General features: G+C 42.2%; 4 protein-coding genes, 1 long non-coding RNA gene and 1 pseudogene across 8 annotated transcripts; 1 reads left to right on the plus strand and 5 right to left on the minus strand.

Annotated features, from left to right (window-relative positions):
• Positions 1-16867: 16867 nt before the first annotated feature.
• apbb1 (amyloid beta (A4) precursor protein-binding, family B, member 1 (Fe65)) lies at positions 16868-26448 on the minus strand. The gene is made up of 14 exons (XM_056441523.1): positions 26330-26448; positions 25065-25726; positions 23972-24177; positions 23828-23887; positions 23660-23739; positions 23487-23553; positions 23192-23338; positions 22556-22683; positions 21765-21879; positions 21552-21636; positions 21403-21483; positions 21155-21270; positions 19478-19654; positions 16868-19342 (listed from the first exon to the last, which is right to left on the minus strand). The coding sequence occupies exons 2-14, from the start codon at positions 25702-25704 to the stop codon at positions 19187-19189; spliced, it is 2058 nt and encodes a 685-aa protein (XP_056297498.1). The 5' UTR covers positions 25705-25726; positions 26330-26448; the 3' UTR covers positions 16868-19186.
• A 1580-nt stretch (positions 26449-28028) lies between these two features.
• On the minus strand, positions 28029-41693 carry LOC130210495 (integrin-linked protein kinase). The gene is made up of 13 exons (XM_056440856.1): positions 41596-41693; positions 40224-40482; positions 34213-34378; positions 33256-33351; positions 33046-33142; positions 32855-32938; positions 32612-32697; positions 32398-32507; positions 32096-32223; positions 31769-31890; positions 31506-31605; positions 29584-29714; positions 28029-29449 (listed from the first exon to the last, which is right to left on the minus strand). The coding sequence occupies exons 2-13, from the start codon at positions 40310-40312 to the stop codon at positions 29300-29302; spliced, it is 1359 nt and encodes a 452-aa protein (XP_056296831.1). The 5' UTR covers positions 40313-40482; positions 41596-41693; the 3' UTR covers positions 28029-29299.
• Positions 41694-46515: 4822 nt separating this feature from the next.
• Positions 46516-50680, plus strand: rrp8 (ribosomal RNA processing 8). Its single transcript, XM_056440855.1, has 8 exons — positions 46516-46669; positions 46772-46889; positions 47408-47669; positions 47806-48643; positions 49441-49570; positions 49683-49789; positions 49887-49983; positions 50318-50680. The coding sequence occupies exons 2-8, from the start codon at positions 46785-46787 to the stop codon at positions 50429-50431; spliced, it is 1653 nt and encodes a 550-aa protein (XP_056296830.1). The 5' UTR covers positions 46516-46669; positions 46772-46784; the 3' UTR covers positions 50432-50680.
• Positions 50681-53733: 3053 nt separating this feature from the next.
• LOC130210798 (cytochrome P450 2J2-like) lies at positions 53734-58534 on the minus strand (annotated as a pseudogene).
• A 13093-nt stretch (positions 58535-71627) lies between these two features.
• On the minus strand, positions 71628-72244 carry LOC130211242 (uncharacterized). Its single transcript, XR_008834973.1, has 2 exons — positions 72075-72244; positions 71628-71931 (listed from the first exon to the last, which is right to left on the minus strand). It is a non-coding gene; the product is annotated as an uncharacterized LOC130211242 (long non-coding RNA).
• A 7918-nt stretch (positions 72245-80162) lies between these two features.
• On the minus strand, positions 80163-87463 carry si:ch211-149e23.4 (uncharacterized). 4 transcript variants are annotated; one of them, XR_008834859.1, is made up of 10 exons: positions 87300-87463; positions 86435-86716; positions 86007-86300; positions 85624-85908; positions 85343-85505; positions 84617-84772; positions 84387-84462; positions 83208-83235; positions 80665-80799; positions 80163-80300 (listed from the first exon to the last, which is right to left on the minus strand). XR_008834859.1 is itself a non-coding variant. In XM_056441281.1 (9 exons), the coding sequence occupies exons 2-8, from the start codon at positions 86625-86627 to the stop codon at positions 83209-83211; spliced, it is 1194 nt and encodes a 397-aa protein (XP_056297256.1). In that variant the 5' UTR covers positions 86628-86716; positions 87300-87463; the 3' UTR covers positions 80163-80799; position 83208. The 4 variants fall into 4 exon arrangements, 2 of the variants coding, with proteins under 2 accessions (XP_056297256.1, XP_056297257.1); XM_056441281.1 differs by having other exon boundaries at positions 80163-80799; XM_056441282.1 differs by lacking the exon at positions 84617-84772 and having other exon boundaries at positions 80163-80799.
• Positions 87464-123842: the final 36379 nt, after the last annotated feature.

Below are 123842 nucleotides of genomic sequence, written 5' to 3' on the forward strand. Positions count from 1 at the left end.
TGCACACTGCGTTCCCACTGAAGGCCGTGCTGTCTCAGCTTTCTGTCCCACAATCTGCAAATGCTGCCCTCGCCCTCTCGACCTCCCAGAGCTCCACCTGTCAACCCGCCCAACCCCAGACCCCCGCTGCGGTGCAGCGGGGAGGTGGTGGGAGGTGGATCTAAAATGAAAAAAATGGAAAAGGAAAGAAAGATGAAGAAAAAGATGAGGAAAGCAGGAAGGGGTTGTGGCGCAAAAGACAGAGAACAATTTAAAGTGGTAAAAATGGAAAAAGCCAAAGCACTCGAGATTGAAAGGCCTCTTCCTCTAATTTACACCGTATTCATCACCGCAGAGCGCAGACGCTCTCACATCGCTTTCCATTCACTTCCTCACCCTTGGCTGCAGGTCAAAGGAAGAGGCAATTTCCCCTCAGCCCATGTACAAGGTGCTCCATTCCTCATGGATAAACTCTACGATTGAATAGGGCAGAAGTCATCACCAAGCCATACCGCCCCTCCCCCTCCTCTGCAGGAAAAGCTGGAGAACGCAAACACATCTGATTAATAACGTTCTACTTGTGCAGTTAAAGACTGCTCGGCAGGGCCACTGTCAGTCAGGAGGGCCAGTGTTGGGCGCACTGCCCACCTAATTTGCTTACTGAGCACTGGGCAGTGTGCCCACTTACTGAAGACCCAGAGCAGACAGACTCAGGCTGTCTGACTTTCATCTTGGAGATCTGCCATGCTGTGCCTGCCAATGGAGACACCAGGAGTCTGTTACAAACCCACTCTTAACACTCTGCCACACATCTTCAGCTGGGAAAAGAGAAGAAATTAAGGCACGCGAAAGCCAAAATAAATCCTCAAACTAAAAGTAGGCATTAAACAGATGTCAGCGAAGATAACCTTGTGTTTGTGGAGGCAAACGGGGTGAGGGTTTGTGCCGTGTCGCTTTATTTTGATATTAATGTAAAGAAAAGCTGTAGTAAAAATAACTCGATGGCACAACTGTCAAGGTGGCAGCCCGTAAGCCACAACAGGAAAAAAAACAAGCACACATTTGCAAACCCGGATACAACCGGGTTCCTTTCTCCTTTCTCATCAAATTTCCATCTCCCGCTCACACACTGAATTCCTCTTTAAAACATCACTTCCACTTCACAGGGATGGAAAGAGGAGAGAGAGCTGGAAGTAGATGGATGATGATTATTCAGGCACACTCTCTCTTCTCTTCCTCCTCTCTCCATTGATCCCGTCCCATCAGAGAGGCTATAAATATTAATAAGAGGGCTTTGTTTTAGCAACCTGTGTGAAGATCAGAGCGCAGAACAATAGAAGTATCTGAACATGTTTTTTTTCTTCTTTTATGCAGGCAGACGGGCAAGCAACCTGCAGAGTGTCCTTGGGGGGGGGAGCACAGCCCTCAACCCAGCGCCTCAGGCTCAGTGCGTTCAAGTCAAGGGCAGCTCAAGGGGAACTGCTAATGTGGGAGACCTGGGTCTGGTTTGAAATGAGCCTTTTACACGAGGACTCGTGCATTGGTTTATATTTGTGTCAGATTTGTAGGTATTTTCACACAATTACAAAAGCATTTGTACATCAGACAAATCACACATAATGTACATTTTGTATATTGTTCACTGTTCCCTCTCTGAATCTACATTAATTAAGCGAGTTACCCAAAATCTCACACAAACATTAAATGATGTTCCCACTTCTTGGTAATATTATCAAACCATGGAGGTATAAGCATTTCGGGAAATACACTTTTTGGGGGAGACACTAAAAAAGACACTAATGTCTGTCCAGTAGAAGGCACACAGCAGCAAATTAAACACAAGGTGTATTTCGGGAAAATGTAAAGCCATGTCACAATAATTATCTCGTGGTTTATTTTTCGGGGAATATTTTTGTTATTTTTGTTATTTTTCTGAAGAAAAATAATAATTGTTTTCAAGCTTTTTAGTTTGTAAAATATATTAATGTCAGAATGCTTCTCTCTCTCAATAAAGTTCAGAAACTGTGTGTCATGGTCTGGCCTAGGCTCCTCCCACTAATTGACCGGTGCAGCTGGAAGTCATTCCCCAATCAAGCTCCAGGCTTGATTTTCTCCAGCCCTGCACTCATTCCTTGCCAGATCGTCAGTTCGCAACCAGGAACTACAATGCTATGGCTCGAACACTCGCTAACCTCTTGTTCTCTACCTCAGCCCGCCTGCCGACCCGTCCTCCAGCCTGCTCACCAGATTCAAGCACCTGGTTCTTTCCTAATAAAGGCTATACAAGCATTTCTGCTCTGGGTCCAGCTCCACAAACAACATGACACTGTGTAAACAACAGGGACTGGATTGTAAAGGTCCAGTCATGTATTTTTTTATATTCCTGACATATCTCGGAACCTTAGAAAATAAAAACAAAAGCAGCTTCATGGTTAGATACCACTCTGTATGTGGGAAACATTATTTTTGGTTTGAACTTACTCTCAATTAATAGAAAACAATAGAGAGGTGAAATGGGTCAAACATCAGCCTGAGCATATTTGACACTCCCTCCCTTCCAGTGTCATTTAGTATCTTAGAATAATATGCGTTTGTGTTTTATATGACCTCCATTTTCTCACATTGACCTGACTGGTTTTGTGAGCCTGTGGGGTTGTTGTCCCTCCACTTGGTTAAACGTTTTGATGTCGTACTCAACATCATTGTGTTCACAGACCATGAGTTCTCCCTCTGATGGTGGGGACAGTGATGGAGGGTCGGGCCTGCTATACGGTTGCAAAAAATAAAAAACCAAGACAATGGTTTGACCCGGGACAAATAGAACGAGCTGATGTCTGGTGGCAGAATGGATCCCTCTGGTTTAATGGGAGTTTATGATTTACTGTAGATGTTGGCCAACTCCTTTTCAATCTAGAAACAATACGTGTGACATGGGGCCCATTTTTAGAAGGGAACAAATCGATGATACAGAATGGTTTGGATTTTATGAGAAGTTGGGCTGGATTGGCTGTGGGCGGGTTTGACTGATGCAAGACAGTCATGCTGCTCCACTGAGCACAGGGGGGGGGGGGGGGTCTGCCTGTGTGAAGTGTGAATGCAAAATGAAGCTGGAGGCTGGGTGAGACGGAACCAGTCTGTCCCTCTCATGTATTACCATGACATTAAAGTCACAAAGCAAAGCATTGGGACAAAGAAGGGCACTTCTATTTGGAACTATCTATTTTGTTTACAGTGAGCTAAGCAAACTATTTTCTAAGCAATAAATACTTGAAGAATTTTTTCAAGATTCTTGACGACGAAGAAAACCTTCTGTTGCACGATAAAGACAATATCCATTTTCGGTTTTTTTTGGATGAAAATATTAAACATCGGAAAGCAACATTGGATTGGATTCAATGTATTGTCATTGCACAGAGTACAGGTACACATGCTACGAAATGTGTTCTCTGCATTTAACCCATCCTTAGTTATTAAGGAACAGTGGGCTGCAGTGATGCGCCCGGGAAGCAACTGGGGGTTCAGTGCCTTGCTCAAGGACACTTCGACATGCAACTAATGGGGAGAGCGGGGATCAAACCAGCAACCTTGGGGTTGCAGGACGACCCCCTTACCCCACTGAGCTACAGCCGTTTAACATCAATGTCAGATCACTGGACCGTTATTGAAAGTGACTCATGACACAAGAAAGGCTGCTCATGGCGGTCATTTGTTTGTGCTAATTACTTTATGCTCTTTTAATAGAAACGTTGTTTTTTCTAACCTCAACCAAGTAGTTGTGTTGCCTAAACATAACCGATTTGTTTGACGTGGCACTGTGCAGTTCTGCAACACAAATATGAATACGATATTTTCCTTCAGGAACGTCAACATTCAACATATGGTTTACAGAAACGTCCAATTCTGGCACGTGGGTTGGCGGAGGGGTAATGCTGGCCTTTCTTCTTTGTCATAAAAATAGATTAACATCCAGTTGTTACAGATTACGATTGAAAGCCTTAAGTCTCACTTCTTTTTTTTAAATGTGGTTCTCCAGAAAAAGAGCACTTCTCTAATGCATGGATCACCACTTATTATGGTGTGGTTTGCAGATGCAGATTCCATTCAATTCAATGTTGCATTACCACCCTCTACTGTTCATTGGTTTTCTTTGAATATTAAATAGTTTGAAGGGAAAAGGGAGGGTTACTTTTGTGTTTTGAGAAACTTCTTGTTATTAATCAACAATCAATAGGGTGTGTGTTGAAAAGTGATGTTACAAAAGAGTCATGGGGTGTATTTGATGAATTCTGCCTCTTAAAGTCTAAAGAAATTTAGTTTTTCAATATCAGCATGACTTGTATGCTGAAAGATAATATATTCACATTGTTGAAATGAAAGGCACTGCCTTGATTTTATACCCAGGGTAAAAAACAATGACAACAGCAGTGGGTGGAAATAATCAGGGCTCATTTGAGTCCACAAGTTATGAGCGAAAAGGAAAGTGAAGCCTTAAATCAACAGCTGAAATTAAAAACAGTGGGGTGTGCTGCTGACTGCGAAACTGTCCAAGGAGAGTGGTGTGACATGGAGGGGCAACAAAAAAACACAATAAACGCATATAGGTACCACAATGTAACTTTTTAGGAGCTAAAACAGAGGAGGAGGACGAGGAGGAGGGTAGCTCGTATTTAAAAGGCAAATAGTTACAGGGAGCAGACCACAAAGTAAGAAATCAGAAGCACAATGTCGTCCTCCATTGTTCAGACTGTCGGGTCACGTTAGGAGCCACAACCAACAGGAGACTGACAATAAAGCAACGTACACGCACACCCCCACACACACGCACACACACACACACACACGCACACGCACACACACTTGACCAGTTTGATGGGGAGTTGTTGTGTTCCCTCTGCTCTCCCTTGAAGCCCTAATATACAACCGGAGAGGTGTGTGCTTGCATTTCATTTGTTGCGAGCCACTTGAGAGCTCCCACTATGACCTGAGTACAGGTTCCTCTGCACCCCAGCCGGTGGTGTGTTGGTGTCGCCTGTCTGCAACAGTGGGAAGCCAAGCGTCGCCCATGTCACGCTCCCAAAGCTCAATTTAAATGGAAATTGGATGAACTGCTTGGAAGTGATCCAGCCATCCAGAACAATTAACCCATATTACTGGCAGGCCTTGGCGGAGTCATTTCACTTTGAATGAGAATGGAGAGGGAAGCCTGTGGTATTTCTGGTATTTCATACAACTGAAAACAAAATAGCCTCAAGATCAGAAAAGAGCTTGTTTGCTGCTTTGGGTACAAGAGATTTAATGACAAACATGGCATCTAAATCTTTTTTTTATACATACTCAATATGATGCAGCAGTAATACATTGTTGAAATGAAAGTACTTCACCAAACTCTCACGCATCTCAAGAAGCAGTTTAGGACCCAAACGCAGAAAAAGAGTTGAGATGGCAGCCGGTCGAGAATGATGGTTTAACAAAGAGTATAACTTACATTAGCAAGTCTGAGAACAGACACGTAACAGGGTAATAAAACATGCAAAACACTTGGGAAAACAAGAATCATGGCGCTGACACCTGCAACAAAGAGAGACAACCTGACACTGACAAATGATAACACACAGGAGGCTCATCAACTCAGGTTGAAACACAGGTGAGGAAGGAAACACGTGTAAAAAAGACAAAGACAAGACCCAAGAAGAAAGGATCTTCAAATTAACAGTAAATAAACCAAACCAAAGACCAGGACTGCAGTCGAAAAGTTGTACAATTCGCTCAATAAAAATGTGAAATATCAGTATTTCCTTTTTGCAATCATGTAGATTCAACATTTTGGTTATATATAGCTTTTTGACAGCTTATTAATTAGTCGTAGGCCTACCTTGTTGTTGTTTTTTTACTGATGCTTCTCGTTATTGAGAATGAGAATTTGTTCATTGACAGTTTGTTGTATTTACTTTTCATCTTTTACTCATTTGTTACATGTTCGAAGTAAATAAATATAAATCAATTAAACAAAGTGATCATCACTGTATATTCAAATTCATCAACATGAATCCCATAAGTTTATGACAAAAATAAATAATTGTTTTGCAACATAAGCATAACGTTTGTTTTCCTGGGTGGATGGTGAGTCGCTTTAAATGTTGCAGAAGCAAGGAATTGTGGGATGGCATTATCTTCTCTCTTTGCACTCTTAAAATTAAAACAAATTACAATGGCAATAGAAGCAAGCAGTGCCTTAAAGGTAAAGCTCGTGTTAGTATATTTATATTCTCAACAACTCAAGGCAAAAAAATCTTTTTTAAGAACTTTTCATCTCTTGAAAAAACATATACTGGATACACTTTCAAGTAATTTCCTGACCACTGTAGTTTTTAACAGATGTGATATAATCAATATCATATATCAAACAGGAGTAAACAGAGCATACAGCAGACTATTCTTCAGCTGGAGATGAAAACACATTTGGTGGACGAGGAAATTGACCGTTCGCCAAGCTCCGTCCCCCGCTGCTCCTCCATCAAGCTGTCAGGCCACGCTTTCACGGAGCCCACGCCATCACCAACTGCACACCCTGAATAAATACTATCTAATTTTGAGAAAAACAAAAAGGGACTAAAAGAGAGAAAAAGACAGAAAGGTCTCAAATATATGTTTTAAAAACACATAGATGCAGCGGGTCCACCAGAGACATGAACACTGGCTGAATAACACAAATATGAACACCGCACGAGGGTCAAGGGTTAGTCGACGGCTCACAGCGTAAACGGGCACCACCACATCACCTGGCCATCGAGGCAGAGGCCGAGGGGATTTGGGAACAACATTTTTCTTGTAAAGCAGGGTGGGTTTTTAATCATTAAAAAACAAAAGCTGTGTATACATTCAGTACACCTTCAGTAAATAGCGTAGCATAGAAGTCCTAATGCTAGTTACTCATGTGCTGCAGTAACACGTTCGCAACGTGTATCTTTGTCCAACCTCCCCGGGTAACAAGTATCATCATATCAACCATAACAATCAGTAAGATGAGTTATAAAGAGAAAATAAAAGATGCTTCTGTTTGTTCCCATTAGCTCAAATATGAATATAGTTAGTGTTTGTGACATACATTGTCCGAGGTTAAGATTACATATTATTTAAATTCAAATCATTTCAATTATCTTTTTTAGATCTGGTTTACATCCCCATACGTCTTTTTTTTGAAATAACTAAATCTGGCCCTGCATGACTTTTTCTGTCTCATCATTCCATCTCTGTAAATGTGGTCAGATTGCATCCAGATTTAATTTGATTTAAAGCCAGAACCTTTTGCAATCCCACTTTGTACAATGGAAAGCACGACAACATAGACAAACCATATCGGTTAATGTCACAATGCATGTGTTTGTAGAACAACATTCAGACATTTTGGCTTTGACTGGATCATCAAATCACACAAATACTACAATTATTGTAATTAAAGCCCTGAGACAAAACAGGCACAACAAACTGAAGCATTGGACAGGCTGACAACAACCGATAAACATATGAACACAAAGCACATCACTGTTATAGTGTAAATAATAAGTATTCAGGGTTTGAGAGTTCTCCGTGTTGACAAGAGCGAGCTCGAGGAAAGGCAAAGGGAGGACAAAAGAATGACACAAGCAGCTGAAATCACAGCACTCTGTATGCAGGGGACTGAAGCGTGGTGGACTTCTGAGTCAGTCAAGGTAATGGGAGGAACGGTGTCTGCTGCTCAGCTTATAAATCGCAGTGCTGGCAGTATTTATCTATGTCACAGACAATCCTGCTGGGAGACGGTCACGGCGAGATGAGAATCAACAGCCTGGTCCTCCTCAGCTCCCGCCAGGTCATTCCCCCGCACAGACCCTCTGAGGAGAAGCTGAGAAATATAAAGCAAGTCGAGAGCCTTATTAAAAACGCTATCAACTCTCATCCTCTGTTGCATTTCCACACAAAGTTCTACACAAAGTGCATTTGTCATCTCCCGAGTCAGGGGACAGGAGCTATTTCTAGTCTACCGTCCTACACAACTGTCCTTTGGCTTTGTCGGTAACAATCACACCTTTTTACCACATCTCATGAAGGATAGAATATAGGAGACAGGCAGGTGGAAAAAGGCGGATGGAAAAAGAGGACAGGAGCACAGGGAGGCAACAATAGCTCGCAATGTCAGGCTTCATTGTAATTCCGCTATCATCTCGGTCCCAAGTGACAAGCGGCGAGCCGCCCTGGATTCTAATCATTGCTGTTGTCAGATTGGTACCCCGAGTGAGATCGAGTTGATTGCTTGAACAAATTTGCAAAGTAACGATGCAATTTGCCGCAGTCTGCCTTGGGAGACTTTGGGCCGTCAGATTAGTGGGTTCTGTGAAGAGACTCGCCAGAGACCACGCAGGGAAGTTGGTGTCTTCTGAGAGAGACTTCAATTATTCTCAATCTTAATCTTCACACCTGTAAGACAAACCGTTTCATATCTGCGTCGGCCCGGTTGGACTGCAGCAACACAGCAGCTGAAGGAATTCTTTCACATTTTATGCAACGACACTTTTTCTTACCCTCATTACTGTGAGTTAGAAGAGAAGATGGATACAACTCTCATATCTTGAATCTGCCCCACGGTGACACAATCCACCAAGCACCTGTTCACTAATTAACAAGTGTGATGTGAGTTTAATCTCCTGTATCACTATGTGCTATTTCTTAGCCAGGGGCAGATCAATCAAAAAGTGTTGTTGAATCGGATTAAAGATCATAGAATGTGTTTATTAAAGAGCTTCAGCGGTGTTGGTAGGTGGATTGTTGTGGCGGTTGTCTCCAATTTGGCCCCGGCTGCTGGCTGGTTGCCAATCAGTCAGCTGCTCTGACTGATTGGCAACCAGTCAGCAGCCGATGCGGCTCATATAAAAGGGCATAAACCCATATTCTAAAATCTAAATCATTAGTCCCACATCCAACAATGAGGCACAGCACCATAATCACAAGGCACACCGTTTTGAACTGAAATTGTGTCTCCTTCAGGATATTGTTAAGTTGTAATAGTTTATTTTGATAACATCTGCAGAGGTCTTATGTTTTAAATTAATACATATAGAAAGATATTATAAGAGAAAATATTAAGGAGAATATTGATATTGTTATTAATGTATTATGAAGCATAGGGGTAATGTTTACTCTATGCAAATGTAAATTGGCAAGAATGAATGTATATTGCATGAGAGTGACTATGTTATTATTATAGATTGACGAAGCCGGTTGAATTCCGTGAAGGTGACTTTTAATGCAGTCAAAACCAAGACTGGAATCTTATTGTGAAAATACTTTAGCGACGGAACCGGAAGTGACGTTTCGACGGTGAGAGAAAACTCCGTGTCTCAGAGAGACCGGCCTCTTTCTCAGGTAAGCCCCGAAGGGAAGGTTGTGCTCTCGGGAGGTGCCGAGAGCCTGCAGCCTTGACACGAGGAGAGAGAGCGTTGAATGTTTGATTCACATTTCCTGCCATTAAATGTTGATAACTTAATCCATGCGCGTCCGGAAGCCTGTTTTTCCACCATCTGCGTAGTGCCCCAGTTTTGAGAATACCTTACAATATGATGGTCATTTCTAAAGAAGAGCGGCATAAAAAAAAGCAAAACAATGTCGTGCATGGACCCCAACATGGCCGCCAAAGGTTGTTGTGGTCACGTGAGTGAATACGCTCTATAAGCTGAGCTACAGTAACTGGCTGCTGGCTGTAGCTTCATACTTATCGTACAAGTGATATCAATCTTCTCATTTCACACTCAACGAGAAAGCACATTTTTACTTCTTTAAAGCACAAAAGATTAATCAGGGCTCCAGACTAACTTTTTTTACTAGGAGCACAGTGGCCCCTAACTTAAAATTTTAGGGGCGCAAGCAGAAAATTTAGGGGCGCACACAGGGTTTTCCTGGGTCATAATGGGTCTTCGGTGCTCCCCAAAAAAAATGTTTGGCGCGCACCATCTATTCATGCAAGTCGAGCTATTGAGTGAGTGATCAGCAGCTGGCCGATCTGTCCATTCACGCACCTCACAGTTGTGTATTGATCAGACAAGAAGACACGCTTATCAACTCCAATGGTTCCCCTACTATTATAACAGGGTGAAATCTCCACCCGCCACTCTGTAATTACTATGCAGCACGTTCTCTTTTCAATACCATCTAGGGTTTGATGATGTTATGATTAGAGATGCACCGATCAGGTTTTTGGTGCCGATCACCGATCACTGAAATCAGTATCTGCCGATCACCGATAATACCGATCACCGAGTCGATTGAAGCATTCTATTTATTGTGTAGCATTATTGCCTAGGACTATGAGGAAATACATATAAAGCAACTCAAACATTAAAGAAATTACCGATTTTTAAACATTTAGGACTTTACTTTGAAAAATGTCCTAATTGATACATTAAAATTGTTTGATTGCTATTATAGGATTTCAGATATGTATGGAACACATCTGCATTATTCATTTCCTGAACTCTTGGGAAATCTATATACAGGACTTTTCTTAACATACAAAAGACTGACTAATTTTGATAAACTCTTCCTTGGTCCAGTAAAAATGTTTTAATGTTAGCATAATTTAAGCTAAATCTCAGAAATGATCTATAAAGATACAAAATCAGTTCATTGTTTACTTTTATATGTTCGTGTATGATTTGTCGACATCTTATTTTGAAAAACGGATGTTGTTTCACGTGGTTCTTTCCGCTAACTTTGCAATACCGGATGTTGTCACTTAAATCCTTCCGCTAACTTTATCAAAATCCTTGCGCGCTCCCGATCGAATGTGTTTACCGTCAACATCAGTCTATAGGGGTTCAGACATGTGAGTGTCGGCTGAGTCGACCCAGAGATTCAACTCGGGGGACGGGGACGCCGCTCGGTGGTGAGGATCCCCTCGTGGACCTCTCACTCTGGGGCCCTCCGCTGCGGTGCGCCTCTTTTCACACATTAGCCCCCCCCCCCCCTCTCACACACAGGCCAGCCTTCTGCTTCGGTTTTCGTCTCCTTTCTTCTTCTTCTGGAGTTAATGTCGGTTAGCAAACCAGTCATTCAGGCATTACCGCTAACTATAGTGGGCTGAAGTGTAGAACAAGTTTGTAAGCAACAACAATATTTAATAACAAAAAAAGAAATCTGCTAATTTACTGGTCGCGCATGCGCGAGTTGATGAAAAATTTACTCGCACTGTGTCTAATTTTAGGCGCAAAATGCGACCATTTGGTCGCAGTCTGGAGCCCTGTTAATATACAATGGTTTCTAATTTGAAAGGAGGAAACATGAACTCTACTGAGTCTGAAACAACCTCTGTAACACGGAGTGTTTTGTATTCATGTATAATGAGACATGTCATTTTCGAAGAACTCCACTCATGGAACATCACACCCCGATCACCACACATACGAGCACATGAACTGTCTGTCATCTAGTTTAATTCAATTCAATTCAGTTTATTTTGTATCGCCCATTCTCACAAATTACTAATTTGTCTCAGAGGGCTTTACAATCTGAACACATAGACATCCCTGTCCCAGAACCTCACATCGGATCAGGAAAAACTCCCAAACAACCCTTCACGGGGAAACAAGGGAAGAAACCTTCAGTAGAGCAACAGGAGGATCCCTCTCCAGGATGGACAGATGCAATAGATGTAATGTGTACAGAAGGACAGATTAGAGTTAAAACACATTCAATGAATATGACAGAGTGTATGAATAGTTGGTAGGAGGCATGGACCACGATCCAGACCTCCATGATCCATCAGGCAGATGGAGGTAGAGGAGTGGGCGGAGCATCAACAGGGCCATGGCGTAGTTGGTGACTCCACTGACATGATATTGCACCACACATTAACACCATCCATTACAGTACGATGGTTGCTGTTTCTTATAGCAATTACTCTATTATTGAATTTGACAACTTTTAGTATAATTGACTGTTTGGAGGGGGGGGGGGGTCAAGGTGCTCCAGAGAAGTAGACATGTCTTGGAAACAAAAGAACTCGTCATATTGAAATCTTGGAGGCATTTCCCCTCATGAATTTCGGGCAAACAGGTCTATGCACCTTGCTGGGAGGTAACTTGTGGGAAGATCAATCGAATATTTGTCAAACAGGCCGATGTTCCACACATTGCTCGTTTCTCTCTCAAGAATAAAACTAATCAAGAATAATATGACTGCAGAAAGAGTGTTCGTAGACAAAGTCAGCGTGCGTTGAGTATTAAGCGTGTTATTGTTGTTGCTCCACAGAGTTGAAAGAGCCTCACAAATATTATTCAAGCATCCTAACATCCCCTTGTTTTCTTTGGCGTTTTCCTTATTTCCTAATAGGATTTCATATTCATGTTTTGTGGTGTGTACACTTTTTGTTTGAGTTTTCTTTCTGTATTTCTTCTTTTTGTCCTTCAGTGCAGCATTTCGTAACTCTTGTTTTCACAGACGGCCGAATGGTGCATCACTTTTAATGTTGCTGCCCCAAGGAATTGCGGGCCGGCATTTTCATCTTTCCTTTGTTAAAGGAAGGCCCAGTGTTTCCTAGACAAAAGGAGCTAAAAAAAGGAAACATTCACTGTGTTAAATTACTTGAATATTTCATTCTGTGATAATGGATACTTTAACTGAGCAACATTTTATAGGTAAATATTATAATATAAGTGTCTCTTTAACAACATGCTTAACAATACATTACATATTCATCTGCATCAATAATCTGTTATACATCACAGGGGGGCTTTTACTTTTAACAATTTCAATAGATGTTGCTGATAAAAGTTCAGTACTTTGACAGAATTGTTTTATCATTTTTTACCAATGTGTATGCTCTTTTTCATCATGTATTCATGTGCCTAAATAATTAATATAAAAAAAACATTGCCAACAACACTGTTACAACGAACAATTTCTCAAATGTAACTGAAGAACCAACTCACCCCTAACAAGTTGTATCTTAAATACATCTTATATAAATTGTATGTATATACACTATACTCTTTTACTTGCCAAGTAAAATCAAGTGGGTGAAAAAGTTAAATAAATAGGATCGTTAATATCATATTAATATCCTCTTTTACAAAGCTCTTGTATTCTAGCCCAGTTCTCTACTTTTATGTATTACGTGTTTTAATCCAGGACTTTGACATGCTATATTGAGTATTATTACACTGTCGCTCAAGCAAAGGAGATAAATACCTCTGATGTTCTTTCTGTGCACGGCTCTGAGTGAATTCTTGTGTTGCCTTCGGGTCAATTTGACCCGATTCAATGTTTCACCCTCCTGTCGCCTTCGGGTCAATATGACCCGATTCAATGTTTAACCTCCTGTTACCTTTATATTTACTAACATATTTTACCTTGAGGTCAATATGATATAAAATCTCCAGAAACTATTAGAATTAATATTGTTTTCAAGTTTAAGTGTGAGGTACTTTATGTTTGTTTGTTGACTCCCGAAAGAACACCGACATTAAACATTGAATCGGGTCAAATTGACCCGAAGGCGACAGGAGGGTTAAAACACAAGATGATGACATGTTTGGGGTCGTGTGCATGTTTAGGGTCACATGGCCGAGCATCACCACATGCTGCATGCTCCAGGACAGCAGTCAGTGGAGACGGGGCTTCCTCTCATTGTGCCGTGTGCACTGAGCTGCTACTTAACTGCCCCGGAGCTGCAGGAATCGCTGGAGGACCACTGGAGAGATGATTATCCAGACACCGGTGGGCAGCTGTCTGCTCCCACTGGCAAAGCAATCACCGTGATATTTGGGAGCGAATGAATTGCTGAACATTTTAAGATTAGACCACTTAATCCCCAAATGAACGGCTCAGGGCGCTGACAGAGATTGTACCAACATTTGTGTCTTGTCGTTTATCCTCCTAACACCTCGCGTCACTCCATGTTGTTTTAAGTATCTCATATTATTCTGGCTTTTTATAGGACTGCGGAAGCAGTACTCATTATTTTTATGAAACTCCCTGTAGTGATCGCATAAAAAATTGTTATCCTCTCCTATAGTTTTTTCTTTGTTGCTGTTCCGCCTCCGTGCCTTCACACGTGTCCTGGGGCCGTGTTTGATTTGCTGTGGTCCTGACTACAGTTCGGCACTCGGCGGCGTCGTCTCTGATTACCAAGAAGCATAGATCTCTGCAGAAGTGGGCAAAACAAACACAAAAAAGCAGCAAAAATAGTCACGTGTAAGCTGTGTCGAAGTCGAGGCTGCAGAGGATATGAGATTCTTGTTCAAAGATGTATTCTTGCAATCTGAATCAGTCAGAAAAGCCTGCGGCCTTCAGGGATTCCGATCATCTCTCTGAGACTTTGATCCCAGGTTGAAGACGGAGCTCTATTATCTAGCCTGAGATTGGTGATTTGATTGAAGAGCCCAGCAGAGGAAGCGCGACTCCTCTCCTCCTCACCGAGAGGAAAAGTAATGTTCCACAAGGCTACACATTCATTACTCAAAATAAATCTCCATTAAACAAACGCCATAAGCATAATTAGGCGAAAGGAATAATTATAATTGTGATTAGTTTCTCGTTGGGCCGACCTATGTAAATCGTGATTGACAACCGGCAAAAACGGAGTGAATAAATCAAGTTTCAGAGATACAGAGACACATTGCGCAACAATAACAAGCATCCGGATACAGAGCGGACAAAGAGATTCAGGGGAAGGGTGGCTGGAAACATGCCACCACGACACATTCGTCATCAATGCACAAAAGACTATTGTACATTTTTTGTATTAGGATTCAGAGGGTTGTCAAAGAATGCATTACATTGCACAGCATTAAAAGTACACCGAGTTGCAGGTTCACCTACTAATACATTCAGACCAGACCTGCAATACGTTCGACCTTCCATCATGGTTGTGATCTTCAGTTTCGGTTGCATCCTTTTGTCTCGTCCTGTTGATATAATTGTGGACGACAAAATATATGCAGACTTTTCTGAAACAGCGGTAACAAAGCACAACAGCAAGACGCACATTGCATAATTTAATTCAAACTAGTGTCAACCTGAGTCCCAATTGCACTTCATTTCATAGTATAATGAGTTTGCAGTTGGCGTATAAGAAATACACCGACTCAACGGTTTTCTAGGATAGACTGTGTTTTCCAAAAATTCCTCCAAAGTGTATTTTCTTTAAGCACCATCAACAATTAGTTTGAAGGTTTTCCACCAATGATTAGCTCCTCTTCATTTGTTGCATTGTGGGATAATAATTCCCATCAACAACAGCCTCAAACATTAGGACGTTTCCAGTGTAAACACACTACATACTCTAAACTTACTTATAATTAGTATAATCCATCCATCATCAAGACCGCTTCATCCTCATTAGGGTCACGGGGCGCTGGAGCCGATCCCAGCTGACAGGGCGAAGGCAGGGGACACCCTGGACAGGTCGCCAGTCCATCTCAGGAATTAGTATCATATATGTTTATATTAAGAATCTACAGCCATGCTAGTAGTAAACTGAGGCTGTTCTGAACTAAGTGCACTCAATGACGATGTTGTTTAGCAGGTCAAATGTCTACCATGTTTACCATCTTGGGTTAGGGGCTTGGCATACGGTGCACTGCCACTGAAATGTAAGTCTGGAGTGTTCGTCATCCCTAAAGCTTTGTCCCGAACATGGCTTCACACACAGGAAGGCTTCTGAGGGCATCTCACCAAAGTGGAAAAGAAAAATCCCACAAATACAATTGGATTGGAGAAATATAGATTATGGTGCATTATGACGGTATTGATTCCGCAGTCGAGAACCGACTTTTTATTTCTCACGTCTTCCCAGACAATTTAATGTCTGAAAAATGGATTTAAATGTTACACGAAATAATACCAAGACACAATAACTTCCATAAAGGTTATTGCTGGACTGTATTGCTTCGTGATGTGTACCTAATAAACTGACCACCGAGTGTAAACGCGAGCCCATCGACCCGTGTGCTGAGCTTTATTTGCAGTGAAGCAGTAACTTTGGTATTAAAATGCACCGCTGATAAGATTAACACCCATTGGAACGCGTAAAAATTGTACAAACATTGTATGTGTAATCTTATGTTTTTAGGTTGGTTTTATGACATCTGCCTCTCAAGACTACAGATGGAAAAATAACCTCTTGGCTAACTGGCACATTTACAGAAATGGTTTTATTAATGTGCACTGTCCCTTATCAAATAAACCAAAGAAAGAAAGAAAAATGATGCAACAGGACAGACTATGGCAGAGGACTTCGATGTTTCACCTCAGTCAATAAGTGAAATAGCAGAGGTCCGAGTCTCGCTCTTCAAAAGGAAGCCATGGCGCCTCAGCCTTGATCTGCCGGCAGGGCAGTCCTGATATTTGTGCAGCGATGGTGAAGCACATTATAACCAGTGTGCCGCCACTGTGGATTCCACTTGATGTGCACCTTTCATCTCCAAAAGCAATCTCTTAGGGAAACAATAACCCGCCCCACCCATTCTTTTGAACTCACCAGGTGGGGGCAGCAGTGCTGATAGGACGTGAACATTGTTTTGTTTTTTTCCCTTTCTCCTTTTTGTTATTCTCTGCAAGGCTGGTCTGCCAATACACATGTACAACCAGTGTCAGCGGGTTTAACGCGTATGCAAAAGAGCCAGACAGGTTGTGTGTGGCTTCTTTACATTTTAATGGAAAAGCTGAAAATGACAGATAAAGCCATGAATACAAAATGGAAAGAAAGAAATCCACAACTAGAAACCAAAGGAGACGTCTTCAGGCCAGAGTATCCATCCCTCCTTTCTATGCAAACTCATCTATTCAGACACACTTGGCTTCACACAACCCCCCCCAAAAATCTGCCACGATATTAAAAGACCACAAGTTAAACAGGTATGATATGTTCACATTTATTGTGCAGTGACTTTTATATACATACATTTTATACACCTAATTTACATGAACAGAAATAAATTAATCTGCTAATGTTCTTGAACTCATCTGGCTTTAATGTTGCCACTGACTGGACACAGCTCGCACATAAAAAGCTAATATAACTCCAAGTGACACATGACATGGCAGTAATACGAGTCAATGTAGACTAATTCTCATTAGTGTTATATCTTACACACATAAGGAAGCAGTTGGTAAGAGTTTTAGTGTTAGTGATAACTTCTAAAATGTTTAAAACATTTTTAGGAATCTATGAGAGAAATATGTTTTATAAGAAAGGCTAGTTATCATAAAGCATCGTCTTGCTTTTAAAATTGGTTGACCAGGTCCAACAATAAGGTCAACCGTGCAGCCCGCACGACGGCTTTAGAGCCGGGAACCCGTCTCAAAGAACCGTGTCTCACTTCTTCACGATAGGATTCATTTCCAAACATGGAATATATTTTACGTGGCTAATTTCTTTTTAAAGCCATTTTAGATCATTTTGATTTAGTCTCATGAACTCCTCCCAGCGTTGAAAAAAAGAAAAAAACTCTTATTTTTATATTTAAAAGTTGAAATCAGACGGTTCCTACACTTTTGTAGGAACCGTCTGATTTCAAATTTAAATATAAAAATAAGTGTTTCTTCAACGCTGGGAGGAGTTCATGAGACTTAATCAAAACGATCTAAAATGGCTTTAATTTTAGACCGTAGATGTCTCATTACGCGACAGCAACACAAAGTCTCACTTCTTACCATCAGTGTTATCCATAAAGACACCAGTTTCATAGATGCCGTTGTGTCTTTTAAATACAAAGTTGTATTTGCCACACATTCATTTTCACAATATTTGTTTTAATTTAATTGAATGATGTGGGTTTGTCTGATTTTGTATCTCTTATGGAGTGTTAATCAGTTCGCCTGAGGAGATCTAGTAAGCTACCAACGTCCCAACGTGGCCAAACAAATGCCCCGCAGAGGTCAACATCACCACAGAATCTTACAAACTGCATCTTCAACCTAAGAGATGACTGTTACTATTGCGCTACATACAGTATTTATCACCGACAGACACAAAGATAAAATACAACTTGGCTAATTAGTGTTTTCTTCATAAAAAAGTAAATCTAACAAACTAACGTGAATATCATCTTATTTGTGTACATTGTAATGTGTGGAAACAATAACAAAAAAAAGAGATTAACTGGAGTGGCCAGGGCCCACACATGTCAAAATGTGGCCAAGGAAAACGCAAAAATGTAAAGCACTCGAGAAACCATCTCTAAGTGTCCCTTATACACAAACTGTAAATACAAACATTAACCTGCTCTCATCGTTTCAGTCTGAAGGAACTAACAGGAGGTCTAACGTTCTACTGCTAGCTTATGATAAACACCGACACCAACTAGAGTGACATGCCTATGCAACACGGAACAACACGACTCCAGCCTCCTCTTACCGTACGGAAACACAGAGAAAGCATTTACAGGGTACATCGATGGGTCCTCAGCACTACACTGCTGCGAGCAGCAAGAACTCGGAGCTATCAAAACATGCAGCGCGTGGCGAGTTTCTACAGTACGATTCAGTCGTTGTGGGTGTGCAAACCCCGGTGGCTCCCGACGTGACAGATGACCGCGAAGCTCTTTGGAAGACTAAAACACATTGGGGGAGGGGCCATAGAACCACGTGGCACGCCACCGCGACGCCGCTTGTGTTGCGTTACAACCGAAGGTGGTGAAGGGGAGAGATAATCTAGACGAGGATTCTTGACAGCGACTGTGTCGCAGTACCTTGTTTAAAAAGGAAGAAAGGGAGGAGCGTTGGAAATGATCATTGCACCGAGGAGGAAACGGGAACGAGACCATTTCTCAGAGAGAATCTAGCAAGCTCTTTTTCAAGCAAATTCTAGCTTCTGCATGTAAATATATTTTACATCCATATCCAACATTCATAGCATTGTTTCTGTTAAAACACAAAAATAGTTAACTCACAGAAAGAATCCTAGCAAAGAAAAACTAAATTAAAAAAAATTGGAGGCCAGGGTTTTCATCCGTTTAGAGATGGGAGTTAAAAATGAAGTGTATGAAGTAAAAGCCAAAAAGGGGAATAAATGCAATCTTTTCACACAGCTGTTTTCCTCACAAACTATTCCACACACCAGATTAGTGACGAGACAAGTGAAACGGTGGGGGGGGGGAGGGGGGGGTGACATTGAGATGGTGGCTGTGGTGATGGACCTTGTGTTTCATGGACTGTGGACCATCTTCACACCAACTCAAGGAGATTGCGGGCCTGACCTGTAGCTCATGAAGCTGCCCAGAAGACTCTGCACGCCCTTCTTGACCCGTCGAGCCACAGAGTCAGCAGGAGGAGTGGGCAGGCAGGAGGTCAGGCTGGGCGGACGTGCATCCAAACATTTCTGGTAACGAAGCTATGAAAACAAACCACAAGCGGAGTAAATGGCGTATCACAGACACAAGACTAAACGGACGTCTTCGCTTGTTCAGAAATAGCTTTAAGGTCATTTACATCCCTCTCATCTCTCCACCTGTATGGTCTCACTCACCATGCAGGCAGCCTGCACAGCCTCGCTCAGGCTCGCTGCGTTGGGCTCACACCAGAACATGTGGCAGGTGTACTCTTGGGGCCCCTCTGACATGATGAAAGCAAACGCGTGGACGTTCCTTCCCACGCCCATGAAGGACAGGAAACGCACCCTGCACTCGGACAGCACCTCCTCGCTCTGGGGTTAGAAATGGACATGACGGTAAAAGAATTAATAACATTTACTTTTAACACTTACGGTGCTATATGTTTAGCATTTTCACAGTTTGACATGTTCCATGCCAAGGTTGACTTAACCCTTGTGTTGCCTTAGGGTCATTTTGACCCGAATCAATATTACACCCTCCCCCCGCCTTTGGGTCATTTTGACCCGATTCAATGTTTCACCCTCCTGTTACCTTTATATTTACTAACATATTTTACCCTTTGGGTTCAATTTGACGCCAGCAATTAAAACCTCCAGAAAATTATTAGAATTAATATTGTTTTCCAAGTTTAAGTGTGAGGCACTTTATGTTTGTTTGTTGACTACCGAAAGAACACCGACATTAAACATTGAATGGGGTCAAATTAATCCTAGGGGAGGGGTGTAATATTGATTTGGGTCAAATGACCTTCTAAGGGTTAAGAGACGTTTATACTGGTGGAGTAAATAATGCAAAAAATGTAAAACATGTAAGACATGTTTAACCAATCTCTAACTGTCGGAAGTATACAACGTTCCCAACAGAAGAAAAACTAAGTGGAAAAGGTCAATCACAGAGGATCCACTCACAGGATTTGTGAGATTTAAAGTTATGTCAGAACTGGTAAAGTCAACAGTAATACTAGAATATAGTACACTGAAACATATCGTTTACATCCCTATAAAAGCACATCAATCCTCTCGGAGTTCCTGTCATTCATGTTCAGAATGTAGTCGGTTACCTGTTTTGAAATTATTGTGAGGGTGGCTGGAGCAATATTCACTGAGACCGGAGTCCAGTGACTTGTATCTTTGCCCTTAATGGCTGCCTCAAGCGTGTCGTTGATTATATCCATCCCTGGGAAACAGAAATAAACAAAAGCACATCACAAATCATAGTTGTGATCAGGACACAAACAGAAAAAATATACCGACACAGCCATCTTAAACGATGACATAAGTCACTATATATTTAACGGTGTTTTCTTACCAACTGGCTTAGCCACAGCCTCACAGCCAAGATAATAAACATGGAACTGGTAGAAGAGTTCATTTTTTGGAGCAAGGCTCTGTCAAAAAGGAGTAAAATTATGACACACGCCATTAACGCACCGGTACTTTGCTTTACCTTCAATAGGGATGATCACAGGGTTACTCAGGTCAGAGCTGAGCCTGCTCACCCCTGGCTTGGTGGCCTTTCTCTCCATCATTATCTTAAGTCAAATTAAGGGATCGGAAATTGTAAATTTGTGAACGGCAATCTCTAACTGTCGGAAGTATACAACGTTCCCAACAGAAGAAAAACTAAGTGGAAAAGGTCAATCAGAGAGGATCCACTCACAGGATTTGTGAGATTTAAAGTTATGTCAGAACTGGTAAAGTCAACAGTAATACTAGAATATAGTACACTGAATCATATCGTTTACATCCCTATAAAATCCCATCAATCCTCTCGGAGTTCCTGTCATTCATGTTCAGAATGTAGTCGGTTACCTGTTTTGAAATTATTGTGAGGGTGGCTGGAGCAATATTCACTGAGACCGGAGTCCAGTGACTTGTATCTTTGCCCTTAATGGCTGCCTCAAGCGTGTCGTTGATTATATCCATCCCTGGGAAACAGAAATAAACAAAAGCACATCACAAATCATAGTTGTGATCAGGACACAAACAGAAAGAATATACTGACACAGCCATCTTAAACGATGACATAAGTCACTATATATTTAACGGTGTTTTCTTACCAACTGGCTTAGCCACAGCCTCACAGCCAAGATAATAAACATGGAACTGGTAGAAGAGTTCATTTTTTGGAGCAGGAAACTCTGTCAAAAAAAGGAGTAAAAATTAAGTGACACACGCACACGCACACGCACACGGTACTTTGCTTTACCTTCAATAGGGATGATCACAGGGTTACTCAGGTCAGAGCTGAGCCTGCTCACCCCTGGCTTGGTCGCCTTTCTCTCCATCATTATCTTAAGTCAAATTAAGGGATCGAAATTGTAAATTTGTGAACGGCAAGTCAGGAACACATGGTTCATTATAAGGCAAGATACGGCATTGAATTCATAATGAACCAAAATTCATTCCAATGGTGGCTGACCTTTGAGCACATCTCATGGAGGCTGGTGGCGATGTTCTTGGCAGGCGAGTCACAGCGGAAAACATGACACTTCAGAACTTGAGTCAGGTTGTCTCGAGCCACATAAGCAAAATCCCTGCAGATGAAATCAAATGGAAAAGGTCACATTTACATTTTGAATCGTTAATACAACATCATCTTTGAGCCAGCTTGAACTAAGCACACAAATATATAGAAATGTGTCCAGCTTTCAGAAGATAGTAATCGTTAATGTGTACCTTTCCCTGTTTATGGTGGAAAATGCAGCATGAAAGAAAAACACCATTGTTAGAGGGAAGTGAGACAAGAAGAGGCAGAAACAGTCCGAGTTGTCTTTGTTTACAATGCTCCTCACAATGCAGCAGAGGGCAGCAGAGGGCAGCAGTGTGCAAGAACACAAACAGTCTATGCAAGAGTACAATGAGATTGTAATTGGAACAGATTTCTTGAGGAATGTCAAGCCTCAGAGCCACAATGAATCATGAGTACAGGACTACATTATCTAAAAAATGTAATTAAAAAGTAGACTGACAGAACACTCAAAAGTTAGATGTGCTTTCCCCCCCAGATTTAAGTGAGCACACTGGACATATTTTCACGAAGCACAAACTGAAAATGTAAGGAAAACTTTCTTTTCTCCTCCATACCAAATTAGAAAATGTATAATTATTAACAAAATGACAATCGCATATGAAATAGAAGTGGCATGTGATCAAATGAAGCCTTTTTGAAGCCTGTGTTGTCAATTGTGATCTTGTTTGGTGGATTCTGACCTGCCGTTGTCTCGGCCAACACCCCAAACACGGATGCTGCCAATGGGCTGAGCATGGAGCAGAGTCTGACCCAGCGGGTCGATCAAGTTCATGGTGTCCTTCTCCAGGACCATCAGCATATCCTTACCCTGTAACACACACACACACACACACACACACACACACACACACACACACACACACACACACACACACACACACACACACACACACACACACACACACACACACACACACACACACACACACACACACACACACACACACACACACACACACACACACACACACACACACACACACACACACTCAGGATGAGCAGCCTGCCTGAAAAACATTTAAACTAACTAGGCTGCTGTTAAGTTAACATAATTCTTAATGCATTAGTATATGGTTCAACTTTTACAATTCGAAAGTATTTTGCTTCAATTCAAATATTCATTATTCCATGAAAACTTTTCCTTACCTAAAAATACCTGGAACTATATTCCCATTTTCCAAATGTCAATCACTCACTTTGTTTCGCAATAACCGCCAAATACAAGGCTGTTGTGTGTAGACAGCGTTTTCAAATGCATCTACATCAGACATTACAGGAATTGTCGTCGTCTGTGAAACTCTGTTAAATCCCCTCACCTCTCCCCAGATACCGGCAGTGTCATGAAGGTTGTGTTTGTGATAAGAAAGCTGCCTGATGCAGTTGTTGACCGCCACACTGCTCTTGCCAGGTACCATGTCCTCCTCGGACATCTCTACCCAGCCGAGGGAACGCACTGCAAAACACTGACAACACAAATATGAAGCACGTTAGCACAAAACAAGACAGCACAGGGAAGGTGAGGAACAAGTAAGGTAGGACTGGGTGGAAAGAGGTGGTGTTGTGCTCTATGAGTTGATGCTGCTTATTACCACTCTTTCAACAATTAATTACCGTAGTTTCCAAATCTGTGCCGAGTGGAGCGAGCTTCTCCTCTTCCTCGGACTGGGGGCAATTGTAACTACAACGAGAGAGAGAGAAAGATAAGTATAAGTAACAGAAAGAGAGTAAGATCAGGTGATAATACACAAACTATTAAGCCATCAAAAAGCTTTCTCAGCACATACTTCAGGTTTATGGACGCATAGCGTAGAGTTGCCCCTTCAAACTCCTTCAGACTTTGATCAGATGTAACCTCAGCCTCCTCCTGTAGACACGGACAAGAAGAAATAGTCGACAATGGAATTTTTTTACGCACACCGAGTACACCAAATTACATTCATGCCACAACTTACATTCCACAGTTCTCCTTCCCCGACTCCTTCATCTGTGCTGGAAAGGTGAGTCCAGGATTCCTGGCAAATTTAACAGGAAATATTAGTGTCTGTAGACTCGCATGGTGTTTGCCTCCATCCGAGCGAACGTGCATTCGACCTCACCTCAGTCTCCTCACAGGGCGTAGTCTCCAGGGACATACTCGAGGACATCATGGAGTCGCCAGCTTTGCCCATGGGTGAAGGAGGCTCCCACTGGGTGGTGCCGGTGGGGATGTGCCAGTAGTATGTGCCTGATGTATCTCGAACCCTCATCCATCCTGAAGGCAGGTCTGTGTCGGTCTCAAAGGCACTGGAATCCCAAAAGGACTCTGAAGGGCAGGGAGCAAAGGAGAAATAGACATTGTTTATAATTTCTGGTTGAAAAAGACAAGAAACATGACAAGGAAAGGTTCTGTTCAATTTAAAATGTTAAAAGTAGTAAAGTATGGTGTCTGACAATTAGACAAACTGGAATGTAATCTTCTTTACAAACTTAACCATAACCACAGCAACCGGCTTGTATTGCTTGATTATTGAATAATACAATATAATTCTGATGAGATTAGATTACTATGTTACTACTATAATATTGATGAATACATATACTGATAAAAAAAAAGGGCGCTGTCATCCCAAATAAAAATGTTTGACCAGAAATCACCAACTTCACCAAAAAAAAAGAGCATTAAAATGGTCTCTAATGCATGGATTTCACTCTACTGCACAAATTACGATAATTCCAGATGTATCCTTCATTTGTCTGAATAGTGTTTTAGTGAAATAGAGAGCTGTTGGCTATTTGTGAATAAAAACATTTTAACGAAAGAAAAGGGTGCAATTCAGGCACAAAACCCTTTCACAACAAGTGCCTGCTTTTATCGGTCCCCCTTCACTTGTAGTCTCACCTTTTCATCATTTATATGCAGCATACAAACATGTAATAACTGGTTTGTAGCACTCTAATGTAGTTAGGAATTATAACTACTTATCATTCACTATTGCCTGTTTATTCACAAGCCTCCACTTATGGGTGTCTCACCAAAAAAGTTTACATTTATAATAAACACTAAATTACAACTACATTATAGTGTGTTGTTTGCGTGCATCCTGTCGCGTGTGCAGGCTCTGAGACTCAACTGCTCAATCCAGCATGTCAACTGTGGCATTACGGCATGAATGTGTGACCTGGACAGCATCTCCATGTACTTCCATATACCTTTGTTGCCATTTGGAGCGCTGTCGGCCGGGTTGTCCTGAGACAGTGCAGGCCAGCTGGATTCCTCATCATTTGGAGTCCCGTTCATGTTGGAGAACAGGAGGCAGGCATTTCTCCCAACGACACCGCCCTCCTGCTGAGACTCAACATCAATCGATTCTTCTGTCGCCATCTCTTCTCTGACGTCACCCGGTGTTTCTTCATCTTCTTCTGATGTCTTATCCTTCTCTTTAGCATCTTCTTCTGTCTCTTTATCTTTCTCTTCTGTAGACTCCAGAGTGTCGATGAGCAGCGGCTGGTTAAGCATGTTCTTGGACTCCTCCTGACTGAGACCAGGGGTCATTGCTATCTTGGGAGACTTGGTCTGCTCCTCGTTCCCCTGTTCTTCCTGAGTGGTGTTCTGGTGAGGGAAGTCATCCGTGTTCCCATTCTGACTGATGTTGCAGTTGTGGTCCTGGTCCTGGTGGTTCTCAGCTACTTTCCGCAGCTGGTTCTGGCCTTCTTTAACCCACTTGGCATTGTTGCCAGTGGACTCCTGGTCACACCAGAGGCTGCTGTCATTCAGCTTGTTCTTCAGCTCTTCGTCTTGTTTTTGTTTGTTCACAACGTATGGCATAACTTCATCATCATGGCCACCCATGTTAACTTCCCATGTAACAGCGCTGATGGAGCAAGAGGGGGAGATATGTTAGCAGTACCGTCAGCAGGCTAGCGGTAAAAATGGCGACGTTAAGACAGATATTCTCATCAAAGTTCAGACACATGTACAGTGTCTGCTGGCTAAATATGCATCACGGAGTTTAAACCAGGCATATATATCGATACAATATCGTAGCTACATTGTCTGTAAGCTACAGCAGATAGCTCGTCACATACAATCTGGAGAATGAAGTACGTTTCGTGTTCGTCTCTTCCGGGTTGGCCTTCACCGCTTTTACTTTCACTGTTGGATTGCTTCGTCGAATGTGAAACGCACTTCAGCAAACAAGCCTTCCATTTGCCAACGCGACCTTTTTATATTTGGTATTGAGCTCAATATCGAGCCAGTCAAGAGCACAGCGAGTCATGTTAGGTTCAGTCTGCTGCATGTGAACTGATATCTGGTTCTACAAGCAGCCTGCGTACCGAAACACACCAATATTAATAGCATGGCCGCAGCTGGAAATAACGGTAGTCATCTTGGCTAGGCTACCGTTAGCTCCTTGGCAAGCAGCAACATCCCAGCGTCGAGCTTTATCGACCTTGTGTTAAGAATGTCCACTTACCGGCTACAAGAGCTCCTGTTGTCTAAATGTGCTGGACTGTGCGAGCTAACTACATATTTCCATAAATCGTGAGGACTGACTTCGTTTGTAGATGGTGTTTTCTGGCGATGGAGGGCGAACCTGCGTCACCGGGATACGTCACGGCCAGAGCTCGCTGCTGCCACTCAGGCGCAGAGCAGGAGAACCTGATGAATTAAAGTGGACTTTTCCCGTCCATTTTGGGTATATTAATCCGGTGTTATACGTCTTTCGTCTGTCTGTAAAGCATAATTTATATATTTCGTGCCAGCAGAAATATCTGAAACAATACTGTTGACAGACTGTGGAAACATCTCTTTAGTTTGTGTTTATGTTTTTCTAGGTAATAATCACATGACACAACGAATCGATACTGAAATGCGTTGCCAACTATTTTAATAATACATTTTTATCGATTATATATATATATAAAATAAAACACAAATATGCAAAATAGGCTGTATATATACAGCCTATTTTGCATGTTTGTGTTTTTATTTTATTTATCATTATTATTTTATTTATAATTATTAATAATAATAATTAAATAATACATTTTATATATATATGTGTATATATATATACAACCTATTTTGGATATTTGTGTTTTAATTGTTCCTTAATATTTTTGAGTGCGCAACATGAAAATCTTTTAAAATGTTGCCTCTTGAATAAAGACTTTAAAACAGGACTAGAGGCTGATCATCTTGAAGAGGACCAATGGCTGAGCAGCTTAAGGAGGACCAATGGCTGAGCAGTTTGAAGAGGACCAATGGCTGAGCAGCTTGAAGAGGACCAATGGCTGAGCAGCTTAAGGAGGACAAATGACTAAGCAGCTTGAAGAGGACCAATGGCTGAGCAGCTTAAGGAGGACCAATGACTGATCAGCCTGAAGAGGACCAATAGCTGAGCAACTTAAGGAGGACCAATGACTGAGCAGCTTGAAGAGGACCAATGGCTGAGCAGCTTAAGGAGGACCAATGACTGAGCAGCTTGAAGAGGACCAATGGCTGAGCAGCTTAAGGAGAACCGATGACTGATCAGCTTGAAGAGGAGTGAACAATAAACTGAGCCATCAGCAGGAGGAATGGGGTAAACTCTTGTGCATTATGCATGATACTTATTTTAGCTGAATAGTTCAAAAGCCACAAAATACAAAAGAACAAGGTATAAAAAAGGATGAACTAATTTAAGGTTACACAGCCAGAAAATCTTCCAGTAATATAGGTGTGTATTTATATATAAAAAATAAAATTAAACAATTTGAATTCAATAAATGTAATTAAATTAAAACACACCGACATGCAAAACGGAGGAACTATTTTCAAATAAGCAAGTGCGTCTGAGGTCATTCCGTGAAATGAGGATGCTTTAAATAAAACATCAAACCAAGACAAGCCCCCCAAAAAGAGATTCAACTGACATCAATTAAATTTAGGAAACATGTAAAAATTGATTCTTAAAATATTATAAACATTTTATGCCTTTTCTGTTTTAAGGTAAAGAAAGAAAGTCATTATTGATCAAAGCCACTATTGAATTAATGGTGTTAAATAACATTGATATTGCATTTGAATGCTCATATTTCAACCCTCAAAGAATTATTCAATTGGAAAGTTGTTGTTTTCCTACCAAATAACCCCAAAGCATGTACCTCCCATTATAAACTCACAAATTCAAGTTGCCCATATGATTCATTTTTAATATACTTATATATAAATACATACATTTGTATAAGTCATTCTTGATTTTGGCTTCAAGCTGTGATTCAGCACAAACAAGCAAGCTGGTGGAGGCAGAGAGACGAAGAAGACACAACCCATGAGATTGATATAAAGTCTAAAGTAATCTAGAGGACCAAAACAAGAGAGAAATCCATGACAGTTTGCAGGATGTGAACACCCCCCCTTAATGTCTCAGTGCCCTTCTGTTCGCAGCTGCTTCTGACGTAGCGTAGGAAGGAAAGGCTCAACAAAACAACCAATTAGAACTGTACCTATTATATGCATGAATAAATTACAGTTGCAGTGTTACAAGGAAACAAAGTATTGAATCTTGGATTACATACATTGCCAGTATTTAACATGAAAACATGTGATTTTAACACAAACACCTTTAGACATCTTGAAAAGGAGACTATGTACTCTTTGTAGAGAAGTACAGAATTTGATCATAATAACACTGTTAGACTTTTGAAGGGTACATAATGAAAATAAACTAGACTAGTCATTGTTTGAAGTAATAAGACAATCAGCAATCTTGCAATGCATTTTGAAAAATAATCCCAACATTGCAATGCGCAACACCAACATTTGTTGATGCACCGGACATAAAGTTTCTATGGCAAATTTTATATGGTTGTCAGCTGTCAAGTTTAAGCTGGAAGCTACAACACTGTTTAGGACTCTCACAGGTATCACTCATTTTCTTAATCTTGAATGTTGTTTAAATGCTTGGTTTCAGACGTGTGTCATGCTAGCCCAGTTACACACAGATTTTTTTCCCCACAAGGAAAGCTTCAAGGAAATATGTTCTATATTTGAAAAAGAGACAACATTATAGAGGAGCAGTTTCCTCGCAGGGTGACCTTTCAAGAGCCAGCCAACTCCAGTTAAGAAATATAAGGCCTTAAGTCCACTGTCATGCTGACCTCCACAGGTTATTCAGTCTAGCACAATGAAGATGATTGTTCTCAGTCCACATGATTAGAGTTTATAAGATGCGCAGCATCAGCGAATCCGTGACAAAGATGAGGACACTAATACAAACGTAAAACACTTTGAAAAAAGAAAAACAACATTGTAAAAGATGTGACTGCTGCTGAATTCATCTCAGAAGCTACAGTTGCATTGAATGCAGCGATAGAGTACGAGTTTAAGGCAATACTGGTAAGCACCACAGCACCATATCAAAGGGATATTTGGGGTCAGAGTTCCCCTAAGAGGAGGTCTTTCACTTGTCCTGCATTTTTTCCAGAATTGGCACAATCATGTCAAATTTGGGCCTCTTTGCTGGGTCCTCGTTCATGCATATCTTCATGAGCTTGCAGATGTGAGGCGAAATGCCGGGGGGGATGGTGGGCCTTAAACCCTCCAAGGCAACCTGCGGGAACCAAACAGATGGAGGTTTGGTACTGTACATTAGATATTCTTGAATGCATTAAAGCTACGAGATGTGGTTTATTTTGCCTGCACGCATTTGTTACTGCTGTTTAAAAGAAAGATAACTCTGCTGACCTTCATGCCAATTTCCATGTTTGAGAGGTCAGCGTACGGCACTTCTCTGGTCACCAACTCCCACAGCAGGATAGCAAAGCTCCACATGTCTGCGGACCGACGGTTGATCTCCTCTGGCTTCTTCTGCAGGGCTTGAAATCACAAAGAGCAACAAGTGAAGGTTATGCAGAGTAAATACAGGCCTCCACAATGCTGCCTCCACCAAAACGTTCAAGCACGGCCGAGTTTGTGACGACTAAAAATGCAGAATATTTAAATGAATGCGATATATATACAAAATACATGCACTGGATGAACAGTTGGAACTTAAGGTTTTTGTACATATGTTTCAATGCAAACATTATCTAAATGTAGAAAGCATTCAATTATGCAAGTTATTTAATTTGAGTGGTCAAATATCCATCCATTTATTGATGACCAGAAGCGCACACACACACACACGCTGCATCTCTAGCGTTAACAACTAAACAAGTAATCATCTATTCTGTATGGGTGTGGGTGATTTTAAAGAGTTATGGAGAAATGCCTTTATGTTTTGCATGAAGTGTTAATTAAATGTGGGCATTAAGGTTATATAATGATTATGTGTAGAAACGTCAGTTGGATGCCTAAAAAAAAAAGCACAGAACAACCATCTCTACACACAGCAGCCATGATTCACTTACACTGTGTGTGTGTGTGTGTGTGTGTGTGTGTGTGTGTGTGTGTGTGTGTGTGTGTGTGTGTACAAGCTGTCTTCCCTCACTGTTTCTCACTACTGGGGGCAGGTTGGGTGTAGTGAGTGAGGAGTACGCAGTAACAAACAGGTATTGGTTATGTCTGCTTGAGCCTGCAGCCATGAACGAGCACCCAAAATATGATTCAATTTACCAGTATGTGAGGTTAGCTGTGGACTGACACAAAGATGCACAGACGCACACAAACACACACCACGCATATCATTATCTCCTGGCAGAGAGAAATAATTACAGATGGCAGGTATGCAAAGTCAAGGTCAATTCAGTTTGAAAAGTACAAATCACAGTTGAACAGGTAACATGTTTTTACAAAATACATTTCCTCGTGCTTTGTTTCACAATATAAATCAATTAAATTATTTGAACGTATTGTATTTTGTCGTATTCTTTTAATCTTAAAATCAAATTCTAATTTTTTTAATCCAAAAACCATCGACTATAAAAAGATGAATATTATTATATTGCCCCAGCAGTATCGGTACCTCGTAGACCTCAGTGTTAAATCTCACGCTCCTTTTCCTGAAGCACTTTTTATCCATCTGTTCCAGTCAGCGGTACAATAAGTAATTATTTTCTCCATAACTACTGATGGATTTATGTTCATATATATATAAAATATTCAGGATTAACTTTTAGTACATGTATTACTTAAATGTGAAAGGCTGAGTTTATCCGTGTCACTTTACTTATTAAATAATCATTGCTCTATTCATCCGTTATCTTAAGTTAGAACGTCGTTTTGTAACATTTAAACGCTGTAACATAAGTCCTATGGAAATTCTTCACAAATGTGTAAATGTATGCCTAATCAATAGCAACACACTCTGTGCTCTCAATTTCATGGCTCACTAAACACTATATGTAGACTATGTGGAGGTTGTTTCTATGGTAACACATCTCCTGTATCACATGCCATCATGCACCACACACTGCTCTGTCAAATTAAATCCTTTTTCTGTAGATTGCTATTACCATTTGTGTCACTGCTGCAGCTGTTCCCGGGTTATTTTGTTAATCAGTTTATGTTTCCAACTTGCTTGGATTTCACTGCATCTCCAGGGGAAATCAGCTGAAGATTACATTTAGTTCTGAGGGTGTCTAGAGTTTCCTGGATCCATCATTCACAACTTGGCTTGTGTGGCTTCAGCTGTCACTTTAAGTCTGAGCTGTAGGATTGATGCTTACCCTCAGGGGCTACCCATGCAGGGGAGTACATCCTGCCAGGACACTGGAAGGAGAACTTGACATCTACCATGCTGATCCTGGCTGTCATGTCTTCATCAATCTGTGGAAACAAGCAACACCGACTATGATGTCACTTTAAGGTGCAACAGGAAACACTTTCTTCTTCTGCGCTCTTCCATGTTTTTTCGGCAATTTTCTTTCATAGGTCGGTTCATAGATTTGTGATGCTGAAAGCTATGCTTGAAACCACAACTTCTAATTACCATCACACTCTTGCTGTTGAGATAGAGGCGAGGGATCATGGGTTCAAGTGTGTGTAAGAAGGCCATTCCACAAGCAATGTCCAGCGCAAACTTCACCGCCTGTGTCTGGTCCACCACAAAGTCTAAACACAGGATGGGAGACAAATCATGAACGGGTTTCAGCCACCCTTCACCACATAACAGGTGACAGTGAAATTGCTGCTGTACAAAAAAATGATGGCAACATAATAACAAATGCAAAAGTGCAATAAATCACAAATCCCTGCCAAACACAAAAGAAACGGTGACAGGTACAGACTGTGCGACAGGAGGAGTAGTCGTACTCACTGGTGCCTTCATGCAGCACGTTGTAGAGGGAGCCATAAGGCATCCAGTGTGTGATGATGATGGGGTGAGGGGCGGGAGGAGACTGACATGCTCCCAACATGGGTAGGACATTCGGGTGGGAGAATATCCTGGGATAGTGGCCAAGAGGGAGGCACAGAGGCGACAGACAGACAAAAAAGGATTTGACATAAACAGACGGCTTGTGTGAGATGCAATACCCCCAAAAAGAAACAATAAATAAACAGACAAATGAGTGACCGGACAACATAGAGGCTGTAGAAAAGTCGGTCTTAAATAATAACCTGAGTTTGGGATATTCCTCATTGAAGTCTCTGCTTTTCCTTGTGGTCCAGTCACGAACCTTTAGCACCTTAACAACAACCTCATTCCCTTGCCAGCGCCCTTGCCACAGCTACAGACAAGAATCAGACATAGAAAAGACGAAATGAATGACCTGTAACTCCGATGACCATTTAGTAATAAAAGGAAAGGATAAAAGAACGAGAGCAGAAGTACCTCTCCAGATTGGTTCTCGTTTATTTTAGCCAGGAGAGAGAGCTGTTTGAAGTCGATGCCTGCATGCTTGTTCAAAGTGCCATTGCCTAGAAACACAAGACAGAGTCAGACAATTGCCCTGTTATTCAAAATTGTTTGCCCGGTCAGCAAGGTACACTGTCCCTTTTTTTGCAGCACTAGGACCAAACCAACTCATGGAAACGGGTCGGCTCATAAACCGGTTTATCTGTGTGTGGGACTCACGGGGTCGAGTTCTCGTGGTGCCTTTCCAGAACGTGTCCTTGAAGGGAATTTTAGTCAAGTTCTGTCCCATCTTCTCAGCCTTTTCTGTTTGAAGGGATCGTTTGTAACGAGACAATTAAAAACAAAAAGACATCCAAAAATGCAATTGAAGCGGTTGGAATGAGGCAAGTGGGAACAGGAAGTCAGGATACCTCGGAGGAGTTCACGCAGGTGAGGTTTGGCTTTGTCCATGGGAGTTTCTCCATATTTGTTACAGACGCTCACCTGAGCCCCATTAGTCACAAGGTCCTGAGTAAAAGGACAGGTTGATTTCGGTGCTACTTTAAAAGCTCATTGTGATGGAATTTACGCATTAAAAACAGATACGTCTCAGCCTTAGCACCACCAGGGGGAGCACTCACCTCAGCCACAAGGTCTTGGCCCCAGAAGCAGGCATAGTGCAGTGGTGTGTTCCCATGTTCATTAGCTGCATTAGTGTCTGCTTTGCACTGGATTAGCTGAAAGAGAAGCAAAGACAAAGGATTATATTAAAATAAAATAAAAACCCGGCTGGTCGGCTCTTGTTTGGGCTGTATACAGGGATGAGTGTTAATGGTGCCAACAAACATCATGAAAGTTTGCCTTGCCCGTAGACACATACCAGAGGTATTGAGACATGCCTCACATTAAACTCAAGAGCTGCATGGCAGCAACTTTAAATCAGACACCCCGGAGCCTTACATTGAGGCCAGAGATACACGTACAAGACCGCTTCATAGCTCTGAAATAAAGGTCTTTAAACAAATACAATATTTATGCAGTTTGCTTGTGTTTTATTTTAACAACCAGATCTGCTGCATCACAAAACTTAATCTACAAATCTCACGGATACATGGAGCTCCAAACACCGCACGCACTGCATGATGCACCTCACATAGCAAACTGGTGGAGAACACAGCCGTTAGACAGGACATACAGCGTGCCCGTGTGGCGCATCTTAAAAGGCATCGTGCAGGTGATTCTATTTATGCTGCACAGGAGCTTGAAAATTGAGCAAGTGGGAAAACTGTCCCAGAATAAATAAAGGATTTATAATCCCATGTGCAGCTACTGAAACATTCCCTCACCACTCGTATTGCTCAGCCTCCCTCAGCAGCCCATTAGTTTAAAATTGCTGCTGATGGAACTGCAAGAATGGGAAAGACCTATCGATCTATAATTGCTGTACAGATGAGCATTTGAGGTTTCATAATAGTCTGTGTTTGTGAAGCAAATTTGAAGACATACATGTGTATTTTTGACAGTCCGACCAACGGAACCAGGAAGCGCCTGTCTCCAGTGTCACTGTGTTTACGCCCCGGTGTTCACACGGACCCTACCTTCCCCTCGATATTGCGATGTCCATGACTGGAGGCCAGGTGCAGAGGCGTGTCGTCCCCCCGATTCATAACGTTAATGCGAGCCCCTCTCATGATGAGCATGTCCACCACGCTGGAGCGGCCCTCCCTGCACGCCCAGTGGAGAGGGCTGAAGCCGTGGTCATCGCTGCGGTGGGAGAGGAGAATTCATATTCAGCACAGGTTTTGCAAACATCTTCAGCAGAGCAACCATCTTGCAACTTCTCCTGCCCGTCTTGCAGTTATTCTTTGTGTCACTTGAGGGAGAGGAAGAAAAAAAAAGAAGTACACCAGCAACTTCAGTGGGTTTTTCCAGTAAACAGCAGCGTGGTATAACTGGCACATGGCCAAGTGGAACAAACCAGAACTGCATTTTGGAGCGCGTGTTTTGCTTGGACAATGAAAATAACACTTTTTAAAAGGGACTGAAATGTGCATTCCAGAGCGAGAACTGGGTGGTCAACATGAAAAATATAAATGTAATAAACTGTTTTGCATTGCAAAGTCAAAAAGAGAAAACTAAAACATTTACATTATGTGTATGTAATAAACTGGCAAATAACAGTCCTGCAAGGCTTCCTCGCTTCATTAGGTCTCTACCCAACTTATACTTACATGGCTCGACTAAATAATAGAAAGTTGATTTCATTCTACTCAGTATTACGACAGTCAGCATTGAGAGCACATAATCAGGAATGTGTTGTATTGTACTTTTGTCATCTTCCTCAAAAGAAGGAAGTTGATGCAACTCAAGACTCAGACAACAGCTGACAGACCTCTTGTGCATTCCTCATTCCTCTTTGTCTCAGCGGCCGCGACACATGTTACGACACATGTTACGACACATGTTACGACACATGTTGCGACAGAGGCCTTGATTACATGACAGAGTGACTCATGTCATCCCTCCTCGGAGAAAAGGGGGGCAGTAGGCCGAGCATGTGCTGCAGTCCTTATAAGGCCCGGTGAGACTTCCTCAAGCTGTCATTCTTCATGTCTCTCCCCTCTCCGCCTGGCTGTGGTCACCTCCCCCTCTTTATCTCGTACTAAATGTCCTCCCTCATCTGAGTCCCACACCTCCCTCGTCCTCTCATCCAGATCCATCTTCTCCCTCCGCTACAGCTGGACGGCACCGATGACATATTCCACTCTTCATACACTCCTTTTTCCATCAGGGTTTTATCGTCTGGGCCAGGACACAGCACAGTCCCCCAGATAATAAAGTTATGCACTTGCTCGGAAATGACGAGTAGGCAGACGGCATAATAATGTGATCCCAGAACTGAGGGAGTATTATGAATCTGCAGGAATCTGAACTCTCTGTGCCCCCCCCCCCCCATCAATTCTCTGGCTTGTATTCACACATCCGGCAGAGCTCTGTTCAAAGCAGCATCAAGGGCCCCACAGAGGCCCCTCAGTCCCAACACACACGTCTATCTGTGCATCTGGGTGACCTGCTGGTCACACAAGTTCTGCTCCGAGAGCAATTTCCTCTCGGACTAAAAGGCCAAATCCTAAAAACTAATTTGATGAAGTTCATGAGATAAAAACTCCCAACAGACCCGATCCACTGATTTGAAGTGTTCTGTGTGAAGCTTGATTCTGTTTTCGGAAGGCGGTTGGGTCGGGAACTTAGTGACTAAAACGCTCTTCAACCAAGTAAAATTACCAACTTGCTTATTTAACTATCTAGATTCACAAATAACTACATTAGTCGATGCATTGATTAGTCAATGTGCATGAAAATGGGACAGTTTGATGTCTTTCTTTGTTTTTCGCGTCTAACTGACTCCCTTATCTACTGTAACTAGTTTTGGTCTGTTGGTTGGACCAACAAAAACAAAGACGATATTGATGATGAACTCTTGAAAATTGGGGAAATCATTCATTCCCAATCTGACATTCGGATGTATGGTTGAAGAGAAAATCAAAAAGAGAGGTAGACATTGACATGCATTATATTTTAGTGAGAAAATATGGACCAAAAAACCCATCACTCTTGTTTTATGGTTTATTCTTGTGCATTCTTATCTTAAGAAATGATGTGACCTTTTTAATATTATATATTTCATTGAAATGTCCAAATTAGTGCATCATCAATTAGTAATAAACTGATGGTCATATTATCAACAAAGGGGCCCCAATCCACTTGTGTGCATGTGGATTATCTATTCAGGGGCCCTTTTTAGAGGACAGATTCTTCCTTTAAGCTAGATTCATCCCATAACCCAAAGGCACTTGGGTGCCAGGGTTTTCTTCTCCCGGCCGCCCCCTCCACTCTGGCTGCGGTTATTTATTTCAGGCACTTCCACCTGCCAACAGTGCTCAGTTTGGCAGACGGAAAAGCCAGAGGAAGAGCCCTCGTCTGCACCACGCATGTCTCGACCCCGACATCCGCACCAGGTCGTATAAAAAGCCTCAGGACCAAATCCACGGAAACATTGAACAAATGAAAAGAACAACAAATGTCTAAAGAGAGAATAACTTCTGACGCTTTATAATCTTTATTTTCTCACCTCATGAATCAAAGGAAAATGTTATGCTTTTTGCCAACAATAACTCCGGTAACTCTACATACTGTAGCCCTTAGGAATGCACAGTGTGAGACACGTCCTGAGTTGATGCGAAGCCAGTCAAAGTCTCAAAGTCTGAATCCTCTCTTTAACTTACTAGACTGCGTTCAGTCCACCTCAGCCTGCTCTCCTTTACCTGAGCTGAGAGGAAAACCTTTCCGATTGGAAAAACCCTCCACTCACCAAACTAGAGCAGACTGATCGTTTCCCAACAACTCCAACAGAGTTATACGTCTGCTCTCTAGCAGATCACATCAAGTCAGTTTCAGGGGTCAACTTCGGCAGGTACCCAATATGAAAGGCAGATTGGGTCCAAAAAACTATTTGATCAGGACATCCCTATACAATGCATTTGGGGCCAATACATTCATCTCAGATTGTGAACACAATCTGATAATGTTCTGATCATTTCAGTTGATAATTAGGCTGATAATTTAAAGCCTAAATTGGTTAAAGGAGTATTGTTAAAATCAATTTGGAAAGCAGACTTACTAAACTGTTCCGCCTCACTCAAATAAACTGCTCTCCCTAATTCCTTAGACCACTTTTACCTGCTGCAACAAGCCTCGAGAACAGTCTGCTTGCAGCCGGCAGCAGGCTCATCAGACTCCCACCAAAGAGGTTATATATAAAATCAGTATTCACACTGTAAATCTAGCTTCCTCCCAAACCCGGAGCCTCAATCCTAACATGGTAAACAACTGCTGTCCTACTGTTTATAACCATCATGAGTGAAGAGGAAAGTGCTCTGCTCAAGCTGTTATTCACTCTTGTACAGAACTTCTGTTGGATGTACTAATCACTGACAGCTATCAAAGTCTCAATTACACACTCAAAAGGCCAAAGAAATCATTGACCTCAGTCATCTGATGCCAAACACAACACGAATGGTGCGCTGGGGAATGGAGGTTTAGCACCGGGCCTCATCACCACGAGACAGAGACATCGTTTTCATATGACTAGTGCTGCGTTAACAAATGTTTTGGACATCGATTAACGTGCAAACTATTTTCTCAATTGGTTCTACAAAACGTTGAGATGCCCAAGATGACGTTGTTTGATGTTTTGCAGAATTGTAACTATTGTTGCACTAACAGTCATTTTAACCCAAAGATACTGTATTCAATTTAATATAAAGTAAGACAAGGAAAATCAGCAAATATGTACATTGAAGATGCTGGAACACGCAACTTGAACTATTAATCAATTGTTTAAATAGTTGCAGATTATTTTTCAGCCAATTTACTAATTTAGAGGTAAAACAAATAAATAGATTGGACGATCGTCAGAAAATTTACCAGCAGCTATTTTGATTTAGCGGAGTCGTTTTACAGTTTTTTTACAGTAAAAAATGCCAAACTCTCTAGAAATCTGAACTCTAAAATGTTCAATAGTATCCGATTATCCAAGAAAATAATAATCAGTTACAGCCTAATGGATTAACTGAGTACTGGTTCCAACTCTACATAAAACTTGAATTAAAAAGCCTTTCACACAATTTTCAACATAACTAAAAACCTGTTTCTAACATTATGCATTAACTAGCAAATATACAGTGTAGAACATATTCAGAGCGGACAAGAGATAATACGTGAAGGAAATTGTGCTTTCAACTTTGTAATTAACTCTGGTAAACTTAGAGGAAATGTTAAAGGGGGAAATGATAAGAGCCATCTAATACCACTGGGAGCCAAATACAGGAGGAGATAGTGATGTAGCCCCCCCCCCCCATACATGTACACACAAAGATCCTCTGTCTCGTCACACATAACTCTTCCGGTCCTGCCCCACTCCAATAAGCTCCTCCCCCTCTCCTTAGTTGTGGTCGGTGGGAGACGGTTCCCTCGAGGCCTGGGTGTTATTCCTTGTAAGGAGATGCAGCATTCCACTACGACTCTCTGTGAGTTACATCAGTGTAAACACACGACCATCGAGGAACATGGCGAATATTACAGTGAGGATCTGTGAGGCAGAGATGTAGTGCGATAACTGAAATGTCGGAGGGGAAGCACGACAAGTTCTTTAGGGAAATGAAAAGGGAAGAATAACTGTTTTTCCCCCACTGGGAGAGCTACATCAACCGGAAAAGGGAACTTGACATGCAATCAGCTAATGGTCGAGTCACATGTTGGGAATGCCTCATGTATCCACACTGGCTCGATGCAAACATGCTGCCCTAGAACAATGGGAAAACGTAGAGTCAAAATAGACATAAATTAAGTACAGAACGAATCTGTAGTCATCTGTTATGCTGTAATCTTCCATTATCTGCCTGTAATTTCCCGCTTGCGGGATCAATAAAGTATACATCTATCTATCTATCTATCTAGTGAAGCTAATAGAAGAAAACAACACACAGCTGCAACATAAAAAGACTATTTGGCATCTTAACTGTCCTGACTTACTTGCTTTCTTAATAGATTTATTGCATATTATTATACTTTTAAAACTATTCTTGCATTTAAATATTGTAATAAAAAAAGGTATGAATCCCTCTTTTATCTGAACGGCAATAATGCCTCAAACAAGAAAACACTGACCAAAAACTATTTACAGCCTAAATTAAAATGTACATAAATGCATCTATGTGACTCAGGAGGCAACCCAACTATTCCATCTTTTCACATACTGTCTTATTAATTATATTATTACTATTTTATACAAAATACTTTTTATATAACTTTGCATCAGTATTTTAAGAAAATGAAACTGCTTGAAGCCTCTGATACGCAACTATGTCTTTTGCAAATTAATTTATATGAATTTCAGGATAAAGAACAACTCAACTAGTTGTTAATGTGCCTAACCTTCATACAATACAAAAGTAAAAAGCAAAAAAAGAAAGAATCTCCAATGTATACAGTCATAATAATTAAATAGATTGACTCAGTCTCTCTTTGTTTGATCTGAAAACAAATACCGGTAGTCTCGGACAGAGGAGTTAAAAAGGGAACTTCCCGGGTGGCAAACACTACTTTACTGACAAGCTCTGCCAAGTTCTTCTTTACAGTCAGTCGAGGATACAGTAGCCGCTCAGGTCTGACCGATATGTGACTATCAAACTGATAGTTTGTATAATAAACATGTTCAATCCTAAAGAAGCCTACAGAATAATTAGCAGTGATTTCCAAGGATTTCTAAATGCAATTGCAGCAACTGAAAGTGTGACTAACTCTACAATCACAGCAGGTTTCCTGTCCAACATTACTCTTTTGAATTACTCTGCTGGCATTCTGGACATAAACATGTGACCACAAGGAAATGGGTTCAATCACAGGCCACGATCTCTGTGAAGACTGGAGAGGCGGGCTCTCAGCCTGCATAGAGTTAGGGCCACTATATAAATAAAATATATAAATATATATATAATCTATATACATTTATATACATTTTTTCACCCAAATGAAAACTTTGACTCACCCTTGATTGAGGTCGTTCTCTGTGTTGTCCAACCATAAGCGAACTGCCACTGCATTGCCTTCCCGGCACTGCGTGAAGATATCATCCATTTTGGCTCGTGAATTATCCTTCTCTTAAGGTACACCCGTCAGATTAGATGCCGAGCTGAATTGGGACAGATGAGAGAGGCGACCCAAGGGGTTCAGCAGGGTCCTGGCCAGCATCAGTCCGTCATCTGGAATAAGGAGCTACGGAGAAGCTGCGCAGCACTCCAGCAACCCTGAAAAAGGGGGACACAAAATGGGAGGTTGTCCCATTAACACATGTTTCAATCGGTTTGATCTCTATCCCAGACGATAAACCGCCTTTGTTATGACCCTGTAGTGCAAACCAAAAAAGAGGTAAGCCAAGAAACCCAATCTTGAGTAATCATATCCGCCCATAATACTTGGTGACTCACAATACTTGGTTGTGACTAGTTGTGACTGTACACAAGTGTAGACAGATGTGTCCAAAGTCATGATACATTATGGACCATTATGTTCTGGAATAATATTTAAATGTAAATTCATATTTTATTAATATGTTAAAACATTAATTTTTAAAGAGGGCAAACATTACCTGGTTTTAGCTTCTCAATTTATAGGATTTACTGCTTTTCTCACCCCCTCTTATGTCAGGCTTGGCTTAAATTATTTTTGGGAGTTTGGCGGCAGTGGTCAGACAAAACAATCTCAAATTATAATAGGAAATATGTCATTCAAACTAATAATAATAATAAATGTATTTTTCACACAGCCTGGACTATTATGAAAGTATGTGTTGTCCACATGAAAATAATAATTGAAAGACTTCACTACCGTTATATGAATGAAGGATGTTTGATAGAGCCAGGCACTGAAACGGACTTCAACACGATTTACGGTATACTGTGGGGTCATTTAACATGCCTTTAATCCACTGAAGATTACGTTGATATTTAGTGGGATTCCTTGGTGTTATTAACATAAACACAGACACAACCTGGTGTCACAGTGATGAGTTCCCCGTTAACGACCCACTGCCTTCACAGGAGCTCGACTAGCGGAACTACTGCCTGGTTAACGTGGACGAAGAGCTCGTTTAAGCTCTTTAATCTGGTGATTCCTCCAGATCATGACAGTCCCACCGTGTCATTACACTCGATCCAACTAAACGTGACTACATTAGCTTCCCGCATTAGCTAGCATCCTGCGGTTGACGCAATGAGAGCTGGCTAACAAGCTAACCAACTATCTTGAAGCCGAGTCCCTTTCTCTCTGGCCCCACTGAGATGCACACGTAAACAGCGTACATCGGTGGTTCAAACAGTCCAAAGTCCATCTTAAATGTGCCTCAAAGGCGCTAAACTTACCGGGTGTGCTCGCCTGTTGCTGTGTAATTCGGTTAGAAGTTATTAGCGACGTTATGTTGTCTCCAGGAGATTGAACGCTGTGGGACGTCCACACCCTCGCCGTCGCCGTACGTAGGCGGCAACGTTCAGTCGAGGAAGACGGCGTTCCGCCCCCTACAGGCCGCAGAGTGCACTGCAGGACGTCTAAATATTCACAGCCTCAGGTCATGGTTATTTTGCGGTGTAATGAAAGATGTCAAATGATGTTGAGGAGTAAGCAGTGGTGTATAGTAACGAAGTAGAAGTACTTCGTTACTTTACTTAAGTAGTTTTTTTGGGTATCTGTACTTTATTTTACTACTTATATTTCTGTTTACTTTTACTTTTACTTCACTACATTTTGCAATGAAAACTTGTACTTTTACTCCGATACATTTCCCCTGAAACAGTATCGTTACTCGTTACTACGGAAAAAAAGAATCATGAGAAACATCGGGGACTGTTGTGGAACACACCGCAGCGCACCTGAACGCAGCACATCGGGGACTGTTGTGGAACACACCGCAGCGCACCTGAACGCAGCACGAACACCAGCTTGGGGATCAGTGGTCCTTGGACCCTTGGCGCGTGTTTTCTCTTCCCAGTGATGCCCAGGATGCTAGCGAGCGGCTACAGATACGACTCATTTCATGTGGAGCAGCAATGGAAGCTACTCGAACAACCACGGTGACCAAGATCAACGTCCGTGGCCATATTTGGGCGAACTCTTTTCTTTGGTCGGAGTGAAAGTTTCTTCCTACCGGATGAAGTGCCTCTTATGCCGACCGAAAGCTACGGAGATATTGGCCTTCAACAACTCACCAACCTCAGGAAACACATTGAGGTAAATTAAGATTAATCCCATGAGCCGCAACGTTAATGTTTAGTCATCATAAACCTGTTAAGATATCTAGCAGTGTTGTCCTCAGGATTGTAGTAAGTTATATCTTTGGCAGGAGAGGGGGGGGGCAGGTGTCTGGTTGTCCTACACATGTTGTACGTTAGGCTAACGTTCGCTAGCTATAGTCAATTAAATGAGACAATTAGCAGGGCTCTCAAGTTTTGAAGACAGGCAAGCGTGACATTTCCATCAGCACCCGATGCTCACCTGTGCGCGCATCGCAGCTGAGCGTTGCGCGCGCTGTCATCGAGCCGAGAAGAGTTGTTGACGGGGGGGGGGGGACTGTTGTTGTGTTTAACTACAGAGATACAAGTACATATTTACAAATCAACTCTGGATGCACGGACAGTGCATGCAACTAAATGTATGAACCTCAAATTAAAACAAACTATTTTGTACAAAACTTGGTTGGGGTCATGACATGTTAGGAAGTGTTATTAATTCTATCATGTCTATAATACTCTCACTTTATTTCAGGAATGGACTACATCAAGCAGCACATGGAAGAACCCTCCCTGCAGCTAGGTGATGCCACCAGGTCCAGTTCATCTGATGAAGAGGACTTCTTCTTCGTCATCTCAAGCCATGACAGCAGCAAACAGCTGGATGGAGACGTGGATCACTTTGACTTGCTGAAATGCTTCCCAACTGTGTGCTGCTGTCTGTGAAGCTAGACACACTCTACCTGCACCAGGGCCTGTGAAGCTAGACACACTCTACCTGCACCAGGGCCTGTGAAGCTAGACACACTCTAGCTGCACCATCAGGGCCTGTGAAGCTAGACACATTCTACCTGCATCAGGGCCTGTGAAGCTAGACACACTCTACCTGCATCAGGGCCTGTGAAGCTAGACACACTCTACCTGCACCAGGGCCTGTGAAGCTAGACACACTCTACCTGCATCAGGGCCTGTGAAGCTAGACACACTCTACCTGCACCAGGGCCTGTGAAGCTAGACACACTCTACCTGCATCAGGGCCTGTGAAGCTAGACACACTCTACCTGCATCAGGGCCTGTGAAGCTAGACACACTCTACCTGCATCAGGGCCTGTGAAGCTAGACACACTCTACCTGCACCAGGCCTGTGAAGCTAGACACACTCTACCTGCACCAGGGCCTGTGAAGCTAGACACACTCTACCTGCATCAGGGCCTGTGAAGCTAGACACACTCTACCTGCACCAGGCCTGTGAAGCTAGACACACTCTACCTGCACCAGGGCCTGTGAAGCTAGACACACTCTACCTGCATCAGGACCTGTGAAGCTAGACACACTCTACCTGCACCAGGGCCTGTGAAGCTAGACACACTCTACCTGCACCATGTGAACGGCTCTTCAGCATCGCAGGACTCGTCTTCAGCCCCAGAAGAGCGACACTGACATCTGTCCATTTTGAAAATCAACTTCTTTTGAAGATGAACAATACATTTTTCACTTTAAAGTGATGATTCTGGTTGTTACTTTTGGTTCTGCTTTTTTCTGTGTTAATCGTGTTTTTATATTTTTGTAATTTCATAGTATTCATATATTGCTAAGTTCATCCTAGCTCATACTCCTTGTTCATGGCGGCCACAGCACCCAAACAAATAAACTTCATAATTCTCAAAATTCTGACCCTTTGTTTTTTTTATTAACATTTACTTTTACTTTTACTTTCAATACTTAAGTACATTTAATATCAGAAAATTACTTTTGATACTTAAGTACAAAAAAAATCAGATACTTTAATACTTTTACTCAAGTAGTATTCTCATAGGTGACTTTTACTTTTACTTGAGTAATTTTCCAGTCAAGTATCTTTACTTTTACTCAAGTACGACTTTAGGGTACTTTATACACCACTGAGTAAAAGGCACACTTGTTCCCTCTGAATTATAGCCGAGAAATAGTAGAGATAGCATGAGGTAGATATATTTAAGGAAAGTCAAGTAAAGTAACTCAAAACGTGTGTGGATGTAATTATTTTGCACCAATGTGTATGTTCATAGAGAAAATCCTCCCCAAAACTATGTTGAATTATGTCCAATGATACGATGTGATGCTTATTTTGAATTGTAAAGTGATTATGTACAAACACAAAATGTGACACAAATGTTTCAGTTTCGCTTTTAGGTTGTATTTGTTATTCAAACTATTTTTTTTAAACACAGTTGTAATACAATGTTATGTATTCAATACCAAGGTCTAAAAACGGACAAATTGTAAGATAGAACACAACAACGTTTTATATATTGTGAATTATTGCATATTTGCAGTTTATCTTTAGATAATAATGTGCACAACCGACCCTCTTTAAGTAATACTGTACAGCTATTTCGCTTTGAAACACATACTTGATATAGTTATTAAAGTAAATTACTATTTCATATTCATGAAACTTTACTTTTGCAATATCCTACTATATTTATTGACTAAATGACTGTTATGCACTAAAATACTAATACAAAGTCCTTGTATGTGTAAACCTACTTGTCAACAAACATGTTAGTAAATTATCTCATCATGTTTTAGTAAGTCATATAGTAAAGAGTACTATACATTACGATACACTAGTATAGAGATGATGATGATGATGATGATTGCCTAGTCCAGGGGTGGCCAACCAGTCAGAGACTAAGAGCCACATGTTTTACTGTGTCACCGCAAAGAGCCACATCATACACATATGTGTGCGCGCGCACACACACACACCTCTGATCAGCCAGATTTGTTGTAAATGTCACACACCAACATGATAATGACAGAAATGGACTCCTACAGTACTAAGACAACAGGTCTGTCATGTTCAACAATGAACATTGTGTACACTGTCTCACACACACACACACACAAACACACATTATCTCAGTTCAACCAAGTCCACAAACAAAAATAGAATAATTTACAATAGCGTTTTTCTTTTACTATGCATGTTGCTTAGTGGGACTTATGGGATTCCTTGCCTTGAACAATCCTCTTCAAATCTGGCTTAATTCCGTTGTTGCCACTCGAAGCAATTCCTTCACATGGTGTCAATCAGAACAGGTGTCCGAAAATCGAACGGTGCACTTGCGCCATGAACGCCGCATTATGGGGGGCTGGAGTAATCAAACGCCCACCAATAAACCACTTTAGCCGAAGAGAGTGTTCGACATTCGGATGCGGTTCTTCCGCAACGCTGCTCTTACACCGTGTCCGCTGAATTGAGGGCGGCTGGAGAAAGCGTCACCGTAAACTACTTTAGCCAAAGTGCGGGACATCCAGCTGCCCATAATGCGGCGTTCATGGCGTAAGTGCAGTGTTTGATTTTCGGACACTTTCATTCGCGTAACCCACCGTAGAACGGCCCGCTCGACATTCGGATGTGGTCTTTCCGTGTTTGGCCCACGAGTTTGAGACCCGTGCCCTACTGGGAAACTTTGCGTTTTTTTCATCTCACGCATGCGCGTTTGACGAAAAATACCGTATTGAACTCAAGCGAAGCGAACACGCACATACAAAAAAACACAAACTTAGATATGAACGTAAGAGCCGCATGACACCAGGCAAAGAGCCGCATGCTGCTCGCGAGCCGCGGGTTGGCCACCCCTGGCCTAGTCATTTTGAACTCCTAGATGACTAGGCAAATCCTAACTAAGAGCAGACAATGTAGGTTCATCGAGGAGCTGTATATTTAATATTTAATATTTTATATTTATTTTAATTTGTCATTAGTATTGTGTATTGTGTATGCATATATGTTGTATATATACATACATATATATTTTATATTTTACTTTATATACTTCTATATCTTTCATCCCTGTTTTTTTAATGTTATATTTTATTTTTTATTCTTGTGTGTTTAGTTTATTGGTGCTGCTACTGTGACGACAAATTTCCCCTTGGGGATTAATAAAGTATATATCTATCTATCTATCTATCTGGTTTCAAAGAACTTCATTTCCCACAAATCGATGCTGTGCTTGCGTCATCCACATGCGCCTGTAGTTCTGTTTTGCTTCCTTCACGCACACGAGACAAACCAACATGGCTTTTGGTTTTGACAAGATTTCTTTTCACAGCTATTGAACATATGTACGTGTTTTATAAATAAACCCTTTTCTTACAAACAGCGCCATCAACGAAACGAGCCGTTTGACGAGTGAAAGAGTTTCTGCCTCGAGACGAAGTGGTGAGTTATAGAACTAACCGAGTTAGCTCGTTGAAGTGACGCTAGCACAGTTGTGTTCTCGTCTTTAGCGGTGAATTACGTTCATACGTGTGTTTCTTGCAGTCCTCCGGGAAACATGTTTAATGAAGATGATGACTGGAGTGACGAACAAGACGCTCAGACGCAAAACACAACTGTGCTCCGAAGCACTAAGAAGGCGAACAGCAGCACGAATGTCAAGGTAAATGTGCGAGTGGTTTTAAGTCCAGGTGTATTCCCATATGATCTATACTCATGTCTGGAGTCCAACATACAGAGCATACGATGGTGGAACCATTACGAAGGTCACATGATAGTCAGGAAATCTGTAGATTGATTTGTATTTGTTTTTAATTGATTAATACGTTCTGTTCTGGGAGAAAGTCAAGCAGGGAGACAATGTATATGCTATATATTGGACACGAAGAAATAGAAAATTGATGAAAAAACAATAGCTTACAAGTGTATACAAACACACACACACGTCCTAACTAAGTCAGGTATTTTAAAAGGTGTATTATTACTTCTTCACTCTTCCTTTAAAAAAAAAAAGACCAAATGTAATTTGTAACACAAGAAGCCATTACATATGTGAGTTCCCACCTCTACCAAGAAAAGGTGACACTTTTTAGATTGGACAGTCTAACATGTGGTTGCACGTTTCAGTTAAATAACTTATTGAATGTATTATTGTATTCACTGAATGTATCTCCGCATCAGTCCAATGTGGTTGGGAAGAAGAGCCTGATGCGGACCCTGCAGACACTGGGGTCAGTACCAGAGTGGAAGAATGACGATCATCAGCAGGACAGCGACAGTGAGGCCGATGTGGCCCCAACACACAGCAAGAGAAAGAAGAAAAAGAGGAAGAAGCGAAAGAAAGTTGAGACAACAGGAGAGCAGCAAGAGAGTGGAGACTTGGACCAGACCACTAATGGGCAGGCACTTGCATCAAAAAAGAGGAAGAAAGACGACACATTTGGTGAGTAAATAACTGCTTCAAGGCTTGTATTTTATTATTTTATTAACGGATGAGTGTTTATTGATAAAGAACAATGTTGATGTTTACATTACTTGCCTGTGCGATAATAGCCATATGTTTTTTATCTTCCCTTAAGTGGCGGCTCTGAAGTTAAAAACCTCATCCGTGAAGAAAACATCAGATAACGATATTATCAAATCCAAACCAGAGAACATGGAGGGACTGAACAGACAACAGTGGAAAAACAAAATGAAGAACAAGAGGAAATGTACAAATAAATACAGTCAGAATGAGCCAGAGAGGAAAATCAATAAAGCTGAATCTGCGGAGCAACATGAGCCAAAAGAGGAAGTCAAAATAGATTCATATAGCAACAACAACAACAACAGTCAGACCCCAGCCAAGAAAAAGCAAAGTAAACCACAGAAAATAAAAAAGATCAAAGTGGACACTGACGTATCTGTTCCCACAGACACACGGCCCCTCAGAGAGGAAAAGCAGCGAATTGTTCTCAAAGTTGGAAAAGACACAACTGAAAGTTCTGCAAAACAGGAAGCAGCTGTACCGCGGGTGGAGAACGGAGGTGAGCAGCACCAGTCGCCTTTGAAAAGACCCAAACCCGAGATGAGCAGAGAACAGATTCTGAAAAGAGAGAAGCTACGGAAATTGCTCCACCGACGGGAACCAGTCCAACGGGAGAGTCCCGCTGAGACGGAAGACACGCCTTTGAGCCCAGAGGAGGAGCTGAAACCGGACCGCTCCGCCTCCCTGAGGTCCCGCATGGAGCAGCGGCTGGAGTCGGCGCGTTTTCGGTACATTAATGAAGTTTTGTACAGCACGTCCAGCGGCGAGGCGAAGCGCATGTTCAAACAGGATCCGCAGGCCTTCGAGATCTACCACAGAGGATACACGGCGCAGGTTCAGCGGTGGCCCGCCAACCCAGTGGATGCCATCATCTCTTACATCCAACAGAAGTGAGATATTCTCATCAATGTTTATGACCCATCTCCGGCACAAGTGGGCCAATGAGCCGAGTTTATTTAGTTGCACACTTTGCAGCGGGGGCAACACACATTTCTGTTTGTGATTTTACGTCATAGTTTAGCCCTTTTGGAAAAAACACGGGTTGCTTCCTTCCATTGAAGTTTGTTGGACAACCAAACGAAAGTTACAAAGATTATGAATGTATAATATCCCAGTAGATGCAAAGACAAGCGATTCCTTATTTCGGCTCAACATCTGCAACAATTAACTCATGTCGGAACAGTGTTTAATTTGAGTCACCCCGTGTACTGAATTAAGATCCCTGCGTTAATCAATACTGCATCATAGATAGATAGATATATACTTTATTAATCCCCAAGGGGAAATTTGTCAAAAAGGCATAAAGGGCATTGTTACAGACACACGTCTTTAGCTCAGCTTTTTCTACTAACATTACCAGGGCCGCCTCGCTACACCGCCACAACAGAAGAAACATGATTTAATGTGCTTCACATTTCTTGCTGGGCGTCCAAAACTCCCATTATCTACATCAGTTATCTGCCGTCCACAGTAAATACCTCCATCCCTCTGCTGAACACTGTCAGCGAGGAGTAATGCAGGACATGATGCTGCACTGCGGGACTTGAAGCGATGCTTCATTCGGCTGCTGTGAGAAGACGGCTTTGTTGATGTCCGCAGTTTGGGAGAGGATCAACTGTTTCGACTCTTATGACATATTCTAATGTTCTCAAGTTGTAAACGCATCAATTGTGCCATTTCCCTCCAGACCTCCCTCTCTGGTGGTTGCAGACTTTGGTTGTGGCGACTGTAAGATCGCGCGCAGCGTGAAGAACAAAGTGCACAGCTTCGACCTGGCAGCTGCCTGCAAAGATGTCACGATCTGTGACATGGCCAACGTGAGTGTGTCGGTGTTTTCTGCAGGCCTGTTGCCAATCCTCTGGCGGTCCACGCGGTTGTTGGAAGACATAACGTATTCTTGTTGGAAGACACAACGTATTCTCTGCGCAGGTCCCGCTTCGTGACGGCTGTGTGGACGTCGCCGTGTTCTGCCTCTCTCTCATGGGAACCAACCTGGCCGATTTTCTAGCAGAGGCCAACCGTGTGTTAAAGAAGGGGTAAGGGGTGTCACACACACACACACACACTGTGGAAATCAGTACACGCACACAGTGTGTGTGTGTGTGTGTGTACTGATTTCCACAATTCTTGTAGGGGTGTCCTGAAGATAGCGGAAGTGGCGAGCAGGTTCGAGAATGTGCGGAACTTTATCAGCGCGCTGGCAGGACTGGGATTTAAGCTGGTGAACCAGGTGAGACGAGAACTCATCGGGGACAGGGAAACACTTTAAACACTTCCTTATTCGTCTACTTTCTCATATTTTAAATGCATGTAGATGAAATGAAATTGTAAGCTCATCCTGCGATCAGGTTTGAGGTTATGGTGCTGTGGGCGGGAACCCTCAGGTCCGAAGTATATTCAGTAAATTGGTTTATTGCTGTCAACACATTAATTAAAGTTAGCTATACATAACTTAAACAGCTCAGTCTGAAGATTTTAACCAACAGCCTTTCTGTAAACCATCTATCTAGTGAGTGAATATGTAAAGAGTGATTTGTGTTATGATTCTTTTGTTCTTCCTACAGGACACCAAGAGCACTCATTTCTACTCCTTTGAATTACTGAAGACGGGAGACACTCCAGAAAATATCAAGAAATTTGGACTTCAGTTGAGGCCCTGCCTCTACAAGAAAAGATGAATGTGTGCGTGAAGACTTTATCCAAACAATGTATTTGTTTCACTGTGATTATTTTTTTTAAGCAGTATGTTTGGGAACGTGAAGCTTGGATCTGGTTTCCAAAGCAGCAGTTGTACACTTGTATCTAAACGTATCGTTTTAAATTGCTACATTTTGAAGCCTCTGTCGTTCACAGATTTGAATTTGCTGCATTCCTTGTACATGGTTTTTAATGCAATACATCAATATAGATGCTAATCAGTAAAATAACCTTGAGTGTTCTTTTGTTCAAAAAGAAAACCCGGAAATGGTATGTGCACATTATATACTGGCCACCATTTTAGTACATTTTTTACAAGAAAACATGCTAAAGTTAAGCTTGTCCTGTTGGAAAATGCCACCAATTCTGGAAAAAACAAATATATATATATATACAGGACTGTCTCAGAAAATTAGAATATTGTGATAAAGTTCTTTATTTTCTGTAATGCAATTAAAAAAACAAAAATGTCATGCATTCTGGATTCATTACAAATCAACTGAAATATTGCAAGCCTTTTATTCTTTTAATATTGCTGATTATGGCTTACAGCTTAAGAAAGCTCTAAAATCCTATCTCATAAAATTTTAATATTTCCTCAGACCAAGTTAAAAAAAAATTTATAACAGCTGAGTGTTTGTCAAGGCTCAGGAAACCCTTGCAGGTGTTTCGAGTTAATTAGACAATTCAAGTGATTTGTTTAATACTTTTAGTATACTTTTTCATGATATTCTAATATTTAGAGATAGGATATTTGAGTTTTCTTAAGCTGTAAGCCATAATCAGCAATAAATCAGAATAAAAGGCTTGCAATATTTCAGTTGATTTGTAATGAATCCAGAATGCATGACATTTTTGTTTTTTTAATTGCATTACAGAAAATAAAGAACTTCATCACAATATTCTAATTTTCTGAGACAGTCCTGTATATGTGTGTGTGTATATACTATTTGTATATACAAACATGGCACTGTGTATTTATGTATATATATATATTAGGGCTGTGAAACGATTACAAATTGTAATCAAATTAATCACAGGTTTCTGTGGATTAATCATGATTAATCACATATTGCCGATATTCTCGGTATATTTTTGTGAGAACATAAAGATTTATGACAAAAGACGGAAATATACATTTATACACAGGGGTGCACATAACTTTCAGTGAGTTACTCAGGTGAATACCGGGAGATGGTGTTTGGTACTCACTCCATAGGTGCTGGTGAGAGTGTGCTCACCAGTGCGCGCATCACGGCTGAGCGATGCGCGCGCCGGCATCGGAGCATCTGGAGTATTGTGAAGGTGACACGTAGAGACAGAGATGACATGCTGCTGGTTAGAGACGACCAACAACAGACGTATTGGAAGCTCATTCTGCGCATGCGTTAAATGCGTTAAAAAAAATTAACGAATTAATCCTGTAATTTAATCATAACGCGTTATTTTTCACAGCACTAATATATAACTTTTTTTTTACCAACAACACGTTCAATATTCTACTCATGTCAGAGGAACCTGAAGAGAGTTAACCAAACACCTATAAATATATTATATATACTGGGGTGCACATAACTGGTACGCAGGTACGCATGCGCGAAAATAATCAACAATGCGTAATGCCACTTGTGTTACTTTGCGTACTTGACCGATCTGATATTGATCGTCTCTCACCAGCAGCATGTCACTCTGTCACTGTCACCCCCCCCCCCCCCTCAACAACTCTTCTCGGCTCGCGCGCGGCAGAGCTCAGATGCTGGCGCGCGCATCGCTCAGCCGTGATGCGCGCACACAGGTGCGCACACTCTCACTGGCACCCCCCCCCCCCCCCCGTAGGTGGACGTCACAAAAGCTGACGCTACATATGGAGTGAGTACCAAACACCATCTCCCGGTACTCACCTGAGTAGCTCACTGAAAAAGTTATGTGCACCCCTGGGTATGAGTCCGCGTTAATCTGACTGCATCTGGTCAGGTCACAGTCAGGAGAAAAGGCTGAAAGAGGACTGAGTGCGAGATTTGGCACATGTGCAAAGGGTAGTCCCCAATTAAACACATTCATTTTACATTCATATGCACATCATCTAACCTAAATATATCTAATAAATGAAAGTATTCCTACATTTTGTTTTACACCCATTAAATATAAATATCTTTATTTGTGAAATTGATTTAATGAAATGTATCAAGCCATATATAAATGTGTCACCTCTAAGAAGGGCTTGAATCGTTTTTTGAGGGCTGTAACTGGAACAATATCACAGAAAAATAATACAAATTAATAAAGTTATGAAAAGTAAAAAATTAATAAAAAGTAATTAGAAAGTAAAATTAATAAACAGTATTTAAAAAGTAAAAAAAGTATAAAAATAATGAAAAGTACAAAAGAAATGAAAAAGTACAAAAGTAATAAAAAGTACAAAAGTAATAAAAAAGTAATAAAAGTACAAAAGTAATGAAAAAGTACAAAAGTAATAAAAAGTACAAAAGTAATGAACAAGTACAAAAGTAACGACAAGTACAAAAGTAATGAAAAAGTAATAAAAGTACAAAAGTAATGAAAAAGTACAAAAGTAATGAAAAAGTACAAAAGTAATAAAAGTACAAACGTAATAAAAAAGTACAAAAGTAATGACAAGTACAAAAGTAATAAAAAGTATAAAAGTTATAAAAAAGTTAAATATAAGAATACAAAGTTAAGTTATAAAAAGTTAGTTTTACAAAAGTTATAAAAAGTTAAAAGTTATTAAAAAGTTATAAAAAGTTATTAAAAAGTTATAAAAAAGGTTATAAAAAGTTATTAAAAAGTTATACAAAGTTAAAAAGTTATTAAAAAGTTTAAAAGTTACAAAAAGTTTAAAAGTTATAAAAGTTTAAAAAAGTAATCAAAAGTAAAAGTTATATAACATTTTTTTTAAGTTATAGAAGTTATAAAAAGTTATACAAAATTAAAAAGTTATATACAAGTTTAAAAAAGTAATACAAATTAATAAAGCAGAATTTTTTAAAAGTAATTAAAAGTTATAAAAAAAGTTATACAAATTAAAAAGTAATAAACAAATAAAAAGTAATAAACTAATAAAAAGAAGGGAGAAAAGTAATACAGTAGCGAGGTTCACTCTAAACTACTATTAAAAACAAATACAGTTACTAACCAAGTAATTTTGTTGGTAAATATATACACACACACAGTGCTGTGTTTGTATCGCTATGCACGTAGAAGAAGCGAAGAGAAACCGAGTCGTGGTCGTGACTAAAACACCTGATCCGCTCAGTGTGCGTGATCATTGGCCACAAGAGGGTGTAACAGCACTGCGTCCCGATGTGGGCGGAGGGGATGAGTAGAGTGTGTCTGCATCCGGGACATGAGCTGGAGGAGAATGTGTTTAGAGAGTTAACTCCGGTTAGCACAGCAGATGGTCCTCACCAAAGATTCAATTCAATTCAATTCAGTTTATTTGTATAGCCCAATTTCACAAATTACAAATTTGTCTCGGAGTGCTTTACAATCTGTACACATAGACATCCCTGCCCCAAAACCTCACATCGGATCAGGAAAAACTCCCAAATAACCCTTCAGGGGGAAAAAAAGGGAAGAAACCTTCAGGAGAGCAACAGAGGAGGATCCCTCTCCAGGATGGACAGGTGCAATAGATGTAATGTGTACAGAAGGACAGATTTAGAGTTAAAATACATTCAATGAATATGACAGAGTGTATGAATAGTTCATAGTAGGCATATTCCACGATGGAGACCTCCACGATCCATCAGGCAGATGGCGGTAGAGAGGAGTGGGCGGAGTCTCAACAGGACAGTGGCGTAGTCGGTAGCAGGAATTCCACGACCCAGACCTCGATGATCCATCAGGCAGATAGGATCTATGCCGTCTCATAGGGTCCGATGACCCCATGAGACGTGAAGTCAAAAGGACTCCGGGGAGAAAGCAGAGTTAGTAACGTGTGATTGAGATGAAAATTCATCCTTAAGGAGAGAAAAAAGAGGAGATAGGTGCTCAGTGTATCCTAAAACGTCCCCCGGCAGCTATAAGCCTATAGCAGCATATCAAGGGGCTGGACCTGGTGAACCTGATTCAGCCCTAACTATAAGCTCTGTCAAAGAGGAAGGTCTTAAGTCTACTCTTAAACGAGGTGACTGTGTCTGCCTCCCGGACTGAAGGTGGAAGCTGGTTCCATAGAAGAGGAGCTTGATAACTAAAGGCTCTGGCTCCCATTCTACTTTTTAAGACTCTAGGAACCACACAGTGGCGGGCCTGGGCCTTCAGTGAGGTCCTACACAGTCCCACCAGAATTAATCCACCTCTTATTACTATCATTATGACGCCATGGCTCTAGACACTATACAGTTAGACAGAAACGCAGGATAACCAGGCGTTGCGTCACCTTGAAATTGACATTTTTATTCAGAGAATTGCAGGGGAAGAGTACAATACAGTACAGTTCAACTAATAGGCAAGAACATACTCGAGTGCAACAGAGTTATATTAATATTCTTCTTCTATCCATTTCTGGTCCACAAACTTTGAGCTTTAAGTCAAATTTTTTTTACAGTGTGTTCACTAAACAGCGCATTGTCACCCAGAGCAGTTTCACCGTGATGATGAAGATGAAAGTTCCTGTTTACCCAAACACATGACACAATTAATGAGTCTTTTCAATATGTCCCTCTTGTTCTTCACCTTTTCATTGTGCAGCTCCGCTGCCCTGCGCGCTTGTTCGTTGATCTGTAGATCCACTCGGGTGTCCCCAAACGTTTTTCAAAAGCACCGATGCTTGTAAGTGCCGAGCCGTATTTTGGTGTCTCGTTGCTGCCTTGGTTAGACAACTCAAGTTTGCAAAGCCAGTGTGGCTCCAAACACCAAATCGATCACTTGCAAATAATAGGCATTCCCAGCAGTGACTTTATCGGCCAACTTGAAAACAGTTGTCATTTCCCTGAAGTGACAGAATTCATTGAGCAGGTTGAATATGTTTTAAGATTCTTTGTCACTGAAATGTGCCGCCAGCAGAGGGTTCGGCGCGTGAGACTCGCCTGCAGCGATAAACCCGAACTTGAAGACTCCTGAACGCGGCTCAGACGTACACACGGGTGTATCCGGTCCTTTTTCAAAATAATATATATTTCCGACTGATTAAAAAAAAAGAAAAAACAACAGTAGCAGTCATTCTCAAAAGGCTTTTATTTTTATTTTTACATTAGCTGTTCTGGTAACCGTGAAGAGTTGATACACACTTCCCGTTCCTCATTCTAACATGACTCAAAATTACTTTACGTGAGAAAAAAAAGATTACCATCTCTTCAAACCCCCCAACAACATTTATCAGCCTGGCTTGAACATGTCCGGTTCCTTCCATTAGAAATGAAACGGTCAGAGACCGACATGTACAACAAGAAGGAAGTGGTTATGATCCCTGGCCTCTGGCCTGTGTCCTCTGCTTGATCGTGAGAGGGCTGACCCCCCCCCCCCCACTATGTGAGGATCACCGTAGGGTCCCAATGCATGCTGGGACAAACTCCACTATATACAAGTGAAGACACCAAGAAGACAAGTGAACGTGTTGCTCCTCACCAGCAGAGAACGGGAGGAACGCAGCTCGCTTCACGAACTTGCCCTCCTGGTTCAGGAAGTGTCCGGGGTTAAAGGTGTCGGGCGTCTCCCACTCATTCTTGTTGAACAGTACCGAGTTCAGATTGGGGATTACTGTCACTCCCTGGCGATGGGAGTTGTAAAGACAACTCAGAAAGATGCAACACGGTTGTGTCGAATACATATACATTGCATGATGACAACTGACCTTAGGGATCGTGGAGCCTCCCAGATGGATTTCCCGGGTGGTAGCATGAGGCAGGCTGAGAGGACCGATGTTGGCCATCCTCTGGATCTCGTGTATGACTGCCTCCGTGGAGGGCAGGTCGGCGCGATCTTCCATGGACGGCTGTCTGGACGTTCCAATCACTTCGTCTATCTCCGCCTGGACCTTTGCTGCGAAACGGGGGTGACAGACGCAGAACTTCCACATTAATGAACAGAATGGTTTGTTTTACAGGAGGTTTGTTGCACAGAATTAGTCATAAATGAGAAGTTCTCAAATTGTTGCGCACTAATTGTAACCTTGGGAATCAGAGCAGTCACATTGTGCACCTAATTGTCACTGATGCCAAGTGTGTTTAAATATCGCACATTCGCACATTATTGAATGATAACGAAGGGATTCACGGATCCGGTCGGGGCTCTTAGCCTGGATCTCGGGGTGCTTTACCATGTAGAGGAAGGCCCAGCGCAGGGTGGTGGATATGGTCTCAGATCCAGCGAAGAACAGATCCAAGACACACAACCAGGTTTTCCTCATCAAAGGATTCGTCAGCCTGCCCCTTACTCTGAGAATAAATACAAACACATGGATTGAAATGTATAAAAAAATAATAATAATGTACTGCATGTCACAGCTAACGCAGTCGGGGTTATAATCACCGATGACTAGGTCTACTGTGCTGGAATTTCCCCCCCCAAAACAATGTGGACCTATTAATTTAAAAAAAATATTTGAATCTATGCTGGAACTTGTCCTTTGAAAATATTGTAACGGCTTTGCTTTATTAGATTCAAAGGAGTTTATGTTGTTGGAGTGGCCTTGGCTTTTCTTTAACAGCTGATCGTTGTGATGTAGATACAAAACAAACAGATATGGCGTCTTGTGCTGATTACCATCTCACTCAGGTAGCAGTCCATATCGTCTCTATTGTCGGAGGGATCCCAGTTCTGTTTGTGCTTCTTGACCTCTACTCTTACGAAGTCCTTCACACTGTCCCAGATGTGATGGATTGTCTGATGAGGCCCTGGCAAGCGTCTCATCAGCAGAGGGAAGGTGTTGTAAAGCTGCCGAGTAGAGCAGATCGGAACAATAGAGATTGAATCCGTATTTCGGAGAAATATTCGATGTTACAATCAATCAGCGTTAAGATTTAAATGGCCGGACCTGTGCCCAGATGGAGGCTTCTAGTTCAATTAATTTGCGAAACCACGAGATCAGTTCCCTGAACTTCTCATCACCGTATTCAAAGCGATGCCCAAAAACCACGGAGCAGATGATGTTGGAGATCGCGTTGTTGAGGATGAGGTGTGAATCGAAGGCCTTACCTCCACAATTAAACAAAAGATGTCAGTAATGTGTGTATTTGTCATTGTGTATCATTGTGTATGTGTAGCTGTGAATGTACTTCTTACCTTTATGGCTCTTGAACTCTTTTGCACAATATGAAAATTCCTCCAAGATGTTGGGTTCAAGTGACTTCTTGCCAAACCCAAAATGTTTGAGGGTTGAAATTGCAAAACGCCTCTTCTGCTTCCATAGATTTCCATTACTGAAAAGTACACCTGATCGTGGACAAAATGTTATTTAAAATTGAGGAAATATATAAGGGATATTCTTTTCCAGAAATATTAAATAGTCATAATAATAGTAACAATCATAAAAAGTGAATTATTTGTCCCCTCTGGTAAATGTATTTTTTCACAGCGCCCCGAGCAACTCGTACTCAGGACTTGAACCGGCTCATCTCTGGTTCTGAAGCCCAACTAAGCTACATTTGTATAAGATGAATTTAGCCTACTTGTTTTTATCGTGCATATATCTCATACCTTAAACATGTTACCTTTTGTCCACCTGATAGTGGAAAAAGGATACTTTATAGAAATCTGGAAAATGAATGAATGTTATTTTTTTACACATTAAGTGTTGGTCTTTTTATTTGTGATTGCAAAAACAAAAAAGTGTGAACTTTTATGTTAAAGAGAAATGTTCTAATCGATTCTACAACAATCACATTGGTGGAGATGTTGATCCCAAATATCATGAAGATTTGACAACGTTTAAATTCTTAGCAGGAACAATAAACCTCTATTTGTGTATTACTGTCATGTGTGTGTGAGGTCTGCTCACCCAGTCCCTGGGATATCTCCTGCAGCAGTGGGAGGTCTGGTCGGTCTGCCAGGCTGTCTCCCTGATCCACCAGAGCTTCCCTCAGAACCTCAAACCGGTTCAACACCACGAACCACAGCTGGCCCATTCGAAGGCTCTACACATCTCCGTTTCTCTCTGCTAACTGTGAGTGGAATTGTGAGAGGAGGGAGAGCATGATGCTTAACTTGACAGATAACACAAACAGTCCCCGTTCGATCTTTTATATTTTCTTTACATCTCTTACCTGTGTCGTACTCTCATGGGTCCTGGTGTAATCCAGAGTGAATAAGTTGCCCACGATAGGAAAGGCCCGGGGCCCCGGGGGGAAGCTTCCCGGCCGACGGTTCTTGATATAATCTGCAGTGAGGATGAAAACTACAGTGAAGAACAGCAGACTTTTGACATCCCAGTTAATTAAGGATCCAAATACAGAACAGATTGAATCCATTCTGCACTCGAGGACTCAAGCCTGTCTAAATAAAGCCTGTCCTTGCTTGTCATATAAAAGACTGCCGTGTTGCCCAGAGCCAGTAAGCTCACCTATTGCTCTCCAGAGGGAGAGACTCAATATTGGCTCTTAGCAACAGAGCAGAGGCCTCTGCCCTCCTCATGTTTTGTAAAGGGTTTCAAACACTGCTACTCAGTGACCCCAAAAATTAGGCAACACTGCACTGGTTATCAGGTAATAGTTGTGTTCAGAGGTGTCAATGTAAACGGGGGTCCTTACCCTTTGAAGGAGAGCTGATAAAAATAGATAAGCCCGGCAGCAGGAGGTGTATCTACCGGATCTTACAACCTATTATGCAAGTATTCTAAATTGCTTTCAAAATAAATACATATACTTCTCATATACGGTCTACATGTATTCATTCAGGCATTATTTTGAAATGCATTCAGAAAACAGTGCAGATGTAGTGCAGGTTGAGTAGCAGCAGCTGGACCATCAGAGCTTCAGGTGAGGTCTGTGTTGAGGTGTGTTACCATGGCTGACAGTGGAGACATTGTCTACCTGTTTCAAGTGAATTATTATTACCGGTACGTTAAAACATTTATGTGCAGATAAGGCTACGTTTTCTTTTCTTTTTCGGGAACAGTCAGTTTGAGTGACAGTGACGTCATGACGTGAGTGAAGCAGTGTCCTGGACATGAGGGGTGAACCGTACCAGCCTGATCCAAAATTCATCCGACTACAGCAACTTCAGCACAATAAGTTACAGTTTCAGGCAAAGTGGTACAGTCAGTAACGGTGGCTGCATTACAGCCCTACATTAAAAAAGGTACTTTGTTTTGAGTGTGTCAAAGTGTAACCCCTGTGATATGTCTCCTGGTCAATGCATCTCATGGAGCTGGGCAGGCTTGTAGTAACGTCAGTTTATTCTGTATTCAAACACAAGGGACACAGAATAGTTCGTCATCTCCTGTGGGCAACTGCGCATGCTCGGTTCTAGAAAGACGGAGTCACGTTCGTGTTAGCTAGGTTAGCTGTACTGTACACATTTAATCCTGGCTAAGAAACACATATAACACTAATACGTAACTTAATGAAAACATGACGAATACAATCTAAGACAATTACTATGCAAACAAATAAAGCCAGCTCAACTTGTATTTACTTTCTGAATGAGTTAACACGATATTGCCCACAGTCCCGTTCATAGAGACGTTACCTATTGAGGAATCCCGAGTCGCTTTGGGGATCCCCCACGATCCCGTGCTGCTATTGTAAAAAGGCAGATACACATTTATTATTAATTTTTTTTAAAGAAGAAGAACAATATTGGACTTCAGACTTTTTTTTTTAAAGGACATTAATCATTTTACCTCTCTAAAAGTTTCAAGAAGTTTCAAGTTTCAAGTTTCAAGTTTTTATTGTCACATCCCCTTTTATACAAGTATAATCGGTTTGTGAAATTCTTATGTGCAAAACACCCGACAGCAGTAGCAGACTAAAAAAAGAATAAGAATGAGAATAAACTATACAATATCCACACAAAAAGAAGAAAAGTTAACAATATATATATAAAACAATGTAATAGAATATACATCATGACAATATATATATATAAAACAATGTAATAAAATATACACTTTTTGAGACAATATATATATATATATATATACATACAATATATATATATATAAAACAATGTAATAAACTATACACCATAGCCATAGATATTCACAGAATATGTTCTGGTGTATAGTGTTAATGAGGGTCTCAGTCCTTGTTCAGCAGCCTGATGGCCTGACTGAAGAAGCTGTCCCTCAGTCTGTTTGTGCGGCACTTGATACTGCGGTATCGCCTGCCTGACGGTAGAAGGGTGAACAGTTTGTGGCCGGGGTGGTTATTGTCTTTCATCATCCGTTTGGCCCTGGCCACGCACCGCTTGGTGTATATGTCCAGGATGGAGGGAAGCTCACCTCCAACGATGTACTGTGCCGACCGCACCACCCTCTGTAGTGCCCTACGCTCCAGGGCAGTTGAGAGGGTAAAAGTGTATCTGTCAAATAAATTAAGTAGTTTAGTCGGAAGACAATACACTTGTATTTATCATACATCTGCCAATCATCAAGAAGAAGTATGTGCAACAAATTAAATTATATTTTAACTCATGGTCCCTTTAAAAAAATACTGAGATAATAATATATGATAAAATATAATTAGCATCCAGTTTGGCTTTACAGCGCATACAGCTGTAAACTGAACAGCAATAGATCACTAAGAAATAATAATATTGTGGAAGTTGCATTATATAATAATAATAATAATAATAATAATAATAATAATAATAATAATAATAATAATAATAATATTTCTCGTTTGAATCAAATATATAATATATGAAAAATATGGGGGAAATAATTAATATCTCTCTCTGTATTGCTCAATCGCACGCACGCACGTGCACTAACGTCAATGCCATGGAAACCGGACCGAGGCTATAAAAAGGCCGTGGACGTTCTGATTCTTCCCTTTGCACTTTGGACTTTGACATGAGCTGAACCCCCCGTGGACTCTCCTGTGAACCCAAACCTGTGAAGGATACTCTGAGGCTTTTGCACTTCTTGAGACTTTTTGCTGGATACAAAACTTGTTGGCGAACCGAACGACACCAGATCCGGACTACGAGAGACCCTGAGACCCTGAAAGAGGCCCTCCCGACGACCGAGAGCCGAGGACGAGCCCCTGCTGAACGGACTGGGCTTTGATTTGGACTATAACTGTGACGGTAAGACCCATTTTACATTTAATTTAGCATTTATATTATTAATGTATCCCCTTAAATCCATAAAAGTGTTTTTAGTTTAGAAATCAGTGAAACTGTTTGAGTTTTAAGGTTTAAAATGTTGTCTGGCAATGAGGGGAAAACGATGTTTTGTGGAAAGTGAGCCTCAGTCGATGATTCGTCGTGTAAAAAAATATTTGAGCTGCAGACTGTCTTGAAAATTGCTGAAGATGTGCGGAGTGTGTTGACAATTAGTGTAGGGCATCGAAACCCCGATGATTGTGGATTTAAGGCATCAAAACGTCGAAGTTTAACTTGGAAATTACAGAAAAAAGATGGCGCCTCGAACGTGTTTATAGAATTTTCAAGTAAAATGTGCAAAGTGCATTTATTTTGTTCGATGTGAAGCGCTGGGGCCTCCGCGGTCACGTGACCTGCATGCACGTGACCCTGAGTTGCTCTGTTGTTCCCGTTGAAACGGGACTTACTGTACACACATCTGCTCCTTTACTTTAGCAGATTAAAGTGATTTATTTGACATTTAACATTGAAATGCACTGTGCTCGTTGTTGCGGTGCTTTGCTTTCGGGGGGACAAGAGAGCGATCTGTTCAGTAGCGTTAACTGATGGCAGCGCAGAGCGCGCGCTGCCTCCAGCACCTCGTGAACGGGAGAATAATGAGTTATAAACCAAAGAGGTTACTGTGTCGCCATGTCTCACTGTGCGTCATGACGCGCGTGGTTTAATGTATATTAAATACGTTCACGCCGTTTATCGCGAACCATTTATTATAATAATTAATAATACACATTGTATTTATTAGGCGCCTTTCAAGGCACTCGAGGTTGCCGTACAACACATTAAAACAGTTACAGTTAAGACAACCGGAGATTGTCTTATTCATCTTTTTATTCACAAACACCGACGTCCTGAATAAATGTCTTTGCCGAGAGCTCAACTGTCGCTTAATTGACCACCAAAAGCTGTGAAAGGCCCCCAAACTTTATGAATTAATAATTATTAAATTAACTAATTCATTATGAATCCCACTTTGTTGTTTGGGGCATATGCAAATGCTGCTGACATTATCAATAACGATAATAATTATAATAATTATGATTTCCATAAAGAATACATCTTTATTATATAGTCAACATGTCCATCTTTGTGAAACATATGTTTTTAATATTTACAAAATGTATTAAAGTTTAACATGAAGTGTCACATGGAAGCAGCATTACTTGATTCTGATTCCCTCATCTGTTTAAACAGAGCTGCACTATGTTGGATGTAACTGCTAAATGTATAAAAGGCTCTTATGCACTCGTAAGCACTCTTATGTGGTCTGTCGTTGTTAGGATACGCTGTGGTTTTTTTATTTTCTATTATTTCTAATAATAATATATTATTGCTAAATGTAATACAGAAATATTTATTTCCTGTAACGAGAAATCCTGACGCTTTGAACCTTTCCCTCTTAGCTGCTCTGAACGACATCATGCCGCTGCCTGCGCTGGACGTCATCCGGATCGCCTCAGACGACCAAGGTAATCGAGGTGAGGCTGTGATTGCATTTGTGGGTCAGGCCATGTCTGAGGGTGGTTGGGGTCGCGGTGGTTGGGGTCGCGGTTGGTGGCGTCCCCAGGTCCCATTTGATGACGACGAGGGAGAGGAGGCCATCTCTGACAGCGAGGACTCCGGCTACGGCTCCATGTCCGAGAGGGAGGACGAAGAAGATGACCAGCCCTTCCTTCCTCCCATCCCCTTCCTTGGTGCGCCGCCCCCCTTCTTCCCCCGGCCAGAAGAGGACTCCGCCCCCTCCACCTCCGGCCTCGGCTCCTCCGTGAAGAGGACCAGGGAAGAGGACTTCGGGGACCTCCACCAAGAGGACCAGGAAGAGGACTTGGGACGCTACCTTCCGAAGATACTGGCGGACGGACGAGGACAGCGACGAGGATTGAGGCCGACCACTTGCTGCAGGATCTTAAACCTTCATGTCTGGCAGGACTGATAAAGCCCCAGACAGCCTTCCCTCGCGTCTGGCGGGGTTGGGAATAGGTTTCATCCTGCAGCACAGGTTTTGGTGCGGTCAATCCTGAAGAAGCTCCGTCCCCGTTGTGCACTTTGGAGTCCCATGGTCAGGAGGACGCAGTGCGGTCATTCTGCCTTTAGAACAGCAGCTCACCTGATGACATCATCACATCAGCTGCTGCTCTTGAGTTTACTCGGGCTCCTCCCTGTGAAGCATTTTTACCGTCACGCCACCAAATTGTCCCAGCACAATTTTAAGGAGGCAGCATTCTGGGATATTTGTCTCCCAAGTATGACAAGTCATTTAGGATGCATCACTGTTAAAGTGGGCGGAGTCACATCCGGGCTCGGATGTGACTCCGCCCACTTTGGCTCTATGGGAACTTCAGAATTGGAACAACTTGACAGACTTAAGATGTTTCACAAGTTCAGACAAGAACTGGTTTTGAGATGAGGACCACGATCTCCGCCCTCCACTTCAGGCCTCGGATCCTCCACAAACAGAACACACTGGCAGTGGGAGGAGGACAGCGACTCGGATTGAGACCCCCAGCCTGTTCGCTGCAGGATTTTAAACCTTTATGTCTAGCCAACCCTGTATCACAAAAATTACGTTCCCCCAGACCTAAAATGCAATTTGCAGTTACGTTTGACTGAAACGTATTTCTCTCCAGATTACGTTTGACTGAAACGTATTTCTCTCCAAATTACGTTTGACTGAAACGTATTTCTCTCCAGATTACGTTTGACTGAAACATATTTCTCTCCAGATTACGTTTGTATTTGACGTATTATAATTACAAATACGTCTCTGATCAACGTATCTTTGCCGTTTGTTATCTCTCTTTTCTACAATGCTGTTATGAATTGTAAAAAGCGTCCTCTAGTCTTATTTATTATTATGTTATGTTGTTTCGCCTGCGTATTATGACAGCAATAAGCGTTGTAACGGATCATATGAATTGGCGTGAAGACTTACTGCTGGTGACTCATTTATTTTCTTTCTTTAGGTGACAATACATTAATTAAAACTCGTAAACTATCACCACCTCATCACCACCTTAACAGAGTTAGCCCCATACGGGTCAAATCAACTCTTAAACTTGTTATAAAATGCGCATCTGTCCGAAATCTATACCATAAAGTTCGCATTTTAACCTAAAAAAAAGTGCGCTTCCTTTTAACCTTTCAAAATAAACGTCCGATTTATCTGTTAAGCGGAGGTAGTATAAAACGTCTATATTTATTCAAACAATAAAAGGCATACATACATACATCAAAATCAATAAGGAAAATGCTAAACAGTCAAACAACTCAAAACAATAAACCCTTCATGGGGTTATTTACAGGCGTATTTACTTCACATCAAACAAAAAGAGCAGGTATCTGGAAAAATCTGGGAAATAATTTGGGAATTGTTAATAAAACATGATTTACCCTTCAACTTCCACTGATATGCATGCAAACTAATACATCGTTTCACACACACACACACACTCACTGACAGAAACACATAGACACTCACATACGTACACACACACACAGGCAGAGACACACACATACTCACACACACAGACACACACTCTAATACGCACACACTCTTACACACACACACACACACACACACACAGAATGACAGACACACACACACACACACACTCAGACACACATACAGACACTCACATACATACACACACAGGCAGAGACTCACACTCACACACACACACACATATACACATACACACACACACGCATACTCTGCAGACTGACCCTTGACCTCCCAATTGTCTCTCAGATATAACCCTACTGCTTTATATTAGTTTTTTTCGTTTGCTAAACGACAGTGGGCACAATTATGGAGGACTCAAAATGACTTATGTATAAATAAATAAATGCATGAATAAATAAATAAATGCATAAATAAATGTATAAATAAATAAATGCTTAAATAAATGTATAAATAAATATAGGAATAAATAAATATAAGTTATAAATCAACAGGACATCATTAAATAAATATATCTCTACATTTCTGTATTTCTACATTTATTTATTTCTCTATTTACGTGTCCACACGTATTTCTTCATTTATTTATGTGTGACATTTATGTGTCCGTATATTCAAATGAGCTGGGCGGTCCGAACCTCTGTCTAAAGCATGATTGGTCACAGGAGTGTGATGCACCTGGTGTGTTGTGCTCTACTACTTCTGCCTGGCACATGAAGCTGAAGTTGGCTCGCTCAGCTAACCGTTAGCAGAAGTTAGCCTAGACAGTTTTTTGACTTCAGCCGTTTATCAATTCCAAGAACACTGAGTACAGACTCGTGTTTTCTTGGAGTCTGGTCTTGGGAGTCTGGTCTTGGTAGTCCAGACTCTCGAGGACGCAGGACGGTCTTTCTGGTCTTGTGACGTCACCACATCAACTGTTCTTGCACATGAATTTACTCCAATTATTCACTGTAAAATACTTTACAGTGGAGTAGAATGTGTTGCGGTGTTCCCTGTCGTTTGGCGTAGGCTACGAATAAACGGTAATAACTATACAACGTCTCGTAGCTTTCCTGACCCAGGGTCGCTACAATATGAAGTTATGAATCTTAACCCTCAGTCAAATTGACGTAACATTATCTTTTAATAAATAATAAACTCTTTGTGCTCTTTAGATCCTCCAAAACCTAATTATATCTCATGTTTAGCCGCTACGGAGACGTCAGAGCCAGCAGAGCATTTCAAAAAGTCCTGCCGAGATCAGGCGGCTCTCGGCGGCCACACAGCGTGCTGAGCGCCCGGCGCCCGGAGCTCAGAGGTCCCGCGAGCAGGACCTCAAATCTCCGTCGCATATCCTTATTAGGCTGAATCTCGATAAACCGACCACAGATTTGATGCTTAAACTACTAACTTCTCGGCTGAAAACATCCTTAAATTACATTCCGTGACTCAACAACAGTAGTATTTAGAATGTACAGACAAGAATGCATAATAAACGCTGTTCGTCTACAGATCCAAGTGCTAGGGATCGATTGCTTCTGCCTTGCTCCCTGACTTGACCAATCCTGTTCAACAATGAGGTTCGGACCGCCCAGCTCATTTGAATATACGGACACATAAATGTCACACATAAATAAATGAAGAAATACGTGTGGACACATAAATAGAGATATAAATAAATGAAGGAATACAGAAATGTAGAAATACATTTATTTAATGATGTCCTGTTGAGTTACAACTTATATTTATTCATTCCTGTATTTATACATTTATTCTTGTATTTATACATTTATTTAAGCATTTATTTATTTATTCTTGTATTTATTCATGCATTTATTTATTTATTTATACATGTCATTTTAAGTCCTCCATACACAACTGGAGTCACATGTGCAAAACTCTAACTACAGTCTGCACAGCAGCAGTTCATGTGGACCAAACTCTAGTTTGTTTTTCATTGCTTGAACACAGTTTTCAAAACTCTAACACTTATCCCATGACTTTAACCACAACCTGCACAACACTGTGGATCTACAGCACTTTGTTCAAATGCTAACACTGCTGTCAAAACTGTGAACCACACATTCAAAACGGAATACATTTCAACCTTGTGCCTTTCAAACACTGCTGATTGCAATTTCAGCTGAAAGGCAGGTGTCTTGTTTTAGACTTGTTCGTGATATATATATATTACAGTATATATAGGTAGAGCTCAGAAAGACTCATTTTGGAAATGGAACAAGGAAGATGGGTTAGTGGAGGGAGAAGGGTGGCAGGGAGAGGGGGATGCGTGGAGGAAGACAAAGAGCTGTTATTCCAGATGAAATAAGGGCTACACTTATAGAGCATGGAATGTAATGTCGTGAACCAAGTGTTTGGTCACCACCCACATGACCAAATGTCTCTTTTGTGAGGACACGAGTCCAGAGGACTGCCAGGGATGGATAAGGCCCTCCAGAAGGTTCTTCCCCAGGTGGCAAGAGAGAACATTAGATGTGATGTTGATGACAACATGTGGCCTGATGCTAGAGAGAGGCAGGATTAGCCCCTCAATTATTTGTTTGAATTATGTACTTTTAGTTTCTACCTTTTTTTTCGCATTACTGTAATTCCGTAAATTACTGCAGACTATTGAAGCAAACTGCTAATTTTCATTTACCTTAAAGAATTGTTATGTTCTAAAAAAATTAATAAATCATGTGAAAGAATGTCACTCTTTTCTTTGAAGAAAATATTACTTTGTTTGAAGTCACTGAAATTGTTCAAACTGTAAAGATGAAAAGTTAGTATTTTCTGTATTGGTGTTTGATGCGAGTGTTTCTACTCTCAGTGTGTTCTGAGTGACAGTGTGTGTTACCTCAGTGTGTGTTACCTCAGTGAGGGGTGTGCATGTTGTTTGGCTGCACTGAGCGTGTTTTGAATGATGTGTTAAGAGTTGTGTTGCTTGGAACGAGTTTTGCAGGTGATGTGAACTGTTTAGCTCAGGTGACTATTGGTAGTGCAGACTGTGGTTAGAGTTTTGCACATGTGACTCCAGTTGTGCCCACTGTCGTTTAGCAATCTAAAAAAACTAAATATATTATATTTACCTAAATATAAGACTGAGGTCATGAGGGGAATCCCCTCCAAAACATTCACAAGAGAAAATTGTCACCGTGCCAATAACCCTTGTACGATCCTTAAAACCAGTCTTTTAGTACATTTTACATACTTTCAATCAACTTACAGTTTTTTTTCGATTGCTAAACGACAGCGGGCACAACTGGAGTCACATGTGCAAAACTCTAACCACAGTCTGCACTACCAACAGTCACCTGAGCTAAACAGTTCACATCACCTGCAAAACTCGTTCCAAGCAACACAACTCTTCACACATGGCTCAAAACACGCTCAGTGCAGCCAAGCACTCTGCACAGCCCTCCCTGAGGTAACACACTGAGGTAACACACTGAGGTAACACACACTGAGGTAACACACACTGAGGTAACACACACTGAGATAACACACACTGAGGTAGCACACACTGTCACTCAGAACACACTGAGAGTAAAAACACTCGCATCAAACACCAATACAGAAAATACTAACTTTTCATCTTTACAGTTTGAACAATTTCAGTGACTTCAAACAAAGTAATATTTTCTTCAAAGAAAAGAGTGACATTCTTTCACATGATTTATTAAATTTTTTAGAACATAACAATTCTTTAAGGTAAATGAAAATTAGCAGTTTGCTTCAATAGTCTAGTAATATACGGAATTACAGTAATGCGAAAAAAAAGAAGGTAGAAACTAAAAGTACATAATTCAAACAAATAATTGAGGGGCTAATCCTGCCTCTCTCTAGCATCAGGCCACATGTTGTCATCAACATCACATCTAATGTTCTCTCTTGCCACCTGGGGAAGAACCTTCTGGAGGGCCTGATCCATCCCTGGCAGTCCTCTGGACTCGTGTCCTCACATCCGGCACGCATGGCTTCCAAAAGAGACATTTGGTCATGTGGGTGGTGACCAAACACTTTTGTTGCAGCCTCAACCCTCAACCTGCCTCTCTCAATGAGAGACCATGGTTCACGACATGCTCTATAAGTGGAGCCCTTATTTCATCTGGAATAACAGCTCTTTGTCTTCCTCCACGCATCCCCCTCTCCCTGCCACCCTTCTCCCTCCACTAACCCGTCTTCCTTGTTCCATTTCCAAAATTAGTCTTTCTGAGCTCTACCTATATATGTAGATATGTGTGTGTGTGTGTTCACTAACAAGTCTAAAACAAGACACCTGCTTAGCCTTTCAGCTGAAATTGCAATCAGCAGTGTTTGAAAGGCACAAGGTTGAAATGTATTCCGTTTTGAATGTGTGGTTCACAGTTTTGACAGCAGTGTGTTAGCATTTGAACAAAGTGCTGTAGATCCTCAGTGTTGTGCAGGTTGTGGTTAAAGTCATGGGATAAGTGTTAGAGTTTTGAAAACTGTGTTCAAGCAATGAAAAACAAACTAGAGTTTGGTCCACATGAACTGCTGCTGTGCAGACTGTAGTTAGAGTTTTGCACATGTGACTCCAGTTGTGCCCGCTGTCGCTTAGCAAACGAAAAAAACTAAAGATCTGGATTCTTTTCAGATTCAAAGAAGGGCATCTGAATATGAATACCCTAGAGTTTTGGACCGATAGCTCTGAGCTAAGGGCCCCAAAAACAGGTCCAAAGGGTCAAATTGGGTAAACATGTCAGAGCTTAGCTTTCTTTTCCTGGTTGTAGCCACTCCCAAATGGGGTAGAATACAATTGAAATTGTTCATATAGTACAAACATTTAAGGAGTTGTTAACCTTTGAAGGAAGGAATTTTGTTTTTTCCGGGTTTTTAAACCCTTCCCAAGCAGGGAAGCTAAGTGCTATATGTGGCCAGCCTACATGGTTGGGCCCCATTTGGGAGGGGCTACAACCTGCAAAAGAAAGCTAAGCTCTGACATGTTTAGAAGAAGAAAAAAGCTAAAATCAGCCCAAACTCACAACAGGGTCTCAGATTTGATAAACCACACACCCTCTTCAAGTCCTGGATTTCAGACAGACAATTAACTCTTGTGGGTGTTTCGGAGGAAATGTCACCCCATCACCTCATTGTAGGCCCTGTCCTGAGTGTCTGTGTTCAATTTGGGATTTCCAGGACTAATATTTCGGAGATTATGGCCATTTTTGCACTTGTCAAAAAATATGCAAATTTAAGAGAATAAGGCCCAATTTGACCCTTTGGACCTGTTTTGGGCCCCTTAACTCAGAGCTATCGGTCCAAAACTGTTGGGTATTCATATTCAGATGCCCTTCTTTGAATCTGAAAAGAATCCAGATCTTTAAGTTGATTGAAAGTATGAAAAATGTACTAAAAGACTGGTTTTAAGGATCGTATAAGAGTTATTGGCACGGTGACAATTTTCTCTTGTGAATGTTTTGGAGGGGATTCCCCCCACGACCTCAAAGTCTTATATTTAGGTAAATATTATATATTAAATATAAAGCAGTAGGGTTATATCTGAGAGACAATTGGGAGGTCAAGGGTCAGTCTGCAGAGTATATGTGTGTGTGTGCATGTGTATTTGTGTGTGTGTGTGTGATTCTGCCTGTGTTTGTATGTATGTGAGTGTCTGTATGTGTGTGTCTGAGTGTGTGTCTGTGTGTGTGTGTCTGTCATTCTGTGTATGTGCGTGTGTAAGAGTGTGTGCGTGAGTATGTGTGTGTCTCTGCCTATGTGTGTGTACGTATGTGAGTGTCTATGTGTTTCTGTCAGTGTGTGTGTGTGTGTGTGAAACAATGTATTAGTTTGCATGCATATCAGTGGAAGTTGAAGGGTAAATCATGTTTTATTAACAATTCCCAAATTATTTCCCAGATTTTTCCGGGTACCTGCTCTTTTTGTTTGATGAGAAGTAAATACGCCTGTAAATAACGTCATGAAGGGTTTATTGTTTTGAGTTGTTTGACTGTTTAGCATTTTCCTGATTGATTTTGATGTATGCCTTTTATATTGTATTGTTTGAATAAATATAGACGTTTTATACTACTTCCGCTTAACAGACAAATCTGACTTTTATTTTGAAAGGTTAAAAGGAAGCACACTTTTTTTTAGGTTAAAATGCGAACTTTATGGTCTAGATTACGGACAGATGCGCATTTTATAACTAGTGTAATAGTTGATTTGACCCGTATGGGACTAACTCTGTTAAGGTGGTGATGAGGTGGTGATAGTTTACGAGTTTTAATTAATGTATTGTCACCTAAAGAAAGAAAATAAAGGAGCGTCACCAGCAGTAAATCTTCACGCCAATTCATATGATCCGTTACAACGCTTATTGCTGTCAGAATACGCAGGCGAAACAACATAACATAATAATAAATAAGACTAGGACGCTTTTTACAATTCATAACAGCATTGCAGAAAAGAGAGATAACAAACGGCAAAGATACGTTGATCAGAGACGTATTTGTAATTATAATACGTCAAATACAAACGTAATCTGGAGAGAAATACGTTTCAGTCAAACATAACTGCAAATTGCATTTTAGGTCTGGGGGAACGTAATTTTTGTGATACAGGGTTGGTCTGGCAGGACTGACAAAGCACCAGACAGCCTTCCCTCGCGTGTGCCGGGGTTGGCAATAGGTTTCTTCCTGTAGGAGAGGTTTTGGTGCGGATCATCCTGAAGAAGCGCCGTCCCCAGATGTGCACTTTGGAGTCCCAGGCACGGGAGGATGCAGTACGGTCATCCTGCAATTAGAACAGCAGCTCACCTGACGACATCATCACCTCAGATCCATTTTTATGGAGGCTTAATCTTGATACCCGACCACAGATGTGATGCCTAAACAACTCACATCTCACCTCAAGAAAATACCATTTAAAAGTTTCACCTTCCAGTTGTGTATTGTCTCCTCCGCCATTGTTCCCTGATGCTGGTGGGAAATGCATTCTGCATTCGGTAAAGTGGAGCAAGTCCCATCCGGGCATCTGGACCGTGGTTGGCTCGATGGGGACTTTAGAATTGGAACAACTTGACAGACCTATGATGTTTCTTGCGAATGAGTTTACTCCAGTTCTTCACAGTGAAATATTTTTACCATCAAATCGTCGGAGCACTATTTTCAGGAGGCTTAATCTTGACAAACCAACCACAGATTTGTTGCCTAAAAAATGTGTTACGTATTATTTAGACATTTTCATCTTCCAGACTTTAGCTACGTCGCCTGGACCAGAGAAACACTTACAAGCCCTCGTCTGAGCGCCGCCATGTTGGGAGTTTTCCCCGGAGAAGGAGGGGGTCGTCGGTCCGTGTACGTAATGTTAGTTTGTTTTTTCGTTTCATTCCAAATACGGAATACGGAAATCACGTGGTTTTTTCGTTTTCCGTTTGAAACCAAAAACGGAATACCACCTCCGTATTTCGTTTCTGCCGTCTGAAACCAAAAACGACAGAACGGAAGTGCTTAAAATGAAAGTCAAAATAAAAGCCAGGGATACATATTCTTATTAACCTGAGAAGAATATTAATTAATCAATATAAAGAATTAAACGGGGATATTTTAACGATGCAAACACATAGCAGGGTAACATTAGAAGAATATTAATTAGTCAATATAAAGAATAAATAATTAAACCTGGATATGTTGGCGACAGTGGTGACGACGGGAAGTTTAATCTTCATGTACACAGCAAGAATCACCTTCTCACTTGTTGCATTGTTTGATGCAACACAGTTCCTAATATAGATTGATCAAAGTAATGTTTCTGTGCAGAGTTGTTGCTGTTATTATATTTATATTTCCACCGCAGAGTAAACGGTTCACCTTTATACCACTAGATGGCAGTATACCTGTTATTGATACATATGTATTTAATGCCGTTTATTTCCTCTGATATTTAATGTTCATGGTTAATTTCCGGCATAGTTGTATACATCATGTATTTACTTGTTTTATTTGGGTCATTTTGGAACTAAACATTCCTACATGGAAGAGTGAGGATATGATGACCACGAGGCAATACATATTGACAATTGAAAAATAAAGAGACAGTAGTTGATTTTATCTTATTAAGCTGCCTTCAGTTAGCACCCAGTCACAGCACCACCTGTGCTTCACCTGTATCCTTCATTACTACATCATCATTACATCAACGGTTAATGGGGACACGTTTTTTGTAGGGCTGTGAAACGAGTAAAATTTTTAATCAGGTTAATCACAGGTTTCTGTGGATTAATCATGATTAATCACATATTACCGATATTCTCGGTATATTTTGTGAGAACATAGAGATTTATGACAAAAGACGGATATATACATTTATACATTCTTCTATACAATGGTGCTGCAACTCAGCAGTTATTTAGCAGTTTTCTTCCATATGGAACATTAATACATCTTCATCCTAAACAGAATGTTTAACCCTCCTGTTACCTTTCGGGTCAATTTGACCCCATTCAATGTTTAATGTCTGTGTTCTTTGGGGTCAATTTGACCCCAGGCTGTTTTTCACTGTCAAACATATAAGAAATATCAACTTTTTTATTTATTTAAAGGGCTATTTAGGTAGTCAACAAACAAACATAAAGTACCTCACACTTAAACTTGGGAAGCAATATTAATTCTAATAATTTTCTGGAGGTTTTAATTGCTGGGGTCAAATTGACCCCGAGGGTAAAATATGTTAGTAAATGTAAAGGTAACAGGAGGGTTAAACAGAACATTTTCTCTTGTTTGTCAACCATTAACTCCACCATGATGCAATCTAAAGGCCTCTAGTCTTCCTCTAGCAGCTGCTGAGGCAAACTGACTGTGTGGGTTTTCTTCATGAACTGGGCCGTGATGAAAGGGACGGCGGGGACACCGCTGCAAAGCTGAAACCTCACCGACACGGACAGGTGGACAGATTGACAAGTGACTTTTTTTTTGCTCGGTCCCGATGCGCGCACGGAGCTCTGTGGCGCGAGACGGAGATCGATAAGTGTTAACGCGAAGAGACAGAAATGACATGCTGCTGTGGAGATACGATCAACAACAGACGTTTAGTTTAATAAAAGAACAAAGACGTGCTCTAGAGAACATGTCAGGGGGCGGGCCAATCTTTTTAATGTCATGCGATCTACCGACACTACGCCGCGATCGACTGGCAGGTCGCGATCGACGTGTTGAGACCCTGATCTACAGGAAGTAAAAGTCGTAACAAGGTTTCCGTAGGTGAACCTGCGGAAGGATCATTACCGATGAACAGACCGTCTGCATGAGAGCGGACAGAGTTCAGAGGGGGGGGGGTGCTAGTGACTTTTCATGCGCGCAGACCGGCATCTGAACTCTGCGGCGACCGCGATCGACATATTGAGCACCCCTGCATTAAAACATTGGTGCAAGTGACTTTTTTTCGTCCCGATGTGCTCACACGCCGGCATCCGAGCTCTGCGGTGCGCGAGACGGAGATCGGAGTCGTGTTAACGCGACACTAGAGACAGAATGACATGCTGCTGGAGAGACGACCAACAACAGACGGATTGGAAGCTCATTCTGCGCATGCGTTAAAAAATAAATAACTAGTTAAACCTGTAATTTAATTAACTGAGTTAACCCGTTATTTTTCACAGCACTAATATATATATGATTCTTTGAAATAAGTTTTTTCGAGAAATCATAGGTTAGGGCACTTATAAGCTCGTTGGCTTCAACCTCGGCCCTTTCGGTCAGCCACTTTCTTCTTTTGTTGAATTATGATTGTTGTATATTTTGCTGATCGAAATAAACTAAATCATCATCAACATGTAACCTGTTCTGTTGTGACTCTGCAGGTGGTGTGTTCACACCGGACGCGTCGAAATTACATGCAAAGTCAATGCACAGCTGCGTCGAAGCTGTGCATTTTCCAGCGAGCAGCGCGTCAGACGCGTTTGAAGCAGCACGAACAGAGCGAACAGACGCAGCTCGTCGACGCGCGAGTTGAAATTTCCCAACTCCGGCAGCAAAAACGCGTGAGTCATAGTTGCGTCAGCCAATCAGCGCTGAGCAGCTCCGCTCGTCATCGTCCTGCCGGTTTAAAAAATGGAGGAAAATATTGTTGCTGCCGTTTGTGGGCATCCCGAACTTTATGACACGACTCTATTTACTTCCCGAAACCGTCGCTATAAAGATGAAGCGTGGAAAAAGGTCGGAGAAGCTATTTGTTGTACTTTACTATGAACCAACCGCCGGCATATGTGTTTCATGGCAGAGGAGATCTGCCGCCGTAGGTGGAAAAGTCTCAGAGACACGTATCAAAGAGAGAAGAGAGAGCAGCGAGAAGCGCAGTGGGAGTGCAGCTCAGTCCACTAAAAAGTGGAAGTACTCTGCGGTCGCGACGCGTCTCTGAACACACTTTTTTCGACGCGCGTCGAGACTGCTGCGTCAGACGCGTCGAGAATTTTTTCTAATTCTTTAGAAAATACCAAAGATTGTCTTTCTTTACTAATCTAGAAGTGTGCAGATGTCATTGGATCAGATATAAGTACATGTGAGCTGCTGCTCTGAGCTAAAGAAGGCTCTGAGCTGAATATGGCTGATCTAAATGTACATGCAGAGATATAGCCATACAGCTAAACACAGACAACGCCTAACAATCATACATATAAACATGAAAAAAAACTAGTGCTGTGAAAAATAACGCGTTAATTAAATTACAGGTTTAACTAGTTTTTTTTTTACGCATTTAACGCATGCGCAGAATGAGCTTCCAATCCGTCTGTTGTTGGTCGTCTCTCCAACAGCATGTCATTCTGTCTCTAGTGTCGCGTTGACACGACTCCGATCTCCGTCTCGCGCGCCGCAGAGCTCGGATGCCGGCGTGTGCGCGCACATCAGGACGAAAAAAAAGTCACTTGCAAAATGAGCTTCCAATCCACCACTTCAATCTGAACTCTGTCCGCTCTCATGCAGACGGTCTGTTCATCGATAATGATCCTTCCGCAGGTTCACCTACGGAAACCTTGTTAAGACTTTTACTTCCTGTAGATCAGGGGTCTCAACACGTCGATCGCGACCTGCCAGTCGATCGCGGCGTAGTGTCGGTAGATCGCATGACATTAAAAAGATTGGCCCGCCCCCTGACATGTTCTCTATAGCACGTCTTTGTTCTTTTATTAAACTAAACGTCTGTTGTTGATCGTATCTCCACAGCAGCATGTCATTTCTGTCTCTTCGCGTTGCGTTAACACTTATCGATCTCCGTCTCGCGCGCCACAGAGCTCCGTGCGCGCGCATCGGGACAGAGCAAAAAGAAGTCACTTGTCAATCTGTCCACCTGCCCGGGCCGGTGAGGTTTCAGCTTTGCAGCGGTGTCCCCGCCGTCCCTTTCATCACGGCCCAGTTCATGAAGAAAACCCACACAGTCAGTTTGCCTCAGCAGCTGCTAGAGGAAGACTAGAGGCCTTTAGATTGCATCATGGTGGAGTTCATGGTTGACAAACAAGAGAAAAATGTTCTGTTTAACCCTCCTGTTACCTTTACATTTACTAACATATGTTACCCTCGGGGTCAATTTGACCCCAGCAATTAAAACCTCCAGAAAATTATTAGAATTAATATTGCTTCCCAAGTTTAAGTGTGAGGTACTTTATGTTTGTTTGTTGACTACCTAAATAGCCCTTTAAATAAATAACAAAGTTGATATTTCTTATATGTTTGACACAGTGAAAAACAGCCTGGGGTCAAATTGACCCCAAAGAACACCGACATTAAACATTGAATGGGGTCAAATTGACCCGAAAGGTAACAGGAGGGTTAAACATTCTGTTTAGGATGAAGATGTATTAATGTTCCATATGGAAGAAAACTGCTAAATAACTGCTGAGTTGCAGCACCATTGTATAGAAGAATGTATACATGTATATATCCGTCTTTTGTCATAAATTTCTATGTTCTCACAAAATATACCGAGAATATCGGTAATATGTGATTAATCCACAGAAACCTGTGATTAACCTCAGTAAAAAATTTTATCGTTTCACAGCCCTACAAAAAACTTGTCCCCATTAACCGTTGATGTAATGATGATGTAGAGTCTTAAAAAGTAGAATGGGAGCCAGAGCCTTTAGTTATCAAGCTCCTCTTTTATGGAACCAGCTTCCAATTTCAGTCCGGGAGGCAGACAGTCACCTCATTTAAGAGTAGACTTAAGACCTTCCTCTTTGACGGAGCTTATAGTTAGGGCTGAATCAGGTTCACCAGGTCCAGCCCCTTGATATGCTGCTATAGGCTTATAGCTGCCGGGGGACGTTTTAGGATGCACTGAGTACCTATCTCCTCTTTTTTCTCTCCTTAAGGATGAATTTTCATCTCTCAATCACACGTTACTAACTCTGCTTTCTCCCCGGAGTCCTTTTGACTTCACGTCTCATGGGGTCATCGGACCCCATGAGACGGCATAGATCCTATCTGCCTGATGGATCATCGAGGTCTGGGTCGTGGAATTCCTGCTCCTGACTACGCCACTGTCCTGTTGAGACGCCGCCCACTGTTGAGACTCCGCCCACTCCTCCTCACCACCACCATCTGCCTGATGGATCGTGGAGGTCTCCATCGTGGAATATGCCTACTATGAACTATTCATACACTGTCATATTCATTGAATGTATTTAAACTCTAAATCTGTCCTTCTGTACACATTACATCTATTGCACCTGTCCATCCTGGAGAGGGATCCTCCTCTGTTGCTCTCCTGCAGGTTTCTTCCCTTTTTTTCCCCCTGAAGGGTTATTTGGGAGTTTTTCCTGGTCCGATGTGAGGTTTTGGGGCAGGGATGTCTATGTGTACAGATTGTAAAGCACTCCGAGACTAATTTGTGAAATTGGGCTATACAAATAAACTGAATTGAATTGAATTAATGAAGGATACAGGTGAAGCACAGGTGGTGCTGTGACTGGGTGCTAACTGAAGGCTGCTTAATAAGATAAAATCAACTACTGTCTCTTTATTTTTCAATTGTCTATGTATTGCCTCGTGGTCATCATATCCTCACTCTTCCATGTAGGAATGTTTAGTTCCAAAATGTCCCAAATAAAACAAGTAAATACATGATGTTTACAACTATGCCGGAAATTAACCATGAACATTAAATACATATGTATCAATAACAGGTATACTGCCATCTAGCGGTATAAAGGTGAACCGTTTACTCTGCGGTGGAAATCTAAACATAATAACAGCAACAACTCTGCACAGAATCATTACTTTGATTAATCTATATTAGGTACTGTGTTGCATCAAACAATGCAACAAGTGAGAAGGTGATTATTGCTGTGTACATGAATATTAAACTTCCCGTCGTCACCACTGTCGCTAACATATCCAGGTTTAATTATTCTTTATATTGACTAATTAATATTCTTCTAACGTTACCCTGCTATGTGTTTGCATCGTTAAAATATCCCCGTTTAATTATTTATTCTTTATATTGATTATTTAATATTCTTCTAAAGTTAATACGAATATGTATCACTGGCTTTTATTTTGACTTTCATTTTAAGCACTTCCGTTCTGTCGTTTTTGGTTTCAGACGGCAGAAACGAAATACGGAGGTGGTATTCCGTTTTTGGTTTCAAATGGAAAACGAAAAAACCACGTGATTTCCGGATTCCGTATTTGGAATGAAACGAAAAAACAAACTAACATTACGTACACGGACCGTCGTCTCCTTGTGGGTTGCGGTCCTCGTGGTTCAAGAGGAGCAGTGCGGATTCCGTCCCGGTTGTGAAACAGTGGACCAGCGCTTTACCCTCGCAAGACTGCTGGAGGGGTCCTGGGAGTTTGCCCAACCAGTCTACATGTGTTTTGTGGACTTGGACAAGGCTTTCTCCTGGGTTCCTCTGGGGCTTTTGTGTGGGGTGTTGCGAGAGTTTGGGGTGCCGGGCTGTCGGGTCTCTGTGCGACTGCAGTATGAGCTGTGTTTGTATTCTCTGCAATAAATCAGATATGTTCCCGGCGTTCATTTGACTCTCTGGTTATTTTTAGAGTTAGGTGAAGGTGGCTGAACCAGACAGATGTGTGATAAAAACTACTAACGTTAAGAAAAGTCTCCAAGTCTCTTTTACCCAGGTTAAGGACCAGAGGACCAGATGAGGAGGATGGAGGACCAGATGAGGACCAGATGACCAGATGAGGAGGATGGAGGACCACAGCACCAGATGGACAGCGGCAGTGGTCTTTCGTTCAGTGGGCTGAGTAAGTAATCCCTCTCCAAGACTACAGAAGTAGTGCGATTCCATCAATGGAGGCCAGATTCAACACAACAATGTGTCGTTGAGAACAAAAGTATTCATCTCTTGTGTTTGTGTCTCACAGGCAGGACTCCACTGGGCTTTTGTCTCGCTCTTGGGGAAGCTGAGGGTGGGCGTCAACCATCCCGATGCCCAAACCCCCAGCAGACCTCTGAACCCCTCTCAGCACCCCAGAGAGTCCAAGACTCAGTGAATAAGGTCCTAGCTGCCCCCCCTCCCCGACACCAGCCAGGAGGACGAGGAGGGTCCCGTCCCCACCAGCACAGAGGACGTAGTTTGTTTCCATCTGCTTCTTCTGTGCTGACGGGTTCGGGAAGCTCCTCACACACAGGAAGCTGTCATCCGCTGTTTGCATCATCTGCTGACAAGAAATCAAGGAGGAGACTGACACTTCAGGCTGAACGAGAAATAATCATCTAAAAGCTTTCAAATGTCATTTGTCGCATATAATCCTGTATGTTCATGTTCATGTATGTACAGTATTGTTAGTTTAGTTACTGAGTAGCACAATTATATACATGTTCAACAAACCTTCTCAATATGTCTTTCTTTATATTGTATCATTTTTCTGATTGTTGAATCTGACAATGTATAACACTTTATATATAAATATTCTCCCTTTTTGATTTCCATTTGACTCAAAGGCCTTATTGTTATTACTGTTCATTATTATATACTGTTGATATAAATGAAATGGAGAAACGGCCAGCAACGTGCAGGATGATTGTTCCCAATTTTATTCAAATATACTCATAAACAATTGTTATCTTTACTGATCGCGTACCAGAACATAAAGTAATGTATGCATCATTATAGACAGATGTAGGTGCAAGGGAACAAAACATGCCTGTAATATAAGGGGGGAAACAGGGAATTTAATTAATTAATATCATTATCATCATTTGTATAACACTGCGGGTGCTTATTTCAAAATGATCATAGAGAACTTATCAACACTGAAGAGGCACCGACGATAACAAAATAAAGAACCCTATTGAAAATAACTACAAAGGTACATTTGTGTTTTTACTTTTCAACAAACGGGTCCGGCTCAGAGTATTGTCAGGTACATACTGTTGGCCTGAAGAGATCAATGAAACATTACTGTTGGCCTGAAGAGATCAATGAAACATTACTGTTGGCCTGAAGAGATCAATGAAACATTCGAGATATCACATATCAAAAAGGAATTTATGAAATGACAAGGGCACCTCATAACTGGGAACCATCCTGGAACCATTAGGTGCATGGTGGTGGAGAACAGGGTCCTCCCGGTCGAGCACTTTCAGTTAGAGACGGATCCAGATCCTCTCCAGGAGCTCCTTCCTCCCAGCTGCCATCTCACTCTACAAACAGGCCAACATTTTTTACAAAAATCAACTTTGGTGAAAATCACTTTCCTGCTTCGAATCACTGTTTTCAGTTCAGATTTGAAGTAACTGACTTTGTTGTTAATAAACTTGTTGCTCAAGCTAAGTGTTGCATCACTGTTCAAATAGACTCTCACATTCTGTTGGACCACTATTTAAAAAATTATCAATGGTGAGAGACAAATAACTTATTCAGTTGGAATTGTGTCATGAATTGCACATAATGTTTCGCAAATTAACACATTAAAAAAAAAAAGTCAAATCATTTTATCATACGACCAATGGATTTCTATGACTTTTCCATGACTTTAAACCAAGTTTTCATCATCAAACAATTTGTGAAATCTCAGTGTATACATGAAAAAGTGAGAACATTTAGTATTTAAACATACAATGCTAATTCCAAAGCATAAAGTATACCATAAACCAGCGGTCCCCAACCTTTTTTGAGCCACGGACCGGTTCCGTGTCAGAAATTATTTTCACGCACCGGCAATATAAATGACGTAATAAATATGACGTCATACGAAGGGCATAAAGTGCCAAAACTACAACTCATCATTACGCCGAATTAGTGTGAGCCGTGCGCTTGTTGACCTGCAACGAGCCGCTGATGGAGACGGCGACACAGACGTGTGGTTGGTCCGCTGCTCCTAACCGAGTTCTGGTCGCTGTCACTAGAACACCGGCAGCGTTGTTGTGTGAAATGTCCCTTAAGGCCACCGTCATTTGCATCTCGAACACATTTTCTTCTGCTCGGACGGGCTCAATTCACCGGGTGGGTTTGTTTACAAATGGGTTGCAGGTCTATTCTTTTGCAGTCGGGTCTTTTGTGGTTGGAGTAAAGCTCAAACTCTTTTAAAAGCCTCTTCCACCCGGTCAACGTCTGAAACATGTAGAATATTCCGCTGTTCACTCGCCCACACACTGTGCAGAGCTTCTCGGAGCCTGTGAGCCATTGGTAGCGGTAGTTGGAACTTTGAAAGTGGCGAACGAACCCCTTCCCCGCCTGTGACGGGCTTTGTAGCGTCGGCGTCGGTCTTAAAGTTCGTCTTGAGAATGGCGTTATAATTATATCCTCGACCAAATCGATATCTTCTCCTCCTTTCGCCATTGTGGGTTGAAAAAATAGCTTAGTAATACGCGAATTAATTCGTTTATCAAATTCAGTTTCCTAGTTCTGAGGTTCTGCATATACCTGCCCATAGGCCCCGCCTCTCAATATTGGTAATCCAATCAAAAGACGTGCACGCACTCCGCCTGCTAGCTGGCTCCTGTGCTAGTTCCGGGGCCAGCTAGCAGGCCTACAGGAGCCAACTCTAAAGCTGATTGGTTGACAACATTTTCATTTCCATTCACTTGAAGCTACCAGCGCCCGCAATGTTGATTCTGCAGGCCTAAGGGCAGATTTTAGCCCCCTGGCAACACACGATGGCTGAATATGATTGGATAAAAGATCTAACAATAAAGACCAGCCCTCCAAATCTCAACCTGGGGCTGGAAGCAGTGCAACCAAGAGGAAACCTATGAAATGAAGAGTATAACTCTTATTCTGGGGAATAATTGAATACATATTTGTGGGAACATTTATTTAAAAAATATATATATATTCTGATGATGTTTAGGCCAGCAGAGAAGGCCTTGCTGGCCCTGACGGCCCACCACTGGAACCACAAGTAGTCCCGCATTTAGTGAGATGCCACAAGGGCAGATGGTGGGAAGCTAAAGTCACAGGTATCTCTAAATCTGGAGATGTGTTTGTTGTGTTTCAGTCTTGTGGGGACAACTTGATGAAAATAGAAGATAAATAAAATAAATAAATAAAAGATAATTGGATGATTTTACATAAGAAATAAACACAATTCAAATCAATGAAGAAGTGCAACGGAAATGCTTTAAAATCAGTAATGCCTCTTATTCAAAAAAATATTGAGAATAGCTCATTTCAGTAAATAAAAAGGATTATTTCACTTCTAATGCTGAACTCATATGAACATACACATAAATGATACATCCTGTACTTCCAGTAAGCCTTCATCTCTAGTTTGTGCACAATGCAAAGCTGAATGTGTACGTCCAAAGTCTTGATGTCCAGGACGATGGAGTAACTGACCATCTGAGCATAAACCTTATTGTTATGTTCTGTCCCGGCTCACTTCTTCACCTGAGGAGAGCCGGGATCCTGCATCAGAGTTGTCAAAGCAGCAAGAGACTCCTTTTTCTGAATTATAATTATGAACAGTTTGAGAGACTGTGCTGATTTCAGATGAGTATAATAACTGAGCAAAACCAGAAAAAGAATATTCATTTACAATGAAAAACTGGATTTATGAACATTTTCGAAAAGGAAAACGGACTTGCAAGTCAACTGAATTGTGTCTTACCTTATATTGTGTCCAGCTTTGTCTTTTGCTGTCAAACCAAACAAAAAAAGGTTGTGTGAAGCATGTGAATGATCCCGTTTTGAATAATGAATTTATTTCAAGGAGCATGTAGGGCTGAACATCACCACTAGATGGCACTCTGATCACACTTAACCTCACACACAGAGTTGTTCCAATGGGGAAGCTGCAGCTGGGAATGCATTATGCTACAAGAATATCAATTGAGACGGCGAGTGGTCGTTGGTCTCTCATGTCAGAAGCAGCAGCTCGCTTTGTACATGATGACCTCAGCGACATGAACGCAATGAAGACCTGCAGCCGTCAAAAGGAACCCCCAGTAGTGGAGGGGAGGGGAGGGGTGGACGTCGGTGCCAAAATAGCTTTTCTCCCGGGGAGTCATGTTTTTCTTGTATGCGCTTGTTGTGAGCTGTGGGACTGACCTTCCCAAATTAGCCTGACAGGACCCTCCCACCGGAGCCATGGGATAAGGGGACCGAGGCTCTGTCAACCAATGGCACCTTGACCAAATGTTCTGACCACAGAGCCGGGCCTATTCAAACCGTGGTTGTGCAGCTTTAGTCACGGAGAGGCCTGATCCCATCCAGACAAACATTCTCGAGAGAAGTTAGATTTGGCAGTGAATGCGAAAAATGTGGAAAGCTCTGCAGGCAGACGCCATTAAATATGTCTAGGATTGTGACAGATATCCCACATCAGTCGGAAAAAACGAGTGGCTCGCCTTCCATGTGGATTTGTGGTGGTTATCATGGTGGGATGGCAGCTCGATCTTCATTACACTAAAAACTTCCGAAGTCGTGGACTTTAAACCTTTTACCTCCACTTTTGCAATGTGACATTCATGATAATGAGCCAACAAACAGCAGTCTACTGCAGAAACGGGCCAGAAGTAACATTTCTGATAGCCAGAGCAGGAAACTGGAAGATAAACTATTTATCTCCAATGTTCTACCTGTCTATAATAGCAGAGCTGCGCTGGCAGAGACACGTCATGTCTGCTGCTGTCACACTGCTTCATGTTTGTGAATCACAGCCCGGTTAGTTGGGTGAACGATCCGCGCATCCCGTTTGTCTCGTATTGTATGCCACCGGCAGCGTTGCCCGTCAACACATCTCCTGCCGAGCTGCAAACACAGTTACCCGTGCAGGCGTTCATCTCACCAGCACACCCAGAGGGTGACGACGAGGACAGGGATGATGGCCGAGGCCGAAGAAATGCAGATCACGGCGGCAAGTGCTGAAACACAAACATGGACACAGTTGTCTGAGCCACAAATACGAAACACAAGTCCCAGCAAACTTCATTGGGAAAACACACCTCAGCATGTTGATATGATCAGAAAGTCCTGGGTCAACAAGTCACTCTGATTTACAGCAGGGTCCACACTCACTGCTGGCCCTCGCTCGTGACCTCCACTTGATTGTTGACTGTTGCCGTGTGGTGATAGAAGGACGCCCGGCAGCTGTACAGGCCTTCATGCTGCTCCGTGAGCTCTGACTGGAAGACCATTGCAAGCCCGTCCATTTGGACAAATGTGCCGTCACTCCTGCAACACCGTTGACTTTTAACTGAATTTCTCTCTGAAGGAGTGTTTTATGTTTCTTCTATTGCGAACAAATCAATCAAAAAGACAGAAACCAACAAGGTGTTCGTCTATCTCACAAATGTTTCTGACGTTACACTCTATCTGTTGCGAAACAAGATTGCATAAAAATATGAAGTTTAACTTGTTTGTTAGAAGGCCCAGTAAACTCCGCTCTCAGCTGCGCACTGTAGTGTTTCTCAAAAGTACATGCGCATGCGTTTTGGGCTATTTTTAGCTGCGGATTTATAGACATTTGATCTTCTCGTGAGTATTTACAACACGGTGTGTGTGTGTGTGTGTGTGGAGTTGACCCAAAATAAACTACAGTACCCACGGTGAGTTCATAGGACTATGGAATCTCTCTGAACTCAATGACATCCATGTTGTAGAAACAATTTACATTTCCAGGGTGATACTTGTTAACTCTGTGTTTAATAGCTTCTTGAAATTGGGCAAGCATGTACTTGTGTTCAGTACGCCGTGCGTACAGCTGCATCCTCGTTAGGTGGTAGATAGCAGAGGATTCATCACCTTTTACAGATGAGGTTGTGGTCTGGCACGTTGCCTACGACTCGGATCAGCGCTCTCTGGTTGTGATGATTTTCCCAGAGAGCCAGTCTGTGTGCGATGATGACACCACTGCCGCGGCTTTGCAGAGGAGTCGTGCGGTTTGGGACTCTCACAGAGAAGATATCTGCGGAAAAGTCATTTTGAACCATGACATCTTTGGATCGCTGAGTGCATGTATGTGAATCATTACATTTGGAGCAAAAGTGTGCAAGCGCTTGCATGAGTATTGTTTCTAAACTCACGGTATCTGGGGACATGAATGGTCTTTTTCTCTGTGAATCCACGTCCAAAACGATACACACAGGTCAGGTCCTCCCCCTCATGAAGGGCCAGAGGAAACTGATACGTCAGTTTGGCTTTAGTGACGAAGCCCTCATACTCTGAGTGCAGGGATGTTTGGCCTTTGGCATTTTCGGGAAGGACCCAGACGAGGTCGCCCCCGACACCCTCCCCTGTGCAGTCGCACACTGCCAGCCAGAGAGGAGAGTCCTGCTGCCTCACCAGAGACACACTCAGCAGAAGGGCTTCTGCAAAAGAAAACAAGGGGTGACAGGAAGGGGAGAAGCAGCTGCGTGAGTCAGTGTGAGTCACAGAGAGAAATATCTCAAAGAAAGAAACAACATACTGTCCACAAGAATGTGTATTGATCTTTTTTCTGGTGCCTCCAGGCTTGGATGCTCCACTGTGCAGGTCAAATTCTGACCAGAATACAAAGATGACCAGACACGCGCGGAGCTCCGGGCCGATACCGAACCATCAGCCTGGATTTCGGTCTCCGACACATAACTGATGCTGTTGTTTCCAACGCGCCAGCTGATGATTGCCGCAGGGGCAACGCTGTGCACCGAGCAGTCCACCCCAGTGAACCCGTCACCGTCTTTCCACTCGGCGCTGGAGTTGATGGTGCTTTCAGGGCGTGCTGCGTGGGAAAGAGGAGTTGAAAATAGTTTTTTTGTTGTTGAAAAAGATCAAACAATCTTTGGCTCTTGTACGCGGCCAGAAACGTTTTACAACTCCTACAATATTATCCAGCGCTTGATTTGTCGAACATACCGCAAAGAGGGAGGGTAACACTTCTGTTCTCTGGCTCCTCAAACTCAGGGTGATTTATCACACACTCCACAGTGAGCTCCCAAGGCGAGCAGGCAGGGAGGAGTAAAACTCCTCTGACAGAGTGGCTTCCATTATGAGAAGTGAAAATGAACCAAGAGACTCCAGACACACCCTCTGGTAGAAGCCAGGACATGTCGGCTGCAGGAACGGCATCAGCTGCTGACCACTCAATCACCCTGCGTCCATCTTCAGTCTGCAAATCGACTCAAACTGTTGGAGGAACTGAGAGGAGAGAACTATGTCATAGCCACACACTGCAGACAAATGTAAATAAGTAGAAGTATACTACCGTTCAAAAGTTTGGGATCACCCAGACAATTTCGTGTCTTCCATGAAAAATCACACTTTTATTTATCAAATGAATATAAAATAGAGTCAAGACATTGACAAGGTTAGAAATAATGATTAATATTTGAAATATTAATTTTGTTCTACAAACTTCAAGCTCAAAGGAAGGCCAGTTATAGCTTATATCACCAGCATAACTGTTTTCAGCTGTGCTAACATAATTGCACGGGTTTTCTAATCAGACATTAGTCTTCTAAGGCGATTAGCAAACACAATGTACCATTAGAACACTGGAGTGATCGTTGATGTAAAAGGGCCTCTATACACCTCTGGAGATATTTCATTAGAAACCAGACACTTCCACCTAGAATAGTCATTTACCACATTAACAATGTAGAGAGTGTATTTCTGATTAATTTAATGTTATCTTTATTGAAAAAACAGTGCTTTTCTTTGAAAAATAAAGTCATTTCTAAGTGATCCCAAACTTTTGAACGGTAGTGTATAATACACCTACCGGACTGTATAACTTGAGGTTTAACCGTGACATTAAACTTTAGCGTTGTTTTAAGACGGTGATAGGAGAAGACGCATTCGGACAGGCCGGCATGCTGATGCTCCACAGGACCCTGAACTGTGAGGCTGCTGCCAACCAGTTCCACACCGTCAGGCGAGGGCCCGGCGTCTCCAGACGGAAACACAAGAGTGAGACTACAAAGAGGAGTCCATGTTTCAGTCGGTTATTTCAATCAGGAAACTTGTCTAAATTTGATTCCTGCTATCGCCTGTGGTTTGGTGCCGTCAAATGTGTTGCCCCATCCTCCACAGCGTGCATATCATTTCAGTCAATACTATCGGTGTTAACTGTTTCTGTCGACGCGTTTCCACACGCTCGTTACAAAAGTAAAATAGAGAGAACTAAAATAATAATAAAACAACTAGAATGGGCACTCGGTGAAGCATACCTTCAATATATCACAAGAGATTGCATTTTATTAATTTTTTGGCATTAGTTGTATGCCAATTGGAAAAAAAATATATCGCTGGTAAAAAAAACCTTTTGACCTTTTCCATGACCTTGACCTTTTGACTTGATTGATTGATCTAAAATCTAATCAAATGGTCCTCGATAATAACATCCAAATTTCAGAATTTGATTCAAGATTTTTCAACATTTTGACCTGTGACCCTGACCTGACCTTGACCGATGACAAAATCCCAAAATCTAATCAACTGGTAATAAAATAATAAACAAATAATCATCCCAAATTCTTTCATATTACTTTTTTTTTTTTTTTATTTTGCATATAAATAAATAAATAAATAAAAAATAATAAATATAAATAAACAATACATCAAACAAAACATAACCTTCGGCATTAATAAAAAGGGCATAAGTTGCCCGATTCTTTTATAATACCACATCGTTCTTACTTTATGCAGGTAACATCATAACGTGGCACATCCCCAGTGACCTGCAGGCTGATGACGATGTCTCTCCGTCCTTCCTGCACATCGACAGGTGGAGGAGTGCCTTGAAGGTCTTCACTGTCGCCTCCCAGCTCTGAGTACAACAACTGAACTCCAGACAAATCTGCAGAATAATAAAGCACGTGTCCGTTTTTCTGTGACTTCTACCTCATGGGCATCAGCCGAGTTATTTTAAAGGTGAATCTTTGCTAATACTCACAAAAAGACGGCAGTGTTATGACTCGTGACACTTGCTGTGTAAATCTGGGGTGGTCAAACAAGCAAGGGACATTACGGCCCTCGTACACTGCTGCAGGAAGGACCACTGAGCTTGTCTGCATCTCCGATCCGCCCGTGTTGTCCTCTCTCTGCAGCTCTTCGTGGCTGTTCAAAGCCAAGGCGATGTCAGCGTCAGGTCTCCCTGCAGATGAAATGCACAAGACCACCCAGAACTCACTTCCTCCTTGTTGGACCATCTCTGCTTTAATGCTCACATTTGGCCTCGCTAAAAGAGCCGGAAGAAAGGCGAGAAGAGTTATTCTTTCTCGAGGGGTCTGATGTTTTTTCCAGCAAATCTAAAAGTCAGATATCAAGTTGAGGCTCAGGGTGTTTTTGTTGAATAGGAAGCCGGGGCCGGATGAGCAAAACACAAGCCGTAAGGTGCTTCTGCTCGGGTTTCGGCGAGTGCTGAATTGGGCTTATCACCTGTCCCATCTGTTGGCCGCGCTGCAGCTGAGAGCAGATGTTTGGCCCAGCTGCTGTCCAACCGAAGCTGAGCGAACCACAGGCTTTAATGGCGGGAATCAGCCGAGATCAGAGTCTATTGTAAAATGCATCAACGTTGTGGTGTCATACAATAACCAGCCATCCCTAATGAGTAAGAGAAGTTAGCGTGGGTGTTGGGGGAAGGTTGTGTGCGATTAAAGTGAAGCAAAGAACCTTTGCTTTCCAAATTTCCTCTGTTGACACCTCTAGTTCGCGGTGAATTTAACCGCTGCAGCTGGAAAATGACCTAAGCTGCGGTGCTTCAGTGGGGTGTGAATGTATCACGGACAAATGAGCTGGCTGGCCCGGATTGTGCTAATGGATTTTTACATCACGCAGACTTCCATAGGTGCTCTGCACTGCCCATTGTTCCCTTTTAAATGTTGATGTTCCAAGCAAGCGGCATGAGGCTGCACCACATAAGAGCATTTACTGGGTTTGTTACGAGCGATCTGTTGTGTCTGTTCTGTGCTCGAGGCAGCGTAACATGGGAACCAGTATGGGAACCAGTAACATGGGGACCATAGGCTGACATGTGGTGTGTGAACATTGCTCGGTCAGTTAGAGGGAAAACAAAACTAAATGTCAGGGTTTTCTGGAGTAGCATGTATTTAAGTTTTGCACAACTAGTGTTTGACTTTTAATGATTTTATGATGAGGCCAGTATTTGAGCGTAACCTGTATGTTTATTGCTTTTTATGATGTTTCTGTGATAACCTTTTTCTCCATTAGTGAAGGCTTGTAACATCTGGCCACAGGGACTACGGTTGAAATGTAGCCTTATAGCTAAGACTGACACATTTACCCCTGGGCTGATTGATGTGTACGGTCCCTGTTCAAATAAATAAATAAATGAAAAAATGAAAATGAAATGACTTCTAGTTTCTAAGTTTCATTTGGGGATGAATTATGTTACATCACTATTATTTTTAAAGTAAATCTATGTAAATATAATCAAATCTTTCTGGCCACTTGGGGGCAGCAGAAACACAGAGTCTATGCAACATTGATGTATCAGCGTTCAGCATAACGGAGCAACATTAGCATTCAGTCGGTTCCAGTATCTCTCTCTTCCAGCTCTGTGTTTGGTCCCTACCAACTCCATGATGTCGCCAACTGTGTCTGTGAATATAGATTGTAGCAACTTTTAACCTCATGCATGTCAAAACGACAAGACATAGTGAGTATCGTGGATTTCTAGACTCTTGAGGGACAAACATGTTTACCTCATTCACACTTTCAGGTGTATAAGAACTTGGTTGAAAAACTCTATTTTAGCAGAGTTTGTGAGAAAATGTTTTTGATTCAAAACTAATTGAACAGGAGAAATGTTGTAGCACGCTGCTGTTATCAATTATTTACCGGCTTATTGCTGCATTGTTCCATATGCTCGACGTCAGTGACAAAAGTGCATTGTACAATGTGATTTATGGTCTGTCACTGTGTATGTGAAGCATAGTGGGTATGAATGGCCAGCGTGAAGAGTCAGTGAGAATGTTATTGTTTTGTGAGATGCTGAGTCATGATGCACGATACAAAACTCAGTGTGGTGAATGCAGCACAATATGTCCCCTTCCGGTTACGCAAATGGAGAAACACGACAACACCAGCACGCTCAGTTGTGAGTGTTGGCTTTCTGTAGGTCTCCGCCCTGACTGTGGTGACTTTGGGGTCTGGGAGAGTCGGGCGTTGGACCCCAAAGGTCAAGCGGTCCTCGTCCTGCAGGTGGGTGGGGAAGTGGAGGATGCTGCTCGGGGTGGAGGTGCCGTTTGAGTGAATGGTTTCACTCACGCCCACAGCAAAAGTGTCATCTGAAGGAGGTCGGTCGACGACCAACCAGCTGACCTGAGGCAGAGGCCAGCCGTCGACCGCAGAGCATGACACCGACTGGTCGTGAGAGCCGTTTATGATCTCTGCGTTCACCAACGTCTGTATGTCGGGCCGAGCTGTGAAGGAATGTAGGAAGCATGTTAATCTTCTGAGACAAGACTTGGGTCAAAGATGCATTATCTGCAAGTTAAATTAAAATCAGATTGGTGATGCAGCAGAAATGACCTTTTAGATTCATTTAAAATCATGGCAACACCATGAGGCTAATTTCTTCTCATCGTGGTGAATGAAAGAAAATCAAACATGGGCTTACCAACTACAGTGAGATATACGCGGTCAGAATACTGGTCTTCCTCTGATTCAAACTCACAGATGTATTCTCCCTCCGCTTCCACCCTGGACACCGTCATCTTAACTGTGAGGTTGGTGAGAGACTATGGCTTTGAGATGTTATCACGGCTAAACGGTTCGCCATTAAAAAATACGTCCAGTCCCTTGGATGTCATTTTCGAGTTAATCTGGCGTTTCTACTCGGCGCTCCGGATCTCACTCTCGCCCAGAAAACTCCAGCTCAGGTGGACGTCCTCTCCCAGGACTGCTGTGACGTTGTGAGTGATCTCAAGGATCCCCTCTCCACTCGGCCCCGTGACACGAAACAGCAAGATGCTCGGGAACAACGAAAAGTCATAAGTTCACCAGAACGTGTGTGGGGTCAAATGTGAATGTTCCTGACCGACAGCAGATAGATGATCATTGCTGTGCCTATGAAAGCTCTCTCTGCACATCCTACTGCTTCAGCTGAGTGAAACTGTGATGGATGCGAGTGACTAAATGGCTCAGTGGTGATGTGGTTCTCAGTCCTTTTCATCATTGTTAGAATGTGTCGATGACTAATCAATAAAAACTTGAGCCATGCTAATGCGCTCACACTGACACGCTGATGTGTAGCAGGTGAAGCTCACCTTGTTCACTGTCTTACTTTGGCGTGTTTACTGATAAGCAATTAATACAAAGTACAGCTAAAGCTGATTAGCATGTTATTTGTTGTGCACATATTTAGACTTGAAGTCAGTAGAATTCGTCCTCTGGGGACCAAGAATGTCTGTATGAAATGATATGAAAGTATAGGTTAAGATAAAGTAGCTCTCTAATAATCAAAAGGCGCTGAAGACAAGAATTGTACTTTCTGCATACAATGACGCTTGTAAAATGCAAACGTATCCCCACTGCAAAGATTTAGTAGGGGACTCCATTATGTTAATGAAATGAAAACATTCCAAAAGTTACGCCCTGATCCATCCACCAACACCGACGACTGCGACATAAATGTTGTCACCGACGACTGCGACAGGACATTTATTAGAGGATGGCAGGTTTTAACACTTGCAGAGAGGACGGCGTGCAGACTCCAATGCATACAAAGTTCCAATAATCCTGCTTGCTCTGATGAGTTTATCAAAGTGCACTTGAGGACAGAGTGTGCCCCATCAGCCAGCTGAAGCCAAGAGACTGTATTCCGCTTTAGATGCATGATGAGTAAAAAAGAATGGTGCTGTTCTGCTTCATGGAAAATTACAGAACTGACAGCCGGCTGCTGCAGTCTCAACTAAACTGTTTGCATCAAACACCGTGAAAGCCGAAACGCTGTTGGTCTTAGTATACATCACAGCAAATGGAAACATTATGGAGAGCCTCCAAAGAGGAAAGGACACAAAGAGAGAGAGGAGAGAGAGATAAATATGCTGCATCAGTTCAATTAGGCCTTGTGGGTTTATAATTCATTTGCCCTTGCAGGTTATTGCCAAAATAAATGTCAGCCAAGCATGGAAAAGGCACACCTTAAGGATACAAACTCAGTAATAAGTGAGAGGGGGGGAAACACATCAGTTATTCATGCACTGCACCATATTTCCTGAGCCCCAGAGGCTTCTCAGCAACCATTCACCGGTGGCGCACAGCAACTCTTCCTTCACAGAACGGGGATGTGGTAAACAAATAAGACGTTCCACTTTGAGAGACAGAGAGTTTTCACATGTTCAAACTTCCATCTTCAGCTGGAAATCCCAGTGACAACAGAAACAAAGACTTCACACAGGATCTTACAAAAAAACATACAGTAGAAAATAAAAAGTGCAGAGGGTTTCTCCCTCACACAAAGAAAAGACTTAACGGCCCTCATATATTTACTTTTAAAGGCTGTAAAGGAAACTAATGTGGGTTTAGGTGACACCGCTGGTCAACATTAATAAACTGACTGCTGGAGTGACAGCGCCAACATGCCATCAGCAATATACTGCAGGAATAGTTATTACTATTTAGTACGTTCAAGATGCATCCAGCATCTGGCTTTATTGCCTGTGTGTAATTATAATTGGACTAATCACTTAGGAAAACCATAGCAGCACTGTTTAGAGCTATAGGTTAAACACAACCGTGAGGGCCAATAAAATAAACCCATAAACAGCTGACAGTCACAGACGGATTGTAACTCGGCAGTCTCACCCGGGACTTCCAAGCAGTGAGCAACATTTAGGGAAAAAAACAAAATCAACGGTCCTGAGCATTCCATGATGGTGTCATTCAGTGAAACCGAGTTGGATCATCTGACAGTATGTAAGGCATAAGTGTGTGTGTGTGTGTGTGTGTGTGTTCTGTGGTTCATGGTTAGATGTACACACCCTCTACAGCTGAGATTGATGTGTGTTCCTTCGGGTGCATGTTTGCTGTCACTCACAAACCAATATGTGTACATACTCTCTCTCTCTCTCTTTCTCTCTCTCACACTGCTTTTTGAAACAATAAATGGGGGTTATGTTTATCAGATGTGCACGTCTCTCACAGTTTCTTCTCTTCACAGCCTGTTTTCTCCAAGTCGCCATGCCCAATGTCTGTTGGGTTACTCAGCCAGCTCACAGAGCGGAGCGCCTTGGGAAGTGTTAAAGCCAGACATCATTCATGCCGTCCCGTCCCTGCCGGGGCACTTTGAGACTCCCCGTCTACGAGACGGCTCGCTACGGCTGCTCATGCCCTGCAGTTTGGGTAATCATTCACTTCTGGGTATTGTTTTATTGCATAATGCTCCTTTAATTCTTGTTATTGCGGTTAGTTTATTTTTCATTTGTTTTACTTCCTCAGTCAAGACTTATTTGCCGAGTAGAATTTGTCACCCTGCGAGGAAAACTGCAACAGAAACCAACGAGGGTGAGAAAGATAAATGTAGCGGCTAAAACTCCCTTTGTGTCATCAGTAGATGTTTCTTGACATTTCCATTAGTTTTACCACTCTTAGACGGAAAGAACGAGTCTACGCGTGTAATGTGTTTCAACAACGGTAGAAAACAGTGAGTTCGCTCCGTTCCTTTTACTGAATTCTGGAGCACGTGAAACAAGTCCGCCCGTTGATATATCAATGCGCGAGCTCAATACGTCACAACTCACCTCTGATTATTCTAAACAATGCAAATTATAACATACAATTATGCAATCACTATAACGAACACATCTAAATATGAATCTAAATAATATAGTATCTAAATCTGAGTCTAAATTACAATTACAATTACAATATGGAAAATGGCACTAACATTCCGCCCCTAATTGCTCATCATGGGGATGACAATTACCTAACTAAACATATCCATTTCTATATTCTAAAACATTTCTCTAAGGCCTAAGCCAACATAAACAACCTAGACAAGTCTAGATGAGGCCTACAAAAATGACAACTGTAGAAGTAATAATGTCCTAAATAACAATGTCCTTTATTGTCCATGGGGTTCTTCCATCTCGAGCAGGAGACACAACTTAGTTATGGGTCTCACTATGGTGTTGGTCTTCGTTTTGACAAGGACCCGACGGACGAACCCTTTGGCGTCGGGGATTGTCTTCTCCACCTTTCCCATCAACCAGGACCCTCTTGGAGCCCTCTGGTCCACGATGAGTACAACGTCTCCCTCTTTCACATTCCTCTTCTTCTCCAGCCACTTCTGCCTTTCTTGTAGGAGGGGCAAGTATTCTCTGGACCAGCGCTTCCAGAAGATGTCGGAGATGTACTGCACTTGCCTCCATCGTCGTCTGGTGTATAGATCCTCCTTCTGAAACACACCTGGAGGGAGTGCTGGTTTTCCCTTGAGAAGGAGAAGATGATTCGGCGTTAGTGGCTCAAGGTCGTCCACGTCATCAGATGACTTGGTTAGGGGTCTGCTATTGATCACTGCTTCAACTTCACACATCACAGTTTGCAGACATTCGTCGTCGAGTGACTGTAGCTTCAGAAGGTTGTTGAGTATCTTCCGGACTGTTCTTATCTGTCGCTCCCAGACACCACCGTGGTGTGACCCAGCAGGCGGGTTGAAGATCCAAGTGACTCCTTTTTGCAGTAGAGTCTCAGAGATCTGGGACTGGTTCCATTCTTTCATCGCCCGGCGGATCTCGTGTTCTGTAGCTACCAGGTTCGTTCCATTATCGGATCTCATAATCTCGACTTGTCCTCTTCTGGCTATGAACGTCTCAATGCATTTATACATGAGTCGGTGTCGAGAGACTGTGCGATGTCTATGTGGACTGCTCTGACTGTAAGGCAAGTAAACAGGACTCCATAACGTTTTACATGCACGCGTCCGCGCTTTGCTTCGAAGGGGCCGAAATAATCTACACCGACGTTAGTGAATGGTGGATGGTCAAGCAATAGCCGATCAGGTGGTAGATTTGCCATCTTCTGTTCACTCACGGCAGCTTGACTCTTGCGGCATTTCACACACTTTGAAAGCACATTTCTCACCGCTGCATTTCCTTTGCATATCCAGACCCTTTGTCTCAGCCGAGCAAGGGTATGGTTTCTCCCTCCATGTCCGATTTCCTTATGAGCGTTCCTGATGACCAGGGTCGTGATTTGGTGATCCTTGGCCAGGATAGTTGGATGCTTTGTATGTTCTGGCAAGGCCGCCTGGTGCAATCTTCCACCAACCCGGAGAACCCCATCTTGAAGGAAGGGATCCAGCTTCACGAGAGAACTGCTTCTCCTGATCTTTTCACCTTTCTGCAGAGCGTGAAGCTCCTCATGAAAGGTCTGACTTTGGTGGAACTGAATGATCGCAGTTTCTGACCTTCTGACGTCCTTGACAGTCAAATGGGTTCCTTTCAGGGTAGATTTCCATTTCTGCATGTGGTTTTCAACTGTCTTAATTCTTGCGTCTTGGCTTTCTGAAGACTGGGCTTGAGACCCAAACTTCTTCCTTGTTTCGCACAGATTTTGAAGCAGTTCCTTCAGCCTCAACATCCAGGCGACAGCCTTCTTCAGGCTGTGCCAGTCGGAGTAATGATGAATCAGCTTGAAGAGAGGGTCTGTGCTTGAATCTACAGTCTTGATGATGTTCACGCTGATCATACGCTTCACTTCAGCGTCTTCTTCACTTATCACTCTTGAGAACTCTGATAGGACAGGCCAGTGAGACTCACTCTTGTTTAGGAAGTCGGGACCTTCAATCCAGCTCTGACACTTCATGAAGTGCTCTGCCTTCATTCCTCTTGATGCGTAGTCAGCTGGGTTAGAAGCCGTGTTGACATACTTCCACTGTGCTGGCCTTGTGTTCTCTCTGATTGTCGATACTCTATTTGCTACGAATGTTTTGAAACGAGCGTCGTCGTTGTCGATGTATCGGAGGATGGTGGTGCTATCTGTCCATAGCACAGACTCTTTGAGGTCCATCCGAAGCTCTTCCTTCATGAGCTTATCCATTTTCACTGCAATGGTAGCCGCGGTGAGCTCGAGGCGTGGGATTGTGACAGGTTTAAGCGGCGTCACTCTGGATTTCCCTAAAAGAAATGAGCAGTGGACTCGACCGTGGCTGTTCTCGATGCGGAGGTACGTGACGACGCCGTAGCCCGTCTCGCTAGCGTCGGAGAAATGGTGCAGCTGTGCTGACATCACTGGACCAAATCCCTCTGGCTTGATGCACCTCCTGACAGAAAAGCTGGTGAACTGGCTCAAACCGGACAGCCAGGCGAGCCATCTGTTTGCCATGTCTTCTGGAATTTCTTCATCCCAGGTAAGTTTCATTCGACAGAGACCCTGGACGATGGTCTTCGCAAGAAGAATGAACGGCGACAGGAATCCAAGGGGGTCGTATATTGAGCTTACGACCGAGAGAATACCCCGTCTGGTGATGGGCATGTTCTTCACATGGATCCGGAACTTGAAGGAATCTGATTCTATGCACCAGTCCACTCCAAGGGCCCTTTCCATAGGTAGTTCATCCTTGTCCAGGTCTAGATTCTTGATCTCCTTTGCTCTTTCTTGTTCGGGAAGTGATGACAGCACTTCGCGGCTGTTGCTTGACCACTTAGTCAAGCGGAATCCTCCACTCTCACACAGTGCAATGAGGTCCTTGGCCAAGGCAGTGGCCTTCTTCTCGTTGGACGTCGAGACCAGGCAGTCGTCGACGTAGAAGTGCTCTAAGACTGTAGTTACTGCTTCAGGTGATGACCTGTCTTTTCCATCCTCTGCGGTCCGTCGTAAGGCATAGTTGGCGCAGCTCGGGCTCGACTTGGCTCCGAACAAGTGGACCACCATCTTGTACTCACGCGGAGGCTGGCTCAGATCCCCCTGTGGCCACCAAAGGAATCGTAGAAGATCAGAGTCCTCATCACGAACTCTTACTTGATGATACATCGCTTCAATGTCGGCGATAAGTGCGACGTGTTCGTGTCGAAACCTTGTCAAGACTCCAACCAGGCCATTGGTGAGGTCCGGACCCTGTAACAGTTCCTCGTTCAGTGACTTCCCCTGAAACGAAGCGGCACAATCGAAAACAACCCGCAGCTTTCCCTTTTGTGGATGGATCACGCCGTGATGTGGAACGTACCACACTCTGCCGTCGTTGCGATTGCGCTCGTCTTCAGGAACTTCCACTGCGTAGCCTTTGTTCAGCAGGTCTGACATGAAGGTCTTGTAGTCATCGTGGAAGCTGGAGTTCTTAGCGAGTTTCCTTTTCAGGTTTGATGCCCGTTGCTCGGCAACACATCTGTTGTTTGGCATCACCACATATTTGTTTCTGAGAGGCATCCCAATGCTGTAGTGCCCATTGACTTTCTTGATTGTCTCAGTCACAGACTTCATGAACTGAACGTCTTCTCGTGACATTTCTGACTTCTCTTCGCAGGCTTGCTCCGGAAAGTCGTGGTTGTATTGCTGCAACAGCATGCTGTCCACGCCACTGACTGAGATTCTGTTGACTGAAGCCCTTTGACTGCAGTGACTTGACTTGTGGTGATCGTCACGTTTCTTGAGAGGGCCATTAACGACCCACCCGAGAGTCGTCTTTACTGCGTAAGGCCCATCACCTTGGCTGTGGATTATCTTCCACGGCTCCATCGCAGAGTGAGCGTTCATTCCAATCAGTATCTCAACATCTGCGTCGATCTGTGGTAACCGTACTTCTTTACGCAGATACGGGCATCTTTCCAAGTCCTTCTCAACAGGAACATTGTCCTTCGTTACAGGTATTTCTGTGTGGGTGTAGACGTCTGGCAGGCTTATGTACTTGTTCTCTGTCAGACCGCACACTTCCAGATCTGAGATCACGTAGCAGGACACAGGCTTCTCCTGGCCCATAGTACGGAGTAGCACTTGAGTCTTCTTACCATGGACGCCGAGCTGTCTCATCAGCCTTTCGGAGCAAAACGTAGCGGAACTACCCGAGTCCATGAACGCATACGTCTCTATTGTCGTGTTGCTCCTCTTGGATTTGATGCGCACGGCCACGATAGACAGGACACAATCATTTCCTCCGGCCCCGGTGACTGCCGTGACTTCCTTCTTGACTGACGCGTCTTCTTGTGGAGCTGAGTGTCCGCTGGTAGAGCTTTGACCTTTCTCAGGCTTGCTGTTCTCTTGGTCAATGTTCTCGTCCCTTTTGCTGTGAAGCAGGCTTGGGTGTTTCTTGCTGCAGATTTCACAAGTGGCTATCTTTTTACAGTCTTTTGCCATGTGCCCTTGGGTCAGACACCCGAAACAAAGTCCTTTTCCTTTAATGAACTCAATTCTTTCTTTGTTTGGCAGACTTCTTATTTTGTAACATGCGCTCAGGGTGTGTCTGTTGTTGCAGTACAGACATGGCTCCTGAAACGCGTTGCTTGTCTGCTTGTTCTTTCTTGGTTCTGAGGCACCCCCTTCGTCTGGCTTGACACTCGTAGCACAGCCAGTGCTTCTTTTCGGTCCGCCTCCCTGGGCAGATTTAAAGCTTGATCTGCCTTTTTCTTTCGCTTCGGAGTACTCGTTGACATCACCGAAGAGTGGGTCTGAAGCTATCCTAGCTTGTCTGTTGATGTACGTCGTGAGATCAGAGAACTTTGCTCTTCTTCCTTCCCTTTCTTGTATGTCGAAAGCTATGACTCTCCATCTTTCACGAAGTCTGAAAGGCAACTTTGAGAGGACGATCCACAGGTTGCACGGGCTGTTCATCTCCTCGAGATATTCCATGTCCTTCATGACATTGTTACATCCAGTGAGAAAGATGGAGAAGCTGTGAAGTGACTTTGCATCTTCCGGCTTGACTTGAGGCCATTTGAGAGCCTTATCAACATAGGCTACAGCTATCTTATACTCATTGCCATAGTGATAGGTCAAGAGCCTTCTTGCTTCATTGTAGCCTTGATGTGCGCTCATGTGCTGGCAACTTCTCACAAGTTCCTTTGGCTCACTGCTGGTGAATTGCTCTAGGTAGTACAAGCGGTCTTCATTGTTGTCTTTACGACTGTGGATGATGTGCTCAAAAGCCTTCAGGAATGGCAGGAACTCGAAAGGATCGCCACTGAATATAGGGACTTCTCGTTGAGGTAAGTTAGCTAGTCTTTGTTGTGTGACTAACGTATCTATGATATCCTTCTGGTTCGATATCATTTCGCTGAGTTCAGCCTGCCTTCCATTGGAATTTGTACTTGTGTTGTTGTTTTCATCTTTTACTTGCACATAAGACTTGTGTCTAGGTGGACAGTCAAAAGCACTGTTGTGTTGGCTAACTCGAAGACTGCTCGTCAACTTTGGTCTGACATCTGGAGCATAATGTTCGATGGTCGCTGCTGTAGGCATGTTCTTGATGAGGTAGGAATTCATCCCATCGTCGTCCATGTTATCATACTCTTCCATAACTTGTAGCTTTGCTGTGGACTCTGCGATAGCAGTCTCAACATCTAGCTCCTCCATTTGAGCCTTCAACTGAATCTGCTCAGCGTTCATTTGAGCCTCTTCCAACTGCAATGCCTGTTTCTTCTTAAGTGCGGCTGCGCGTGCGAGTAGGGCTGCACGGTTAGCTTCCTCGTTTCTACGCAGTGACGAAGCGTGAGATGACGCTTTGGATGACCTTGAGTGTCTGCTGCATATGCTTCGTGCGGTGACTGAACTATGATTTTCTTGTACAGCAGATGCACTGTCGTCTGGATCCACATCTTCAGTGTCAGACTCACCCTGCTGTGTCGTCGCTCCAGTCTTTGGGGTCGCATTTTCAGTAGCGGCCTGTTCGCCATCGGCACCGGCGTGCCGTCTTGCTTTTATTATCCACTGCTCCAAACTAGTCAAAAAGTTCTCATACTTCATGAGGTTTGGCTCACTCCAATACCGCTGGTCAGCTTCCCTTTCATCGTCAGATAACAGTTCACTCACTGCATTGTTCACTTCAGTAAATCTATTCAGAAATTTTGAGTAATCACTGAGATGATCCTTTTCCACGATGAGAGCATTGGAATCATTTATCATGAGAATTTCTATTTCCTCCGCTTTGGAGACCAGACGTGCTAATGCACGTTTCCTGAGCTTCATCTGTTCATCAAGTTTATTTTCTAGGGCCTTTGTGGTCAACTTGATCCTTCTTTTAATGTCTAGCTCGACATTGCCTTCCATCCTGGTTTCATCCAAATCAGACATTTCAATTGGCTATTATTGTTAGACAAGTCTCTTATTATAGCAAGCTCTTGCAAACTTCTGAAATCCAGATTGACAGTCCTTTAACCTCAAAACATGTGAATGCTTTCCAGAAAAGATTCCAGGGCTGTCTTTATTTCCAGAATAAACTCGAGCTTCTTCGTGGCTAGATGTGACAAGCTAGCAATAGCACTTTTTTCAAATGTCCTGTGTGGCCAATGTCTCGTAGCACATCTTATTTGTTCATTCAATGTTGTTCTTTGTGTACTCATCCATCATCGTAGAAGTCGACCGCATATCCGGTCTGCTGCACAGCGTTGTAGACGGCGATAGCTAATCCTGTAGCTGGTTAGCTCCCTTCGTCCGCAGCACCGCCTTGTCATCGGCGCTAGCTGCCCTTTAGCTCGTTAGCTTCCTTCGTCGGCAACACGATGATCTTCTCTCGCCCTCGGCGATTGTTTTCAACTTAATGTAGCGGCTAAAACTCCCTTCGTGTCATCAGTAGATGTTTCTTGACATTTCCATTAGTTTTACCACTCTTAGACGGAAAGAACGAGTCTACGCGTGTAATGTGTTTCAACAACGGTAGAAAACAGTGAGTTCGCTCCGTTCCTTTTACTGAATTCTGGAGCACGTGAAACAAGTCCGCCCGTTGATATATCAATGCGCGAGCTCAATACGTCACAACTCACCTCTGATTATTCTAAACAATGCAAATTATAACATACAATTATGCAATCACTATAACGAACAAATCTAAATATGAATCTAAATAATATAGTATCTAAATCTGAGTCTAAATTACAATTACAATATGGAAAATGGCACAAACAATAAAGATGTTTTGCACGAGGCTCAGCATTGAACAGCATTTCAGGCCGGTCTATGAGAGGGGTGGGGGGCAACTTTAGTGTGTAGTCATCGAGACCACAGGAGGATGACAGTGAATGAAATAACCTACAAAAACTACCAACTACCAACACATTTAGATTTTTTAGTGGTGATTTTTTGAATTATCTGGTTTGGACCTGTTTGGTTTAGAAACATTTAAATAGTTGTTGCATCCTCTTATTCTCCCTCTACACACACCCACACACCCACACGCACGCACACACACAGACGACAGTAAGGCCCACACTACACAAACATCGCTTAAAACAATCCTACAATGCATTGCCGTCTACGCAGCTCCCTTAAAATGCTGCATGGTTGTATCTGTCTTTGCATGGTGAAAGGTCACGGCCCCGACACACAGCCTAAATTCAGGAGTGAGACACGTGAATGGTTTCGGTCAGAGCCGAGGAAGGAGCAGAAGCAAAGTTCAGGGACTACTTTTTATCTGTTCAGGATCAAATTCAGATCCCTTAAAGTTACTTATTTCATGCATATTTCACTCTATCCTCAATTTGACAATCCTTCAAAGGGTTTTAAGAAATGTATACACAAGTGTTAATCGTATCTTGCTTCCTTGTTAAGTTGAGTTATTTTGTATTATAAAACTGATTAAAAAGAAGATGAGAAGCACATTTTTGTAATCTACAAAACAGAAATCAGCTTCTGAACCGTACGGATAGATAAGGTTTTTTCGGCATGAAAAGAAAGATAAAAGCTCTAATTACTTCCAATCTTGCTTCCCTGACTTGATTCTGACTGTGGATGATCATATCTCCGGAAGGTAAAATACAGTTCAGTCTATTACCGGAGTTACATGCAACATCTGACTCGGGGGCAAACACTTGACAAATTTGTCTTTTAAAAACGTATGTCGTCACATGAGCACAGTGCTGGTGGTCATTGTCTGATCAAATCACTTGAAGCGGTTATTCCCTGAAGGTGGAATGGAGTTTGGAGAAGGAGTCTGGAAACCTTCAGTCGTTTCCGGGTGAGCCCTGCTGTCTGCGAGCTAATGCATTTTACGGACAATGACTTGTTAACATTTCATAGACACGGTACTATAGATTTCACAGATGTACAACTGGCATCCTTTTCACCTCTCTGGTTTTCACTTTGGACACACATGCGGAAATTCTGCTCGAGAAAGGTAGTCGGCGATCGGCCAGTGATGTTGTGTGAACAGTAAAGCATCGGTCTGTGAAGGGCTGCGTGGTAACCTACTTAACTCTGTGAAACCTTATCATCACTGTCTTCAGAGGAGGAAGCTCACTGATCATGTACACCATCTCGACCTTCTGTTATTCATTTAAAGCCGAGTAATCCCCTCCCCCCCCCTTCTCCCCACCCAATACACACACACACACGCACAAACACACACACACACACACACACACAAAGGCACTTGAATGGATCCCACACTGACGCACGGATTGATATGCCGCTATGAATGTTTAATGAACTACATCACACTTTTGGCGTGTTGTGACACAGCTGGCATCCGTGGACAAAGGGAAATGAATAAATATAAAAGTAAATAAGCCAAAATCACTACCATCAGCATGCACCTCTTCCTGGGCTTAATCTTAGAGCACAATTTATGACCTCACATTTGAAAGAGACATGTGTGGTCTGGAGCACAGAGAGAGGACTGACTGGCTGGAGAGGTCTTTTATTTCAGAGCACATGTGAAGTAAAACAGGGGTTTTAACTTTAAATAATTTTGAAGTTGGAACAGCAAACTTTTAGAATGGTGGCCTACTTAGAAGAAATAGCTTGTTACTTTGGGAAATATACTTAAAGATCGATACCACTCCTGTTTCTGTAAATGTGAAGCAAACTTATCTTAGTTTCAACTGCATACCTGATAAACACATTATATCTTGTTTCATTTAATGTGTACAAAAAACTAGTTTTAAAAACAACAAGTTGTGGTTCAACAGGGAGATATCTTTCCCCTATTAGGAAAGCCGGGCCCTGTCCCACTGCTTCCGCTCTTTATGCTAAGCTAAGCTTACGTCTGGTAGTAACTTCATATGAACGTCATCGTGGTATCAATCTTCTCATCAGATCCCTCAGCAAAAAGACAAATACATGCATTTCCATTCCCGCAATGTGAAACTATTCCCTTTAATATGTACCTTGTTGCAAGTGTTATGCAGTAGCAGAGGAAGTTTTCTCAAAACCTTTATGCTTCAATCTTATTCTATGTAAAAGTAGCTGTTCATCAAAGAAATACTCCGGTACAAGTAAAAGCACAACATTATCAGCTGAATGTATAAAGTGTCAGAAGTAATCCAGAATCAAACATGTATTTGAATAAAAATGTGTGTATAGTTGTATGCAATACAGTTTTGTTGTCAATGAGTTTGTCTTTTTTAAATTCTCTTTTACGGATGAGTATATGGGTGAATGTTTCCATCTCCCATCTGCTCTAGTTGTAAATAATTTGGCAGGAACCTATTATAAAGAGGGTTTACAAAGGTTTGCTGGATTGATAATGCATGTGAGGACACTCACAACCTAAATCCATTGACAGAACATCCTGACCTTGTATTGAAGAGCACATAATGGTAACTTATGGGTTTTCCCAGGGCCGATACAACATTAAACGGTCATAATGAATCATAATCATCTCATGAATGTTGATGTCTTGCGGTCTGGCAACCTCCTAATTGTCACAAGACTTTTAATGCTTTTCAAATGCATCAGTGAATAGAGAACGCAAAGAGAAAACTTTGACATTTCACACGGTGAGAAGTGGTGATTCTCGATGAATCACACCACACCTCCCTGTGAGCCCTCCGTTGTGCTTTTATAGCGCAAGGTGACTCATACTGAAATGTTTGTTTCTTACAACTCTCTGGAAACTTCCTGTAAGGTTATTAAACACATTCACGCTTGCACTTCTTGCGATAGGAAATAGAAAGTTTTATGCAACTGCAAGCATATTGAGGATATGAAAACCATCTCCTCGTAGAAAGCCTTTTCATGAAATTCTGCATTGTACTTTTGTCTCTATGAGACATAACTTCTCTAATCCATCTCCTCTTCGTCTTTGATGCTCCGCTCTGCGTTAATGTTCGAGGAGGCTGGGACACTGAGTGCTTAATGGTTATTTAGTTCATGGAAATCACTCAAACACTGATGTTCAGTCTTGATGATAATGCATCTGATGTTCAGGTCATCAACCATTTATGTACTTTAACTGTTGAGGTCGGACTGCTGAGTGCCTAATGGTGATGTAGTTGATGCAAATGATCCGTAGACACTCATGACAGGAAGTAGAGCTTGAAAGAGGGTTTGTGATAAATGATCCTGCTTTTAAAATATGTTTCTGGGAAGTGTAGCTCTTTGTTTTCTCAGGCAAAAGTCCGAAGTGTGTCTTGCCAGCTGAACCCGACGCTTTGGTGGCTCATGTGAGGACGGGTGCATTAGTCTCGTTCCTGGGGTGAAAAAGCGAGCCGCTGGCAGAGCATCAAGCGGGAATGTAAGTGCAATGGACAGCAGATGGCTCTGGTTCGTGCACCGGTTGTTTGGGACGGGCTGAGCATGGCGAGGTCTGTGCACCCCTCCAGACCTGGCACCCGTCCCGGCTTCCCCCGCAATAGGACTTCTCATCCAGCAGACTGCGAGTCCGTGCTAATGCAACCTGTACAACTCCCATCAGGGGAGGAGGTGAGTTACTGAAGCCCATCCAAGAAAATGGAGCCATTTATCCTGAAAGGAAGTCTTCAGTTGGCCCAACACCGAGAGCTACGGTACCTGAAGAGTGTGGTCATTTTCTGTCACCATACACAACGCATGAAGAGAGTAACATTTTACGATTGTGTTCTGCTTTTCTTGTTTTAATGCACAAACCACAAAGCTGTTTCTTTGATGCCGCACCTAAGTAACCACTTCCTGTCGTGGCTGTGTGAAAAGGGTCGATCAGCAGTTACTTTGCCGGGTGTTGACGACGACAACTTTGACTTTCAATGGTTGGTTGTTGAAATTCAACAGCTTTAAATTAAAGTTTTGAGTTCTAGTTAAATGTATTCATCCATAGATGCCTCTTTGTTTTACACAGACAGCAAGTCGATAATGATGCAACACCGCTGCCAGTTCAGCACAACTTTCCGTGACACCTTCCTCAGGTCATAAAGTTTTGTGTGGATGCAAGTTCTGAGAGGTGAAGTGTTTGAAAGTAGAGAGATGACAGGAGATGAGGGGAGAGGAGGGGGGACAGAAAGTCCCCAGCCAGACTCAAACTGGGGTTGTTGCATTCAAGTTCAGCAACTTCACTATTTGATTCAAAATGAGGTATTTGTTAAGGTACTTGAGGTTTGTTAAGATGACCGATTGGCAGCTTTTACTGCAGAAGTCAAACGTGAGGGACAGACCGACCAGGTGTTTATAGGCAGCTTTATAAAGCCTGCACAGAAGGAGAACACTGATAATTGGATGCTTATGCAGATCACCACATTATGGCATGGCTAAGTTTAGGAAAAGATTGTGGTGACAAAAAAAAAAAATAGTTGTGTTCGGCAACAACAAACACTTTGGGGAAGTTTGTGTTTAAGTTTGTGTTTAATAAAATGCATGTCCCTGCAATGAACATGTCCCTGTCCCTAACCCGCCCGCCAGGCACGTGCACAGATAGAGCCCTAGTGGTGCTCAAGCACCAGCCCCTTTGCCCTGGATGAGAAAAGTGCCCTTTTTGCTGGAGCCCACTTTTTTAATTCTTCAGTATTTAAGAATAAAAGTTACTCTTTCTGTCATCAAGTCCCCCCAAATGTGTTTTAATATCCGACGGGGCATTTATTTGAGTTATTGTGAGAATTTCGCCCCGACATGCTCCGCGACGCTCACGAGCCCCCCTCCTCTCTTCCCCGCGCCCCTCCCTCCCCCGCGCAGTGCTCCTCGTGCCACTAAACGGGTGCACCTCCTTCTCCTCTGACCCGCAGCACCAGACAAACACAGGGCTCTCAAGTTTTGAAGACAGGCAAGACAGATGATAGTTGAAGTATTGATTGAATACACATTGCTAATGACTTTCCTTTTAGCGTTTTTTTCAGCGTGATAAATACGATGTGGCGGGAGTGTGTGACTTAAGACTGAAATGCGTGACACTTGAGAGCCCTGCAAACAGACGGTGTTTGTCCCATGACGTTTTGTGATGAATCAACCACATTAGCGCTGCTGAAAACATGACGTCACAACTGATCCGACGTTTCCTAAAAAAATAAAACTCCTCACGAAATCCGTGATTTCAAAGCCTTGTCCAGCTGTTTACTGACGTTAGTTATGTTTCGAGAATATAGAGAGAGGGAGAGAGAGAGAGTTCTTATTCCGTTCTATTTAACAGGGGCTAGTCTAGGATTTGCGTGACCAGACTGAAAAACAAATCATAAGGCCTCTCTTGTTCAGAGGGCCGGGCCAAATGTGGAGGCGGGCCGTATCTGGCCCGCGGGCCTTAGTTTGAGGACCACTGCTCTTGGCTGTTGATGTCTATCAATATCGCTCAATTTGAAAATGAGGTCAGAGGGCAATACGGATCCGTATCAGACCAGCGAGGAGGGCAATACGTGGCTGGCATGACGACCCATTAGCCAATCAGAACGCTTGTACTGTTGTTGCTATATAATAATTCATCTTTATTGATAAAGAAAATGTAAGCTAGCGGTCTAATCCTGCCCAGAGGAAACGCAGGTCGAGGACAGCATCATCAGTGTATTGCTGCTTATGCTTCAACTCTGTCAGAATTTTTTTTTGGCATTGGGTGCCCTTTTTTTGGGTTTGAGCACCTGCCCCCCAAAATATCTGTGCACGTGCCTGCCGCCCGCACAACCTTACATTCTGCCCAGCTAAATTAAGGACACACTACTTCCTGTGCTGGCTCTGAACTTTGGCAATGGACTTTAATCACGAGATGTGGAATCATCCAATATGGACGTATAGGATTCAGGGATACACACACATTTACTCACAGCCTCACTCTAAATAAAACCTTCACTTTCTGTTCTGTTTCCTGCTGCAACTGTGTCCGTGACAAAGTCACACACACTCTACTGTGTTGAAATATGAAGATGAAATATTGCCGTTTTTGAAAATGCCTTCTTGCAAGGAGGTAATAAATGACTTAAAGATGTTGCTTTCGTTGACAGCAAGCTCTTAATTAAAGCAGTGTGCGACAATGAGAGTTCACCTCCTCTCAAGCATGCACTGCATTAAACTCAGCTGACACAACAGAAAATCCCCACGCAACCTTCGACCTAGGGGGGAGAAATTACCCTGGCACCGGCCAGGTAGGGACTGTGCAGGAAGGCAAGCAGCAAATCAATACAGTTTTATAGACCTGCACCGTGCCTAAATGTTCCTTCTTAGCTCTGCTGCTTCCATCTCTCGGTCTGATGGCTGTTCGGTGGAGGAGGGAGGCGACACTCACACACATCCTGACTGCTGTGATGGAGGTGATTATGCTTCCATTAGTTGATGTGAGGTCTCTGTTCTGACCGTTGGATCTGGTTTTACAGTTCGCTGCAGTGCATTTCATATCGCTCTGAGCCGGTTCACCTTACAAGTGTAAGTAGTAAAAAGTGCTTGATGTCAAGTTTGTGCAACAGGAATGTGTTTTGGGTTCCAGATAAACAAAAACCGTGGCTGCCATCTGTGGGCACAAACGATAAAGTGTTGAGGCCGAAAACACTGAAGTGAGCTTTATTAGGATACAAATACTGGATAAATATAAATTAATTTTAATAAAAGTAATAGAGGCAAAACATGAATGAAGAAGTTTTGTCTTTTCTTTTGGATAATGGGAGCAGTTTGGAGTTCAGTATCTTGCTCAACGTCTATTTTAAATGTTGTGCTACCACACTACACACCGTTTATTTGACAGCTTTATTGACCCAAAATGTAATCAACAAATACATCATAATTATTATTATAGATCAAGCTACCCAGCAGAATATTAATTAACCCCAGCTGTATATTAAAGTGACAGCTACACTGTATACTGCATATACATACAGTAACATACAATACATTACTCTGAAATGGATCATTCTGTATAATGAGTACTTTAGGTACATTTTGACTGCATATTTGTACTTTTAATTGATCAAGTACAATTCTATCTGCAGGAATTTTACTTGTAACATCAAAACAAAGAAACCCTAAATCAACCAAGCATGCAGTATGTCCATTTGAAAACACCTGTTTATGATGATAAAGTCGTATTCTGAGATGAGTTGCAGGCTATTAACCAGCGTGAGCAGTCATGCACCACACACACAGACAGACAGACACACACACACACACACACACACAAACATGGAGGACCGAGCTCCCAGAAATCCCTGTGGCGCCTCTTGTGTATGCAATGACCGCTCAACCAGTGCATTCCTGCAGCACATTGTACTGTAGGTCTGCCCATGTGAACACAGGTTTCAACACAATGACAACAGAGTCCAAAGGGGCAGTCTCACACGTTCAGCCGGGAAACTGGGTAATTCCTATCAACCAGGTGTTTTCTATAGACACTATTTAAAATGAGACTTTTCAGCCGGGAGGTGTCTTCAGTGTCCCTGAGTGACCGCTTTCTCTGCATCTGCCAGTAACCTTCCTCTTACCTACACTGACTCAGCATTTCCTGCTTAATGTTAAGTGATTACAGTATGCTGCTGGTGATGCCCGGATGGTTCAACATCCTCTTAACCACAATTTAAAAGCAGAAAGCCATAGATCCCAACTATCTGGACTTGATGAGAGAGGGAAATAAGAAATAATATAAAATATGTTCGTGATTTTGTTCTTTAAACTCAGTTCCATGGAACATGAGGCAAAGTTGATTGTCAAATAGATTGAAAAGATGTCCAGAAAAATTAGTAATAACTGATTCAAATATCTCCAAAACCAAGTTTTGGAATTCCATCAAAAAAAAGTATTAATTTGATTCAATTCAATTCAGTTTTTTTTGTGTATTCCAAAATCAGAAATTACAAATTGGCCTCGGAAGGCTTTACAATCTGAACACATACGACATCCCTGTCACAGGACCTCATATCGGATCAGGAAAAACTCCCAAAAATCAGAAAAAACGTTCACAAAGAAAAAAGGGAAGAAACCTTCAGGAGAGCAACAGAGGAGGATCCCTCTCCAGGATGGACAGAAGCAAGAGGGGGGGGGGGGGGCGTGGCAGGAGGCATCGTGAAACAGGCCGGACCAATGAGGCCAGGCTTTGAGACAGAGGCACAAAGAAGGAGGCAGGGCCAAGCAGGCCAGGCCCAGGTCAGGGGCTGAATGCAGGAAGCAGGGGCAAGAAGTCAGGACTCAGGAGCCAGGACCAGCTTCAGACGCAACCGGGTCCAATAGACCCTACGAGTAAATAAAATTGGTCCAAGCACAGAACTTTGTGGAACTCCGTGAATAACGTTGGTATTCATCGAGGTTTCATCGTTTACAAATACAAATTGAGATCGATCTGATAAAGAGGATTTAAACCAACTTAGAGCGGTGCCTGAAATGCCAATCGACTGCTCCAGTCTCTGTAATAGGATGTGATGGTCAATGGTGTCGAATGCAGCACTAAGGTCTAACAAGACCAGGACAGAGAGGAGTCCTTTATCTGAAGCAAGTAGGAGGTCATTTTTCCTTTTCACCATTGCTGTCTCTATGCTGTTTTCAAAGTCCTGACTGAAACTGAACGGGAGGTTAGAGATCGGTCTGTAGTTTACCAACACCTCGGGATCAAGAGTAGGCTTCTTCAGGAGAGGTTTAATTACAGCTACTTTAAAGGAATAATACTTTATAACCAATACTTTTTTATATGGAGTATTGGTCATGTTCTGATACATTCCACCTTCGGCCCACCTTACAAGACCCACTGTTCTTGCTTATAATTAGATTGGGTTCATGTCAGGATGAGAGGGTTATTTGGAGCTCAAACAATCACATGAGTATGTGATACAGGAGGTAAGATTAATATATGAAGGTCAGGTTCCAGCAATTAAGACCGCAATGGATCAGTATTATTGATAAGGAAGTCATCAATAGGTTTCACATTTCTCTGTCTGTCACTGATGTACATATTCAAATATGAATGCAAGATTCAAGGCATTAAGGACAACTCACGTAGTATTAAGTGGGAGACAGGACATGCAGGGTTGGCCGGTGTAGGTGGAAGGGTCAAACAAACTGACCGCATGTTAATGTTACATCAGAAAATAAAAGTAAACATCGACATTGTGACGTTAGTGTCTCATTTGTCCCTCAGTAGCTATCTCCAGTGACCCTCCGACTAACTAAATTTCACGCAGAAACATGACTATATAAATGAATGATAATGTTTCTCTTTGCCCACTTTAAAGCCATATCACCTTAAATTGTGATGATATATCAATATTGTGTTCACAACTTGTTTTGGCTGCCCCCATATGGCAAAAAAAAGTTTTTTGCAGGTTAAAAGATCACAATTTTCATTCATGGTAATCAATGCCTTCTCCAAAAGCCTCAAATGAATTTGTCCAACTTTACAAAACAGAGTGCAATACAGGAGGGGGCAGAGGACACTTATTTCTTTTGAAAACTTGACCAAAACCAACTGTGAGATTACGTCTTAAACCGGAGACACACTTTCTGCACACAGCTGCAACTCTCTCGCCAAGGTAAACACATACTGACCCGACCCAGTGACCTTTGTCTGTGCTTGTGTCTTGATTTGGTTGAGATGAACTCCTTCAGTGTAACACTTACTCTTCACCCCGATATAATTACTAACTCTCTCCTGGCCAGTAGCTGTGTGATGAAGTCTCAGATCTTGGAAGTAAAAGGAGAAAAGAGCTCTAAACTTCTATTTTGAGATTTACATTCTACCTCATAATATTGAGCAGGGGGGGTAGGACATTTTTGTGAGTAAAGTTGGTCGGACTGGAGCCAGACGCAGGGCCCAGACCGTTTTATTACATTGTGGGCTTAATAGCTGGCTGAAATGAAAGGGAATTGTCACGGCGACCAGACCCTGATCCTCACGGCTGCTGAAGGCCCATCGCATGACCTCCAAAGGTAACACAGCCCGGGGTGATTTATAGACAAGAACAAACACACACCTCAGCCAAAATAAGAAATACGCTTTGACATTTGCTCTGATGTCACCACGGGAGACACGCAGACAGTCAGCTAATTAGGAGGGGGGGGGGGGAAACGTGACTGTGCAGAACGATGTGAACTTCAAATCAGGTGAGATTTTGTTTATTTGAAAGAAAGATTTTCCAATAACAGTTCAAACAAATTACAGTAACAAATACACAAATTGCCACAATAACACTTTAGAGTTTTTAGATGTATTTTTTTTAACCTTTATTCAGGCAGAACATCTCATGAGATAATTTATCTATTTTATATTTGCTGAGAGAAATACAAAACAGAGCACGAGGTATTACAGAATCTTGTGGAACACCTTTTGCAATACAAGACTTTAGAAACGTAAACATAAACACGATTTGACGTGTTGAGTATAATTCAATGTGATTATGCCCATATTTTGCACCAAACTGTGAAGAAATGACACTGAAGCAGTATAGACACAACCAGTGGCGGTTCGTCCATAGGGGGCGCTTGGGCGCCGCCCCTCTTAAAATTTGTAGATGAAAAAAAAAAACGAAAAAAAAAAAAACATCCTGTCAAAAAACATTATATGCCAAATCATTTAAATAGTAAATATACCGTGTTGACGCGCTAAATGTGTGTGGGAGACCGTCAGCCTGTCAACAACCACTTAAGTTAATGTGAACAAATATAATATATCGCCATTATCACGGAGAGAAGCCCCTCCCCTTTTTCGAGGCGATCTAATGTGTGTGTATAGCATCGAGAAAATATTTCAGTCGTTTCGGCAAGGACCGGCTTCTCATTGGCGGATGAAACGTGAATCTTGGGTCGCAAAAATGTGCGCTCGTTGGCCAATGACATCGTTTTATTATTTCACGTGACTGGACTATTCGGCAGATCAGAGACCGGTATCGTTCCCTCAGCCAGAGAGCTCCACGGAGCTACGGGAGCAGGTTGCTAACGGAGCTGTCAGCTGGAGGCTCAGTGAGTAATGCGCTGTTTAATTTCCCCTGTCTGTTGTTCCAAAGGGACTGAAACTCTCTGGACTACAACGGGGTGAGGGATCTAAAGAGCTGCAGACAAGTGTAAAGCACGAATCTTGCCGCAGTTATCTAGCTAAGAGCATGGAGCTAACTCGCTAACCCTGTTTACAGTCAGCAGAAGGAGACCGAACTGGCATCGAAACACAACGAAGTTCTGAAAAACAGACACATTCCCTCAAGAATAATGGAAACAGGCTGGTTACAAACATGATTGACTTTAACCAGAGAGTAAAGTGACCACTTTAAAGAGAGGAGGCTACTTTTCTTTACAGTAGTGGGTCTGCTCTGTCACCCAATGTAACATGTGCTGCATCTCTTTCTGACTCTATTCTGCTCTGAACCTCTTTTATTTTGCAAACCTCTGAAACCCAGCCCAATGTTCCTTAACCCTTGTGTTGCCTTCGGGTCAATTTGACCCGATTCAATGTTTCACCGTCCTGTCGCCTTCGGGTCAATATGACCCGATTCAATGTTTAACCCTCCTGTTACCTTTATATTTACTAACATATTTTACCCTTGAGGTCAATATGACCCCAGCTATTAAAACCTCCAGAAAATTATTAGAATTAATATTGTTTTCCAAGTTTAAGTGTGAGGCAGTGGCGTCCCTAGGCTAAAAAACCCGGGGCTAAAGCCCCGGATGTTTTTTCATTAGCCCCGAATGTTTTCAACCAAAAAAAAAAAAAGATTTGGTACACAAGTGGTTAACACCTCCAGGTCGCACGTGACGTCATTCACCCAAAACAGCGGAGTCAGACTGGCAGCAGGCGCACGTAACAGCAAGCTGCTGTCTGAGAGTGTTTCTATGTCTACAAATTTCGCTGCTTCACTCCTCTGGGCTAAGCCCAGCGCCGCCGCTCCCATAACGCGGCGGCAACGCTCGCACTGGCTAAGCCCCGGATGTATCCAAATCCTAGAGACGCGCCTGGTGTGAGGTACTTTATGTTTGTTTGTTGACTCCCGAAAGAACACCGACATTAAACATTGAATCGGGTCAAAATGACCCGAAGGCAACACAAGGGTTAAAGCTGCTCTGAATCTCCCATGCCCAAAGTTACAGTGTGTTGATAGTTGTTATTGGACAGTGTTGAGCACGGTGTGTTCTTGAAATAAAGCTTTGTTTTTTTACAATATTCTACTCAAAACCTCTTTTCTTCTCATTGTTGAGTGATATTTAAACTGCGCCCCCCCCCCAAAAAAATTTCACCAGCCGCCACTGGACACAACTGATGCCTGACATCTCAGTAGGAAGTAAAGGTCAAAGGTCAACATGAATAACCCCATTATCATTCAAAATATCACACTATCTAACTAATGGGACCAGAGTGTCTCTCCACCTCGGGTCCTTTTTCAAGTAACCGACCCCTCCCTCCTTCATCTGAACAGCATTAACATGTGATTGGTCAGCGGGGAGTAGCCTGGGATCATTACTGCCAATAAACCTGAGTGTGCATGAATCTGACAGGCAGGATCCAAGGTGGAAAAAAAGTGTGATTCGTTGGAAATCCATCTTATCTCGACACCATGTGGACAACCGCATGAGGCCTGAGCTGCTTTCATCTAACGATTCAGATATGAAATAAAATTCTTTTAACTTGAGTTTTCCCTCCTGCTGTCCGAGACAGAGGAAATGTCCTGTTTTGTTTTCAGTTTTCGTCCTTCTCCCCTCCCCTTCCTCTGAAGCCGAGGAGGCGGCAGCCTCCAACTCCTGACCATCGCTGCATGAGCGCTGCACTGGCCAGCGTTAAGTCTCAGTAATTAAGACTTCACGCTGTTCGACTTCAGAAGCTCCTAAATGGGCTTGCCGCCGGCTCCCGCCTCTCCTTGTTTAAAGTCATTCATTCGATTTGACATGAGTTGGGCTTCACCTCATCCTCGCCTCGAACAATGGAGTTCCTCTCTTCCTTTTGTCTGTATTTGCTTTTGTCATCCCTGCTTCTCTATATGATTGCCGCTGTGTTTAATGAAGCCAAAAGGGCCTCTGTTTTAGATGAGGGTGTAAACAATTAGGAAGTCAATTGGTCAATCAGGAAACTATTGTGAGAAAAGGAAACAAGTCAAAGACAAATAGAGGGAACAGTAGATACATACTGTACTTTGATTCCTTCTTTACTGAGGCCGTACATGTAAAGATCTAATTAGCTTCATTGTTTTGTTCAGTTTGTTTTGGTTATGTGCTTAATTACACTGACCCCAATGACACATTGTCATGTTTAAAGATGCCTATCAATAGGCTTTGAGCCGGATTAAGCCTGTGTGGGGCCCCCAGTGGAAAAATAAGCTCTGGGGCCACATACACCCATCGTTTCTCTCACTGTCCGTGCCTGAATTAGTTCATGCTTAGTTTGAGTTAACTTTATGAAGCACAGAGTTGGTTAGGATCATGCCTGGCAGAGCTCAATTACTCAGTAGTCTTACTTTATTTTGAGACTTCTGAGCTTGTAGGTTTCATAAGGATCTTTTTTAGTTATATTTGTCCCGTTTATATCTCAGGGAAAGTGCGTGTTAAAAAACTACATGCACGTTACAAATAACACAAGATGGGTATGGGAGGAAGAATCAAAGAGAAGGAGTGCAAAGACAATAATACTGCTAATAAATCATATATATGAAAAATATTTAAATAAAACAACAAGAAATACAATTGTAAGCATCATGAAAGGAAACATTAAATTGCAGCACATGGCGAAAATATAATTATAAGAACTCACCAAAGGGAGATGTTTAACAAAATTACCTTTAAAAAGCACACCAAGAGGTCAAAATAAACAAGTTTTAATTACACATTTTAGATTAATTAATGTTGCCTTCTTGTTGATAGCTTGTTATTAGGCAATGCTACCTGAGAAATATGACTGTGGATATTTTCAGATTATAATAAACTCTTACAGTAATTCTTGTCATGTGAAATACATGTTTTCCTTTCATGAAGCAGTAAATGAGAGAGCAGGTTCTTAAAAAGGTTTTAGGGGGAGAAAGATAGAAGAAAGAAACAACGTGCACAGAATATATACGTCTATAAATATGAGTTTGTGTTCCTAAAGAAAAACCAGCAGCAGTAACAGAAATTATTAAAACATCTCAAACTAGAATGGGCACTCGGTAGAGTGCATACCTTCGCATATCACAAGAGTGGGCATTGAATTATGAACATTTTGGCATTAGTTGCATGCCAATTGGATAAAAATTTACCGTGCTATGGTAAAAAGAAGATGTTGACCTTTGCATGACCTTGACCTTTGACCCGATTGATTCCCACCAAATTTCAAGATTCAAGAAAATGTTCTTGACCTTGACCTTTTCTTGACCTTGACCTTTGACCCGATTGATCCCAAAATTTAATCTCATGGTTCCCAGATAATAACCAATCATCCCACCAAATTTCATGCGATTCAAGAAGATGTTGGTCTTTTCATGACCTTTTCATGACCTTGACCTTGACCTTTGACCCGATCGATCCCAAAATCTAATCAAATGGTCCCCGGATAGTATCCAACCATCCCACTAAATTTCATGCGATTCGGTTTAAAACCTTTTTTTTTACGCGAATAACACACATACAAATAAATAAATAAACTAGAATGGGCACTCGGTAGAGCGCATACCTTCGCATATCACAAGCTTGGGCATTGAATTATGAACATTTTGGCATTAGTTGCATGCCAATTGGACAAAAATGTATCGTGCTATGGTAAAAAAAAGATTTTGACCTTTCCATGACCTTGACCTTTGACCCGATTGATCTCAAAATCTATCAAATGGTTCCCGGATAATAACCAATCATCCCACCAAATTTCATGCGATTCAAGAAGATTTTGACCTGTTCATGACCTTTGACCTTGACCGTTGACCCGATCGATCCCAAAATCTAATCAACTGGTCCCCGGATAATAACCAATCATCCCACCAAATTTCATGCGATTCGGTTCAATACTTTTGAGTTCTGCGAATCCAGATTTTGACCTGTTCATGACCTTTGACCCGATCGATCCCAAAATATAATCAACTGGTCCCCGGATAATAACCAATCATCCCACCAAATTTCATGCGATTCGGTTCAATACTTTTTGAGTTTTGTGAATAACACGCATACAAATAAATAAATAAATAAATAAATAAATACACGGCGATCAAAACATAACCTTCCGCATTTTCAATGCAAAGGTAATAAAACGGGCTCAAATGACAGTATAAATCGTGAAATTAACAAGCTTGTTCCATAATGAAGTCGGCCTCTATCTGCTTTAGATGTGTGAATGCTCCGCCTGCCCCTGCAATAAATCAGAGCCATAAATCAGATGTGTTAAGGCCGCGCTGATGTTGTTGTAACAAAAAAGCACATGTCCTGACTGTAAGCCCGAGCCCTGGTGATACATCATCCGGCCGAACAGCTGAGTGAGTCAGGCTCATCTGTCCCAGTCAGGAGAAGTCTCCTTGTTAGATTTTAAAAAATGAGGAGGAGAGCTACAAAACAAAGGTAGCACACACACATTAGAGCTATAAAGCTGCAGACAACATGATCAAACCCAAGCTGACTAATTGATTATAAGCTGAGTTTGCGGAGGCTTAACGTGAGGTGAGGTTTCATGGCCACTCATATGCTCCAAGGACTTCTTGGAGCTAACAACAGCCTCCGGCGGTGGTCTGCTGGCCGCTGCCGGCGTCTGACAGACACAGACGCCGGCAGCGGTCCCGTGACGAGCGGCGTCACGAGCACAAGCACACACAGCTGGTGGCAGCCGAGTGGACGGCCGGTCCGGCTGTCAGATAGAATCTCCTTGACCCCACGGTCCAACTGTTCACAGGAAGCATGCAGTGGGGAGTGGTGGCTGTCTGGTCAGCCGGAATAAAGGCCGCTTCTTGGGCCTTGCAGTCGTCGCAGACCGACACAAGCAGGTGAAGGAACCGGAGCGTTCGCACTAAAAATAACAAAGCGAGAACAGCAGACGTGCAGACAGACACAAATAAGTCTCCAAAAGACATAGATGGTGCAGTGGTCATGTCAATATGAAGTCTTAGAAGGTTAGTGTATAGCATGCCGCACCATGACCATGTGAATGCATACAAATGTCACAAATGAAATGACACAAATGACTCTATGAACATCTATTTATTGAACTTTAACAAAACTGCAAAGTGCAAATGTAAAACAAATCTTTTTTGTGGCATTTAGTCCAGCGCTTCTTTAATGTGTCTTGTCCATATATTGAAGCAATAATGATAACAAATAAAAAAAGATGTCATGTGCTGTAAACAATGCAACTAGTGGAGGCAGCAAGGTGCTCCGTGTTGCCAGATTGGAAACGGTGAAGTATCGTACCGAAGGCTCAAAATGGTCGTATTTGGAGGATGGAACGTAAGGGAGATACCATTTCCAAAACTTGTCAGGGCGTAATAACTAGTTTGTGAAAGACCCAGAGAAACACAAATATCCGACGAAGCAAAATCCCGGACGTTTTTGGAATCTCTGCCGGACGCATTCTTTAGGTCTCAAAAAGAGGACATGTCCGGGGACAAGAGGACGTCTGGTCACCCTAATTCAATTCAACATGGCTGTTCATGGTTCCCAGAGTAATAATTTCCATCCACTGACTTCTTCTATAGCGCCACACTTGAGATGTCTTTTGAGACTAAATATCTGCAAAACTAATGACAATCCCCTCAGCCACTTTTGTGTTCAGCGCTAATTAGCATAAGTTAATATGCTTATTTGCTAAAATAAGAGGGTGAACATGGTAAATATTACACCAGCTTTGCACCAGCATGTTCACATTCTCAATGTGAGCTCACATTCAAATCAAATGAAACCGCTGCTGTACCGAAGCACATCCTCACGGAGCTGCCGGCATGACTGGAGACTCTTAAGTCTTGTGCATTTCAAAATGCAAACTTCCTTCAGGCCCCGCATGGATTTTTCCAGCATATAGTTCCAGGTCCAGTCCAGCTGTAGCCTGCTCCATTCTATTGTGTGGTGTTGTTTCCTTTTATATACCCTACGGACATTTCACAGGGAACATTGCATTGTTTTGCAGGGATTACAATTCACTGAAGATTATATCTGCTCCAGCACTGCTGAACAATGCTGCAGGGTGTGGGGGTCTCTCTGTCACAGCCCAGTAAGATTGCTGCCCACCCATTCTGATCAGAGCCTGTGGCGTGCCATTAGCCCAATTAAGCTGATCCATAAGAAAAACTCAATGTTAAACCGTATGACTGTCTGCCCCTTGCAATCCAACATGTGCATGGTTCTGTCTTTGAAGGTGCCTGTTACAGTTGTGGGCAGCAGGCGGAGGAGTGATTCAATGGATATTTTCTTACCATCCTCAATACCCTATCTGTATGTGTATAACTTATTTATTAGGCCCCAGAGAAAACCACTCTATCATCCCAGTTTAATTTCATATCATACAATAATGCTGCTCACAGTGCTTTTCTATAAACTCTCTTTCTGAGTCAGCAGAGAGAAAGGCAGCCTTGCAGCGCTTCAGCACGCGTTTCCACGGCGGCAGATAATCTGATCTGTGAATGGCCTCAGTGCAAACTAGAGTAACAATGTGGCTCATGTATTACAACCTTCATTGTCTTTGCTCTCAGTCTCAGAGGAGTCGCCGCACAAAGAGGGTTTTGTAGTTCTGCAAACAAGTCAATTGTACTTCTTAAAAGTGATGGCTGTGGGAGGATTTGGGAACACGTCATGATTCAGCGCTCTCTTTTGATGTTGTGAGTTTTTTTGATTGGAAACATCTGGTGATTATTTGTGTCTTTGGGAGCAGGTTTCTTCGCAGAAAGAGTTTGGGCAGTTGTCATGAAATTGTATTCTCAGTACTTAAACCTGCAATAACAGATTGGCCACATGGGGGCAGCATAAACAAGATGTAAACACAACATTGACCATTGACATAATAATAATAATAATCATACATTACATTTCTATAGCGCTTTTCAAAATACTCAAAGACGCTTGACATATCATCACCGATGATATAGCGAATATTTTGATTGGGCAAATTGACCTTTCATTCTGAGGTGTGTTTCTGTTTCCTGGTACCACTCTACTTGTAGCTCTCTTTTTGGTCTCCACCAACTCCAGAGGTAAATATATCCGTCTCTTTGGCCGCTAAATGCTCCACTGTGTTCACCAGCTGATCCCTCACGGTGTCTGCTGTGTGGTGCTGGACGGGGTTTTCACCGTAAGACGTTGTTAATGAGGAGTGAACCAGAAGGTCACAGGCAGTAAAACCAAGACAGTGAGCTAAAAGACATTATAAAGGTAACGTAAAGCTGAGAGTCAGCTGATAATGCTCTGTGGGTTGGTCACCATGCTCGACACTTTTCACATTATAGGTGGTCATTTGATCAACTACTAGACATAAGGTTGGTAATCTTGAAAACTAGAAAGAGAATGCTATTTAAAAAAATATCCAACCACCAAACGCAGTCCATTGTTGTCAACTCTTGTCCAATGAAAGGCGAGCAGCACTAGCTTTTTACATTTTCTATTTTGGTCAGAATATTTAATTCATTGATTGCTGTCAGGATGAATCAGAATGTGATCAAATATAACACCAACATTTTTTGAAGGAGATTACCAACTGAGCTGTGACGTTACATATCTTGAGGTACATGAGAAGTCCTTAAAATGCTCAGAATCTTGTGAGCGAAATCTACCCGTTTAAAAACAGCTACTTACCGGACCTTACGGTTAGATAGTTTATTCAACTGACAATAAAATCCTCTCACTATTCTCCCCTATAAAGGGTCAACACCCACTGCTTCGGACTGATGTTTTTGTCTTGGTACTCGTCGAGACTGTCTCGGCCACAGGTGGCTGCTGACCGGGAGCCGCACACACTTCTCACCGAGGAGAGGGCCGGCGAGACCGCAGGCCATGTGACAAACACTTCTGTTGGAACTGCTCCGCACTCTCCCACCCTGTGCAGCATTTCATTATTTCCAAACCCGTGAGCTCAAACAATTTGTCCCTTCAGCTCAGTCAGCTGTGGCCTTTGAAGTGAGCTCCCCGGTGCTGCGTTCGTGTTCATTAGCTAACAATCGGTGTTTTTTTTTGATAGGAGGTGGAAGAGGAGGAGGAGGGTTGCACAAAGTAGAAGTGGCCACCTCTCCTTCTGTCTGTGTGAATTAATAAATCATGAGGTGTAACAAAACAAAACAACAGCGCCGGTACACAGGGAGTGAAAAAGAATAAAAGGGCATTTTTACAAGAATAGTTTCTAAAGGTTAAAGTTTGATGCAGGAACCCATCTTGAGTCTATGGGTGGCGTCCGAAAGAATGTTGAAAGGGCCCGCTGCTGTTTTACGAGGTAACAAAACTAAACACATTTGCTGACGGATTCATTAAGTGTGAAAAAATGCCTCTCACAGCTCCCTGCCAGACACTGAAGACAGGAAAAAGGAGAGGTAACCCAAGCCCACCAACACGGCGTTATTTACCCACACTGCCTGCACAAACATGCAGATGTTAGCAGTGATGGATTAGGCCGGGGTTATCCCAGTCAGGCAACACCACGATAATAGAGTGAGTGCTTTTGGGCCTCGGCGACGTGGACGCTGAAGTGATGAAATGAAGTCCAAGAAGGGCGATTTCTGTCCAACATGCCACAGAGGATTACGTATCTGGTTTCTCCTCCCGCTCTTAATCTGGACCAGAGGGGGCGACTGTCACTTTGCTGAACAACACATATTGATAGTGTTGGTGTCACCTCCGAAGCCAGGTTAACACTGGGGATTAAACACAGGCACTTAGAGTGGGTGGACTAGGATTAGGGATGCCATTGTAAATTCCTTTGTGAATGTTTTGAGGGCATCATTTCAGTGTGATAAGTGCACAATATTCAAGGAGACACGTTTTCCTCTTTTGGGGACTGTTGGTCGACAGGAGGGAGTTGTGGGTGGTCGATGCAGGTGTGATGACAAAAAAAGAAGAAAAGAAACCCGGCGTGAAGCGGTGATGAAGAGGGTGCTGAGTTAGACGGGATGGAGAGCGGTGTGAACTGGGTCAGTTAGTTACTACCACAGGTGTGGACAGTGGACAAGGCTGAAGGTGACAGAGACTGATGGGCACCTTTACTTCGCAAAAGCAATTTATCTATTCATCCATAGATGAAACTTACTATTATTTTAATCATCGATCTGTCAGTTGTTTCCCGATCAACCGATTCATCATTTAAATGTCAAAAACAGTTATTAGTTTTATTATTTATCAAAATGGTTGTTGGATTTGAGCTTAAAGGTTCCTTCTTGGTCATGGAGATTGGTATTTTGAAAATAACTATGCACTAAAAACTCAAATAAATGTATTTAAAGCAACAGAGTTCAATGTTTCTGCAGTCTTCTTTCTTCAGGAGACAACGCAGCTGGGATCTAACAATCTGACACAGGTGCTACTAATCAGGGAAATCAACTCCAATCTGAGGGAGGACTCACAAGTACACACGAGCAGCGTAGGAAACGTCTCGTATTAACAAGAAGAAGAAGAAGAAGAAGAAGAAGAAGAATCCACTAAACAAATACAACAAAGAAGAAACGTTATTAAATATAATTTGACCTTCAATGTGTTAAATCTCTCGCTCACAGTTCAAGTCCAGCTGGATGTTGCCTCATAAAAGAAAGTGAAAGAATAGTAGAGTTTGCAGCTTATTAATTAGACACTTTCATACATGAAGCTTACATCTTATTGATTAGACACTATCATACATGAAGCTTACATCTGATTGATTAGAAACTAGTAGCATTCATGAAGCTTACATCTGATTGATTAGATACTAGTATCATATATGAAGCTTACATCTGATTGATTAGATACTAGTATCATATATGAAGCTTACATCTTATTGATTAGAAACTAGTAGCATACATGAAGCTTACAGCTTATTGATTAGACACTATCATACATGAAGCTTACATCTTATTGATTAGACACTATCATACATGAAGCTTACATCTTATTGATTAGACACTATCATACATGAAGCTTACATCTGATTGATTAGACACTATCATACATGAAGCTTACATCTTATTGATTAGACACTATCATACATGAAGCTTACAGCTTATTGATTAGACACTAGTATCATACATGAAGCTTACATCTTATTGATTAGAAACTAGTAGCATACATGAAGCTTACAGCTTATTGATTAGACACTATCATACATGAAGCTTACATCTTATTGATTAGACACTATCATACATGAAGCTTACATCTTATTGATTAGACACTATCATACATGAAGCTTACATCTGATTGATTAGACACTATCATACATGAAGCTTACATCTTATTGATTAGACACTATCATACATGAAGCTTACATCTGATTGATTAGACACTATCATACATGAAGCTTACATCTGATTGATTAGACACTATCATACATGAAGCTTACATCTGATTGATTAGATACTAGTATCATACATGAAGCTTACATCTGATTGATTAGACACTAGTAGCATACATGAAGCTTACATCTGATTGTTTAGAAACTATCATACATGAAGCTTACATCTGATTGTTTAGAAACTATCATACATGAAGCTTACATCTGATTGTTTAGAAACTATCATACATGAAGCTTACATCTGATTGATTAGACACTATCATACATGAAGCTTACATCTTATTGATGAGACACTATCATACATGAAGCTTACATCTGATTGATGAGACACTATCATACATGAAGCTTACATCTGATTGATTAGATACTAGTATCATACATGAAGCTTACATCTGATTGATTAGATACTAGTATCATACATGAAGCTTACATCTGATTGATTAGACACTATCATACATGAAGCTTACATCTGATTGATTAGATACTAGTATCATACATGAAGCTTACATCTGATTGATTAGACACTATCATACATGAAGCTTACATCTGATTGATTAGACACTAGTAGCATACATGAAGCTTACATCTGATTGTTTAGAAACTATCATACATGAAGCTTACATCTTATTGATTAGAAACTAGTAGCATACATGAAGCTTTCAGCTTATTGATTAGACACTAGCGTCATACAGGAAG

The sequence above is a fragment of the Pseudoliparis swirei genome, chromosome 20 (assembly GCF_029220125.1).
Source record: "Pseudoliparis swirei isolate HS2019 ecotype Mariana Trench chromosome 20, NWPU_hadal_v1, whole genome shotgun sequence".
Lineage (NCBI taxonomy): Eukaryota > Metazoa > Chordata > Actinopteri > Perciformes > Liparidae > Pseudoliparis > Pseudoliparis swirei.

Bases quoted from the DNA above. Each gene is read 5' to 3' on its own strand.
- apbb1 (XM_056441523.1), bottom strand. From the start codon at position 25,704: ATGGGTGGCCATGATGATGAAGTTATGCCATACGTTGTGAACAAACAA. The intron at 23,740-23,827 runs GTAAGTTGTGGC...CCGTGTCTACAG, and splicing joins GGGAAGGAGAACTGTGGAAT to GAGGAGGCTGAGGTTACATC. The intron at 19,655-21,154 runs GTAACCGACTAC...TTCTAACCCCAG, and splicing joins TCACAATAATTTCAAAACAG to AGCGAGGAGGTGCTGTCCGA.
- LOC130210495 (XM_056440856.1), bottom strand. From the start codon at position 40,312: ATGGATGATATCTTCACGCAGTGCCGGGAAGGCAATGCAGTGGCAGTT. The intron at 33,352-34,212 runs GTAGGGTCCGTG...CTTCTCTTTCAG, and splicing joins ATCGCAATATCGAGGGGAAG to CTAATCCAGTGCAAAGCAGA. The intron at 32,508-32,611 runs GTACTTCTGCTC...TCTTGTCTGTAG, and splicing joins ACGAGAACCAATCTGGAGAG to CTGTGGCAAGGGCGCTGGCA.
- rrp8 (XM_056440855.1), top strand. From the start codon at position 46,785: ATGTTTAATGAAGATGATGACTGGAGTGACGAACAAGACGCTCAGACG. The intron at 48,644-49,440 runs GTGAGATATTCT...ATTTCCCTCCAG, and splicing joins ATCTCTTACATCCAACAGAA to ACCTCCCTCTCTGGTGGTTG. The intron at 49,790-49,886 runs GTAAGGGGTGTC...CAATTCTTGTAG, and splicing joins AACCGTGTGTTAAAGAAGGG to GGGTGTCCTGAAGATAGCGG.
- si:ch211-149e23.4 (XM_056441281.1), bottom strand. From the start codon at position 86,627: ATGTCCTGGCTTCTACCAGAGGGTGTGTCTGGAGTCTCTTGGTTCATT. The intron at 84,463-84,616 runs GTGAGTGTGGAC...TTTGTGTTTCAG, and splicing joins GTCACGAGCGAGGGCCAGCA to CACTTGCCGCCGTGATCTGC. The intron at 83,236-84,386 runs GTGAGATGAACG...TTGGTTTGACAG, and splicing joins GTCACCCTCTGGGTGTGCTG to CAAAAGACAAAGCTGGACAC.